The sequence below is a fragment of the Tamandua tetradactyla genome, chromosome 23, assembly GCF_023851605.1.
Source record: "Tamandua tetradactyla isolate mTamTet1 chromosome 23, mTamTet1.pri, whole genome shotgun sequence".
NCBI lineage: Eukaryota > Metazoa > Chordata > Mammalia > Pilosa > Myrmecophagidae > Tamandua > Tamandua tetradactyla.
Window position 1 is genome coordinate 984,597 of NC_135349.1, and position 135,303 is coordinate 1,119,899.

At 62.7% G+C, this 135,303-nt stretch overlaps 6 protein-coding genes across 12 annotated transcripts; 2 read left to right on the forward strand and 4 right to left on the reverse strand.

Moving 5' to 3' along the window:
* Window positions 1-19,545: 19,545 nt before the first annotated feature.
* On the reverse strand, window positions 19,546-36,419 carry MICALL2 (MICAL like 2). The gene is made up of 17 exons (XM_077140431.1): window positions 36,149-36,419; window positions 30,914-30,962; window positions 29,153-29,294; window positions 28,639-28,802; window positions 28,114-28,223; window positions 26,777-27,529; window positions 26,162-26,415; window positions 25,533-25,626; window positions 24,228-24,388; window positions 23,232-23,390; window positions 21,789-21,853; window positions 21,546-21,669; window positions 21,322-21,412; window positions 21,179-21,252; window positions 20,185-20,299; window positions 19,890-19,936; window positions 19,546-19,660 (listed from the first exon to the last, which is right to left on the reverse strand). The coding sequence occupies exons 1-17, from the start codon at window positions 36,289-36,291 to the stop codon at window positions 19,566-19,568; spliced, it is 2,640 nt and encodes an 879-aa protein (XP_076996546.1). The 5' UTR covers window positions 36,292-36,419; the 3' UTR covers window positions 19,546-19,565.
* A 9,775-nt stretch (window positions 36,420-46,194) lies between these two features.
* On the reverse strand, window positions 46,195-80,980 carry INTS1 (integrator complex subunit 1). 2 transcript variants are annotated; one of them, XM_077140402.1, is made up of 48 exons: window positions 80,867-80,980; window positions 80,462-80,552; window positions 79,596-79,886; window positions 76,614-76,810; window positions 76,298-76,435; window positions 75,756-75,915; window positions 75,542-75,647; window positions 75,248-75,434; window positions 74,980-75,125; window positions 74,701-74,842; window positions 73,514-73,690; window positions 72,740-72,848; window positions 72,428-72,548; window positions 71,852-71,929; window positions 71,293-71,450; window positions 70,373-70,469; window positions 66,345-66,436; window positions 66,082-66,142; window positions 65,526-65,723; window positions 65,023-65,152; window positions 64,494-64,673; window positions 64,268-64,417; window positions 63,813-63,992; window positions 63,630-63,734; window positions 61,800-61,967; window positions 61,545-61,656; window positions 59,786-59,947; window positions 59,185-59,331; window positions 58,635-58,733; window positions 58,280-58,404; window positions 56,882-57,136; window positions 56,144-56,303; window positions 55,644-55,784; window positions 55,124-55,304; window positions 54,918-55,038; window positions 54,015-54,145; window positions 53,403-53,490; window positions 53,075-53,298; window positions 52,830-52,953; window positions 51,189-51,322; window positions 50,616-50,808; window positions 49,534-49,661; window positions 49,125-49,237; window positions 48,094-48,207; window positions 47,205-47,275; window positions 46,858-46,949; window positions 46,593-46,702; window positions 46,195-46,458 (listed from the first exon to the last, which is right to left on the reverse strand). In XM_077140402.1, the coding sequence occupies exons 2-48, from the start codon at window positions 80,517-80,519 to the stop codon at window positions 46,343-46,345; spliced, it is 6,570 nt and encodes a 2,189-aa protein (XP_076996517.1). In that variant the 5' UTR covers window positions 80,520-80,552; window positions 80,867-80,980; the 3' UTR covers window positions 46,195-46,342. The 2 variants fall into 2 exon arrangements, with proteins under 2 accessions (XP_076996517.1, XP_076996516.1); XM_077140401.1 differs by having other exon boundaries at window positions 53,075-53,301.
* Window positions 80,981-81,777: 797 nt separating this feature from the next.
* Window positions 81,778-86,305, forward strand: LOC143667835 (uncharacterized). The gene is made up of 4 exons (XM_077142390.1): window positions 81,778-81,786; window positions 82,171-82,788; window positions 82,878-83,873; window positions 85,581-86,305. Exons 1-4 carry the CDS (start codon window positions 81,778-81,780, stop codon window positions 85,608-85,610), a joined length of 1,653 nt encoding a protein of 550 aa, XP_076998505.1. The 3' UTR covers window positions 85,611-86,305.
* Window positions 86,306-93,289: 6,984 nt separating this feature from the next.
* MAFK (MAF bZIP transcription factor K) lies at window positions 93,290-105,585 on the forward strand. Of its 4 annotated transcripts, none has more exons than XM_077140418.1 (3): window positions 93,290-93,469; window positions 101,987-102,066; window positions 102,652-105,585. In XM_077140418.1, the coding sequence occupies exons 2-3, from the start codon at window positions 102,031-102,033 to the stop codon at window positions 103,084-103,086; spliced, it is 471 nt and encodes a 156-aa protein (XP_076996533.1). In that variant the 5' UTR covers window positions 93,290-93,469; window positions 101,987-102,030; the 3' UTR covers window positions 103,087-105,585. The 4 variants fall into 4 exon arrangements, with proteins under 4 accessions (XP_076996533.1, XP_076996532.1, XP_076996534.1 ...); XM_077140417.1 differs by lacking the exon at window positions 93,290-93,469 and adding an exon at window positions 93,712-95,105; XM_077140419.1 differs by lacking the exon at window positions 93,290-93,469 and adding an exon at window positions 100,088-100,350.
* TMEM184A (transmembrane protein 184A) lies at window positions 104,741-113,010 on the reverse strand. The gene is given in 12 exon segments (XM_077140404.1): window positions 104,741-107,945; window positions 107,948-108,052; window positions 108,427-108,624; window positions 109,076-109,257; window positions 109,666-109,757; window positions 109,850-109,943; window positions 110,013-110,103; window positions 110,218-110,307; window positions 110,310-110,354; window positions 110,357-110,381; window positions 112,719-112,859; window positions 112,862-113,010. Coding segments are annotated over 12 exon segments (1,620 nt in total). The 5' UTR covers window positions 112,946-113,010; the 3' UTR covers window positions 104,741-107,472.
* A 10,203-nt stretch (window positions 113,011-123,213) lies between these two features.
* Window positions 123,214-125,293, reverse strand: PSMG3 (proteasome assembly chaperone 3). 3 transcript variants are annotated; one of them, XM_077140428.1, is made up of 3 exons: window positions 125,054-125,293; window positions 123,953-124,267; window positions 123,214-123,728 (listed from the first exon to the last, which is right to left on the reverse strand). In XM_077140428.1, exons 2-3 carry the CDS (start codon window positions 124,166-124,168, stop codon window positions 123,576-123,578), a joined length of 369 nt encoding a protein of 122 aa, XP_076996543.1. In that variant the 5' UTR covers window positions 124,169-124,267; window positions 125,054-125,293; the 3' UTR covers window positions 123,214-123,575. The 3 variants fall into 3 exon arrangements, with proteins under 3 accessions (XP_076996543.1, XP_076996544.1, XP_076996542.1); XM_077140429.1 differs by lacking the exon at window positions 125,054-125,293 and adding an exon at window positions 124,889-125,039; XM_077140427.1 differs by lacking the exon at window positions 125,054-125,293 and adding an exon at window positions 124,633-124,847.
* Window positions 125,294-135,303: the final 10,010 nt, after the last annotated feature.

Consider the following 135,303-nt stretch of genomic DNA (forward strand, 5'->3'; position numbering starts at 1 on the left):
CTCCCCGCACACCGCAGTGGTGGCGCCCACTGGGGGTGTTTTCTATTCGGATCCAGGTAATTGATTATGACAGAAGGGAGGAGCTGAGGGAGGAGGCCACCCCCACTCCGCAGCCTCTCAGGTGCCCCGTCTCCATGGAGAGAGCCTTTCCCCAGAGGGGCTGGTCCCCACAGCCCACCCCTTCCTGACACCTCCCTCCCCCGTCCCCCTTCCCCTTTCCCTCTTCCCTCCCTCCCCTTCCCCCTTCCTTCTTTCTCTGTGTTTATTTGTTCATGTAATATGTTCATCCATCCGCTGACTATTTTTTATTCATTTGAAAGTATTTCTGTTTCTGTCCTTGTTGTTAAGGGGTGCTATCCCCGGTTCACCCACTGGCCACATGCTGCCCCCCCCCGTGGTGGTCACCAGCCCTGGGAACCCCCCCGATGCTGCTGAGGTGACAGGAATAGGCGATGGGCCTATGACCTGCACTGACCCGGGGGCCCCGAGACCCTCAGGGACCCCAGGCCAGGCAGGAGGAGGCCAGAACCCCCAGGGACGGAGTGGAGGAGAGCTCCTGGGGAGGTGGGTTTGGGGGGGCCGGAGGGAGATTGGCAGGGCAGAGGGGCAGGAATCCGTTGGGGTGCACGGATACTCTGTGGCAGGAAGGGACGACTCAAGTCCAGCGTACACCAAACGTGGGCACCCTCGATGGTGGGATAGGTGGGACCTCAGAATCCCACAGGGGTGGGGGCTGCAATCGGACACCCCACCTGGGGCTCAGGGGACCCGCCCCACCCCACCTCCAATGCTGGAGCCAGCTCTGGAGCCCACTCAGTCTCGGCAGGGGTTTTATTTAATTTTTTTCTTGCAGTAACATATATAGATACCAGACAGTTGCCCACTTTAAGTTACAATTTTGTGGAATTCACGACTGTTGTGCTGCCAACATAAAACCATCCATTACCCAAATTTTCCATCCTCCCAAAGAGAAACTGTCCCCATGGAGCGAAGCCTCCCCGCCCGCGTCCCCAGCCGGGAGCTGCTCTGCCTCCGTCTCCTGGGCTGGTGGGCTGTGGAGAAGAGCTGGTCCTGGTGCCTGACCGCTCCAAGGCTGCTCCGAGGCCCCTCCAAGCCGTGGCAGGAGCAGCGCTGCGCCCCTCCTCACCACTGAGTAACGCCCCATCTTGTTTCTGCAGCGCCGATGCGTGGGCACCGGGCGTCTCCGCCCCCTGTGCCTGTGACCACTGTGGTACCGCCGGGCAGGGCTCCCTGAGCTCCACTGCCGGCCGCTGGGGTCCAGGCCCAGGGGCAGGATTGGGGTCCTAAGTCAGTCCTTATTCGGCACCGCCCACTCATCTCCTCTCAGGGCTCACACCTGCAAGATGGTGGCTCCCGGCTGTGCCCTGCGGGAGGAAACTGCTGGGGACACGGCTGGAGAGGCCAGCGGGCAGCCCCTGCGTGGGGCCAAGGGAGGGCGGGGCCGGGTTGCAGCCTCTGTGCCCCCTCCTCACGGCCACCAGCAGGCCCCAGCCACCACTCCCCGCCGACTGCCCAGACCGGGAGGGCGAGGTGGGGGGCCGGAGGGGCAGGGAGGGGGGAACGCTCAGGACCACGCGGGACCAGCCAGGGCCCCTTGGCCTCCTGTCCTTGCGTGCCGGCCGTCTGCCTTTGGATGTTGTTACAGGATTTTATCTCCCAGCAGGAAAAAAATTGTTTTGCTCTAGCAAATGCTCTGGTGAGCTTTCCACTCCCTGAGCGGGAGTGCGGGCGAGTCCTGAGTGCCGGCGGCAGAGGGGGTGGGGCTGCGCAGGGGGCTGGAGGAATGGGGGCGCGTGGGCCAGTCCCCCGTGTTCTCGGGCTGGTGGGTGCAAGCGACAGCCACTGTGGGGGCCCCTCCGTGCTCAGCACTGTCCCGGCTGAGATATGGGACACACCCCCCCACGTGCACACCACACACACACACACACACATGCATGCATACCTATGCACACTCACACACCCTTGCACGCGCACACACCTATGCACACGCCGGCTTAGGGGGCCGGGGGCGGGCGTGGCCCAGGGTGGGGCACACCTGGAGGCCATGCAGGCTTCCCCGCCCGCACCAATTAGGGACTTACTTCACATTATTTTAATTTGTCTCTGGGGCCCTAGTAGGAAAGTCATGCGATTATTGTTATTATTTTTTTGGCTGGAAACTCCAGCCGCCATTATATAAATTACATATAATTGAATACATTGGAGGCCGCTGCTTTTAAACCATCTCAGTTTCCCCTCCCCCAGGTCACTCAGGCCACCTGACAACTGGGCCAACCGAGGCCCAGGGAGGGGCGTGGGGGCGGAGGAGCAGGCTTTGGAACCGCCCGGCTGCAGCCTGGCTCGCTGCAGGACCTCAAGCTCCCTGTGGGACCCCTGACCTCGGTTTTCTCGGTCAGAGCCCTGGCCTCCAGGGCCGGCCGTTAAGCAGGGAGCGGGGCCGTCCTGGGCTGGGGCCCTCGCGAGGGCTCTGCTCTGAGCACTTCATCTAGGTGTACAGCGCAGGCTCCAGCACGCCAGACCGATGATGTAAGGTGGGTGCAAACAAGACAGCAGCGGGGGGCCGCTAGGGCCAAGTGAGGACAACACGGCCAGGCTCAGGGCACAGCTGCCCCCCAGGGGCCGCTGGACAAGCGCCTGCCCTCTCAAGATCTCAGTTTCCACATCAGTTCAGCGAGGGGCACGGTGGTCAGGAGAGTGAGTTCCAAAACTGCGCACACCCTTCGCTCTCACAGCCTTGCCTCCATCGACAGTGCGGGCACAGGGCCAGGACGCGGCGGGAGCTGCTGCTGCAGAACTGCACGCCCGAGGCACACCCGGGCTGGGGGACCACAGACGGGCAGCCCTGGACACGCAGGCATGGGAGGACAGCCCGGTGATGTGCAGGCTGTGCTGCCGCTGAGGAGAGAGGGTGACCTGCGGGCTTGAGTCCTTGCCTGACCGTGGAACATTCTGGATGCATAAGAAGTGACCCAGGACTGAGCCTGAGCTCCAGAGTAGAAGGGAAATTTACTTTCCAGCTCTGCCCTTTCGTACTGTTCAAAACGTTTTCGTGCCATGTACTTGTATTGCTTTCTTTTTCTAAGCACTTCTAGCGGCCCCTCCACGCTGCCACGTGGGCGAATTCAGGAACTCGACGCGGAGCGAAAGGAGCCAGAACTCAAAGCACAGGTGTTTGTGGCTCCACTGCTACCGCCCGTCCAGAACAGGCGACTCACAGGGACAGAAGAAGCCAGTGGCTGCCTGGGGCTGGGGCTCGGAGGAGTGGGGCGACTAACGGGGGTGCTGTTTCTTTTTGGGGTGATGAAAATGTTCTGGAATTAGATGGTGGTGACGGTTGCCCACCTCTGAATACACTAAACACTGGCGTGTACACTTTAAAGGCGTGAATGGCGCGGTGTGTGAATTTGTCATTAAAACTGCTGTTTTAAAAAGTTTGAAGCAATGAAATATCAGAAGAGAGAGAAACAGACCCCAGAGCGGGGAGCGCTGCGTCCGAATCTGCCGGACAATGCTGTGGGTTCTGGCCAGGAGGACCTCTGCCTTGGCTTATGGCAAGGTCCCCAAGAAAGCAGCAGCAGTGTAGAGACCTGGTCACACCTGCCTCCCCAGCCCCTCCCGGCCTGACCCCCAGCTCAGACCCTAGCACCCCCCCTGCATGCACCCCAAGCCCCCAATCCGCCCAGACGCCCTCAGCTTATAAAGTGTCACATGCACGGCCTTTTTGCCCCCAAATGTTCTCTGATCTGTGTATGCTGCAGCCTGGGCTGAGGCACTGGGTGTTGGATCTGTTTGTGAGTCAGGGCTCTGCAGAGCCTAACTAAGGAGAGCTCTCTGCGCATCCAGTTTGCACAGCTCCACTGGGCAGACAGCGTAAGCTCTTACCTTCACAGATGAACTGTGCCTACTCAGGGGGTGGGGGATGGGGGGCACGGGGGCTGCTCGCCTCTGCGGGGGTGCCGCTCACCCGTGTGTAGGCAGTGTGGGCCTCTGGCACGGTAGCAAGTTCCTGCGTGTACGTCTGTGCATGCACACGTGCACTAGCACACACACATGCATGCACACACCCTGGGCTTCCCTGGCTAGTGGGTCCATCTCAGCAGCCATTTCCTGGTGTCCCCGTGCCTCCCCTCGCACAGTCACCCCCTGCATAGCAGGGGAAGTTGGGGTGCCTGGACCCTGCGAGGAGGCGAAGATTGAAGTGAGAGCTCGAGGCTGTTTCTGATCAGCCAACAGGTGCCAAGAAAACCCCCATCTGGGGGAGCTGCCCAGGTAAGGACCCCCAGACCGTCAACCCCACCCGGCAGACAGGGAACCCGAGGCCCAGAGAGGTCACACATGGGGCTGGTGGCAGCACAGCCCTTCCCACCCCTCCAGATCACCTGCACCTGGCTGTGCAGGGCAGCTTTGGGGGCCCCAGGGCTGGGTCCTTCTTCACCTTGGGTGGCGCCCCGCGCCCACCTCAGGTCCTGGGCAGTTGTCCAGAGCCCTGGAGAGAAGGGGACCTGCCAGCCGCTGGTTCTCATGGTCAGGACTCCAAGGGCCGTGCCCAGCTCAGCCCGCGGGGTGGGGGAGCTGCGAGTGCTGTACTCACAGGGAACCGGACCCAGGAACCGGGGTCAGCGCCGCGGCCCCCTCCGCCTGGCAGTGGGGAAGGGCTGATTCCGCCCAACGTGCCCACCCCGCAGGGTGTCCTGTGTTTGCCAAGAGACGGAACCAGAGGCCTGCTGAGGGCGGCTCGGGACGCCCCAGGTCGCCGGGGCGGGGGCGGAAGGAGGCACTAGTGGGGGCCCCTGCGGGCGCCGGAAGCCCCCCGAACCCGCCGGTTCAGGCCCGAGACGAGGGGTGGGTGAAGGAAGCAGGCTGCGCGCGCGTGCACCTGCGTGTGGCTGCGCAGGCACGCGTCTAGGGTGCGCGTGCGGCGGTGCGCCCGCCTTCGCCGCGCCGGGGTGCCCGGGGGGCGCCCGGGAACCCCGCACCGGCCTCGGCCTCCGCGCGCCCGCCCCGCGCGGCTTGGCCAACGCAGCAGCGCCACCTGCCGGCCGCGCGCTCCGAGCCGGGACCCGACGTTCTGAGCCCGAGGACCCAGGGCCCGGCGCCCCGCTCCGAAGCCGCCAGCTGGGGGTCCCGGATCCGGCGTTGCCCTCCGTAGGGAGGGCGGGGACGCAGGCCCGGGACCACGACCCACACCTGTGAGGGTTCAGCGTGTCCGCGCGGGGTGACAGGAGCCCTTCCTGGGTCACATCGTGCCCCAACAGCCCAGCAAGGCAGGCAGGGCAAATCGGCTCTACTTTACAAACGGGGAAACCGAGGCAGAGAGAATCAGGTAGCCCGGAGGCGGGCCTGGGACCCGGCCCGGGCACCTGGGGAGCTCCCACTTGCCTGGCAGCCACTCATCAGCCACTGGTTATGAGCAGCTGCTCCTGTAGCCGCGGAGCCTGCGCAGCGGGCTCCCGCCGCCCCACCGGGCCCCGATGTCCTGCCTGCGCCTCGGAAGCCCCCGCAGCCCTTTTCCAGACCTTTCACTGCCAGGACGACCAGAGCAAACTGAAAGGCAGAGGAGGGAAGGCAGAAAGCCTGCTTCTCTGGGCCTCAGTTTCCCCTTCTGTACCTTGTGTGTAAATGAGCGGGGAGGAGCTAGAACACATACTTTCTCAGGTGCTGCTTCTCCCAGACAGGGCAGGAATTCAGGAGTCCAGGAAGGGCTGGGCTGGCGTGTGGGCTGGGGGCTCAGCAGGTAGTCCCGGTGCCCAGCCCAGCCGTGCCCTCCCCTCCCCCACCCCTGTAACTGTCATTGATGGGAAGTCCCCAGCGCCTGGGAGCCGGGCACAGCTCTGAGGGCCTCTGCCGACACTGCCCGCAACCCCCCACCCCAACCTCCCCCGAAATCTGCCAGGGACAGATGGCGTTGGCCCCGGTGCCAACCTAGCAGGAGCCGCCGCACGAGCTGGGCACGCGCTGCTGCTGTGAAGAGGCTCTGCCAAGTGCTGTGGCAGACACGGAGCTCGGGCTGCATCTGGGGGGTCATTCCCAGGCAGGGGGCCCCGGGACTGGGAGGAGGGGCCCTGCCTCCTGCTCTGGTGCCAATGAGCATGACCTTGGGTGAGCTCCCCGCCCCCACCCTCTCCTAGCCCCCCTCCCCTTCTCTCCTGATTTCCACCCACCAGCGGCTGTGAGCGCCCGGGCCTGGTGCGCCCCCGACTGGCTGTGTGACCTGGGACACATCGCCTCACCTCTCGGGCTCATCATCCTCACCTGGAAGACGCAGGGACACCGGCAGGGCTCGGAGACCCTCCTGCGGGCAGAGGCTCGGTGCTGAGTTCCTGCTGCTTCGTTCTGTCCCCCGACCAGCCAAGTGGGGCAGAGGCCTTCGCGGGTTCACTGCGCAGACTGGAGAACAGGCTCAGAGAGGCGCGGTGGGGTCAGGCTTCCCAGCCAGGACCTGGCCACAGGCAGGGCCAGAAGCAGGTTGACCGCACCCCGTCCTCAGGCCCAGGGATCCCCAAAGTCATGCGCCTGGCCTGGCCCAAGTGTGGATTCTGGGGCCCCTTGAGGGGCCCAGGTACTTCACGGACACATGGGATTTCACACCCTCACTCGAACACTGACACAACGTGTAGGTCTCCAGCCCTTCCCAGGGGGCCAAGGTCTGGGACACACATCTGACTGTGATGCCCCTCCAATGTCCTGACCACCCCCTGCGTGCAAACACACGCACACTCACGTGTACACTAGCTCACACCTGCCCCCCGTCCTGACTTGGGCAGGAGTATCTGCTGGGCTGAGCTAAGCTCTGTGCTTGTGTTTGTATGTTCAGTCCCTGGACATCCAGCATAACCTACAAACACCATTGCCGGACGGAGGGAGTGGTGGGTGGGTGGGCAGGTCTGGAAGGATGGAGGGTGGGGTGCTGGTCTGAAACTATTACACACCCCAGAAAAGCCCTGTTCTTCCCTTCCAATATGTGGGTGGGACGCTTCGATTAGGCTGTTTCCATGGAGATGTGACTCATCCAGTTCTAGGTGGGTCTTAATCCCTTTATTGGAGCCGTCTATGAAGAGAGTCAAAGGCAGGAAACAGAGAGAGCTCAGAGCCCACACAGAGCCGAGAGATGCAGCCAAGTGAAGGGCGCTAGGAGGTAAGAAACGCCCCGGCAGAGGCCAGAAGGACCCGCAGCTGAGGCAGCTGTTCCAGAACCCAGCCCAGGAGAGAAGGGCCAGCGGACGGCGCCATGTGCCTTCCCCTGTGACAGGGCAACCCGGCGCGGTCAGCCTTCCTTGAGTGAAGGCATCCTCTTGTTGATGACTTGATTTGGGCATTTTCACGGCCTTAGAGCTGTAAATTTGTAACGTAATAAATCCCTTTGTAAAAGCTAGTCCGATATATTGCATTCCGGCAGCATTAGTAAATTGGAACAGACGGGTGGATGGATGGAGAAAAGGGAAAATGGATGGATGGGGGGGAGTAGGGGGAGATGGGGATGGGCAGAAGGCTGGATGGGGAGGGATGGACGGATGGATGGGTGGCAGGGTGGGAAGAAAGGGGAGATGGTGAGTAGAGAAGCAGAAACCAGTAGAGACGGCCCCGCCAGCACCCTGCCATTGCCTCCTGCGGGGATGGGCTGTGCTAACACTGTGGGGGCTCACGGCACAGACCAGGACCCTGCGGCGGGAGGTGGGAGAGCTGCTCGGTGAGGCCGGCACGCGATGCTTGTGGAGGCCCCTCTGCCTCACAGACCACCCGCCCTGGCTCTCCGGAGCCCTCCACGACCTGGGCCACAGGGAGGGCCTGGAGGCCGTGGCAGGATGAAGCAACTGAAGCGCGTGGTTCCGCAGGGTTGATCTGAAACACCACACGTGTGACCGCAGGACCACAGGCCCCAGGTTCGCCCCATCCCCTCGGGAGCTCTCAGTCCCGACCCCCCCAGCACCTCCCACCGTGGTCCTGGGGCACCCCCACCCCGGCCCCTCCCCACCCTCCAGGTGCTCCCAGGAGCGGTGCTACCCTCTCCCGGCTGCCAACGTCATGGGGGGGGCCTGACCAATCCCCAGGACACCCCCCCCACCCTCTGACGTCATGCGGGGCCTGGCACTGCCCGCCGCCCGGGGTCCCACCCCCTGCAGGGCCTACATGTGTACAGGGTCCCTGCTTCTCCAGGCCCGCCACGCCCCTGGGGCGCTCTCCCAGCACCCCGGGGTAAACCAAGGCTTCTTGGGAAGGGCAGCGTCCTGGCCAGTGGGCAGGGTCGGGGTAGGGCTGGGGGTTGTGGCTCCTGGACTGCAGGCCCCCTCGGCCCCCTGAGACCCCTTCCCGTCTGGAAGGGCCACAGGCCCGGGCTCCTGCCTATGTGGCCAGCCTGGGGGCTTCGAATGCAGGGGCCCCTGTGTTCCCGCTGCCCTCTTGGTCCCCCTGCAGGCCCCCTGCTGACCACACTGCCTTCCCGCCGCTCCCTCAGCCTGCCTGCCCCAGGGCCTTTGCCCTCTCTGTGCCCTCGGAGTCCTCTGAACAGCTCCGGGCCAGCCCACGCCGGCCGGGTTCTCCTTGCTGCACCTGCCCAGGACATTCCCTAGCAACCTGGGCAGGTACTGAGCACCGCATCTTGGGAGCACCCATACCCGGGCTGGGTGCGTTCCCACCAAGGGTGACTGCCCTGGGCCCAGCGGGGTCAGGGCTGGAGGGGGCAGGAGAAGGCAGGAGAGCACGGGGGCTGAGGGGCCCGGAGGTGGGAGGGGCAGGGCCCGGACGCCTCTCGCCTCCAGCCGGGGCAGGACACGGTTCTGACAAGGCTGACCAGCCGATCTTCTGCCCACAGGCCCCCGGGCCTGGCCTGGCCTGGCCTCCTCTGGCCACAGATCCCAGCTGCAGAGGCAAGGGCTGGCCAAACCATGGAAACCCACCTGGCATCCCCGTGGCCCTCCCTGCCCCCCGACCTGGCACCCCACTGCTGCAGCCACGCCTGGCTCGGTACGACCTTCAAGGCCCCTACATCCCCTCTGATCGCAGTTCCCTCCCCCTGCAAGGGGGTCCCCCACCCTCAGGGCCTGGGTGCAGTCTGAGGAGGAGGCTGACCAGGAAGCCTCACCCTGCTTTACGGACCCGGACAAACCACGTCCAGGGCCCCTCCTGGGTGCAACCCACAGTCAGGGCTCGCTCAATCCAGATGGGGAAACCGAGGCACAGGGAGCAGAGAGGGCCTCACAGAGGGCCTCAGAGACAGAGAGCACCTGTCATTTCCTCTCCATTTCTCTCCTACAATACACGCGTACGTTCACATAGGAAACACACATGAGCATGTGCAGCGTGTACACGCACGTTTAATCACGCTGGGCGGCTGCGTGCACTGCACCTGTGCCTGCCAGGACAGTGGTGTGGCTGTGGCCCGCGGGAGTCCTGTGCGGAGTCGCTGGTGCAGGGCTTCCTGGCCAGGGGTCGGTCAGTAGGCAAAGCGTCACCCGCCCCTGTGTAGTGGAACACGGGGGGTGCACGCGGCCGGTGGGGGAGCTCAGGTCCACTGCAGGGAGGCTGCGTGCACACGTGGCCAGCTCAGCACTTGTGACAGGCTGTGAACACGGAGGTGGCCTGTGTGCATGCAGAGCTTTAGCTTGCGCTGTGAGGGGCACCCAGCACGAGGGTGGAGCGCGCGGGCCCCGGGCTCACCCCCTCAGCAGCACTTTAGTGAGAGCCTCGTAGGGGCCAAGCCTGGACGGCCGAGGTCCCTGCCCTTGGGGGCTTTTCAGCAGCAAAGGCTGTCGATCCACAAGCAAGCGTCTACATGATCACAGGTGAGGGGAAGTGGAGGGCAGGGGGCGGGAGGCCCGCAGGGACTCAGGGCAGCCACCGAGAACCGGACATGCACGAGGGCGAGGGAGCCAAGCGGCTAGTCCAGGAAGAGCGCTCCAGGCCGAGCCACTGGCACGTGTAAAGGCCCCAAGGCAGAGGCTGGTGGCGTGAACCAGCAGAGACAGGACCATGCGAGCTGAGTCTGGGGGCAAGAGGGGAAGGAGCAGGGGCTGTGGGCAGGCAGAGTGCGGGCCTTGAAGTGAGACGGGGGCTGCAGGAGGGAGGAGGCCAGCAGGCCTGTGGCATGTGTCCCTGAGGGGCGTCCATGGTCCCCGGCCATGCGAGGGCAGGCAGGCTGCTGGGGACTGCGGACTGGCCAAGGCTGGCAGGGACCTGGCTGCCCTGGGTGCCAAATGTGTGAGGCTGGTGCATGTGACTTTGCAGGTGCCTCTGGTTTGGTGACGTGGGTCTCCCCCACAACCCCATCCCAGAACGACACTGCCTGGTACCAGCAGGGAAGTGGATGGGTCAGGAGGAGGCAGCAAACTGCCCTCAGGGTCTGGTCATCAACTCCCATCATACCAGAGGAAAACTGAGGCACAGAAACCAGGGCAGGAGCTGGGACTAGCTCTTGGGTCTCCTGCCTCCCTGGCCAGGTGTGCACAGGTAGATCTGCAGGTGTGTGGCTCACCTGGTGGGCAGGTGTCTCAGGGCACAGCCACAGAGTCTTAGTGGGGAAGCATGGCTATAGCCAGGGTTCCCCAGCTGCTCAGAGCTGCAACCCCAGGTGGCCAGCTAGCCGCCTGCACCTTGCCTCAGACCCCCAGGGCATACAGGTCAGCCCGGGGTCTCACAACACCCCCTGGTCCTGTGTCCTGCCACCCCCAGCCATGGGGACAGCAAGAGACCTGGCCCAGCGGTGTCATACCCAGGACTCACCCTGCCCCAACCTCTGGAGAATAATTTACCTTTCGGAGCTGGTTCGTGATATTAATTAAGATAAATCTCCCTCAATTTTGAGATTCTCTTATCATGTAATTTATCAAAATTATGTTAATTATTTCTGTAGGGCAGCACAATTATTACCTCTTTTGTGTCTGATTTGTATTAATATTCATAATTTAATAATTCAGCACCCTGGCCATCTGGTCCGGCAGCAGCCGCCTCCGCTTCCTCCGTCCAAGCCAAACTGGCTCCCCCGGCCCCTGGTGCCTACGCCCCCAAGCCGGGCCCTGGGGGTGCTGCGCCCTCAGCCCCAGGGTGCCCGCCCACTGGCCCCCCACAGCCCCCGTGGCCCCCACACAGGTACAGCCCCTCGCACGCCCACAGCCCGCTTGGCAGGTGAGCCGAGCTGAATTGACATTTTCCACACTTTGTGAGTTTTACACTGTAATTTGACATAATTAATGCCTACATTACTGCTGATAATTTAGCTAGTTAATTAAACTCGGAGGAGATAATTAAGGAAAGGCTACTGCTTGGATTGCTAATTGTTTTTGTCATTATTTCAGAGGCCGACAGCTGCTGGCTGAGTCATCCTGTTTTGTCAGCTGACAGGTCATGTGACACGGGGGTCCCCCGAGGCCCCCACGTCCAGGAGAGGGGGGCACGCAGCCAGCTACCTGGCCGCTGCCTGGAGCCCCGCCAAGCGTTGCTGGTGGCCGCACACAGCCCCCCCAACTCCAGCTCGCAGAGGTGGCCACCCAGGGCCCTGGGGCAGGGGGGCAGGGGGGCTCCGGCCTCGGGTCACACAGAGGTTGGCCTAAGCAGGCTGACGGAGCAGGGGGCCCCTCGAGGACCCAGCAGCCTAGCCCCAAGGGGCCAAGTGGGGCCTGGCCACGTGCCTGCCTTCTCCAGTGGTCAGATAAGAGGTAGAACTTCCAGGCTTGCTGGAAGCCAAACGGCTCGTTGCACTTTGCCAAGACTTACAGGGAGCAGTAGATGGAGACACAGAGATAGAAGGCCAGGAACGAGAGAGAGACAGAGAGACAGAGACAGATGAAAAGACACAGACACGCAGAAAGAAGCTGGGGGGCAGAGAGTGCCCCTCACGTCTGAGTTGGGCGGGGTGGCGGCACTTGCAGAACTTCTTGGAGTCCAGTGTGGGTGGCCGCCCCAGGAAGGCCCAGGGCGCACCTCAACCCCCAGACTAGAGGGCGCGCCAGCACTGCCCATCCCACACCTGGCCCAAAGGGCTGCCCTCCTGTCCTGCCCCCTGGTGGGACCAGCCACTGCGGTCAGCACGGCAGTGCCCAGGGAAGCCGGGCCACCCTGACGGGGACTGTCATCGTCTCGTCACAGGGCCGTTGGACCGACTGGGGGTCCCCTCGCTGGGAGCGTGCAGACCCCGTGGCGGGGGGGTGGGCTCCTGGGGGAAGAGCCTCGAGCAGATGTGGCCTGGGCTGGGGGAAGGCTGGAGCCCAGGGCAGCTGTCCTGGAAAGGGGGGCACGGCCCAAGGGGCGCCAGGAGCTGGGTGTCCCCCTGGGGCCGGCCAGCTGACCTGCGGGGCCCCGGGAGACTGCACAGAGCTTGTGTGCAGTGGTGTGCCCGGACCGAGACCAAGGACCTGAGAGGCTGGTCGATGTCTGCAAAGGGCACAGGGCGGGCGGGGGAGGGCGGCCAGGGGCAGGGACCTTGGGGCCCAGGTGCATGGCCCTGACCAGACGCCACAGGCAGAGACCCTCAGGGAAGTCAGTGGGTTCCGAGGGTCTCCCTGGGCCTGTCCCCTGGTCAGCGTCTCCCCACTGTCTTGTCCCCTCCGGCCCGTGTCCCCCTCCTGCCCCGTGTCCCCCTCCTGCCCCGTACCTGCCCCGCCCTGTGCCCCCCACCCGCTCCATGACCCCTCCTGGTCTGGGACTCCCCGAGGTCCCGCCTGGCTACTTCTGGACCCCATTATTTTCCCAGTGGTCGTGTCACAGGGTCCCAGAGCCCCAAGCCCTGTCTGCCCAGCCCCACCTCCTCTTCTGCCCCCGCCTTGGCTTGGAGCCCCAGCTCCTGCCCACCAGCTCCCACTGCGGGATCTTTGATCAGTTGCATTGTCTGCCCCCCAGAACAGCTGTCTTCGCAGGTCCCTGATTTCCTCCCCCCGCGTTCAGGCCGGCACCTTCAGTCCATCTGTCTCTCCTGGCGACTTCGGGAAGGCTGCGAGTGGACGGCACATGTGGTCAGCCTGAACGCGTCTCTCTTTCCCGCCTTGATCAGTCCGTGGCTTGGGCCCCATGTTCTTGGGGCTCCCCCTTCCCGACCAGGAACAGGGTCCTCCCGGCTCATGCCCGGCTCCCTACATTTAGATGGCCCATGGTCTGGGGTTCAGGCACTTGTAGCCCGACTCCGGAAACGAAATTCTGCACCAGCGAACATGCTTTCATGGACAAACAGAAACCCTGAGTAAAAGCGTCTTAAACAATGACAGGATTATCCATCATGGAGTGAGTGAAATCGTGTCCCCAAAACTTCCTGTCCTCCCAGAGCCCCTGTGTGTGGCCTGCCTCGGAGAGAGGGTCTTCGCAGGTGTATCCCGAGTTAGGACGAGGTGCTGAAGGCAGGCATGTCTTTACAGGAAGAGACACAGAGGGGACTGCCGTGGGGAGCCAGGGGCAGAGAGCAAGGGACGAGCCAAGTAAGGAGCCCCCCTGGAGCCCTGAGGGGGGGCGTGGCCTCACCCACACCTTGATTTGGGATTTCTGACCTCCAGAGCTGTGAGAGAATAAATTTCTATTGTTTTAATCCCACCAGTTTGTGGCACTTTATTATGCAAATGATGACACCTTAAAACAAGCCATCCAGGGACAGGCAGCCAAGGGCTGGCTGTGTGTGACTCAGCGGCACCGTCCAAGGCCCAGGTGACTTCCACTCCCTGCTCTGGCTTCCCCAGTGCGTCACCCATGCCTCCCGCCTCATGGCCCCAAAGCGGCTGCTGCCGCCCCTGAGCCCCAGGCTGTCACCCAGCAGTGACATCCAGCGGGGACCCTGGGAGGGGGAGTTTTCAGGGTTGTAGCATAGACCTTAATCTTTCTTTTTTTGGTAAGAGCTTTGTTGAGATACAATTCACATACTGAGATATAACTCGCCATTTACAGTGTAAATTCAGTGGGTTTATTCTTTTTTAGCGCATTCCCAGAATTTTGCAACCATCACTGTAATGGTTGGGTTCTGGGGTCAACGTGGCCAGGCGATGTGCCACACAAGCACTGGCCCGACCGTAGCTGCAGGGATCCTTCGTGGCTGGTTGATAAACCGAAAGGCTGGTGTGTGAAATCATCAGTCAGCTGACTGCACCTGTGGCCGCCTCCATCTGCGATTCACTAAAGTGTTGCGTCCACAATGAGGTAAACCCTCGGCTGAAGCTTTTACGGGAGGAGACCCTTCCCCTGCTTCCTCGGCCAGCGAGCCTCCCCTGTGGGGTTCGTCCAGACCCCGCATCGGAGCCGCCAGCTCCACGGCCCGCCCTGCGGGTTTCGGACACGTCTGTTCCCACGATGCGTGGGACACTTTGTACATCTCCCGTGTGCAGGTCTCTCCCGGGGCTCTGGTTCTCCTGGGAGCCCTGATCGAGCCTGTCACCTGGTCCATCACCTGTGCCCCTTGGCCTGCCCCTCACCGCCCCGGCAGCACTCACCTGCACTCTGCCCCGGGCATCTGCCGCTGCCGGGGTCTAACCTGGGTGGAGTGTGGTGCCTCGAGGTTCCTCCCTGCTGTCGCCGAGCCGCGCGTCCTTCCTCCTCAGCCGGGCACATCCCCTGTGTGCGAGCACTGCGCTCCGGGTCACCCTCTGCAATGGGCACAGGGATGGGGCCGGCGGGCAACTGCGGTTCAGGCCAAGGACGCTGCGGAGGCCTTCGCGTGTACGACTTGGTACTGGACACGTCGGCGCTGTGTGGTCACAACGGCCGGACAAAAGCTCAGGGACTCGGTCACCCAAGTGTGGGGCAAGCTGGAAGCCCGCGAGGGGACAGGAGGCCTGCAGGGTCAGGGCTGGGGGGACCGTGGCAGCCGACACGCCCCAGGGGCAACAGGGGCTCTCCACCCCCAGAGCAGCAAGGACCCTCCCTGCCCCACGCGCGGGGGTCCCACCGCCCCCGGAGAGGAGGGGCGTCTCGGGGTCCTCCCTGTCCAGAAAGCCGCATCCTCTCTCACTGCCCCGTCCAGCGTGGGGCCACCAGCTCCAGGCCTGGCGGGGAAGGGATGCAAAGGTGCTCGTTGGTGTTTATACTGCTCACACGTTGGCACGATGGCATTTTAGATATACTGGGTTAAACGAAATATCCTATTACAATCTTTTCCTCCTCTTTTCACTTATATTTTTAATGTGGCTGCTGGGCAGTTTGAACCGGCGCAGGTGGCGTGTGTTTATGGCCCTATTTCCACTGGACGCACTGAAGTGGTCTCGGGGGGTTCCTATGACCCCTTGGGGCATCCACACAGGCCCTCCGTGGCCCCCCTTCCCGTCCTCTTGCTCTCAAATGCCTCCTGCCCTGAGCACCCCCTCCCCCACCCCAGGCCGCCCACGCGCCTGACTGGATGGCCCCTCAGCTCCCCACAATCTGCCTAAGTGAGTGTCTGAATCTACCCCCATCCCCAACAAACCCTCTGGGGTCTCCCCGTTACCCCGGCCTCACCCTGAGACCCCTGCTTGCCTTCTCTGGTGGAGGGACTGCCGATGCTTGCTCCGGGGGAATTATGTTCTACGGAGACGGGAAGGGTGGGGGTCAGTGGTCTCCCCGGAATTCTGGCCCTCCGGTGCTACAGGCGCAGCAGTGAGCAGGGACCCTCCCCGGCCTTGAGGAGCCCCAAGCTGATGGGTCAGCAAACAAGGACGCAGAACCTGCTGCAGGGGATGCAGGAACGGTGAGCCCTGGGGAGGAGCATGGAGGACGGGGGGCTGGGGGCAGCTAGTGCAAAGGCCCTGAGGCCCCGGGAGGCTGGCCCCTGCACTCTGGCTGGAGCAGACACCTGGGCAGGGCAAAGGGGCCATAGGGGGCTGGGAGCTCTCCCCCGAGTCAGCCGTGGCGAAGGGGCGAGAGGGAGGCGAGGTGTGGCCACATCAGCAGCCCTCGCCCCTGGCCCCTCCCAGGCCCCTTGCCTGGTCCCCAGGGCCCTCTGGGATTTACCCACGGCATCGGACCGGAGGCCTCCATCTTCAGCCTGGGCTGTGGCAAAGGCATCCCTGGTGAGTGACCGGCTCGGGGCTGCGCTGGGCGGCTGTGCCGGGAGGCCAGAGGCTGCACGGTCAGTGGCCAGGGCGGCCCCAGTGCAGGGGATGGGCGCGCACATGGCAGGCCGAAGCCCAGCTGCCCAGTGTCCGGGGACCAGGCGCCCCCTCGGTGCCTCCACTCTGCCCCTGGCACCCGCCGGCCGCCCTCCCGCCCGTCCAGCACTCACAGGGCCCGGCGTGCGCGGGGCAGGCGCTGCTGGCTGACCCCTCGGGAAGGCCACCCTCCCCCACCCTGAGGAGGGTCCCCACTCCCGAGGAGCCAGGCTCAGGGAAAGCAGGCCCCGGCGCCCACCCTCCTCTCTGCCGGGTGACATCCTGGGGTCGGCTCAGGGCCACTGTCGGCTCCACACTGGGGGCAGGGGGGAACCCGGGGAGCCCGCCATGCTGCGTGGACCGGCAGCAGGCATGGCCCCGCGCCCCGCACAGCCACGCACCTGCGGCAGGAAGTTCTCCTTGTGGGTAAACGAGAATCGAAATGACCCATATTGAAAAATAATGTCGTTAAAGCCGCCGATTAAGTTTTACACGACCATGTGAGAGCAAACTAAAAGGCTTCAGCTTTTTAATTTAAGAAAAGAGGAATATGATATAATTTCAATTTGTGATGAGATAAGATGTTCTCGATATTGTGGCTTCAATTGGATTATGTGCGAATGTGCTCTATAAAATGTCAGCGGCTGCCGTGAAGGTGCACACCACCCGCCCCCGTGCGGGATGCCGGCCTTGCTGCAGCCGTGTCTGTCCGCCGGAACTCCAGGCCAGGAGGGCGCCATGTCAGCGGCCCCGGCTCGAGGGCACCACCGCGCTGCAGCGGCAGAAGCGCCGGCTTAGGGGCCTGCCCCCCGCCGGGTCAAAGCCCTGAGCAGCGAGGCCTCGGGGTCCTGGGGATGCGCCCAGAGTCCGGGCAGGTGGTGCATGGGAGCCAAAGCAGGTGCAGGGAGAGGGAGGACCTGCCTGCGAAAGGCGCCGGCGGGCGAGGCCTGCAGCCCACGGCGGGAGGGGGCCAGGGACCCTGCCTTGGGGCCTGCTCTGGCCGCACCCCTCCCACAGAGGCGAGGAGACTCCAGGGGGCGTCTCCCAGAGCACACCCCCCCCCATCTCGGTGTGAGGCTCAGATAGAGACACGGGGCCACACAGAGTTCTGCTCGGGGTCCTGCCCTGGGGGACGCTCCCAGATGGGGCCCCCGGCTGGCACGTACAGGCAGGGCAAGAACACTCGAACCCAGGCCAGCTTGTTCCTCACAAGGCCCTGGACACTGCTTCAAGACTCAGTTTCCCCCTTGTCAAAGGGGCAGCAGCGTGCACAGGACTCCCCAGAGTTTCTGGAAGGGCTCCCGCGGCCAGGAGCAGCGTGCGGAGGGCACAGGGGCTTCCCAGGTTCCCCCCTCCCACCCCCTCCCCGGCAGACCCTCTGCTCTCTGCCCCAGCCAAGCGTGGGGCGGGAGAGGGGGCTGGGCAGAGCCCATGGGGGCTGCAGGACCGAGGGGCTCCCAAGGGAGGGGAGCCCAAATGAAGCCTGAGGTGCCACCCCCACTGCCAGCACCCCACAATCACTGCGCCCCAGGGTGGCGTCCAGCAGCCCAGGTTTGCACACCGACTCCAGGTTCCCCCAGGACACGAGGCAGCTTCTGACAGGGTCTCCTGGTGACCCCATCTTGGGGTTATGCCCTTGGGTCCCTGCAGACCCCGATATGGGGCACAGTGAGGGCAGGAGGGAGCTGGGGCTCAGGCCGGGTCCCCAGGCCTGGCCCAGCCATTCTTGCCATGGGGAACCCTCTCAGAGCCAGGAAAGTGGGGCACCCCCAGTCCACACACCCCAGAAAATCCCACAGAGCCTTGAACCCCCTTCACCCTGGCACCCCTGACAGGTGGCTGGCAGCCCCTGTGTACCCTCCAGGGGTGCCTACCCCAGGGGGCCGAGTTTACCCTCAGAGCTGAGGTGTGGGCTCCCCAGGATCCCACCGCAAGGGAGAGGCATGACTCAGGGTGCATGCTCCCCCACGGCCACGGCGCCCGGCATCCAGGTGAGCCGTGCACTGCGCCAGCCTCAGTTTCCTCATCGGGAGAGCGGAGCTGCCTTGGGCTGCAGGCGTGTCCTGCTGCATGGCCTCTGCTGCCCCCTGCTGGCGACGCCGCCACAGCGCCCACCACGGCGCTCACTCCGGGGCAGCTCAGGGGGGCCACGAGTCACCCCCAGAGCCTCAGGCCATCCCGGCTGCAAGCGCAGACCCATCCCCTGACACAAGGCAGACCCCTCCAGCTAGCCCCCCGCCCACACCATCCATTCCCCCCAGTCCGGCACTCTCTGTCCGCCCAGCCTAAGGCCCTTTCCGCCCAGCCTGGCGCCCTCTCCCAGCCCACCCTCCACCCAGGCTGAACATCTTGGGGGGGTCCCGGAGCCCCGCACCCAGCCCGCGTATGGGCCCCTCCAGGCGGCTGCTGTCCATCTCCCTCCCAGGCAGGGGCGGCGTCTTCAGCTCACAGGGGCAGTGAGGCTCAGGGAAGGAAGACAAGCCTGGACACAGGCGGGCGGGACCCCCAAGTTGGGGCTCCCACTACAGCGCCCCGAGGCTGTGGCCCCTTCTCTGAGCCTGCAGGGGATGAAGGGAGTTGGGGGCGCAGACTCTCAGGGGTCTGTACCGGTCACGGGAGGGCAGCCAGGTCTCTGCGCACCCAAGACCCCCCCTCCAACCTGGACGAGGTCCCATGACCCCGTCGAGGCCCCCCAGACCCTGGGACACCGCCAGGACCCACGGGGCTTAGGAGCTGGTCCCTCCCCAGTCAGTGCCACCGGCACGCAGCCTCCTGGCTGGGACCTTCCAAAGCACAAGAAGGCAGTGGGGTGCAGGATGGGGCCCCCCCATTCTGCCCCTGCCAGGTTCCCACAGCCAAGCGCAGACCAGGAAGAGCCTCGTGTCTTCACCCCACCCCTGCCCGGGAGCGGAGACTGAGGCACCCCCAGGCTCGGACTTGTCCGCCCGCCCCCGTGGGTGGGACCTTAGTTGGGAAAAGGGTCTCTGCAGCAGGGGCCACAGGGCGAGGGGCGGGCTGGAGCCGGTCGCCCTATGTCAGTGGCCATGTCCTCCCAGGGACAGACACGCAGATCCCACGTGCTGGGCCACGCGCAGGCGACTGCGGGTCCAGAGGACCTGGGAAGGGGCCCGGGTGTCCGACGGCCGCTCTGCGGGTCTACCCAGAGACCCCCCACCACCACCGAGGTCCTCTCAGCCCAAGCAGGCCAGCGTCTGGGGCTGGACTGGCCGCTGGCCCCGCCCACCTCCTGGGACCCCGCCGGGCTGGGCCTGTTTCCCCAAGTCTAGGGTAACCATGTCTGGCCAAGGCCACAGAGGCACACGCGCTGGCGACCCACCCCCGGGGCACAAGGGGCGGAAACGGAGGGATCTTCAAGCCGTGGCAGCTTCTTTATTGAAACGCTAGGACCCCCAAGAGGGCGGCGCAGGGTCCCCCGGCCCAGAGGCCCCCAGAGTCCCACCCTGCATCAGCCCCTCCCTGAGCCCAGAAGCGAGGGTCTCTGTAGCCCCTCCCGGCAGCTCACTCGGGGGTCCTCAGCGGCCAGATCCTGGCCAGGCTGAACTTGGACGTGCTCTTCTGGTCCCGGCCGCGGCTCTGGAGGCCTGTGGGGAGGGCTGCGGGGAGCAGGGGTCCCTGCTTAGCACACTGGGGAGCCGGGAGCAGGAGCCCCGCTGCGACACCTGAGTGCTTCTCGGCTCCCTGGAGAAACAGGAAGCTCAACCCCTCCACGTGCACCACTCCCCCTCCCCCACCCCACCCCCGCCGATGGAGGCCCCGCCCCCGACATTGGCCCCGCCCCGCGGAGGCCCCGCCCCTCGAGGTTGCCCCGCCCCGCGCGCTCACCCAGCTTCCGGAGCAGGCCCCGCAGTTCCCGGTCCTCCTCTTGCTCCCTGCGGCGGGAACGGGGAGACCGTGAGCACCGCGGGTGCACCGCGGGCTCGGGGCTCCCTTTACCCTGCGTGGCCGGACCGGCCCCTCCGCCGCATGGCGCCTCGGGAAAGCCCTGGGGGACTGTCACGCGGCCGCGCAGACCAGGCTGCGTGAGCTTAGACTAACCCGGGCGAAGTGACACGGGAGGTCCGGCCCCAAGGGCGGCCGTGCAGGGCAGGGGCGTCCCACCGGCAGCCACGGGCCCCACCTGAGCCGGTCCTCGTCCAGGCAGTCCACGATGTCGTTGCGCTCATTCACGGTGCCCACGTACCGCTGCAGCAGCTCCTGCTCCCGCCGCCGCTCTCCCGGCGACTTCAGGGCGTCTGCGGGCAACGCCTGGGGGTCAGCAGCACCCCACACCCCACCCGCCCCCGCTCCCGGGGACCAAGTGTCCCCCAGCTTGTTTACTGACTTCAGTGTCAGGCTTCTTTGTTCAAAGAGAAGAGTGGGGGTTCGGGGGCTCAGGGGACAGGGTTTGCCTGCTCACAGGGGGTTCTCAACAACACGGGGGGGGGGGGGGGGAGGAAAGGGGAGGGGGCAGGGGGGCAGGGAAGGGGGGAGGGAGCACGGGATGTGGGGTGGGAAGGAGGGCCGGCAGGTCAGAGCCTGCACGTCCACTTCACCAAATCCCTGCCTTGGCAGCGATGTGGAAACAGGCTGAGGTGCCGAGGCTGCTGTCCCCGCCATGGCAAGAAGCCGGACTGTGGCAGCTGGTGACCCAAGTCCCCACCCCAGCCGTTCAGCCACGCCAAACTCAAATCCCATCCCGGCTTGCCCAAGGCCCCCACCCCCCAAAGGGCACACAGCATCCTGAGCCTTGGCCGGGCCTCGTTGTAAACAGTCCAGCGGGAAGAGACGCAGACAAGGCAGAGACCAGGGCAGCCACGTGAGCGCAGCAGAGACCAGGGCACCCCACAGGGCTGGCACCCCAGAGGAGCTGGCCCCACGCCCTGTCTTGGACTTCAGCCTCCTAAGCCGCAGGGGGACAAAGGTCCAGGAGTTCAGCTGTGGCGCTGCTCCAGCTGCCCCGGGGCTAAGACCAGTGCCAACACCCCCACCCCCGCACCCAGTACGGCAGGTGCTGCTCGGAGCCCCAGGGAGCCAACCCCAACCCCTGGAGCTTAGCGGAGGGGGGGGGACCGCACAGCTGGGGCGGTAGCCTGACCAGTCACCCAGCAGGGGCCCCGAGGCGGGGGGCTCACCAGGCTTGGCCAGGAGCTGCCGCAGCTCGCCCTCGATGTCCAGCTGCTGTTCCTCCAGCCGCTGCGCCTTGGACCTGCCCGGGCGGGTGCGTCTGAGCCCGGCTGCCCCCCGCTGCAGCCCGCCCGGGGCGAGGGCCACTCACTTGTACATCAGCTCCGACTCCAGCCGCAGCAGCAGCTGCTTCTCGTGAATGAGCCGGAACCAGTCGCCCATGAGGGTGTCCTCTGTGGCGTCTGCGGGGGGCCAGGCCGGCTGAGGGGGGGCCCTGGGGCTCCCAGCCCCACGCCTGCCCAGGTCAGGAAGGGAGCACCGGCGGCGGGCAGGGGGCAGGGCAGGGGGCCAACCCGGGCTCGGGGGCCAGCTAACCTCCCTCGGCTGCCCGCAGCCGCTTCTCCAGCTCCACGCCCCTGAGCTCCAGAGCATCCAGCTGCCTTCCGATGTCCTGAATCTGCCTCTCGATGTCCTCCTGGGGCATGTAGTCGGGGTGCAGCTGGGGGCAGGGGCAGCAAGGGCACTGGGTGGCACTGAGGGGCGCCTGGCCCAGCCCTGGAGGAGCTGACCTGTTCCCACTAGCCACCCAACCACTTCCCAAGACCCCCCACTACTCACCCTGATGGGGGAGGTCACAGCCTTCCCAGATGGAGCAGGGGCACCAGCTAGGACCGAGGGCCTCCCTGGAGGAGATGCGAGGTGAGGCCCCTGTCCGTCGGACTCCAGGCCTGGCCCTACCCCCCACCGCACCCCACCCTGTACCTACCTGTCTTTCCTGCACCCCTGGCAGACGCCAAAGGGCAAGAGCGCACAAGACAGGCAGTGCCTGTCCACGCCAAGCCCGCCTGCCCCAGCACCCCTGGCCTGGGTCCCTTAGGCTGCTGGGGGCGTCCTTGACTTGGGGGTCAAACAGGCTCCTCCCTCCAGCCCCCACACCCCCGGAGGAAAGCCAGGCCACAGGCTGGATCTTCAAGGACCCCACCTGGATCCACAATTCCATCCCGACCAAAAGGGGGACAGGAAGTGTAACTACTAAGGCACCGGTGGCTGGGAGAGTTCAAATAGAGGCGAGAGGCTACTCTGGAGGTTGCTACCTGTCATAACCTGCCAACCCCCAACCAGGACCACTCCAGCCAATCCTAAAGAACACCTAGGGCAAGATATAAGATTCCACAAGGGTTCCAGGCACTGGAGGAACTTTCCAGAAACCTACAACCTCCAGGTGGGTACCTGGTCCAGATAAGTCCTGAAACCTAGCCCAGCCTCTCCAGAACATCAAAAAGTTCCATCTCCCTACCCCGTATTAGTGACAGCCCCTTCCAACATGAAAAAGTTAGAATTGCCATAGCTCAAACAACCCTAAAGAGAGGGATAGAAAGATCAAAGGTGATGGTGGAATTACACAGAGAAGATAGGACTTAACAAATGAGTATCATTGCTGAATCATTAAATTGATACTTCTTTTAGCCTCCAGTATCTTAGAGCAGCTAGAAGTAAAAACCTAAAATTGTGGAATTGTGACCCATAGCAAACTCTGAAATCTGTTCCACAACTAATTGTTGTGCTGTGCTTTGAAATTTACTGTTTTGTATATATGTTACTTTTCACAAAAAAGAAAAAAAAAAGTCTATTGTGATGATAAAAAATGTACATTTACTCTTTCTAACCTCCTATGTTCTGGAGCAGCTAGAAGGAAAAATCTGAGAGGACAAACTCTGGGATCTGTCCTATAACCACTTGTTGAAGAGTGCTTTGAAAACTACTGGTTCTTTCTTTCTTTGGTTTGTATATATGTTATACAGTAAAAAAAAGTGAAAAAGTAAAAAAAAAAAAAAAAAAAAAAACAACCCATCTCCAAACTAGCCAAATTCTGCCCACTCTCCAGGGGCCTGGCAGGGGCTGCTGCTGCCCATGAATGCCCCCCCGCCCCTGAATGCCTCCCTTTCCATTCTAGGCCTGGTGAGCTCCTATTCACCCTTCAAATCCCAGTCCAGGCCTCGGCTACTGAGCAGGCCTCCCTTCACCGTAGCCCCACCCCAAGAGAAGCCCCACTGGGCTGACCTGGCTTGCCTGACACGAGAGCCGGGTCTGCCTTCTCCTTCCAGCTGGGGCTCGGGGCTCTCTGCCCAGAGGACTCGGGCCGCAGCCAGTCCCCAGAGATGTCCAGGCTGGCAGGGATGGCCAACTTCCTGCGGCAGGACGGGAAGGGGGCCGCGGCCGCTGAGGGCGGGGAGGCCGAGACTGTCAGCACAGTGGGCTCAGGGCCCGGGGCCCCCCACCAAACCCGCCACCCTGAGCCTGCATCCACCAGCCCAAGGCAAGAGGCCAAGTGGGGCCCTGTCCCTGCCTCCAGCCTGCTGGGTGGACAGTCACGGCACCCCCACCCCAAGTGTACTGCAACAGGGATGCGTGGGCTTCCCAGGTGATGCGGGGCCAGCCCCCACGAGTCCTCTGCCCATGATTTCCTCACTGGTCATGCCCACCCGGGGGGGCAGAGTCAAGACCCTGGGTGACAGAAGAGAAACTGAGGCCCCTCAGCAAGTGATAGGAGCTGGGTATGGACTCGGGAGCAGCTGGGAACACAGACGCACACACACGTATACATACGCAGACACAAGCACACAGATGTGCACACACTGCAGACACACATGCATGCCAAGATGCATGCATGCACACATGCAGACACGTGCACATGCCCAGACGTGTATGCACATACACGCACATGCATGCACATCCACTCACCCATCCAGGACCACCCACTCCTCTGGCTGAGCAAGGCCACAGACCCTCCACTCTAGGCAGGAGGGTCACCACAGGTCCAAGCACTCAGGACCCAAAAAGGCCACCCCTTCAGTTTGGGGAATTCAGGGGAGGTGCTAAGGGTGGCCTGTGGGTGACAGTGTGGGCTTCAGGCACAGCTGGACCCAGGAACCCTCCAACCATCACCCCCCAGGCTGAGCCCCTCAGCCTCCCCAGGCAACTGGCTCTCAAAGGCCCACCCTCCTGAGGCATGGCAGGCAGACCTGGTGAGCCCCTGGGACCCCTGTCCAGTGTTACCTGAGGGGCTGGGCCCAGGGCCGGCCAGGCCTGGCACCCGATCAGCCTGCACAGGGGTCAGCGTGACGTGGACGCCCCCCTTGGGGCTCCCTGAGACCTTCCTGGGTGCATCAACCATGCTCAGCTCTCCCGGCACCCGTGGCTCCTTCAGCTCCAGAGCCCTGGAGGAAAGGTGTGAGGCGCCGTGAGAAGGGACAAGCCGAGGACGGCCACCCCTGCGGGCCACTGGCTGGGCTCCTACACAGCCTTGCACCCGGCGCCTGGGGCCCTCGACATGCCAGGTGCTCAGGTATGGGGCCCGTGTGTCCAGGGGAGTGTGCACACACAAGGGGCTCACAGGCAGCACACACACTAGTGTTCACAGGCAGCACGCACGCAGGTGCTCACAGCACACACACAGATGCTCACAGACAGCACACACCCCACAGTGGGTGTGAGAGCTGGGTAGGCAGTGCTTCCCAGGGCACAGTACCCACGCTGAAGGGGCAGCGAGCAGGGGTGGTCACCCTTCCCCACCTGCAGTGGGGAGAACTGGGCCCCCAGAAAAGACATGTCCAGTCCTGAGCCTGCAAACACAACCTGATCTGGGAATACGCTGCTGCAGACGGGATTACTAAATTAAGAAGAGGCACGCTAGACAGGGTGAGCCCTACAGCCGATGATGGTGTCTTTACAAGAAGGGCAGAGGGACATACGGATATGAACACACAGACAAGCAGAGAGACGGACACTGAAGAGAAGGCCGCACGAAGACAGCGGAGACAGGAGCGGTGCAACCAGGGGTCCAGGGGCGCCGGGGGCCGCCAGGAGCGGAAAAGGAGGGTGGTGCCTCCCCAGAGCCTTCGGAGGGCCCGGCCCTGCCCGCAGCCCGGCTTCAGGCCTGGCTCGAGAACTGTGAGAGAATGCACTTCTGTGGCTTTAAGCCCCCCAGCTTGTGGTACTTCTGGTGACCCCAGAACCCTCAGACCCTGTCTTAGCCGATTTTAGGGAACCATCCCATGCCCACTGCCAGGCCATTGTGGGTGGCAGGGGTCCTGCCCGATGGGCAGGAGCATGAGCTCTTGTTGAGAGAAGAGCAGGAGGTCTCAGAGGACCCCCGCCAGCCTCTGGGGGCCACACTGGCCCCAAAACCCCTGGGACAGGAGCTCTAACGTCCCCGCCTTATGGAGTGTGTGCGTCACACACGTGCACCCACTGAGTGCTGCCCCTCGCACACAAACATCAGCTAGGCGCCCACCGTGGGCAGCCCTGGGCATCTGGGCACCAGTGCAGCAGCCGAGGTCATGTGACCTGCCTGCCCCTCACCTCGCCGTGGGGCCCTTCATGTCCACGGGCCTCAGGCGCGCCCTCCATCCCGCCGGACCATCCTCCCAGCCTTCCTGAGAGCCAGTGCTTGGATCTGCAGAGGGCATCACACAGAAGGGTTGGGGCTGCGGGCTCTGCCGGGACAGTCCCCACGTCCCCAGCCATCATCGGTTAAACCATGGGCGGCTGCGATGGTGGCATCGGGACCAGAGGGCAGGCCGGAGGGAACACGTTGTGCCAGGCGCTCTCAGCGCCCGGCCTGATGCCACCGCAGGGCCCCCACCACCCAAAGGGCAGGTCACGGCTCTGCGGGAAAGGGTGGGGCTCCAAGGAGTGAGGGTCACAAAGCAGGAACTGGCCCCCCAGGGAGACCCCGATAAGGACCCACCCCTGGGGAGGGACTGCCAACTCCCAGGACACTCAGAGACAAAGGTGGGGGGCCCAGCGGCATTAGAGGTGGGCAAGAACAGCTGCAGATCAGCCACGGAGCAGTGGTCTACGCCCTGCGGGACGGGGGCCCCCCAGACCCGACAGAGCAGCCCCAGGTCCCCGCCCGCCAGCCTGCAGCACGTCCTGTGCCAGGACTCAGCATGGAGTGCAGCCGCCCCCGGCCCCCCAGGGGCTCTTACCCTTCATAGTCGGGGCCTCCAGCTTCGCCCTGGAACCAGCACCACCCCCACTGGTGTCCGAGGACACACCTGGGACCTCCCTGGCCAGCTGGAGTGACACGGGTGACCTGGGGGTGCCCACGCCCAGGGGTGACGGCAGCGCAGTCCTGGAGGGGGTGGTGAGGGCCTGGGGTGGGGCCGGAGGAGACGGCTGGGGCGGGGGGCTGGCCCGAGGCCCTTCGGCTCTAGGATGGGGATTCGGGGTCAGGGGAGGCCTGCGGGAGGGGGCAACTCAGGCGCGGGCACCCCGGCCAGGACCCTGCGCCCTACCCCCCCTTGGGGCAACAGGGCGGGAAGGGCCCCAAGCTCAGTACAGGCCCCCCATGCCTCTGCCCTGACCCCAGCCAGTGGGTGCTCGGGGAAGCAGGGTCCCACTCGGAGCTCTGCCCTCACCTGGGATGCGGGTGTGGGACCCCCAGAGGCGACTGGGACCCCCAGATGCAGCACCCACCAGGGCTGCTGCCCCCACCGTCTCCTTCCCCACCTCCCACACGAGGGAGCGAAGTTCGGGGACATGCACCCAGGGCGCCAGGGCCCTCCCCGGGCTGCGCCACCCCTGCAGCCCCCTCCACCCACCTGCCAGGTGCCGGGGCACCCGCATCCCCTAGCCCCGGGAGCGCCTTCTTGAGGCAGCTCAGCGCTCGCTGCCGGCTGCTGCCCCCCAGGAGTGCGTCTGTGGGAGCCAGGCCCCCCAGCGCGGACCCCTCAGGCCCCGGGCGGGCTGGGCGGCTGCTGGGGGCGTCTGCGAACATGAACTTCTCTCGGGCCTGCTGGGTCCGGGAGGCCGACAGGGTCCAGGCCGGGGGGTCTGCTGTACCCAGAGGCGCCAAGCTTGGGCTCATCCGGGGCTGAGCCCCACAGGGGGGTGCCCGGTCTCGCGGCAGGGCCGGGTGAGGGTCCGGGACGCCGGGGGGCACAGTGCGGTGGGCGCCCATGGCTGCAGTGCCCCGGGCTGGCGAGCTGTTGGTCATGTGTGTGCCGCCCTTGCTGCCCATGGGGGTGGGGGCCACCGGGCCTGTGGGGAGCCTGGGCTGCGCCGGGACCTCCGCACGGGCAACGGGGGCACTGGCGGTGGTGGGGCTGCCCACCACAGGCTCCCAGGCTGGCCGCCCCGTCCGTGGCCCTGCCTCTCGAGGCCCGGCCGCCTCCCGGGCCCTCCATGGGGCGCCAGAGTCCGTGGGGGCTGCCCTTGGCTGCCTGGGGGTCAGGCCTGGCGACTGGGGGCCGGCAGTGGGGGCGCTGGGGGGGCCGCTGGTACAGACGAAGGTGCCTGGCTCTGCTGTGGTCCCGTAGGCCCCTGGGCTCAGCGTGCTGGAACCCTGCTCACACCTGGGGGCGAGAGGAAGCTGCAGGCACTGCCCCGTCCCTGCACTTGCCCCACGCTGTCCCCTCGCCCCCACCTGTCCCCGCTCCGTGTTCCCTAAACACACACCACATGTGGTCGTTTGTCCATCCAATAAACACGCCCTAGGACTAGTTGCAACTATTATGTGCTACCTCATTAGGTCAAGGACACCCCAGAAAGTCCATCTCAGGAGCTGACCCACCCCAAGCCTTGCCGAGTGTTGGGGAGACCTTTTATTTTTGTCCCCTGGGGCTCCCTGACAGTAAGGAACAGGTAGCAGCAACCCAGAAATAAAACCCTAACCAGGAAGGCCCCGAGAACCGATCAGACTGCCCGAAGGACAGCAGGGAGGGGCCAGACGTCAGATGTGAGGACACCTGGGGTGGAAGGGAAGGGGGACAAAGGCACCCGGGGTCAGGGAATGGCCGGCGCCTTGGGAACCAGGCCGAGGAGGGGCCAAGACCAGAACCGGAAGTCCTGGCGGCCGGAGGAGAGGACCCACTCGCACGTGCTGAGAGCACAGCACCCACGGGGAGGGGGGTGGCGGGCGCCAGGGGGCGGGGCCTACCTGAAGCAGTGGCGGTGGTAGAGCCTGCCGCCGGCCAGGTGTCGCTGCACCAGGTGCACGTGCCCGCCGCAGGCCGCGCAGGTGCTGCTCACGGAGCGGCTGGCCCGGACCTGGCCGTGGGGGGAGGGGGATCTGGCTAGGAGGGCCTGGGGACCCCGCCCCAGGCGACCCCCAGCATCCGGGCCCCTGCACAGGGGGAGGTGCCGCGCCCCGCCCCGCCCCACCTGAGCAGCCCCGGGGGCGCCCTGCGGGCCCAGGGTAAAGGTCACGGCCCCACCTGTCCTGGCCCCCGCGAGGGGGAGGGGGCGGCGGGGCAGAGGCGGGGCGCGGGGCCTCGCTGGGCCTCACTCTCCCTGTCCGCGCCCTCCCGGCTCTGGATGAACTGTAGCTCAGGCTCCGAGGGCCCCGGGTCACACCCCAGCCCCGGCCGTTTGTCCTGGGGGGCAGCCTGCAGGCCCGCGAGCCCCCAGGAGGTGGTGGGCAGCCCGAGAACCCAGGGGGGCGGAGGGGGCAGGGGGCGCTCACGGCCTGCGGGGGCGGGCTCTCTGCGCCTGCGCTCGGCCCCGGCCGGGGGGCGGCGGGGCCCGGGGGACTGGGCCTGGCAGGAGGCGGCTGGACGGGGGCCTTCTTGCCCGTGGGCTCCTCCTCCGGGTTCCCCAGGGTTCTCTTCAGGCCGGCCACGCCCCCAACTGGCGGGGCGGCAAGAGGGGTGGGGTTGGAGGGGCTCTGAGGCCATGGGCCCCTCCTGCTGGGGTGCCGCCCCCACGGCCCTCCCCACCTCTCGGCCCCGTGGGGTCGGGGAACAGGGACTTTTCTGTTTCCCCACAAAGCGGGGACGCGGAGGCGGGGCTGGCCCCCTGCCCGGGGATTCCGGGGATTTCTAAGGCCGGGAGGAGAAATGGGGGGGGGGGTGGCAGCCCGGTGCCCGCGGGGGTGAAAGGCAGGGTCAAGCGGGGCGGGGGCCTGAGCTCGTTCCCCACGGGGTCCACCGGGCACAGAGCGCAGGGTGGGGCGGGGCCGCGGCTGGGCGGGGACGCACTGGGGGCGCGGCCGTGGAAGTAGTTGTAGTACTGCGACACGTAGGTCAGGATGCTGAGCCTGTCCGGCACCTTCAGAGCCACCATGTCCTCGGCGTCCAGCAGGGCGGGGATGCCCAGCTGCTCCTCGGCCACGCGGAAGGCCTGCAGGGACCGGGTGGCCGTCAACAGAGCCCTTGTGGCCAGCCCGGACATCTGAATGAACAGTAGCTGAGGCTGGGCCCTGAGGTCCAGGGGGACAGCTAGGGCCATTTGTTTGGGGACATCGTGGTCCCACGTCACCCTGGGGATCCCCTATGCTCCCCTGAGGCCTGCATAGTCCAGCCAACCCCAAACCCACCCCATGGGAGGGGCTGACCCCACCCAGGACATGCTCAGCCCACCTTGGGGCGTGGCCTCAAGGCCGTGGACGGAGAGGCAGGGCTGAGATGCCCTGGGCTGCATTTGTGGAGCACCTCCTGCATACCAGATGTGGACAGTAGCCTCCAGCGGCCCCTCTCCCAGCCCACCCCTCCCTGCACGCCTGCCCCAAGCACCCACGGCTTGGTGTGCAGCAGGGGCTGGGGTGATGGTGCCTCCTGGGATGCACGCCTGGGTCCCTGATCTTGAGCTCTGGCCTTCCCTTATCTGTCCCTCACCTCCTCTCCACCCTCCTTCCCGGGAAGGAACTCCAGGTCCACAGCAGCAGCAGCCCCGTGTGTGCCCTGGCCCCTCTCACCCACCCTGGCGCGCTGCTTACGCACTTCCTGCTCTTTGTGCCCAGTACCAGGTTACCCAGCACAGTCCTGGCCCCCCAGAGTGGGCTCACCCCTCCTCCCCTCTGCCCCTCCCCTGGCCTTGACCTGGCCTCCTGTGGGAGCCCCAGGGGAGATGCCCTCACTAGTCCCCGCATCAATGCTGCTGGGATCCATCCACGCCCAGCTCCCGCCATGCTGTTCCAGCCTCCCCTACTCTCTGTTCCAGGCTCCCCTCCCCTGCTCTTGCAGCCACCCTGGCTTCCCTCCTTTTCTCCACAAGCTCAGGTATCCTCCTGCCAGGCCCTTTGCCCATGCCGTTCCTCTGATGGGAACCCCCCCACCAGATCTCCTTGGGGCCCCCACTCCCTCTGCCCCTGCCTCGGAACCACCTCAGTGAGGCCCCTCCTTGGCCCTGCACCCCCTCCCCCTCTCACTGTCCTCCCCCGCTGAGATTTCTGCTGCGCTGCTCTCCCTGTGCTGTCCAGCACTGGAAAGTGCTGGCGGTGGGGGGTCATTTTATTTCACGGTAATTAAGCTGAAAGTAAGGTCACGCGGCCCCAGGTAGCAAGTGGCCCCTGAGAGGACAGTGCAGGCCCAGGTATGTCCCTTTCCCTGCCGAGCCGCTGGGCCACTGCCCTGGGGAAGGTCCCACGGGCCTCAGCAAGAAGTGGACAGTCTGGGACCTGGGTTGAGCGGGGCGGGGGGCGGCAGCTGGGCCCATCCCCGGTGACCCACCCCATGCGCCTTCCCGAAGCCGCCGCCTCGGGCCTGGCCCTGCCTGGGTGGTCTGGCTCGGCCACCCATGAGATGCGAGGTCATCCGGCCACTTCCTGCCCCTCCTCCCCGGGGCAGCCTCGGCCAGAGATCAGAGGCTTTTCTGGAAATCTGGGGTCGAGGGCCCGGGGTGGGGTTCACAGAGCAGAGGGCGGCCCGGGAGGCAGGGCTCAGACCCTCATGCATGGGTGGGGCTCAGGGAGACCCCCGCCTCAAGGCCTGGTGGCTAAGCCAGGTGTGCAGACGACTCACCAATTTGTTGTTCTCATAAATGTTTTCCTTCCTGAGAGCACTGAAGTCTCTGGAAGATAAAAGCAGATCAAAGTCCGGGAAGGTGGGGGTGAGAGTGTCCGTTCGCCCAGATGGGGAGACTGAGGCCAGGCATGGGGCCAAGAGGGGTGAGGGCACACGGTGAACACGAGGTCCCCCGGGCACTGAGACCAGTGATCTCAGCCCAGCCCTCACCCACTGCCCTGTCCCGACCAGAGAGGCCCAGCCACCAGCTCGGGGCGGCACAGCTCTCAACTCGCAGCCCAGCGGGGAGGGGAGCACCGGGGTACCTGGCATCCCAGGGTGAACAGTACCTACTGGACACGATGGACCCTCAGACAGGGCGAGGGGCTAAGCTGGATGAAGGCCACGGTCAGGGCGGGCCCCTTGCTTGCCTCCCTGACCCAGCCACTCACTCCCCCCACCCTGCCTGCGCGGCGGACATCAACTCATCCAGTGCCCTTGCTCTGGGAGGTGGACACTGTCCGTGCCCACATGTCACAGATGAGGAAACTGAGGCACGCAGAGGCTGGGCCCTCTGTCCTCACAGCTGAGAGGACAGAGGGCCCTGTGCCCCAGAGCCCACAGGACTAGCATGCAGGCACTTCAGGTGAGAACTGGCTGTCAGCACCCCCGGGGGGCCTGGGCTGCCCCTCGAGAGACAGCCCCCAGGCTCGGGAAACCGGGGACCCTGCCCAGCCACCACGCGCCTGGCCACAGGGAGGGTCAGCTCCAAAGGGAGCTGAAGCCTGGGGCGAGCCCCGCGTGGGGCCAGGTCTTGGCACCCCAACGCGGACACCGCACCCTGACAACCCAGTGGGGGCCACAGGAGGAAGGCGCCGCCCACAACCCACGCCCGGACATGGCCCCCTGAGACCAGCCCCAGTGTGCCCGGACTTTCGGGGTCCGGGGTTAGCATGCCACTCAGCTCCATCCGTCCCCTTCACTGTCCCTGAGGCCTGATGGCCACCCTGACCCCTTCCCTGTGGCCTCCTGATCTGGGTTGGGGACACGGGGCTGAGGGCAGAGACCCGACACCCCCAGTTCAGGGGCCGACCCCGGCAAGCCCCACCTGCTTGGTCTCCATGAGCAGAGGATGCCATTGCACTGTGGATGTGGGCTGGAGGGCCCGAGACCCCTGTGTCTGGTAGGTGTGGGAAGGCAGGTCCGAGCCCCGGGGCGCCCGGCAGGCCCTCGGAGGCACAGGCCAGGAGCCCAAGGCCCAGAAGAGGAAACTGAGGCAGAGGGTCACAGGGCAGGGGTGGGGCGCCAGATGTGAGGCTGAGGTTTGCTCTGCCTTCTGCCCGCTCAGGCCTCTCCAGCCGCCCCTGGCCCAGCCGTCTGTCCATCCATCTGCCGGGCTGTTCTGGAAAGCTCCGCCATCTTTGGCTCGGACTGGCCCTCAGACAACGCGTTCCAGATGCTGAGACCACCCCTCGCTGCGACCCCCTCCCAAGTGCACACATGGCAGTGGCCCCAGCCTGGGACCGGGGCAGCGGGTCCCGAGAAGGGCCAGGCAGGCCCTGGGGCCTCCCGTCCAGCAGGGCCCCCTTCCTCCCCTCGGCCCCCACCCCTGGGAAAGCTCAAGCTCTCCTCCAGACCTCCCAGGGTCACTGACCCAAACGGCTGTGGCCCCACAAGGGTGTCCAGCCAGCCGGGAGGCAGGATAACAAGCTCTGTTTTGTCTGCAAACAGAGCAGGAGGCCCTGTTCCCTCCCGCGCCTCGTCACCAGGGGATGCACCGGCCTGCTGGGTGGATGCAGGGGCTGTCCAGTCCCCAACAGGTCCAGCCTCTTGCCCCAGACCCAGAGTGAGCTTCTCAAAACTCTAGCAGATAAGAGCGGCCCCCGAGACCTTTCTGGGGCTCCCCGCAATGGTGGAGGCCCTTGGAGCAGAGCCTCTGGAAGGCAGGTGGAGGCTGCAGAACCGGCCCTGGACTCACGGTGCCCCAGGGCCAAGCGCAGCCACCTCATGGCCCTCCAGGGCGCCTGATGGACTCGCCATCCCATGCCTGCGGGCTGGGGATATCGGTTCCTGTGATGGGGGCACACGCTGGCCACATGACTGGTGGGGATGGGGCGTCCCATGGGCTGATGGTCTGGGCCATGTCCCCGAGCCTCGGGGTCCTGTGTGTGCCACTCTCTGCGCCCCCCGTGTGCCCTTCCCATGTGCACCCTGTGTGCACAGCCCCAAGCTGCCGCGTGCTGACTTCCAGGAACCAGACGCAGCCCTGTGGGGGTGGGGGGCAGGAGGGGAGGTGCGGCAGGGTCTCTCCAGGCCCCCAGGACATCTGGAGTTAATCCCTCTGCAGGGGGTGGGGTGGGGGCAGAACAGGAAAGGAGACAGACAGACAGATGTGGAGAGACAAAGAGCCGATCCGAAAGAGATGGCGAGAGTGAGAAAGGAGAGACCTGAAAGGAGCAGGTGCCCAAAAGGTACCAGGCAGGAGCGGCCTGGGCAGGAGGGGCTGAGGGTACGAGAGAGCGTGCCCGTCACCGAGCCACGCCGGCCCTGAGGGGACCTCAGAGGACCAGCGCCGGGGCGGGAAGGGGGGCCTGGCAGGCCCCCTCTTGCCACCCTGGACCAGCTACAGCCCTCCATCCGCCACCCCCAAGCAGGACCCAGCCAGGAGGGGTCCCAGGGGTCTGTGAGGGTAGCTGGAGCTGCGGAGCTCTGGCCAGGGTGGGACGCAGGGGACCGGGCAGCAGGCCTGGGGCTGGAACAGAAGGCCACTGTCCCCAGGCTGCTTCCCGCTGACCGCGGGGCCTGTGTGGGCGGTGAGGGCAGCCCCGGCCCCGACCCCTCTGCGTGTCGCAGACACTTCTGGGAGGGATTTCCAGAGCCTCTCCACTGGCCCAGTCAGGGGTCCATCGGTCCAAGGGCTCCGGGCAAGGCCAGCTTGCCCTCCCCAGCCCTGGCCAGCCCTGACCTCGGCTCATGATCTCAGGCGTCACTCAGGTCACGCGGGCCTGTGGCTGGGTCTGCAGCAGGGTCCCCACTTCCTGGCACCCCACAGGCAGCCTTTCCAAAATGCCTGCATTCGGAAATGGCCAAAGCCTCTCGCCCCGCCCCTTACACAGCTCAGGGAAGGCTGACCAGGGCCTGGCTGCTGGCCTCCCTCCCAGGCCCCGCTGGAGCCCCGGGGCTGCCCTGGGAACCTCAGCCCCCTGGGGGCTCCCAGAAGGGGAAGGGGCGCGGCCACGCTGCAGGGGACCAGCCCAAGCCAGCCCTGACCTGCCAGGGCGAGGCTGTTCTGGGAGGTTCCGGGGCTCACCTGGCTCCCGGCAGCGGCTGGGGGGAACACAGGGCAGCCCGGGAGGCTGGGGCCGCCGGGGCAGGGGTGTCCCCTGGGGCTGTGTGCTGACCCACACACGTTGATTTGGGGTTCTGGGGTGGTCTCAGGGGCCACACACCCCAGGCCTCTGCCTCAGCCGCCCTCCAGGCTGGGGCCCCTGTACCTGGGGGAGTTGCAGTGACCTGGGGAGATCTCAGGGGGCCTGAGGCCCCAGCTGGCAGGCTCAGCACTGGACGCATACCCCCACATGGCTGCTCCCCAGCCCCAGACGCCCAGAGGAAACGGAAGGGTTAGGGTTAGACCAGCGGAAGAACTTCCTAGCGGCAAAGCGAGGCAACCCCATGGCAGGATGTCCACTTTCCTGCTGCCAGAGGGTCTCCAGGAGGGAGAGAGGAGGAAGGAGGGCTTGGGGCCTGCTGGGTCTGCTCTCCCCAGGACTGTGCTCCTGTCCTAGCGGCCAGTGGAGGCGGAGGGGCAGTGAGAGCCACTCCCCGGCCGCCACCTCACCCGGGCACGTGGGAGCAGAGGTGGGGCGGGCGCTCCAGGCACAGAGAGACACGCACGTGGCCTGCTAGCACGCGTGGAGTCCCTTCAGCCACCCCCCACCCCAGCCCCCACCGCGGCCTGGAGCTCTGCAGAGCTCTCACCCCACCACCTGCCTACCCACATTTATCCACCCATTAAGTCACTCCCTGCTGGCAGGGACCAAGGCAGGTACACAGCAGGCGCTCAATACTGTTGCTTAAAGGCTGGATGGACAGACACCTGTGCATCCAGGGCCCCTGACCCCACACTGCTGGGAGCAGACGGGCGTCCCCGGGGCTTGGAGAGGACCCCAGATCCACTCGTGCCCCGTCTGCCCCACACTGCCCGCCCTTGGCCCCTGCGTCCTGAGAGACACGGGGCTGTTGACATGGAAGCAGAAGTGGCACCAATGCCTTCTCTCCAGGGGCCACAGAGGCCACGTCCCTGGGTGGGAACAGAGACCCCACAGGCGCACCCCATCCTCCAGGCAGAGTCAGGGTCACCCCTGCGGAGGGCAGAGCTTGGGGCACAGCTCCCAGGGCTGCAGCAGAGACCCTGAGTCTGGCCTGCCTTGGCCTGACTTGCCATGTGACCTAAGCAAGTGCCCCTCCTCTATGGGCCTCAGTTTCCCCATCTACACAGCAAGATGCCTGATGAGGCTTCTGGCCCCTGCCAGGTGTCGCATGCCCCGGGCACCCAAGATGCTGCCTGTAAGGGCACATGCTCTCCCGAGGGCCTGGGCCAACTGTGTTGGCCTCCAGGGGGCCCGTCCTGAGCCCGCAGCCTCCCCTGGGCACACATTTGAGCTGCCCGCGAGATGGCCAGCCTTACCCGCAGATCCCCGTCCCAGCAGGCCCGGCCTGAGTCACACAGCCAAAAGGGCGGCAAAGTGAGGGGCAGCAGGGGGGCCCGGCAGCCCAGGGGTTGTAGGGCAGGGCGGCCGCCAGGCTCTGAGGTCCTCCTGGGGAGACATCCAGCCGCCTGTCCCTGCCCCTCCTCCACCCTGGGAGTCACCTGGCCTGCAGCACTCGGACTCCTGGGGCTTCCTGCCATGCATTAGGGGGCCCCACCCCCACAAGGGTCCCGCACTGCTTTCCCCAGGGCCAGGCCCGGTCCCAGGACACTCGGGGCTCTCTGAGAGTCTGGGGGGCGGGCAGCTAGGGAGTGGGGGCATGGCCAGTGGCCAGGGCCCAGGAGGCAGCCTGAGTCACCGCTGACTCACCCCAGTGGGGGAGGCCCCGCGTCCTGGCCCGGGCCCAGCTGCCCTGTGTGGAGGGGGTTGCGTCCCCGACACCGGCCCGGACCCCCGCAGCACCCCCGGCCCACGCCCCTGCCTAGTGGACAGCGCCTGTAGCCTAGACTGCCCCCATTCCCTCGGGGCGCGCAGAGGGGCTCACATGAGGTCTGGCCGGTGGCGGTGCAGGATGGCGCAGAAGGCCAGGCCGTCGCGGAACGAGGTGGTCATATTGGTGACGCTCACGCCCGGGTAGCCCTCGCACTGCTGCCGGCACCACTGCTGCAGCGCCCGGAGGGCGGCCATCCCCGCGGGCCCGGCGCAGGGCTCCCACGCCGCCGCCTCCGGGGACCCGGCCCGCTCCCGGAGCGCGGTCCCGCAGGACCGACGGACGCACAGACTCACAGACCCACAGCGCGGCCGGCGGCGGCCAGGCGGACCCGCGCTGGCGGGAGGAGCAGGAGGAGGAGGCGGCGCGGCGGCCGCCTGCAGGCCCCGCCCCCGCCCGGTCCGCGGGCCCGCCCCCAGCCCCGCCCCCACCTCCCCGCCCCCTCTGCAGCGCGGAGCTTCTTTACCCTCCCCCGCCCCGCCCCGCCCCGCCTCCCTGCTCCCTCCGCGGCTCTGGGCTTCCTTTCCCTTCGCTGCCCCGCCCACCCGGCCTGGAGAAGCGGAAGGGAAGGCCGGTTTCCCAAGGAGGAAACTGAGGCTCGGGCACCACGTGGTGCGGCCCCGCCCCTGGCAGCTTCGAGGGGTCAGAGGGCTTCCCTGGGACATTGGCAGCAGCCCTGGGTGCTGGGCAGGCCCAGGAACACGTCCCAGGTGCAGACGAGGAAACTGAGGCAGGAAAGGGGCACTGCAGTGCCGAGGCCACCCAGCTGCCAGGGGTGGCCCTGAGGCCCCTCTGGATCTCCCTGCTGGGAGCCGGTACTGGTGCTGGCGGCCCCTGGAGCAGGAGGTTCCTCGCGGACCTTGGTAATTTCTTGTTTGGGTTGTTTGCCCGTTTCCCACCTGGGGCATCTGGGGCGCCTACCCTCAGGGTAAGTGCCCTCAATTCCCGGGGCCGGGCCTTCCTGCAAACTCCGTGCTTACGCGGCTGGTGGGTGGTAGACGGGGGCCTACCTGGGCTGAATGTACCCCGCCCGCCTGGCCTCAGCCTCAGGCTTGTCCAGACCAGGCCCTCACGGGGCCCCAGCTGGGAAGAAGGGGTTTTCCCACAGCGGCCCTTGGGAGGGGGCAGGCCGGCTGCGCTGCCCTCTTGAAGGAGCAGGAAACCGAGGCCTTCTGGGCCCAGAGCCAGGTGTGGGATCCCAGCTCCTTCTGCACAGTTCTGAAGCCGTGCCTGGGGCTGTGCTGTGTCGGACTGTGCTGTGGACGCCTTGCTGCCCAGCGGTGTGAGGTCTGCCGTGTAGATGGTGAGCTCCCCGTCACAGGGGGCATGCAAGCAGATGCTAGATAGAGGCCACATGATCTAGGATTGTCACTGGCCATGAGCACCGTGCAGCCACAGAGCAGGACCTGTCAGGCAGGTTCCAGCAAGGGGACAAAGGGCGATTTTGTGTCAGTTTAGCCATGGCTGTGCCAGGAAGTAGGTTTTCTTGGTGTCCAGGGTAGATGTTAAGAGAACCAGAAAATCCAGGGTAAGGAAAGGAAAGCCTGAGGCTGCGGGCACAGGTGCTGGGGCACAGGGAGGCCAGAGCTCGCGTTTCAAGTTAGAGCTGCAGCTCACACCCACTCGACGCCACGCAGCCTCCTTGGTGATGTGGCCTGGGAGACCCCACCCCTGGGCCACTGAGGACATGTCCACCAGCATGGCCCTCCCCGCCACCCCGCTCACCTCTGGGCCACCTCCAGTCTGCCCACCACCACCCCTCCTCCAGACCACTGCCCGTCCTCCCGACCCCCTCCTGCTCCTCCAGCCACCAGGGCCCATGGGACCTTTCCTTGCAAAGAAAGCAAGTTGGACCAAGCCCTCCCCTCCTCGGAAGCCCCCCTGGCTGCCCTCAGAGCCAAGTCCCTGAGGCTTCTTGGGGAACCCTTACTCTGCTCTGTCATCATCCCGGGGTCCTCTTTCTGAGGGCGGTTTGGGGCCTTTGTATCGGGGTGCCTCCCCCATCAGACCTGGAGCCTCCTCATCCGTACATCCACCGTGAGCAGAGCTTCTGGGGTGAGTAAAGGCTGCCGCCTCCTGCCGCCTGCCCTCCCCGGGAAGCCCACCTCCCCGCCCTCCCCCCGGCCCCTGGGCGGTCAGCCTGCTGCTTCTGAGTCGAGGCCAGCGACCCTGCAGCCTGGGGTGCTCAGCGTGCAGGTCGCCTCCCCTTGCACGGCCTCCACCTCCTCCCAGTCCCGCCCAGCCCAGGCACACAGTAGGCACTCGATAAATGCAGGTTCGTGTGCTCATATTGGGGTCCAGGGCTGGGGGCAGATGGGAGCTAGGCAGGCTCAGACCCCAGACTCTAGAAAGTTTGCGGGCCCAGCCGGAGACCCCAGGGAGGGTGATTTCTGGGAAAACGGCCCCATGAACAAAGCAGAACCTACTCACTGTAGGGGAAGGAAACACAATGCACTCAAGGAAGATGAGAATCCCCTTGGCCTTTTGTTTGTTAAACCTCAAGAAGTTTACTGCACAAAACAAAGTACCGTGTTCAGGGAGCATGAGGTGTATGGCCTGTTCTCTGAAGGTTAGAAAATAGATGGCTGGGGATGGACAGTTAGCGGACGGACGGACAGATAAATGACAGGTGGGTAGATGGATAGATGGACAGATGAATGGACAGGCAGAGAGGCAGATGGACAGGGTGATGGACAAACAGAAGCATGGACAATTCATTCTATCCTAGCGGACAGCTAGGATTATACGGCAAAGGTGGCAGAATGCTGACATGGTGGGGCTGGGTGTCTGGGGCTAGATGTGTGCTGGGGTTCTCTGTATGGGGTTTGTATTGTTTTTTTTAACTTTTTAATTGTATAATGCAACATATATACAAATCAAAGAAAGAAAAAAGCTATAATTTTCAAAGCACTCTTCAACACGTAGCTACAGGACAGATCCCAGAGTTTATCATGGGCTACCATTTGGTTTGTATTATTTGTGCAACTATCCTGTAAGTTTGAGAGTCTCGCAAAATAAAAAGTTTAAGATAATAAATCAACATGCCAAAAATAAAATGACACGGCCCCTCCCTTGGCCGCTGCCCCTGCACCTGCTGCACCCAGCCCTGCAGGGGTCTGCTCGGCAGCGGCACCTTGTCGTGTGGTTAAACACCCCCTCCGTTCAGTGCTGCCTGTCGCCCCAAGTGGCTTTTGGGGGCAGCAAGAGGGACAGCTGTGCGGCCTCTGCATGACCAGGGCATCCCCGTGCTGGCCGGGGTGGGAGGCAGGGGGTGGGGAAGAGGGGGTGCTGGCACAGGGGCGCTCACTGGGCGGGACTACGGGTCTTAGCGGGACGTGCACGGGGGCAGCGGGGCACGGTACCCTCAGGGTGGCACAGTGTGAAGCCTCATGACGCTGCCCTCAGCCAGCAGGGGGTGCCAGCCCCCCTGGCCGCCTGCGCTGCAGCCCCCCGGCCCTGTGCGGCCACTCCCCTGCTCGGGGCTCCCCAACTCAACACTCTCTGTGCCCCCAACCAGACAGCGGCCCCTGCGCCCTGCTCCTCTCCCCCTGGCGCGCTCATCCAGTCCTTGGCACTGGCTCCATCATACGCCCAGGCTCCTTCATCCGCGTCTCCCAGCGCTTCATCTCAACTTCTCCAAAATGACCTTCTGACTGCCCTGCCAAGGCCAGCCCCGTCTGCGACCGCCCTAAGTGGGTGGGGGTGACAGCACCCTTCCAGGTGCTCCCCCAGGTAAGCCCGGGGAGCCCCCTGCCTCTGCTCCCCCTCCTCCATCTCACCTTTGGGAAACGTCTTGAACCCGGCCACGGCTTCCCCATCTCCACAGCGACCACCTGGTCCAAGCTGCCATCTTTTCTCACAACCTCTGAACGGTCTCTCCGTGGCTGCTTTGCCCCCCACAGTCTATTCTCAATGCGAAAGCTCTGAAGTGGGAGTGAGAGCCTGCCACCCCTGCACAGAGCCTGCCCGGGTCCTTCTCTCCAGCCCCACCTCTCCTCCCCTGGCTGCCCTGGCACTCCTGCCCGGGACTTTGTCCACTTTGCTCTCTGCTCTATCCTTGGCACTATAAAGTGCCAGGTATACAGCAGGTGCCCAATCAGTGTGTGTTGAGTGACTCAGCCCACACCGCCCAGGGCACACAATCTGAGAGGCAGGCGGGTGTCCGCGTGGTATCAGCTCACCTCCTGCCCTCCTGAGCGCCGGCCAAGCAACCCCTCCCAGCTGCCCTTGCACGTGGGGGCCTGGGGCCGAGTTCCAGGGGACCTAGAGGATGAGCGAGCCCCAGGCTGAGGCCCGGGTCAGGAGTATGTTTGTTACAGCAGTTAGTATTCCACACTAACTGACACACACACACACGCAGAACTGCCCTGGCACAAGCACTGCCAGCAGACCAGACAGCGTTATACGATTGCCCAGCAGGGTCCTTGTGCTCATCAGGAAGGCAGAGATGGCTTCCCTGGGAAGGAACAAAGGGACCTATAAGGGGCTAAGTGTCATTAGCTGGTCCAAGGAGGAAGGGAAGAATGCTCCAGGAGGAAACAGCACATGCAAAGGCCCTGTGGCAAGAGCAAAGGAGCAAGCAAGCGTGCGAGGAATGGCGCCGGAGCTGGGGAGGCAGCGGGGTCCGGCAGCCCGTGCTCCTGCTTCGCCTCCTGATTCTCGCACCCACTTTCTCATTTGATACTCACAGCCCCTTCCAGGTGGGCACAACTCCACCTCTTGTGGAGCCAAAGAATCGGATGTTCAGGAGACGCGACTCCAGGGGGCAGGGATTCAAGAGGCCTGGGGAGAGCAGGCAGGGCTGCGGTCGGGACCCTCCAGGTCCAGCCTATCTCAGTTCCCCCTCCGTCTCCTGCTACTACACACGCCACGGCCCTTCCACCACCCAGGAGAAGGGAGGGACTGTGCAGAGGACACAAAGGGGCGGCTGTGAGGTTCCACTAACTTTCACCAAAAGCCAGCTCCGCCTGGCAGGTCCGCTCCGCCTGGCAGGTCCGCTCTGGGGTGGGAGGGAGGTGGGGGCTGGGTGGGTCCATCTCTGGGATTCAATCTCCAGAAAAATGCAGTGACCCAGGCTGACCGGCCTGAGCTGGACACAGTGGGTGGCCACCTGTCCAGACTCACACACCAGGAGAGAGGGACCACTGAGGGGAGGAGAGGGGAGGGGGCAGGGAGAGCCCCGGGCGAGGGTCCCCAGACGCGGCCCTCTGCCCCCGCCTGTAGCTCGCTCCACCGTGGCGCCTTGCTGCGAGGGCCACGGGCTTGGGGTCAGGCAGGTCTGAGTTGAGTCCTTGCTCACATCTCGGTTGCCGGGACCTCGTCACAGCGTGGGGTCCTTCGTCCCGGGTGGGGAGAAGGCAGCTGGGGTCGGGGCGCTGCGGGCGGACACACAGTTTCCGTGGGGAGCACGGAGGGGCGCTGGGCACAGGGACGCCCCATCCGAGGGGCCCCCGTTCATTACCGGGCCAAGGCCTGCCGCGAGCTGTGCCCGTCCCGCCCCAGCGCCTGAGATGGTCCCCGGGCCTGGCCCTCATGGCTGCAGGAGGAAGTGACCTGGGCCCCGGCCGGGGCAGGCGGGCTGTCTCCACAGCAGATTTTACATTTCATTACAAATGGCTTCGCCCGGCGTGTCGGCAACTTTTGCATTTCCATCCACTCTATTATTAATGGCTTCTCGGAACTGCAGCGGCCCGACGTGGCGCACAACGTGTCATAAATATTTGATCCTGCATCTATGGGCTGCCATTTATCATTTATAACGGGTTACAAAAACATTATAAAACATTTACCACACATTTATAGATCATTTTCAGCTGCCCCGATGCTGTGTTATAAATACATTATTAATCCTCCCCGCGCCACTTAAAGGAACCCCTGGTAGCGGCCCGGCCGTGCTCCCTGCAGCCTGCGTGGGCCCGGGGCGGGGGGCGCGGCCAGCCTGGCCACATGACCTTGGTCGCCAGCGCATCTCTTTGACCAGCCCCTCTCACGCACAACAGCAAGGACAGGTTCTCATGTCCGCGCGCTCACGCCCAGCTACAGGGGTGGAGCAGGCGCCACCTGTGCCCTTTGACAGGTGAGGACGTGCGGCCTGCCCAAGGTCACAGCGGGGCGGGGCTGCGCCTGCGCCTCCAGGGATGAGCGCCTGGGGCTGGCGAGTGGACGGGAGCAGGACGGGAGGACTGGGCGGGAGGGAGGGAGGGAGGACCTGCTGGGTCGCTCCCCTTGGGCCTGTACCCGGGCTGGCCCTGGGCCCTGGCACCGCCTCTGCCATCCCAGGGTTTCTCCCGCTGGCACTGTGCCACCTGTGGGCTCCCGGTGTCCCAGTGTCAGCTGACGGGATGGTGAGGGTCTGACATGGGCTTTGGGGCCAGCAGCCCCTCTGCAGCACCCCCTCCCATCCCAGCCCCAGCACGGCCTCTAGGCAGGGCGGGGAACCACTGTGTCCAGGAGGTGGACGGTAGCAGTGCCAGGGCTTTCCGTGGAGCGGTCAGGGAGCCCTGGGCCCTGCAACCCATGCCCTCGCCAGGGCCTCCACTGTGGTCCTCCGGGAGAGGGGGAGAGACGTTCCCACTGGACCTCCTGGTGGCTGGGGGTGGGGGAGTCCTCCCCGACCCCTCCCCTCCCAGCCCCTGATCTCTCACACGAACTGCCTCCCTCCCAGCAGCCTCTGCCATGTGCCAGGCCCCTTGCTCCCCAAGGCCTACAGTGCCCCCCAAGCCCAGCTACCCCAGGAAGGACCAGCTGGGAGAAGCCAGGTGTGGGCTCCCCACACCATCTGCAGGGTGGCAGAGAAGGGTGGTGGGATACCCAGTCTTGCAACCCCACAAGCGAGTTAGTAAGCTCACCCAGAAGACTCCTATTCATCCTTCAAGACCCACTCAATCTGCCACTCTCCACTATAGCCCTCTGGCTCCCCTGGTCAGAGCTGGGGCTTCCGGTGTACCAAGGAAGCGCCTATGGGATCCAACTTTGGGCTCCCTGTGGGGTCCCACCTGGGCCTGGCCCTGAGGGTCTCTGCACCTGGACAGCTGGGCCTTCTCGTTGGGCCTGCCTGTGTTCCCCAGAGCTTTCCTGACAGGCCACCTGCCGAGGGCGGGAAGGGGCGGGCAGTCTTGGGTGGGTACAGGGAGGCCTCCGAGCACACCATCCTGCCAGGACACTGAAACCACCCACTCTTGACTTGGCTGGCCGCAATCGGGTCAGAGTTTAGTTGCCAGGTGGGGTGGGGGAGGGGGCTCTGGGCTCCCAGGACCACCCGGGCAGCTTCCACGCTGCAACCCTCTCTCTGCCTCCCAGCCGAGCACCTGGCGGGGAGGGTCCGGGGCCGTGGGTCCCCGCGCCTCTCGGCCATGGTTGTCTAGGCCGTTGGCAGGCCAGGACCGCTCCCTTCCCAGAACTAAAAATGAAACAGGCAGGGGAGCCATCCCCACGGCAAGGCCTCACCGGGCCCGCCCCTCCCCACCTGCAGAGCCCACACGGCAGCTGCAGGACGAGCACTGTCCTTTGACCTCTCAGGGACTCACTGTGGTCCTTCCCAGATGAAGGCAGGGCAGCCCCGAACCTGGTGACGGGGCACTTACTACCTGCCCTGCATGGCAACGCACTGGCCCCAGACCCCTGGTGCCCCAGAACAACGTTTCCGACGCCCTTGCTCTCGTGTGTCCTACCCCCGCCCTGGGCACTAACTAGATCTGCCCAGGCACTTGGGCCGGCTCAGGTCAGCACAGCCTGAGGCCTCTTCCCAGCAGCTGCAGAGCTGCCCTCCCGGCGGGCCCCTGCGTGGCTCTGTAACCTCCGCTGCCCCTTACTGAGAGGAAGCTGCCGGGTCACTTCCAGTTTGGGCTGGCTCAGCCCGGCCCTGCCCCCATCAACCCCCACTCCCCCCACCCACCCAGGCTGCCACCTGGCTTGGGCTCTGCAGAGTCCAGTTGGAGACTGTACAGGCGACTCCCACCCCTACCCCCACCCCACCCTGGGTAGGGGCTACAGGCTCCCTGGCGCTGCCCACCGCCTCCCTGCCTGCAGCAGCCAGCTGCACCCGCTCTGTGGGGCCCCAGTTCAGGCCCGGGGTGCTGGGTGTGGGACGAAGGCTCTGTGGCCCAATGTGTCTGGCTCAGGAATGTCCCAATGGCCATTGCCCAAGGCCCAGCCTTGCTTAAGAGGCTGGGGTGCAAAGGAGGCTTTCCAGATTGGCGGTTACTGGCAGGCAAACCACACCCCCCTCCTTCAGCACCAGACAGGTTGAGGGGAGGTGGTGGGCCGGCGGGTCTCTCCCAGCCCCTCGCCTGAGGTGCCAGGCAGCCTGTGGGTGCCCTGCTCTTCTCTGGGCCTCACCTGCCCCCTGGGGGTGAGGTGGGAGCTCTAACCCAGGGCCAAGTGTCCCCCAGTACTGGACACTGCAGAGCAGAGGATTCGGGGTAACAAGACAGAAAAGCAGGACCCGAGGCTGTGCTGGAGCAGCGTCCTGGGCTTCATGGAGAGGGCACCAAGGAACGTGCAGGGTACACGGGGCACATGCCACAAGAGTGCCGTCGAGCAGGGCTGGCCCAGACGAAAGCCAGGACAGGCACTCTCTCCTCCGTGCCACAGCCCTGTGGCTGCACTGCAGGCCCCACAGGGAGGGCTCCCTGAGGCGGCCGGGGCCGGGACTCCAGGGAGGGCAGGGTGGAGTAGGGCCCACGTCCTCTCTCCATGGCAACGCACTGGCCCCAGACCCTTGGTGCCCCAGGACAACCTTTCCGACGCCCTTGCTCTCGTGTTCCCTGCCCCGAATCTCCCAGAGCAGCCTCTGCTCCGAGCCCTGGGAGGACTCGGTGTGCGGGCAGCTGACCTGGAAGGTCCCGGGGGAGAGGGAGGGCAGCCACTCACTGCAGGCGGCCACCAGGTCCACACCTGCTCTGGGCCAAACGTGGGTCTGCTCGAGGCTCGGGCTCCCCGGGCTGTCTCCTAAGCGCAGGATGCCCTCTAGGAACACTTGGGCTCTAATGCTCAGCCCCACCAACCAAGGGGTCTTTTGGACGGCCCAGGTTTTCCTAGTCCCAGCACCAGGCAGCCCCTCCCCACACAAGAGCATCGGGTGACTGGGCTGGACTCTCTGGGGAGGGGTGCTGGCAGCAGGGATGCCCCCGTGCCTGTGGGCAGAGCTGCTCGGACTCATGGCCTGGGCTGCCAGCACCCTTGGAGAAACTGAGACATGTGCTGACCGCTTGTGTTCATTTTGGACTGGGCAGGCGGTCTTGGAGGAGAGGAACAGGTCATGATGGTGTGGGGCAGAACACAGGCTCAAGAGAAGTGAGGTCAGGCTGATGTCCTGCTGCCCAACTGCAGCCTGGGCCAGCCCCATGACCCTCACCGAGGCCGCTCATCTCCTGCGGCCGAGTGCTGTGCACACCCCGAGTCTAGCCCGCCGCCCATCTGCAAAGGGACAGGCTGCGGTCTCACCACCCACAGGGAACAGCTCCGGGTAATGTGCAGAGGAGTGGCTTGGAGGGGACCCAGGCAGGGCCCCCCAGGTCAAGACCCAGGGTAACATGCCCTGGCACCCGTGGGGAACTGACACCCTGATGGGGGAGCCCAGTGCACCCTGACATCACTTGCCACCCCCGCGCTCAGGCCTGCTCCCCCCAGGAGATGGGAAGATGTGGTGGCACCACACGGCCTCTCCCACTTGGCCAGCCCGTGGGGGCTCTCGGGTCCTACCATCCTTTTGAAAACACAGGGTCACCTGCTGGACCCTGAAGGCTGCCCGCTCAGGGAACGCACCCCAGGGCCTGGCCCTCACTGGACGCCCGCCCCCCTCCCCCAGTCTTCTGATACCACCTGAGGGGAGGCGGGTGTGGGCAGGTCTGGGCTGCCCTCTGCAGATGGCCACACCCCCATTACACCGGTAGGAGGGACTTGACACTGGCACGGGTCCTGCAGACCAAGAGCCAAGGTACAGCACCCACCCAGAGGCACCCACCCAAGGGTCCAGAACACTCTCCAGTCCCCGAGGCTGCCGAGTAGAAGGAGAGTGGCCACTCTGGCCTGGGGGGGAGGTAACTGAGGCCAGGCCTCGGGCCTCAGGCGACGGCACACAGGACACCAAGATGGTGGGCTCTTGGGAATGCAGCAGGCTTCATTGACGAGGTGGGCAGCAGCCCACACCGCACGCGTGGCCCTGCAGTGGGGCTTTGGGTGGGCAGCCGGGACCCCCACCCGCAGCTGGCAGGGCCCCGGAGTGGGATCTGCTCGCAGAGGCCAGGTTCACAGCGCGGCCTCCATGTGGAGGGTCTTCAGAGCCTCCGAGATCTGGGCACTGGTGTCCACCTGGCCATACACGCCCACCAGGAAGGCGCGGTGCAGCAGCGTGGCTGCGTGCTCTGTGGGCGAGAAGGGCACGTTCGGCAGGCCACGCCAGGGCCGTCCAGCCCACAGGTCACCTTCCCAGGAAGTGGGGTCACCCCAGCCAGGCCCACCCTGGAGGCCGCATGGGCGGCCAAGCCGGAGGGCTCACCCTGGCACAGGAGAGTGTACTCAGGAAGGTTCTTCAGAGCCGTCTGCATCACCTCGAAGTCCCGGCTGCCCAGGCAGGACATGAAGGTGGGCAGGAAGTCGGCCGCGATGCTGAAAAAGCCATGCACCTGGGTGAGCGTGCCCACTCCCAGCGGGGCCGAGCGGGGCCGAGCAGGGCCGGGCCCTGGGGGCTGGGCAGAAGGGGACCTCGGCAGCACCCTCGTGCCCGCCCCGGGAGCAGGTGTGGGGGGCTGTCCGCCGCTCACCTGGGGTTGTGCTGGACGGAGCGCAGAGCCAGGCTAAAGGCCAGGCTGCGGCAGGACTCCTCGGCCGAGCTCATCAGCCTCTGCAGGTCGGTCTGGCAGGAGGAGCAGGTGGTGACCAGGGGCCCAGAGCCCACTCCCTGTTAGCACCACCTCGGGCCCCGCACTGGGAGCTCCGCAGCTGGGGGCGCTCACCCATCCGTGAGTTGACTCCAGCCCAGCCTGGGAGAAGGCACAGAGCTCCCCGGGGAAGCTTGCCCTTGACACCTGGGCACAGGCTCCATGCACCGGGAGAAAGCAGGGGGCAGCAGGGCCCCCTTTGTCCCGGGCTCACTCTCCTTCCTGCTCACCGAGAAGAAGCCGAGGGTCTCAGGTCTCCGACGGGACATCTCGTCAATGTCGCTGAGGACCTCCAGCAGGTCTAGAGACAGCAGGGCAGGCTGAGACGGCCCAGCTGCCAGGGTCAGGACCCCACCTCTGCCTCCCATCCCCAGAGAACCAAGCGGCAGCAGGGGGAGCCCCTGGGCCAGCACCTGCTGTGACCACAACCACAGCTGGCAGTCACAGCCACGAGGTGGGTAGCATGCCTGGCCCATCACGGGGAGTCCCGGGTCCAGCTCCCCAGGCCCCCTCGTGGCCCCAGAACGCTGACCCCTTCTGCGCCCTCCTCAGCACCTGGGAGGTTCCAAGCAGCTCAGGACAGAAAGCACCAGCCAGTCTCATGGCTGCCACCTTCTACCACACCAGACGCCCAGCTGTGAGGGCCTGCACACCCAGGATAGGCGAGCAAGCATACACCCCGTCCTTGGACACATGTGCAAGTGCACACTCACGCCCCTTCCCCAAGACCCAGCTTTAGCAGATCTGAGGGGGAACTCAGGGCCCCACAACCACGGAGCCCAACTCTGCACTACCCCTGCCCGGCCCAGGGTCTCCAGTGGGGAGGACCTGCAGCCCGCTGCCCACTGGGGATGTGGATGCTGCCGCCTCAGCCGGGCCTGCCTAGCCAGGCAGCCTTGGGGTCTCCTTCAGAGGAGACCTGCCCCTGGCCTCCTCCTTCAAGCCCCCCCAGGTCCCAAACAGCTGGCATGTTGAGCACCCTCCTCGAGGCCGTGCCCCTCCCATAGCCCACGTGTCCCTGAAGTCCAGGCCTGGACGGCCACTGTTGGGGATCCCCACAGGAATCCAGGCACTGTAGGGGCTGAAACAGGCAGCCACCCACCCACCAGGGTAACTCACCCTCGACAGTCTGGCCCCGGGAAAGCCTCTTCATGTACGGGGCCATCTCGGCTGTCGTCAGTGGGGTGAAGAGAGAGACACTGACCAGGGGCAGGGAACCAGCCGAATTCTCATCTGGAAGGAAAGCAGGCGTGACTGAGGGCTGGAGACCTCCGCCCTGCCCAGGCCTCCCTCCTGCTCATGGAGGGCCTGGCATAAACACACAGATAAAGGTAGCACGAGCAAGAGGGAAATGTCCAGACATAAGATGCAGGCCCGTCCTGGGATGGAGGGCCATCCTCCCAAGTGTCCCCTGGAGTGCGCACTCCTCTGGAAAAGGCCCAGAGCCCAGTACCCAGCAGGTGCCGGGGGGTGCCTTAGCGTGGGGTGCCTTCTGCCCAGCACCTCTCACCCAGCCTTGCTCTCTGCATGATGCTTATACCACCCAGCAGCCATTTGTGAGTTTCTTTTCCCCCATCCACCCCAGAATGTCCCCTCAAGGCAGGACATTGGACACAGCCTGCCACAGTCCAGGAGCTCAGTAAGGGCCAGGCAGCGGGCTGAGGGCTTCCACAGACAGCCAGAGAATCGTGCTCAAAGCTATCTGGCAAACTTAGGGCAGCAGAACAGCCATCCACCGTCCTGCAACTCAGCTGGACCCCACAGGTCCTTCCCGCAGTTACCCAGCAGCTCCCTGCTGACTGACTGCGAGTCCAAGACGGGCTCACGGCCAAGCAATGTCACCCAGAGGGACAGAAAGCATGGACTGGGACCAGAGCACCGAGAGCACACGCCCACCTAGCCAGGTCAGGTAAGGCCCCACGGAGGTGCCAGCTGAGAAGTCCTGCAGCGGTCTGAGAGCCCCTGACTCCCTAGGGTGGGCAGGAACAAAGGGGCCCCAGGAGGGCTCTAGAGACCCCTGGCAGGATGGTGGGGGCAGCCCTGCAGGGGTGCTGACATGGGGAGACTCGGTCCCCACAAGAAGGCGGCTCCCAAGTCTTCCTCAGCTGGGCTCCAGGCCCCACTGCAAAACCCTGTGGCCCCCAGCTCACCCTCGCCCTCCTCGTCCAGGCCCCGGCCAGCCACGCCATTCCTGCTGGGGAGGCTCAGCCCTGCCAGGAGGGACTTCAGCATCACCAGGTCGCTGTTGTCGAAGCACAGGTCGCTGTGGGATGGGGGGGACACCAGCTGGGGAGAGTGTCCTACCAAGTGGACTTGGGGACGGGGCCAAGTGCCATGAGGGTTCGGCTCAGAACATCAGGCGTGGCCCAAAATGTCTAGGCCCATCAGTCTGGCTCTCAGCCACTCCACCGCACACCACGGGAGACCCCAGACTGGTCTGTGGACGTGGCCATCCGGCACTCAAGCCCCGCAGTGGGACCACCTTGCTGGAGAGGGCAAGGCTGCTAGGAGCCTCCGGAGGCCAGGGGCAGCAGCCCGAGCGGGTCTGGGCACACTCACTGGAGCGGGTCCGCGTGTCTCTGCAGGAAAGCGGCGGCCGCAGCGGCATTGCAGGTGACATACTTGTGGATGAACTGCACAAACCTACTGATGAAGGGTGCGAGGTGGCGGAAGGACTTCCGGTAATTCTGAAAAGGGGAAGCCAGGCAATGCCCTGCTGTGGAGATGCCTCGCACCAAGACAGGGGCCTTGGTTTCCCAGCCTGCCGTGGGCTCGATTCCACCACAGGAGTAGCCAGGGGGCCCTCCATGCAGTCCAGCACTGTAGCAGCGCACTGAGCGCTGGCTGCTGGCCACACGCGCAGGGACGCCCTGCGTGCTCAAGACGCAGACTCCTGCCTGACACTAAGCATGTAACCAGACATCCACTGGCTAAACCCAATCCGGATTCTGCCCGGGCTACCTAGGACCCTTCCAGATGCTGACGTCCGAGCTGAGCTTTGAAAGACTGTGGGGTTTCACCCAGGCACAGGGAAAACGAGTGTTTCCCACGGCAGGGGAAAGGGAGGGAAACTTCCGGACAGGCGGCCTGGCCCTGCGCCCCCTGCCCCCCAGGAGCACAAGGCAGGCCTCCCCCCCAGGGTCCTGGCAGTGGCGTCCCCCCACCCAGGAGTACAAGGCAGGTCCCCCGGCCCCAGGAACACGTGGCAGGTGTTCCAGGGCTGCCCCCAGGAGCACAAGGCAGGCAGACCCTGCCCAGGAGCACCAGGCAGGCCCCCCCAGACCCCGCCCAGGAGCACGAGGCAGGCCCCCCAGGCCCACCCACCAGGAGCACGAGGCAGGCCCCCCAGGCCCACCCACCAGGAGCACGAGGCAGGCCCCCCAGGCCCACCCACCAGGAGCACGAGGCAGGCCCCCCATGCCCACCCACCAGGAGCACGAGGCAGGCCCCCCAGGCCCACCCACCAGGAGCACGAGGCAGGCCCCCCCAGGCCCACCCACCAGGAGCACGAGGCAGGCCCCCCAGGCCCACCCATCAGGAGCACGAGGCAGGCCCCCCAGGCCCACCCACCAGGAGCACGAGGCAGGCCCCCCCAGGCCCACCCACCAGGAGCACGAGGCAGGCCCCCCAGGCCCACCCACCAGGAGCACGCGCACAAAGGACAGCAGGCAGTCCCACAGCGCCCCCTGGTGCTCGCTCCGGAAGACGTGCGGCTGCAGCAGTGCCAGGACGCCCAGCGCGTGCATGAAGAAGGCCAGGTGGTTCTGCTGCCGGAACTCCTGGAAGTTGAGGTGCGTCCGTCCATGAAGAAGGGCTGCGATGACCGGCAGGTGCCTGCGGGCAGCACGGGTGCCACGTCACGCGTCTCCCACATGGCTCCCCCACCTCCGAAGGCCCAGGGGAAGGGACACTGTGTGTGACCTCCTCAGAAAGCCCCACGTGCCGGCCGCCCGGGGGGTGCAGCCCCTGCAGGCCCCCCACCCCAGGGGTCCCACTGTGCCCCTATCGGCCGCTGAGCTCAGCCAAGGGACACCTAAGGTCCCTAATGCTCCCACGGGCCAAAACTTGGGGTTCCCACCCAGTAGCCCAGAAGTCGTTCCTCGAGGAGGGCGGCACTGGAGGCACCCCCACAGACCAGCTCTGCCCAGAGCCCTGGTGGCTGAGCTCTGCCCATGCGGGTGGCTTTCCAGCAGGTAGGACGGGGGCGGCGGTACCTGAGCAGCAGGATGGGGTGTGCCACGGCCAGCTTCCGGCAGGCCATGTTGGCATCTGCCACCCGGCTCTCGGCTGCTCGGGAGTCACTGGTGTCGGCGAGGAGGGTGATGAAGCGGTGGATGAGGCCGTCCAGCTGACAGGGGGCACAGATTAGGGTACAGAGGCAGCCAGCAGGCCTCGTGCCTAACTCGTCCTTGCCCCGCGACTGGCCACCAGCTGGCCTTCAGGGGCCCACGGGCTTCAGCCAGGAATGTGGCAGGATCTGGGGCCGCAGTCCTGTCCCCCAGGACCTGGTGTGGCCACACAGCACAGTCCAGAGAAACCAGACCCTTTAATGTTTCTCTGGGGGCTTCCGGAGGCCAGACAGGCCATAGCCAAGTTTCCAGGCGCCCCCAACAAGCAGTACCTGGAACCACCTCTCTCAGAGGATGAAAAGCTCTCCGGGCTGTGTGCCACCAATACGCTGGGCAGAAAAGGTGCCAAAACTGTATGTCAAGTGTGCTCTCAGTTGTGTAAACACAGAAGGAATATGGAAAAAAACCCACTTCCTTCCACCGCCCTGAAAGGCAGGTGTGGGGGTTTGAAGCTGGTGCTGAGAGGGAGAACCCAGAAGGGAGAGGAGCGGCCCAGAGAGGCCACGTGGGCCTTGTCACTGACATGCTGGGGACCAAGGGAGGTGGCGGCAGACACAGCCTTTGGGGGAAGCAGCGCCTGGATGCTGCGTCGATCTGGACCTTCTTTTAACTTCAAAACCTTAAGCTAATAAACTCGTACTGGTTACGCCACCCCATTCCTTGGTCCTTTGCTTAAGCAGCCCAGGAAACCAAGACTGCAGGCGAGCAGAGAGGGCGGGATGAGACAGGGCGGGATGAGACAGGGCGGCCTGGCCCAGCCCCTCCACCCGAGGAAGGGCCCCAAGAGAGACACAAGCACGTGCCCCTCCTTGACGGCACACTGAGGTTCACAGCAGCTGTGGACATCACAGGCCGTAAGTGGAAACCCCCACACCACCAGCCGCTGACTCAGGGACACTACTCGGCAACAGAAGGGAAGGAGACACTCATGTCTGCGGGACACGGGCAGATGCCAAAACTGATGCCGAGTGGGTTAGAGAGGACCACACCATTCGTATGAAACTACAGTAAGGGAAAGCTGATCGAGGGGCGCTGGGTGGGGAGGGGCTGAAAGGGGCATGAGGAACCCCTGGAGCTGCTGCAGAGGTCACCACTGTGACTGTGGCGATGTGTCCAGACTCATCAACCTGGGGCTGTAAACACCTGTGGGTGACTCAATTACGTTGCAATGCAGCTGTTACAAAAACTGGTGGTCGAGGGGCACCTCCTCTCCTCTCCTCCCCTCACAGCCAAGAGTTCTTTCAGGAGAAAAGATGACTTCTAAGACCTGCAAGAGGTCAAGAGGTCAGAGCAGGAGGGGCAGAGGGTCAGCCCTGTCCTCCCAGGTGGATGAGGAGGAGGCAGGTACACACAGCTTCTCACAGGTTTCCTTTTCTTCCCTTAAATCTGAGAAAACGATGTCTCCACTGCACGGTGTGGGTTTCTACTTCCAGAGCGAGTAACAGAGCCCCTGACAGATGCCCTGGGCAGGGCAGGCGCGCCTGTCTGAATCTCCTGCCCTCTCACCTTGCAGACGCTGCTGCTGGGGGCCCCCTCGCTGTGCAGCAGGACCTCAGGCACGGGCACCCGGAGCTCTGGCCGCTGCAGGTAGAGCTGCAGGAGCAGGTCTCGGCAGCGCCTGCCCACCACGCTGGAAGAGCCAGGCCTGGGGTCAGCGGGGCTGCACCCCACTACTCCCCACCCTGGGCACCTCTCACACTGACCAGAGCTCCAAGTCACTCCACGTGCCCTCAGCTGAGGGCTGGCCTCACCTGTCCCCCCGTTGCTGGACGCAGCCTGTCAGGTACTCTGTCACCTCCCGGATGCTCTCGTCGTTTTCGTGGCAGCAGCTGAGCAGCAGGGGCAGGCGGGCCTGGATGGGACTGCAGGAGGCCCCGTCTGCATCCGGGCTCCTGGCCTCCGCCTCTGCCAGGATCAGCTCCACCAAGCTGATGAGCTCTGAGGTCTGCACCCGCAGCCCGAGCTCTTCCCGCCGCTTCTGGAAGAGGGTCCCAGCCAGTGAGACCCGGGCTGGGTGTGCCAACCCCTGACCACAGATGCCACTCACCACTCGCAAAGGGCTACATGCCAAAGACCTGCCTGAGGGGTCCGCTGGTCCCTTCCCTGCCAGATCCGAGGGACGTGGATACAGGCCCAGAGAAAATCCAAAGACGCAGAAGGGTCGAACCTGGAAAGAAACAAAATTTCTGACTGGGCGGTTTCCAGGAATAAGAAAGCAGAAATGTGGGGAAGAAAAACCCCAAGAGAACAGGCTGTGAAGCTGCCCTGGGGTAGAGAGTCCTGGAGCCGCATCGGACCAGGAGGGCTGGACTCCAGGTGCGGAGGCCTTGGGTGCTCCCACCCGCGTTCGCCAGCTCTGCGCGCCTCTCGGAACCCTGAAGCTCAACTGTGACAAGGGGGAGCCAGCCTCGGCCCTGTCCCTCAAGCTCACGAGCATCCGATATGTCCGGGAGCGGAGGAGCTTCAGGGAGGCACTGCGCCCCCCACCCCTGCCCCTCTGGGCCCCCCAGGGCTAAGGAAGCCTGGGCTCGGCTGCTCCATCTCCCCGCAGGGTACGACCAAGCGGGGTGGGGGCCAGAACAGAGCCAGCGCCCCAGCCAGGGGCACCGGCCATGGGACCACCTGCACCAAGGCCAGAGGGGAGAGCGTGCAGCAGGGTGGCTACCGCGGGGGTGGGGCGGCGGCGCTCACCTCTGCTCCCGGCTCCTGCAGAGCAGAATGCGGACGCACTGGTGCAGCGTGGTCCAGTTGGACTGGTGGGTGAGGAGGGCCAACAGGTAGGGTCGGAAAGACGGCACCTGGGGGCCAGCATGGCCTTTGCCCTGGGGAGGAAGGGACGCTGGGATACACCGGCCCGCCCTGTAGAGGGAGGCCGGCTAACAACACTCCCCCCACGCTCACACGGCCCACTGCACACAAGGAGCCAAGCTCCTGCCCGGGAAGGGTGACCCGGGGACTGAGTCTCCTCTGTGTCCTCAGCCTGGGCCAGGCACGGGCTGAAGCTCGGTGGGTCAAGCACATGTTGGACTGGAGCGACTCTTCCTAAGAGCACACCCCAGGGCGGCCGGACAGAACCGACACGGAGGACACCCCTCTTGCTGGTGGGCCCAGGCATGTCCTGCACACTGCCTGCTCAGAGCCAAGCCTGGGGAGTCCCCGCTGGGACCCCAGACCAGGTACAGCGGCAGGTCCTGACCTGGTGTCTCCAGAGCTTTGTCTGCACACATTGCAGAGAGGAGGCCTGCCCTGCAGAAAGGAAGCTGGGCACAGCCCTGCCCGACGACACCTGCAGGCCCTGCCTCTCCTCCCTCTGCCGACAACAGCACTTCCTGTCCCCTAGGGAAGACCGGGCCCCCACACAGCCCCTCCCTACTCGCCTGGCCCGTGCTGTCACCGTCTCTGGTGTGGATGGGCCCTGGGTCCATCTCGGCTGGTGAGAGCCAGGCCTGGGACTCTGCTGGAACCAGGGGCAAGAAGCCCCTCCCGGCTCTAGGGCACTGTTGCCACAACTAGGCTCCTTTCCCAGGGGCCGCTCTGAGCCGGGTTCTGCCCGCAGGGGAGGTCAGACCATCCCCAGAGCACACCAGCTCCCACCTTGTTCCAGAACAGAAGCCTCTGCTGCAGGTCCGGGCAGCTGCCGATCACCTCAGGGTCCAGCATCTCCAGCCAGTCGACGAGAAGTCCTGAGGACGGGCCCAGCCGCACGGCTTCCAGGCTGGAGGGCAGGTGGGGCTGGGTCAGAGAGAAGCTCACCAACCACGGGGCCCATGCTGGCTGCTGCCCGTTCCCCTGCAGCTCACCTGCCGCTGTCCCCTTCCTGCTTCCCCAGAGGCTCCTCCTTGTCCTGCAGCAGCAGGGAGCTCACCACCATGATGGGCCCTGCGGCAGAGGGCTTGGAGGCGGCGCCCGTGGTGGCCGAGAAGAGCACGGTCAGCAGCTCCTCCAGGTAGGGAGACCTCACCTCGATCAGGCCTTGGAGGACTGTGTCGGGGAGAGATGTGCGTGGCAGCTCTGCATCCGCCCAGCCCACGGGACAGAAGCAGGCGGCTCAGGGACTGCGGGACTCCAGGGCAGGTGGCCCCCCAAAAACCAGCCCGAGGCCACATGGCTCCTGTGGCTCCCCGAGGGCTCCAGCCCAGCCCCTGAGGCCCGATCTGCACATGGGGGTGGCTGCGGCTGTGTGCAGCAGCTTAGGGGGGAGGTGGGGACGGCTGCCAGCACAGGCCCAGCTGCAGAGGCTGGATGGGCAGAGGGACCAGGGTGGGGGAGAGCTTCCAGAGGTGACGCTTCCACCCCCCGGGCACCCACGGGCCGACGAACCTCTGCCCATGAGCTCGGGCTCCACGTTGCACTTCTCCCCGGACCGCAGCGTGGCGATGAGGGCCCGGATCGTGGAGCTGACCACCTCCGAGTCCGGGTGGAAAGTCAGGGCCTCCGCCAGGTGCAGGAAGCCTGTGCGCACTGCAAGAGGGGCAGGCGCGTGAGGGGTGCCTGGAGCCCCCGGCCAGCTGGGCCCGCCCCAGTCCTGCCGCTCTGCTGTGGGCAGGGAAGTCCCTGGGTGGAGGCTGTCCCTGGACTGAGGAAATGGGCCACTCTCCTCGACCACATGGCTGTCCCCAGACCCTCTGGCTGCTCAGCCACATCTGTGTGGACACCAGTTTCGACGCCTGGCGCCATCAACGTGCTGACAGGTTTGCCTCTGTGTCAACGAGGCAGCCGTCCTGCCTGACGGAGCCGGAGGGCAGAGCCCGTGGGGTCCACCGTGCCCGTCCTCTGCCGGAACCCCACTCCCCACGCTCCCCCGGCCCGCAGCCCCTCACCATCGCTGATCCTGCGTCTGGCTGAGAACTGGGTGGCGAACAGCTTGAGCTGAGCAAGGAGGGGCCCGTCCCCCACGGTAGGGCTGTCCAGCCACTGCAGCAGCTGCATGAGCACTTTGAGGAAGAGCGACGAGAAGCTGGTGTCCTGGGGCACGCAGCGCTGTGGGGACAGCCGGCAGCAGGTGCTGGGCAACCTCCAACGGAGGCAGCACCAGCTCCAAGCCCAGGGTGCAGGGAAGCGAGCCGGCACCAAGGCCACAGGGTCTGCCTCGCTGAGCCTCCCGGGCGGGCATGGGGACTGCAGCACCCTCACAGCCCTCAGCTGGGCACCTGCCTACTGCCGGCAGCTCGTGTGCACACCGATCAGGGGAGACAAACACAAACCCAGGCACAGACACACGGGCAAAACCATCTACATGCGTATGCAGACAGAAGAGACAAATACGGCAAACTGCTAATTACTGACTCTAGCTGGTAGCTACAGAGGTGAACCTCACACCGCTGTTTTAACCTTTCTTGGGAATGTCCATAATGAGAACTGGGAACTCCCCCCAGACCCCCTCAAGCGCAGTCTCCCTTTCTTCCCCGGGAACTAAGAAGTTGAGGCCCCCAGAGATGGGGCAATGTCAGTCCCAGTCTGGGGGGGCCAAGGAAGGCCCCCGCTTCCACTCCCGTGGGTTCCGTGGGCAGGGAGCCCTGTCTGCAGCAGCCCCCCAGCACCCTGGCCTGGAGGCCCACCTGGTACTGGCAGAGCTGGCGCACAAGCGGGCAGGCAAGGACGTGGCTCCGGTGCATAGCCATGGCCAGGGCCCCGCCATGGGAGGAGGTCAGCAGGGTGGCCATGGCCTGCAGGAGCCGAACCGTGATGTCTGTCACCTCGGGGTCCCCCTGGCGCACACGGGCCAGCTCCTGGCCCAGGGCCTGCTGCAGTGCCAGGGCAATGGGGCGCGGGTTTGTGTTCTGCCACCGTGGGTCGGGGCTCAGCGGGAAGATCTGGAACAGAGCCAAGAGCAGTTGGGGGGTCAGAGTGACTGAGAGGGCCAAACCCCTGGCCAGTTCTCTAGTGCAAGTCCTTGCCTGTTTGAGCCCCTGATAAACTCTTTGAGGGCCCGTGCTGAGGAGCAGCGAGGGACCCCAAACCCGCTGACATGCAGGCAGATGTCCAGGAGGACAAAGGTGCCCAGAGCCCACTGGCCTGCTTCCCCATTCGGGGAGGAGGCAGACGGGTCTAGGCTGACAGGTGGCTGTGGGCCCTGCAAACCCGTCTCTCTAGCCGTAAGGTGTGTGGGGAGCAGAGTCACCCTCCGCAAACATGGTCTTCAAGAGGCGGGAGGAGTGGAGCGTGTGCCCGCGAGCACCCGCACACAGGCGCTGGGCCAGAGGGGTGTGGGGCAGGAAGGATGCGTGTGCGGGTAGCCACTCGGTGTGCAAGGAGGCTAGGGACACACGTGAGCACAAAGGCCACCTGTTGGAGGCCGGCTTCCAGGAGACATCCAGAAGGCCCGTCCACCAAAGGAGCAGGCCCGTGGTGGGCCAGGGCAGTGACCGCTGACGGGGCGGGTTCTTCAGGAGGTGACAGAATACTCTAAAATTGACTGTGCTGACGGTCAGACACTTTGTGGACACACACACTGTGCAGCTGTACACCTCACATGGACAGACGGCAGGGGATGCGATTAAACCTCTATAGAGGTGTCATCCCACCAGAACCTGAGGCAGGGAGGGCTGGGCATGGGGGTGACAAGGCTGGCACACTCGTTCCTTCTGACGTGAGCAGAGAGTACGTGCCAGAGCATGCTTTGGCCAAAGCAGTGTCCTAAGGAGCCGAGCGACTCGTGCGCCAGACCCTGCTCTCAGCCCCTGGCGTGTCTCAGCTCGTGCTGTCCTCACAGCAAACCTGAGGGCACACCACCACTATCCCACTTCTGCAGTGAGGATGCTGAGGCATAGAGGGGTGGCACACTGGTCCTGGGAAGCCTACTTTGGAAGAGAAGCCGGGACCCGGGCCCAGGCAGCTTGGCTCCAGAGGGGACAGCCTCAGCCACCTCCTCTTGGGCAGCTGGTTCCTGGGGCAGAGGCGGTGGTGTGGGCCCAGCTTTCCCCGCTCCTGTGCAGCCCCGGCACCCACGCCACTACCTGCAGGACCACGCTGGCCAGGTCGTCCTCAGGGCCAAGTGCCCGGATCTGTGTCCCAACCCGGATCTTCCCCTGGCCCACAGGATGCTCGGGGCTGCGCTTTGGCTTCGGGGCCTCTGTGCTGTCTGCTCAGAAGGGGGACAGCCATTGAGTGGCCACCCCAGGGAGAAGGGCAGACCCAGTACCCCGAGGACCCACGGCCTTGCTCAGGCCAGGGGAGGCCCACCAGGACTGCCCTCCACCAGGGCGCAGACACCGGCCAGGTGAAAGGTAACAAAGGAAGTAGCCGCTGGGCTCCCGCTCAGTCACACAGGGACCCACACTCTGCTCTGGGGTTTGGGGGACAGGGTGGTACCTCGCCGGGGGGGCAGCGAGGCCGTGAGCAGGGAGTGGAAGGTCTGGCCTCCGGAAGCACCTCTCTCGTGCTGCACCTCCACCAGGTGGGCCATGTAGTCTGGAACACAACAGCCTGGGCTCAGCCTCAGGGCCTGAGCAGGGAGGACACGCGTCCCGTTCCCACGGAAATCGGAGCCGGGGACACTCACACAAGGGCTCCAGCAGAGTGCGCCAAGCTTCCGTAAGACTGCAGAAGCTGAGCTACAAGACCTCTCGGCAAAGGCTCCGGGAGCGACGCGACATTTCCCTACGCTCCCTCCAGACTCCCGGAGAGGCCCTGCATGGGCCCTGGATGCCTGGGGGCCGGCAACCACGGGAGGCAGCAGCGGGCCGGCCTTGGCTCCAGCCCTCGCCGATCGCACTTGCTCTCTCTGCCCGCCAGCCTGCGCCCCCCACCCAGCCTCAACTCCGACCTCGCCGCCAAGGGGCCCCAGGTTCGTGGGCCCCGGGCACACCAGGCACCCGGGACACTCAGCTGGGCTGCTGGTCAGCAGCTCCATGGCCCTTACTCTTGTCCATGATGTTCTGCTCCAGGGTCTGGGGGTCGTGGGCCACAGCCTGGTCCAGGTACTGGAGGAGTTTACTCATGCTGGACACGGGGATGCCAAAGGACTGCACGAAGAGCAGTAGCTGCTGGGGCTCGAGGTCCTGCAGGGCTGGAGGTGACACCTGCTTCGGCACGGGCCTGCTCCGTGCGTGCCACGGGCCAGCCAAGCTCAACTGGCTGTGCCCAGTCCAGGCTTCGGCCCCTGGGTCCCTTCAGCCCTCAAGGGAAAACCCTCCTATTTGTGGCTTCTGGCCCAAGGCCCACTTGACCCTTCAACAACTGGCTCGAAGGCCCGCAGCACCCTCACTGCTCTCCTTGGGCCCCTGTTACACCTCCTCTCCTCCAGAAACCCAGCCGGGTGTGCTCGCATCTGCAGCCCTGCAGTCCGGCTGCAGGTGAAGTGCTCAGCGGGCCAGCACGGGACTGCAGGGCGCTTCCCTCAGGCCCAGTGCAGTGTCTGCGGAGTACCCAGAGGACCAACCCTGCCCGGGCCAGAGGCCACATGGCCACCTCCCCTCGTGGTCCCCGGGAGGGAGCAAGGCTAGAGGCCCAAGCACACGCACCGGCGTCCACCAGGCGAGGCACCTCCGAGCGGATCATGCGCAGCTTCAGCCAGTCGGGCAGCAGCAAAGCCTCCTCGGACGTGTCCACAAGGAAGGCGGTGGGCAGCGGCTTCTTCTCTGGAAACCAGATGTCCAGCAGGGCGTGGAATTCACTGTCACCAGCTTCCGGAGAGACCGCAGCAGGGTGAGCACCCAGGCAGGAGCCAGCAAGGTGCCCCAACGCCCCCCTCCCAAGGCCCCAGCGACCCCATCATGGCTCCAGGTCCGAGCTGGGAGGAAGCAGACCAGAGCCACGTGCCCTCCTTCCAGGCAGGCCTGGGGCTTCAGAGGAAAGGACGCGCCACCCGCAGGGGGACAGCTGGCGAGAGCCAGGTGCTTTCAGTAATGCAAAGACAGAGGACCAAAGCAGCACAGGGGCTTTGCAGGCCGCCACGCTGCCCCAGCGCCTCAGACCCTGACACCTGCTTACGTAGGAGGAGCAGATTCTCTCCTCCTCCCCACTCCTAGCTGGGCTCGTGCCCTGTGAAACTCACATGCAGACCCTGAGTCCCCACTTCGGCGTGACCGACCACCACGGCCCCACCCTGGGACACTGTGAAGGACAGTCCCAGGTCCACGGTGAGCTGCGGCCCCGCTACTGGGTCGAGCTGGCTCCTGGCCTGCCCTGTGTTCTCGGAACCGCGAGTCCTAATCAACTTCTCTTGCACATACATTTCGGGGTCACCTGTCCTCACCACGCCTGGCTACCTACCCAACGAACTTTGCAGCACACCTCCCTGCACAGCCAAGGAAACAGGGACCCTGAGAAAGCAGGCAGCCCCCGAGGCAAGCATGGAGAAGGCGGCCTGCCCAGTGGGCTTCCTATGGACGGCGCCAAGGCCCTGCCCTTGGGCCCAGCTGGCCCAGGCCTACCCCTTGTAGCTCTAAGGCACTCCCAAGTCAACAGGCGCCAAACGGGCCCCCGGCAGCTGACCCTCCCTCCCCTGTGCTGCCCACGTGCCCCTCCTGAGGAGGTCTCCTAGAGATGCCCTCTTTCCCAGCAGTGGTCTTCTCCCTGCACCCCTGACAGGGTCACATTCCCAGCAGAGCCCACTGCACCCGACTCCCAGCCAGGGTGCGTGTCCCCCTCCTCCACTCACAGACACAACTAAGTAAACAGCAAAGAGCACAGGGCAGTCAGCGGAAAGGCACGGAAGGAGAGGCTGCCAGGGCCAGGGCGGAGCGGCCAGCCTGAAGGACCCTTTCCTGGACATAGCCCCATTCCAGGACGCTGCGCAGGAGCCCAAGCGTGGGCACCTTCTCCATGGGTGGCCCCAGTGCTGGACCCCCAGAACGAGGAGCAGATGGGCAGGGGAGTGTGGCCACCGCTCCAGCACACGTCAGGAGGGAGCACAGCAGTGTCCTGGGCTGGGGACGACGGTCACTGCCAATCAGGCACCTCAGCAGCCCCTTCCGGTGCCAGGGGCTTACAGTTAGTGGGGTCCTGCCACGGGCGGTCTCGCTTGGTTCTCACAAGAAGTCAGACAGGTGGGGAAAGGGACGTTCGCGCACTGCATGGAAGAGCCCCGGTTATGGTGGCGGGAGCCCTGTCAGGAGTGTGGCCAGGAGTGCGGCTCTCCCACTAGGGCCAGGGACGGACCCAGCCAAGCTGCTGGGACTGGGCAGTGAGAGGAGGCCCTTGGAGGTGCCTGCAGAAGACCAGCTGCGACAGCAGCCCCCACTGCAGCCCCTACTGCCAGCTACCACCCGCGGCCCTCACCTCGGGGAGGCCCCAGCGTCAGCAGGATGACCATGGCATGCACCACCAGGATGTGCATGGTGGCTGCCTCCCCGCTGGCCCAGCGCAGGAAGACCTGGTCCTGGGATTCGGACTGCAAGGAGAGGGACGGGTCAGAGGGGGCGGGCCAGCAGCTCAGGGCCATGACCAGGCTGGAGCGCGTGGAGAGGGTGAGGGGGTGAGGGCTGCAGACTTGGATCACCGTGGCGGGGCAGGGCGGGGCAGAGCGGGCCTCACCCAGCTGTAGACCTCCTCCCCTTCCTTGCTCTTGCGCATGCGCCGCACATAGCGGGAGAAGATGGCGAGCAGGGCGGCCAGCACGGCGTCGGACGTGGCGCTGTGGGAGAGCTTGGAGAAGAGGTGCGCCATGATGGTGGAGCGCTCCACGACCAGCCGAGCTACGTCCTGGTGGGTGGAGGGCATCAGTGGCTCCCAGTCCCTCCACCATCTGCCCCACCCTGGTCCCACCTCCCCGGCCAACGCCCCGCCATGCTAGGGAATCACGGGCCCCACGGGCACTCGGCGGAGGCGGTGGGCAGCACAGTTCACTCCACAGCCAGGCAGGCTGGGAGCGGCCAGCTGCACGACCGGGGGTCTCGGCTTCAGGTGAGCAAGTAGGACACCCCCGGCCATCATCAGAACCTCTGGACAGGATGTGGGGTTGGGAAGCAAACGCTGTAAGGGGCCCACACTGCCCACCAGCACTGCCCACTACTCTGCCCTTGCAGCCTGAGCTCGGCAGCCCAGAAAACACCTTCCCAACCTTAGTCCATCCCTGTGGCATGGGCCCGCTGTGAAAGGGGCCTCTGGACGGGGTGACTTCGGTAAAGCTGTGGCCAGCCGGATCAGGGTGGGACCTAACCCTGTAACTAGAGACGACAGGAAAGACCAGGGAGAAGCCTGGGCAGCGGTCAGAAGCTGGGAGCTAACAGAAGGTAGAGGAGAAAGAAGATGCCACCACGTGCAGCCACGCGACAGAAAAGCCAAGGAGCCCCAGAAACTGCTGCTCAAAGACCCTGGCCCTGGGAGGAAGCCACCGTGTGGCCTCTAAAACCGTGAGCCAGTAAATCCCTGTAGTTAAGCTGACCCTTGTGGGGTATTTATTTCAGCAGCCGAGAAACCAGGACCTAACCCCAAAGGAAGAGGCAGCGCTTACACCGACCCAGCCTGTGAGCCACTGGGCACCCGTGTCCCAGACCAAGATGGCTGCTCCAAAGGCTCTGCCCCAGGCGGTCTGAGTCCAAACACTACTTGCCTTGAGCCTGCAGCAGTAATGCCGAGAACACTGCAAACATGCCCCGGCCGTACACCCGACCAAAGATGCGGGAGAGAAAAGCCTCAGGCCGTGCAGGGCTGTCTTTTTTACCAGGTGTGCTTTCATGTCAGACCCAGCAAGCTGGGTTTTGAGAGAATTCCACTCCCATGACATATTCATTCATCCACCCACCCATCTGTCCATATACCCATCCACCCACCCATCTGTCTGTCCACTCATCGCTCTGCTCACCCATCCACCCTCTGTCTGTCCATATACCCACCCACCCACCCATCTGTCTGCCCACTCATCGCTCTGCTCACCCATCCACCCTCTGTCTGTCCATCTGTTCATCCTCTGCCCACCCACCCGTCCTACAAAGATCTGGGGCCCAGAGCAACAGGCAGCACGAACCAGAAACAAACCGCCAGGAAGGCGAGGCCAGAGAAGGCCCACCAGGAAACGGGTCCCGGGCAGAGGGGAACCGACGTTCCTGGGGTATACACGCCCTCGGCGCTAGGAACACGATGCTGGGAACCCACTGAGGACACCCGGGCCGCCCGGGCCTCTGCAGGTGGGGCACGCAGACGCCTCCTGGAGGTGTCCAAGCTACACGCCCCTCAACAAGGTGCCACCACTGCCCTGGGGCGCTGCCCTCACTGTTTAAGAACAACGGCCAGAAGGCGTCAATGGAGACAAAGGTGACCGGTGGGTGCCACTTATCCCAGCCCAGCAGCATCTGGTCTTTGTACCGCCCGCCCAACCGGCCAAGCACAGGCTGGGCACCAGGACACAGCCCTGGGCCTGCTCACCAGTGCCAGGTCGCTGTGCTGGCCCTGCTCCTCCACTGGCGTGTGCTGGGACAGGTAGACCAGGTAGGCGCTGATAGACTGTGGGTCCGTCTCCATGTGGATGGCCTGTGGAGAGAGGCTGCTGAGGGCGCTCCTCGGGCCTCCATGCCTGCGCCCTCGGCTCTGGCCCCACCCCATGCTCACCTGCTGCAGCGCCAGTGCGGTCGTGGTCCTGACGCTGTCAAACAGAGGCAGCCTGGGCAGGTCCCTCAGCAGCCACTGGTAGCCCTGCAGCATCTCGGTGTCCCCCGAGTCTTCCTCCTGGGGGTGGCTCTGCTCCTCCCCGTCCCGCAGGCTGCCCTCTGAGAGCACCAGCGACAGGCCCTGCGGCAACACCCGTGGAGCGCCTGTTCTAGAGGATGGGCAGGAGGGCCCGTCCCCAACTGGGGCAGGGGGCACACGACGTCCTGCTGCAGCTGATGCAGAGCGTGGGGTGGCAGGGGACCAGTCACTCTCCACACACGTCACCCATCGCCCAGCCAGGTGGAGAAAGGCTTCCAGTTCTTCCAAGTCTGGGTGACAGTGTCCTTCCCGTGCACGCGCATCAGCTCTAAAGGAAAAGCCCGGGCAGGGGGAGCCGCGTCCCAAGAGGCTCTCACCTTCATGGCCAGCGCCCTGGAGGCCATCTGGGAGGAGCTGAGGCGCCGCAGGAAGTAGTCCAGCACCTCACAGGTGGTCTGCTCGTCAGCCTTGGGGCCCAGCAGCAGGTCCTGCAGGCGGCCCAGCAGCTGCCGCTGCTTCTGCTGCCTCTGCGGGGACAAGGGGCCGGTGAGGGCCCACCTGGAGCCCGCGGGCCCGCCCACCTGGGGAGCACGGAGCACCGACCTGCCGCTTCTTGGCCTTCTGCTCTTTGCTCTCGCCCTCCTCATCCTCCTCCCCGGAGGCGGCATCGTCAGCAGCATCGTGCAGCAGGAACTCGCACAGACACTGCACGGGCAGCACATCCACGGAGCCCTCGCTGGACTGCACCAGGTCGGCCAGCCAGGGCATGGACTGTGAGGAGGCCTGGGGGCACAGGGGGAGAGGCGTGCTGGGATCTTGGCCCTGACCCAGCCTCGTACCACCTGCTGCCTTCCCTCCAGCCCACCTTCCGGAGAGCTGCCCGCCCTGCCTGCCCACCCACAATCCCCGAGGGCAGGTAGCAGCCGCCTCACGTGCTCACTGTGCCCACACCCGACGGGGACTGGCACATGGTCACGCTGGTGACTGAACATGGAGGTACTCACCAACTGGGGAGTCAGTACAAAGGCGGATCTGGTCCCCACGGGCTCTGCGCCCCCAGGCCCCCAGCACCCCACCTGTCTCCCTGAGGGCCACGGCTGGCTGCCCCCATGCTGGGCTCCCGCAGGCTCACCTGCCTCTGGATGATGTCGAGGAGGAAATCTGGGCTGCGGCTCCGGCACAGGAGGTGCCCGAGGCGCAGGGACTGGTTGAGGCCCTTCACCTGGTCCAGGATGTGGGGGGGCGGCCTGCGGGGGGGCCCTCTGGAAGGCACAGAGCACATGATGCGTCAGAAAGCCACACAGCCTCCCCCACAACCCAGGATGGGCCAGGGAGCGGTGCTGCAGGACAGAGGGGCTGTGTGAGAGCCACAGTCTCCCAGTGGTCCAGGCGCATCCCTCTCGCTTCTGAGGCGGCAGTGGGTGCATCCTCACGCCTGGGGCCTGGCCTCAGCCGAGACCTAACTGCATGGGCAGCCAGGAGAGGGAAGTGGGGACCAAGAGGTGGGGGTGTGGGGGATGTGCCATGCTGCGGTCCGGCCCTGCCACTTTCTGGCCACACCAAATCCCTCAGAGCCTGTGCCTCCAGGTCCCCAAGGTGTCTGGAATGCTCTGCGGGGCCCCACGCGGCTCCTACCGGGGGTCCAGGCCAGTAAGCTGGGACACGAGGAGGCTGCTGCTTTCGGTGATGGTCTGCTTGGTGGAGGCGGCGGCCAGGTGGCCCTCGAACGCCAGGATCTCCTGCTTCTCCCGCTGCGCGACCTGCAGCTCTCGGCTGGTCATCTCTGCGCGCGTCTCCTCGTCCGTCAAGGTGCAGGGCGGGTAGGAGTAATTGCTGGGGCCAAACACAGAGGACCTGTGGCTGCATCACTGGTCAGAGGCTGGTTCCCGTCAGATCACGCTCAAGGTCAAGGAAGGTCAAAGCTCATGGCGAGCCTCTCGCCTGGGGCCCAGCAGTCTGACAGCACGGAATGCTGTGAAGGCCACCAGCCTCCAAAGGGCCCAGCCCCTAAGACTGTCATCCACAGGACAACGGGGAGCCCCAAAACCAAGCCTGGTGAATGCTGGCCCCAAGGCCTTGGAGGGACGGCCCCCACTCAGTGCTGCCTGGCTGTCCAGAGCCACCACAGCCCTGTTCTGCCCCTCCCGGGTATATGCCCCGTCCCGGCTCTCCTGGAGGGAGGCAGACATACTTGGTCATCACCATTTCCATGAGCATCTTCAGCGTAGGGTACTCTTCCCAGGCGGCCAGACCTAGGGGCAGCAAGAGCACAGGGTGGGCCTGGCAGGAGTGCGGGTGCCCCCCACAAAGCATGTGACCCTGCCGTCTTCGAGCTCTTCATCAGACCCTGAGCTGGGCTCTACTCCGCACGTCCTGACAAAGACGCCCACAGCGGAAGAGACTGTGATGCTGGCATGTCCATGCGCCCACGAGCCGGCCAGAGAGAACGCTCACCAATGTTTTCTGGGTTAAACGCAGCCACCACGAGCAGGAGAGGCCATGCCTTCCAGTAGAGGGTGGAGATGGCGAGGTTCGGAGGCTGATACCTGAAACACAACCAGGGTGGAGCCCGCAGGCCTCCTGCATGCACCCAGCCCCCAGCAGGCGCTCACCAGGGACTGCCCAACTGGGCCACCACATCAGAACTCTGATGTCCAAGTTTCTGACACCATAACGCCCCCTCAGGAATGGGTCCTACAGCAAAACTTGTCCCAGCCCACAGAGGTGTGGACAGCTGCCCTCTCACAGCGCAAAGCACAGCCCCAGCACCCAGCAGTCTGGGATCCAGCTCTGCCACTCAGTGCCCCTGGGCAAGTGGACACCTGGCCAAGCTCAGGTACCCATCAGGAAAATGGGACCAGCTGTCGCTACAGTAATAGATACTGTAGATCCTTGATAATGCCAGTTAGTGCTCCTACTACTGGCATCAGGAAACTAGAAACAACCCCACAGCCCACCTTTACTAACTAATTAAGTTTGAAAATCACCTAGCACAATTATAATTAAACAAAGAATAGTCCTTTCAGATGATGAAACAGGTGCAACCATGAGAAAGAATGAAGGAAACCTGGAGAAAAGGGCCTTGGAGAGATATCCAAATACGCCGCCAGGTGAGAAAGCCGACCTGGAAAACTGAGCAGGAACAGTAAAGGTCAAGACAAAAAAGAAGAGAAGAAAAAAAGTTCTACGCACATTAGCACCAAAAAGAATAAATGCTTAGATTTAACTTAAAAGCAAAAAGTAAACACTGAAAACTACAAAATGACACTGAAAGAAATGAAAGCCCTAAACGAATGGGAAGGCGCCCGCTGTGCAGGTCGTAGGACTTCACGTGGGTAAGAAGGCGATACTCCTCAGATCGGCCTCCAGATCAGCGCGACCCCTTTCAAAACCCAAGTTGATTTTTTTTGCAGAAACTGACAAGCTGATTCTAAAATTCACATGGAAATGCAAGGCCCCCAAACAGCCAAGACCATTCTGAAAAGGAACAGAGCCGGAGGGACCCTTCCTCAGGCCTGAGCTCAGTACTAAAGGCACGAGCTGGCACAAGGCAGATGCACATCAGTGGCTGGAAGTTGAGTCCAGGAACAAACTCTCATGTTTATGTCCAACCGATGTCAAAAAGGCATCAAAGTAATTCAATGGGAAAAGAATAGTCTTTTCAACAAATACTCCGTGTGCAAAAGAATGAAGAGGGCGCTCACCTCACACCACACACAGAGACTCAGAATGGCTCCAAGGCCTAACATAAGAGCTAAAACTATGAAACTCTCAGAAGATAACACAGGGACAGATGTTCACGACAGGTTTGGCAATCATTTCCCAGATGTCACCGAAAAGCACAAAAAACCAAAAGAAAAAAATTGATAATTGGACTTCGTTAAAATTGAAAACTTGAACAACGAAGGCCATTATCAAGAGAGTGAAATGACAACCTACCAAATGCAGGAAGACATCTGTAAGCTGTGATTCTAATAAGGGTATAGTATCCAAGTCTCACCACTCGGTAGTAAAAAGACAAGCAACCCAGTTTAAAAACGGGCATGGGGCTTAAATAGACTTGCTCCAAAGAAGACAGGCAGATGGCCAACAAACACATGAAAAGATGCTCCACGTTACTAGGCACTAGAGAAATGCAAACTGAAGCCCCAGTGAGATACCCTTCCATGCCGGCCAGGGCACCAGAGGCAGAGAAACCAAGATTAACAAGTGTTGGTGGGAATGCGGAGGAGTCAGAGCTTTTATACACTGCTGTGCTGGTGGGAATGTTTGGGAAACCTTGTGACCATTCCTCACAAGGTTAAACACAGAGGTCCCACAGGCCCGGGAGAAATGGAAACACACACCCACACAGAAACCTGCCAGGGATGGTTCAGGGCAGCGCCAGCCATGACACCCACCACTGGAAAAGCAGAGGTCTGCCAACTGATGAGGAGACAGACAAAACCCAGTCTGTCTCAAAGTGGAGTGGTATCCAGCCAGAAAAAGAAACAAAGCTCTGATCTACATTACAACATGGGTAAGCCTTAAAAACATCATGCTGATCTCCTAATATAACTTATGCAGAAAGTTGACTGAACACCTTAAGTACATGGAACTTTGTATAGAACATGAGATTTTGTTGGTCTGTCCAGGTGATGCCCCGATGAATCCCAGAGTGATTTGATCAGCGAGTGGAAAAGTATTTGCAAAGTCCACTTTGGGGAATGGTGAGAACGGGGGAAAACTCAACTTCCCCAAGTTGAATTCTTGATATTCTCACAAGCAGTGTGGACAACCAAAGCTATAGGCTGAGCCCCCAGTCTTGGGGTTTGTTCATATGAAACTTAACCCCACAGGGGATAGGTCAAGTCTACTTAAAATTTAGGCCTAAGAGTCATCCCCAAGAGAACCTCTTTTGTTGCTCAGATGTGGCCCTTCTCTCCAGCCAACACAGCAAGCAGACTCACCACCCTCCCCCTGTCTACGTGGGACATGACTACCAGGGGTGTGGATCTTCCTGGCAGCGTGGGACAGAAATCCCAGAATGAGCTGAGATTCAGCATCAAGGGATTGAGAAAAACTCCAGAATGAGCTGAGACCCAGCATCAAGGGATTGAGAAAACCTTCTCGACCAAAAGGGGGAAGAGTGAAATGAGACAAAGTGTTAATGGCTGAGAGATTCCAAACAGAGTCGAGAGGTTATCCTGGAGGTTATTCTTATGCATTAAGTAGATATCACCTTGTTATCCAAGATGTAACGGAGAGGCTGGAGGGAACTGCCTGAAAATGTAGAGCTGTGTTCCTGTAGCCATGTTTCTTGAAGATGATTGTATAATGATAAAGCTTTCACAATGTGACAGTGTGATTGTGCAAACCTTGTGTCTGATGCTCCTTTTATCTACCTTGTCAACAGATGAGAGGAACATATGGAATAAAAATAAATAATAGGGGGAACAAATGTTAAAATAGATTTAGTTTGAAATGCTAGTGATCAATGAAAGGGATCAGTAAGGGGTATGACCTGTAAAATTTTTTTTTTCTGTTTGTTATATTTTTCTGTTGTTTTTTTATTTCTTTTTCTGAATTGATGCTAATGTTCTGGGAAATGATCATGATGATGAATATGCAACTATGTGAAGATATTGTGAATTGCTGAGTGTATGTGTTGGGAACGTTTGTTTCTTGTAATTGTTTTTAATTAATAAAAAAATTTTTAAAATTTTAAAAATCAGTATGCTCTGCTTTTGAAAGATTATAAATAAAATTTATTTTCTCTAAGGGGGAAAAAAAACAAAAAACAAAAAACATCATGCTGAGCTGAAGCCAGATCCCAAATGGCACAACACTGCACAATTTCATCCACGAGAAAGGTCGAGAACAGACAACTCATGCAACGGGGTGTGGGCTTGTTTCAGGCTGAGCTGCTCTCAAGTTACATCACAGTGGTGACTATGCAGCCCGTGACTACGATAAAATTCACTGAATTCTTCTTCATATGAGTGAGCTGTACAGTATGTGAATTATATCCTGACAAAGTTGTTTAAAACACTGAGCATAAACGCATCATCTAAGTGCGGGGGCGTGACGGGGGCTCCGTGTCAGAGCGCTCGCCTGCCGTGCTGGAGACCCGGGTTCAGTTCCCGGTGCCTGCCCATGCAAAAACAAAAAAGCAACAAAGTGTGCACACTAGCAAACAGTGGAGAAGAGAATCAAAATACAGAGACCCCCAAAAGAAGAGATACGGGAATGAACCGCCAAACCCTGTTCCTGGGGGAAAACAGGCCGCATGTCATCTGACAGACTTCAGCCTCGGGGGCCTCTGAGCTTACCTGGGGAGTCCAGGGCAGGGGGGGTGAAGGGTCCTGGGGAACAGTGTGGTTGTGGTAGGCACGGCCTGTCAGCCTCCAAGACCGAGCACAGGACCCGAGCAGGCAAGCCCCTGAGCACGGGGACATCCTGCCTGGTTGTGGGAGGGGGAGGCTGCAGAGCTTCAGTCTTACCCTGGGGGGAGCTGAATGTTCTCGGGGTGATGGTAGGTACACAGGTTCAGGACGGCGTCAATCAGCTGGATTCTCTCCACCTTCAGCACCTCCACATCTAGAACCCAAAGCCACACAGCTCCAGAGCCCCTCCAAGGCTGCCTGGTGGCTGTCCCAGCCAGGACGCAGGGTCCCGGGACCCCAAGGACAGGCACTGGCTCTCCCAGAGCAGGGGCAACCTGTGGCTCAGACAGAGCCCGGGCAGCAGACGTGAAGGGAGAGGAGGGAGACAGCACTGATACTGATGGGGGAAACTGAGGAATGGCTGCAGCCTCGGGCATCTGAGCCGGGTCTTAGAGAGGAAACAGGGCTGTACAGGGAGAGCAGCACAGCCCAGCAGGGGGAGAGAGCTTTGCGCTGTGGAGAGGCACGGCGTTTCCCGAGGACAGTGGTCCCGCAGGGCCCAGCAGTGCGTGCAGGGCGGGAAGGCAGGGGCAGCGTATCAGGGACTCCCGCGCCAGGCTAAGAGGTTCAGCTTCGGGGCCGCAGGCAGTGGGAGACGTCTAAGTTTCACACGTGAGAACCCGTTTCTCTGTCCCTCCAGGCCTCTGAAGAAGAGCGAGGCGAGCTGGAGTAGTAGTTCCTGCACAGCGCATAATCACACCGAGCACAGAGGGCCAGGAGGAAACTCCACAAACAGTGCACTAGACTAAATCACTGCTAAGACACACGGGCACTCTGAACCAGGTCACCAGGCCTCCCAAAAAACTCACAGCCCACAGGCAAGCGGGGGGCGGAAGGCCTAGCCGGAACACAGGGAAGACCGGAGGCCGCTGGCCACTGGAGGCACAACGGCTGTGGCAGGCGCCAGCAGGACGTGCGTCAGGTCTGGAAGGAGGGCGGGGGCCAAGGGGAAAGCCCAGGCCTCACCCACAGCTCACCGTCTGCCTGCACAGCTGCGGCTCTTTTCACCAGGTGGTCGGCCAGCTCCATGGCGTCAGCAGGGCCGAGCGGCAGCTCCCGCGACAGCCCGATGACCAAGATGCGCATGAGCGTGTCCTCCAGGATGGGCACCTCAGAGCAGAGGCGGAGGAAGAAGCTGTGGGCAGAGGGAGCAGCGTGGCAGGCGCCCGCCCAGCGGCACAAGAGCTCAGGGCTGTCCCTGCTCCCACGTTCTTTCCCCTGAATCTGAACCTCCCCTTCCAGGAAGCAGCCCTGACTGTGCCGCCTCTGCTGAGGGAGGGGCTGGGAGGCCGCCCACCCTCTTGTAGCACCCTGCTCCCGAGGCCTCGCGGGGAGGCAGGAGGAAGGCGAGGCAGCTCCCCAACCTGCAATGAGCTGAACCAGTGGGCAAAGAGGATCAGCACATCCAGCCTGAGCGAAGCTCAAGGCTGGCTGCAGGCAGAGCCCTGACCGGCCAGCTCTTCCTGGAGCAGAGCCCCTGGCTGAAGCTGCTCATCAGCCCCAGCCCCGAACCCAGTGCCAGGCAGGCCTGCTCACTTGCGGTCGCTCTCTGGAGGCCAGTTGTCCCATTTGTAGTACGTCTCTGGCTGCTCCGTAAAAAGCACCTTATGGAGGCTGGGGCAAGAGTGCAGAGTTGAGAGATCAGAACGTAAGCACCGAAGGGTCCTGTCCCACCACTGCCCCGTGTCTCTGGGTGGGATCTGGCATCCCCTGGGCAGAAGCTGTGATGGGGATTTGCTCCACAGCAGGAAGCTGCTGGGGAAGCCCCAGGTCTGTGGTTGCTGGAAGGTAACTGAGTGAAGTTTTCAGGGTCCTGCACAAGTACAGCACTCAGCCAGCCAGCCACCACGTCCATCCCCGGCCCTGCGGGAGGCTGCACACACAGGGGACCTCAGCGCTGGTCAGAAAACCAATGTGCTGTGTATAGCACACCTGGCCCTGGGGCTGCAGGTCAGTGGGGCGGCCACCTCTGCGGCGGCAGGCTCTGTTCTGTGAACCCCATCACTCGTCTCAAGTCAGGGGCGGTTGGGAAGAGGGGTCGTGCCAGGGGAGTGCAGCAACACGGCTGCTCGCCGCCCTGGAGCCGTCCAACCTGAGGGCCTAGGGTCGTACCAGTGCACATAGTCCTTGGGGGCGAGTTTGCTGATGGAGGGGACCACAGTGTGGAGCCACCAGACCGCATCCCGCTGGATGGCAGCGATCTGGTTCTGGAAGGCACGCAGCACCTCGAGGTCTGGGACAGACAGGCAGGAGGTGAGGGCCATGGGCACCTCACGTCTCTGCCAGTTGTACCATCTGGGCCCACCCCGTCCTCTCCCCAGCCGGGTCACTCAGGAGACATTCTGCAGCCAGGGAACTGCTGCCAGGCCCGGGTCCTGCTCCTTACTCTCCCAACCAGGTGGCAAAGCAGTGCCTGCCCCTTACTCTTCTTCTCTCCTTTGTCCCAGGCGACCCCTGCCTCCTTCACCTGGGCAGTGATGCCCAGCATCATGGACACAGCCAGCAGGTCCGTCACGTGGATCACAAACCGCTCCTGCAGGCACAGCACAGGTGGCAGTGGGGTGGAGGAGTGACCAGGGAGCCAGGCAGGGGGGCGCCTAGCCCGGGCAGGGCCACGGGGCTGGAGGGTGAGGGCAGCAAGGCCTTCGCCAGGCCAGAGCAGGCTCAACCTGCCACACGTGAGCCACCAGCAACATCCTTGGGGTGGTATCTGAGACCCCCACAATCCGCCCCAACCCCTCCATTTAGCACCACCTCCCCCACATCCAGTCACGCTCTGAAATCTAGCCAGGCAGACACGGGCCCCTCTAGTGCAGTCTGCCCTCTGCGTCTCCCTGTGCACGCCATCTGTGCCTCCAGTCTGCCCTGCCCCGGCCCACAGCTGCTGCTGTGCTCCCATCCACCTACCTCGCCCAGGTTGCCACCCCCAGGACTGACCCAATGGGACACTCCTCTGTCCTTGCAAAGGATGGTGCTTACGCTTCCCCGAGGGGCTCACCACGGGGGGCCCTACGTGAGAGCTGCTGGTGGAACCTAAGACCCTCCCCCATCTCTGCACCCTGGCCAGTGGCCCGGTGCCTGGCAGCGTGCACACGCCGAGCTGGGCAGGCCAGTGACCGGGCCCCACGGGCTGGCGGTGGGCCCCAGCGCTAAGAGACGCGTTCCAGGCCCCCCACGAGCCCCGGCCCGGGGGCCCACCTTGAGCTCCATGTCCAGGTGCTGTGGCTCCCGGCGCTCCTGCATGAGGCCAAGGCAGAAGGCCTGGAAGTTGACCTCGTGCTTGGTCTGCTTGACAATCTCCCGCAGCAGCGCCCGTGAGGCCCGCAGGTAGTCGTCCTTGCTGGCCAGCAGGTCCTGGAACACCACGGCCAGGAACTGGGCAGAGAGAGGTCGCTCAGGGACTGCAGTTCCCCACAGCATGCACCCCCGCGGCCCTGCAGGGAGCGCCCCCGGAGCCAGCTGGGGTGCGGTCCCCACTGGTGCCCGAAGCAGACAGGAGGGTCAGCACACATGGCATGTGCCTCAGCCGGCTCAATCCAGGCAAAACCGGGGGCCCCTCTGCCACAGACTGTCGGCTCGGAGACCAGAGCCCACATCTTCCTACTGCCCTGGCAACTGGCCCCCTGGGGGTCAAAAGAGGGCACAGCCTGACTGACGGGCACGGGCTCAGAGGGGCGGGGCTACACGCCAGCACCTGGCTGCAGGAAGGAAACGCAGGCTCAGCCCTGCCCCACCCTCAAACCACCCTAAACCTGACAATTCCCACCTGGACAGCGAACCAACCCCCACGTTTTCCTAAAAGGCTGGGCTCTGAAGGTGATGAGAGGCTGGTCATCAAAGCTGATACTGCATCTACCTGGCTGCTGCCCACACACGAGCCCAGACCAGAAAGCTGAGCTGTCACTAACCCCAACAGCAACCACAATGACGACAGGGTCGCTTTCTCAGGCTCGCTCTTCAGAAGGGCCACTTGGATCCAAGGGACTCAGACCCAGGGCCCCAAGGCCGGCCCCAGGAGGGCTGCCAAGCTACCACTGCACCTGGCCAGGTGAGACAGGACCTCAGCCTGGAAGCCCGGGCGGCTCTTTAAGGCTCGGCGCTATGCCCTCCCAACCAAACTCAGTTCCAGTTTCCAAGAAAAATGTCACAGCTACAACTGTCCCGAGTCTGCACTGGCTAAAATCAACGGCTCGGGTGCCGCCACGCCCGCCACCTGCAGAGCCCCCAGGCGCTCTCCGGAACAGCGCCGTCTTAAGCTTCGTCTAACCCTCTAAGGGACGACGGACGACGCGTGGGCTTCTCTCCAGCCCAGAATGCCCAGCACGGGTGGGGGGTGTCCCGGCGGGAGGCCTGCCCCAAGGGAGACGCGGCGAGCCAGGCCCTACCTTGGGTGCTAGCTCGGAGCTGTGCTGCAGGGCGGTGTGCAGCACCTGCATGTTGCTGGGGTTCCGGGCGCTGGACAGCTCGTTGAAGATGACGAACTTGATGGTGGTACCCAGGTTGTCCCTGTGTGCATTCAGCAGCTCCCTGGCAGTGAGGCCCGGACACACAACAGCTGGCGAGGGCCCGTGGACGCCACCTACCCGCTCGAGCCACACAGCCCCCTTCCAGCCCCCCACCCGGCCTGCAGGCCTGTGCCCAGCCGCCCCCGACCCCCCACGCACCTGATGCAGAGCATGTAGTGGTTGAGGAGCACCTTGGGCTTGAGGCGGATCTTGACCAGGTGGGAGATGACATCCACGTCCTCGGGGCTCTGCGTGCTGCAGTTTACACAGGCCGACATGAGCAGGTCCTGGGCCGGCCTGGTCAGCTGTGGGGAGGGGCGGCCCACTCACCCTCAGGCCCTGGCACCTGCACCCATGTGCCCCCAGGGCCACAGCTGCCCCTGGCCGGGTCTCTGCACCCCGCCCTGGGCCCCCGCCAGCCCTCCACCTTCGGGTTCTGCAGCCACATCTCCAGCTTCTGCACGGCCATCAGCCGGACCTCCTTGTAGCCGCAGGTGGAGGTGAGCAGCCGCAGCAGGTTGCGGGAGACGTTGTCAATGGGCTGCCGCCGGTTCAGCTGATCCCTCAGCACATCAAGGACGTACTCCTCTACACTCTCAGCCAGGTCGTCGTACCTAGGCCCGGGGGGGCAGGGAGAGGAGTCTCTGCTCGCTGGGGCCTCGCAGGAGGGGCCAAACCAGCCAGGAGGGGCCCGGACGAGGCTGCGGAGAGGCACACCTACCTGGGCATGAGCTGGCCCTCCTGCTCGGGACTCAGTTTCTCCTCGGCAATGAGGAGCTCCGTCTGGCTGTCCTCCTCCTCGGTGAGGGAGGGGTGAGGGCTGCTCCCTGCACAGGAGACCCCGTGGAACCCATGCAGAGGGGAGCACGGGGACCACCGCCCCCCACAGGCTAGGAAGCACCCCCTTCCCGCCCAAGGCCCACCTGACATCTTACCAGCACTGAGGTCGCCCCCGCCGCGCCCCACCTCCCCCTGCAGGAGCATGCTCCTCGGGGGCATCTTGGTATTGAACGCCGTCTGGACGCTGTCCACAAACGCCTTGCAGTGTGGGCTGTCCACCCAGACCCGCTCCCCCAGAGAGTCTTCGATGTACACCTGCTCGGGCGGGAGCGCTCGGTCAGGCCCAGGCTGAACCCCACCTTCTGCCCAGTCAGACAGGGCTCTCTGGTGCCCTCTATTCCCGGGGGGGACTTGTCCTGGCTCCCCTGACCCAGCCACTGTAAGGGCAAGCAAGGGCTCTCTATGGCCCGGTCAACCGGTGGGAAGGGCACTGGTGGGGCCTGCTAACCACCTAGCAGGGCAGACACAGCGGTATGCAGGCTCGCGTGCCTGGAAGAGTGGCCCACGGACACCCTCAGCGAGTGTCCCTCTTCTCCCAGGTGCCCAGCAGGCTGGCCCCTCTCCCTGGGCGCACCACTCTGCTCTCCTTATCACGAAAGCAGGTCTGTACGGGGCCCCCCAGGAGAGGTGTGCTCACCTTAACAAAGATCTCGGGCCAGTTCTCGTCCTCCTCGTAGGCGGCCATGAGGAGATTGCAGGCCAGCACCGACACCAGGCTGTTCCCCTTGGCCTTGAAGTTGATGGAAGCATCCCGCCGCAAGAGGCTGCACAGGGCCTGGGGCCAGGGGAGCAGAGGCCTCGCCCCTCAGTTCCACCCACAAAGACGGGTGCCAGCGCGGTTCCAGGGCGAGGCACGGGGCGAGGGGGCACGGAGAGGGGAAAGCAGGACCCAGGACCCCACCAGCCTGTCGCCCCACCCTGCCCAGGACCAAGGAGAGGAGCCCAGTTCTCACCTCAATGACGCCCTCCGTGGCGAAGATGTTGGGCTTGATCTTGGCCAGGTACATGAGGCTCAGGTACAGGGTGCTGTCTGGCTTGGCCCGGGTGACCTTCAGCTGCCTGACCGCTCCGCACAGCACCCCCTCAATCCTGTCATCATTGCCCTCCAACTCAGCGGCCTCGATCTCATCCAGCAGCACCGTGGGCAGAACTGGCAGGTGCAAGCAGAAGGTTTCCAGTTGGAGGACCGCCCCCCAGGGGACCAACAGGGCGAGTCATCAGAAACCCCGAGCCCTGCACCGCCCAGCACGCCAGCCCTTTCGGAGCATCCTCACACACACGGGGGACAACAGTCTCGTCCCAGCGATCAGAGGCTCACACAGCCACGGCCCGCCGTCCCGCTGCGTGCGCCATCCACTGCCTGCATCTGTAGCGTCTGCAAAGAGCACCGGGCCTGGAACCCAGTTACTTGGTCACTGTACAAATTTATTTTTTTAGAAATTCCGTCCATTTTGCCTAAGTTTTCAAGTTAACTGGCACGATGCTGTCCACAGTCCCCACTCTTTATTTCTGCTGCATCTGTGCTTGTTTCTTTTTTCACCCTAACATAGTTTATTGTGTCTCTCTCTCTTTTTTTTTTTAATTTTTTTTTACTGGACCTACCTTGTCAGAATTCCTTCCGTTTTAACAGTCTACAAAGAGCCAACTGTGGGTTCAGTGGATGCCCTCTTTTCCAGGTTATTAAGTTCAGCTCTCACCGTCACCACCTCTTCCCTTCTACCTCCTTTGGGACAATCCCATTCCTTTTTAGCTGTTCTTCTGCCGGATGCTCAGCTCCTCAGTCTCCCCTCATGACAAGCACACACAGATGCAAATGCTCCCAAGAAGGGTTTCAGCTAGAACACACATTCGCTAGAGGCATTAGAAGGTTCTTGGCAGGCGTTTTCCAATTTTCATAACGATTTCTTCTTTCACCCAAGAGTTATTTAAGATTGTCTTCTTAAACATAGATACAAAAGGAGGTGTTGTCATTTATTTCTAAGTTAACTTCGCCAAGGAGAGAGGAGTCAGCAGCATTTGCTGAGGCTTTCCAGAACCAGCTATAAAGGACAGGGCTGCAGGATTGATTGGCGCTTTCAAAGGTTCTGGCCTTGCACAAATTCTGAACATCACATGCCATCAACAGCCAGATTCAGTTTCCTATTTTGCTAAAAATGCCTTGTATTTGTAAAGTTCTTTATCATTCAGAACATACTTTTCATAACTGCGTCTCATTTAATCTTCAAAGCCACCTTTTGGTGAGGGGGAGATGCCTTCTTCATTTGAAGGGGAGAAGGAAAATGGCATAGCCCAGTTGGCAGGTGAGAAGACAGGGCAGGTCAGGCCCTCAGCACAGAGGAGTCCCAGCCTTTGCCAGCTTGGCTCTTGCTCAGTCAGTTCTGCTCCCCACTGCCTCTGAACTCCAAGTGACCCAGATGCAGACACTGTCCACACCTCTGGGCCACACTGCTCGCCACCATGTGCCAGCCAGGCCACACCCAGACCGAGCCCTGGCACAGCTTCATTCCCCAGGAAGACGGCTCTGCTTCGCCTGTCTTCCTGCCAGCATTCTTTACCGCCTGTAACAATATCATCCATCCTGCAGACCTGATCTCACGCTGCAATTCTGACGTGCCTTCTCCCTACCTGAGCAGTCAGGACACCTGACTGCTCAGCCCCTTAGTGGGACTTACTCCGCGGAGCTTTGAGTTACAGTCACCTGGCGCCTCTGAGGGTCTGCACTCTGGGGGCAGGAGCCACAGGCTATTTATCCTCACACCCCTGTGACTCCACATTCATGGTCTCAATAACATGTGGTGGGTTCAGTTAAACTGATAGACCATTACCAAAGCTGTCAAGACGTTCTGTCTCGTAACTCCTACAAAGAATTTAACCTAAAGAAATGCTCCCACACAATCAAAAATACACAGACAAGGTCTGCTCTCAAACCTACGAGGACCCACGGGCTCAGTGTCTGGGCCTCAATCTCTCTAATAGATCTACCCCACAGGATGCTGTGGGGCCATTAAAGACAACCCCTGGGAAGCTCACACAGAAGCGTAGGGAAAACAAGAGATTCGCACCACGGTAAAAACACCTGTGTGCGTAGTGAAATCATGATCGAGCTTCTATTCTTCTTTTAGGTCTTTAATGTTGTAATGCGTTTTCAACTGGAAAAGGCGGGGGTAAAACGCTTTACTGTTTGCACCTGGGTGGGGAGATACACGCGAATGCAGACCCAGCCTCTCCAGGTGAGGGGACACACGAGGTATCCCAGCCACGAGAGAAGAGCCTCACCTGCCACACTTGCCACTGGTCCCTGTGCTCAGGGTAGCTCCTGCAGAGCAGATGCTCACCAAACGACTACCAGGTTAACTAAAGCTCCCACAGGAGAGCAGCTGGCAGCAGGCTAGGGGTGCACTGACCCTCATGCAGCAGCTTCTTCTGTACCCCTTCCCTGAAGGTGGGGAGAACACAACGGCGGAGGTCCTCCTCTCACCCCACACGTCACAGCTGATGAAGCATCTGCACACAGCAGTCTTGTTAACTCCTAAACCCTATTACTTTTCACCCCAACTTTACAGAGAAGGCCAACAAGGCTCACTGACCTGTCCAATGTCAGAAACTTGCTCTTACAATGTGACTGTGTCATTCTAGATCTCCCTGTGTGCTGCCCCCACCCCACCTCTCTCCTAGGCCATCTCGCCCTGGGCCACCTTAGTATTTCCCTGATTCTTGTCAAGGAATTTAGAAGTGAAGGTGGAATAAAGGCACCTGTACGAGAGGTGCTTTGGAGAATGAATTCTCAGATGAACAAACTGCCCTGTTAAGACATCTAGTCTCATCCGTCCTCTCTCAGGACCCTGACGGTGCTAAGCCTGGGAGGTGTCCACTAAACGCTGCTGGACTCACGAGGAACAGGGTACGTGCTCTGAGGAGCCCAGGGCCTACTTTACCTTCAATCGGTACCACAGATGGTTCTTTAATGGAAGGAGAAATAGCTCGTTTTTCTGCCACTGCAGCCTCAGCCAGGCGCCCCAGGGCACTCAGAGGTGGTGTGGAGGAGAGTTTGGGGCGTTTGGTGAGGCCAGTCAGGCCTGAGGAACCCGATAAAGCAGCTGCAGCATCCCGCTTGCGCTCTGAAGGCAGGCCGGAAGGGGCTGGCTTCAGGAGGGTAGATGCTGTTTTCGATTCATTGGCCTGACCCTTTGAGCCCAGAGCAATGAAATCTCCTGGAGGAGGGTGTCCTGCACAGAAGGGAAAGAGAATACATCCAATCTCCTGTTATTTCAGAGAGAGTTAAACAATGATGAGAGAAGGCACAAAACAAGCCCGAGGCTACTTAGCAAGTCAACAGCTAAACTGAGACTGGTATAATGTAGTATCAAGGATGACCAGCAGTTATGCAAAGCTTACCACTTACAAGTATTAGTTTATTTAATCCTTATGAGTTTCCAAACAGGGTAAAGGACAAGGAGCCCCAGAGAGGCTGAACATGCCCAGGGGTGCAGAGGGTGGAAAGACAAAACCGGAATGCAACTCCAGAGCCTGAGTTTTTAACCACCTTCCTGACGCTGCCCTCAACTACATTATTCTCCGATTCCTGCCTAGAGCCTTGGATGCACCACCTGAAACAAGGTGACAGTCTCCCAGGGGAGGCCACAGCGTCCAAAATCCACCAAGGACTCCAGAAGCTCTTAGGACCGAGGTTTCTTTCTAGACCTCATTGCTAGAAACATACTTTACTGCTAAATAAGCTCCAACTTAGGCCAAAGGGCAAAGCTGAGAAGTCCCCAAAGAGCCCGTTGCTGCTCTCACTCGCCTGAAGGTTTGGCCGCCGCGCTGGGCCTCCGGACGGCGGCAGGCTTGGCACGGTTCATTCTGTCCCCTTCCCCTCGCTGCTGCTGTGTCACCTGAAAGACAGCGCGACATCATTCATTCATTCCTTCCCCTGCCGTGCAGGGACTGAGGACCTAGGGGACGAACGGGGCCCGAAGTCTGCCCGGCGGGGCGTTTCTCAAAGGGGCTGCCTGAGACACCGGCACCCACGCCGCCTGCAAGGGGGCTCGATCGCGCCGGGAGCCGCGAGGCACGGGCCGGGGCGGCTGCCGAGGGCGCGTGGGCCGGCCGAGGCGCCCCGAAGCCTAAGGGAAGACGGGCCGGGCAAGGAGCAAAGAGCCAGCTCCGCCCGGCGGCAAGGGCGAGGCCAGGGCCCCTGCCCACTCACCTCCAGCCCATCGCCTAGGCCACCCGAGCGCCTTCCCGGCCGCTCCGGCCGCCCCGGAACCGGAAACGCTTGCTCCCGCTCTCCGCGCTCCCACTTCCGGAATTGTGGGAAGCAAAACAGCGCGGCGGGAGGCAGAGGAGAGGCGGGCGGGCGGCGCCCTCGCCGTGCCTGCAGCGCCCTCTGGCGGCGGGGCAGCCGCTCAGGACACTGCAGCTTCCGCGAGCGGCCAGAGCCGGCGAGTGCCCGCCCCGCCGAGTGCCCGCCCTTGCGCGTGCCCGCCCTTGCGGGTGCCCGCTCCGCCGAGTGCCCGCTCCGCCGCGCAGCCCGCGGGGAGTACGACTGGTCGGCTGTACAGACGGGCCCCGCCGGGCCTCGGGGCTCGGACGCCTCAGGGACGGGCGGCGGGCCTGGAGTGCCCCGCGGTGGCGGCGAGGGGGAGGGAGCGCAGGAGCCCGGCGAACCCCGGGCTCAGCCTGGGACCACCACCCCCGAGCCCCAGACCTGGGCCCTGCAGGAGCCGCGGCGAGAAGGGGCGCCGGGAAGGGGCGCGGGGTCCGGCGGGGAAGGGGCGCGGGGTCCGGCCGGGACGGCGGGGAAGGGGCGCGGGGACGACGGGGAAGGGGCGCGGGGTCCGGTGGGGACGGCCGGGAAGGGGCGCGGGGACGGCGGGGAAGGGGCGCGGGGACGGCGGGGAAGGGGCGCGGGGACGGCCGGGAAGGGGCGCGGGGTCTGGTAACGTTGAAAGTTCCCATAGCTTGTAACTCAGCAGGTTCACTTTGAGAGCAGTGTGGAGCAGTGCTACCCGATGTGCGCGGGAGGACCTCTCCTGCAGCCCTGAGCTGGGGCCTGCTTGAACCGCTGGTTGGAGCGGATGGAGCCCAGCATTTCCTGGCTCTGCATCCAGTGACATCATGCTGCTGGCTTGAAATCAGTCAATGCAGGAATATCTGCACCACAGAAATTAGTAAACACCACAAACCGGGACGGCGGGGAAGGGGCGCGGGGTCCGGTGGGGACGGCAGGGAAGGGGCGCGGGGTCCGGCGGGGAAGGGGCGCGGGGGCGACGGGGAAGGGGCGCGGGGTCCGGTGGGGACGGCCGGGAAGGGGCGCGGGGTCCGGTGGGGACGGCCGGGAAGGGGCGCGGGGTCCGGCGGGGAAGGGGCGCGGGGGCGACGGGGAAGGGGCGCGGGGTCCGGTGGGGACGGCAGGGAAGGGGTGCGGGGACCGGTGGAAGGGGTGCGGGGAAGGGGCGCGGGGTCCGGCGGAAGGGGGCGGGGAAGGGGCGCGGGGTCCGGTGTGGACAGGCCGGGGAAGGGGCGCGGGGTCCGGCGGGGACGGCAGGGAAGGGGCCCGGGGACCGGCGGGGAAGGGGCGCGGGGTCCGGCGGAAGGGGGCGGGGAAGGGGCGCGGGGTCCGGTGTGGACAGGCCGGGGAAGGGGGCGGGGACCGGCGGGGAAGGGGCGCGGGGTCCGGCGGGGACGGCAGGGAAGGGGCCCGGGGACCGGCGGGGAAGGGGCGCGGGGTCCGGCGGAAGGGGGCGGGGAAGGGGCGCGGGGTCCGGCCGGGACGGCGGGGAAGGGGCGCGGGGTCCGGCCGGGACGGCGGGGAAGGGGCGCGGGGTCCGGCGGAAGGGGGCGGGGAAGGGGCGCGGGGTCCGGTGTGGACAGGCCGGGGAAGGGGGCGGGGACCAGCGGAAGGGGCGCGGGGTCCGGCGGGGACGGCAGGGAAGGGGCCCGGGGACCAGCGGAAGGGGCGCGGGGTCCGGCCGGGACGGCGGGGAAGGGGCCCGGGGACCAGCGGAAGGGGCGCGGGGTCCGGCCGGGACGGCGGGGAAGGGGCGCGGGGTCCGGTGGGGACGGCGGGGAAGGGGCGCGGGGTCCAGCGGGGACGGCGGGGAAGGGGGCGGAGACAGCGGGGAAGGGGTACCCTCAGCCCCAGGCACCCACCTGCAGACGGGGTCCGGGAATGAGGCCTTCGAGAGGGTCTTGCCACTGGGCTCCTTTGAGGGAAGAAGACTCAGAAACTCCGAGTCTTTTGGGAGGCAGCAGGCAGAGACGTGTTGGTGGCAGGCCCCTCCCGCGTCCAGAGAGGAACAGAGGCAGGGTACCTCCATCCCGGGGTGGGGGTTGTGCCCACGAGGGGCCCCCTCCCCTCCCATCTGCCCCCCCCCCAGGGTCCGGGGCCCTCTGGCTGTAGCCCCCCAACTCCCCAGGATCAAGCCAGCAGGAGCCCATCCCAGCTCAGAGGCCTGTGGGAGCCCGAGAGAGGGTCCCTGGGCAGTGGGGGTGGCCTCTTCTTGAGGGAAGCTGGGGCGGGACGAGGCGGACTTGACCGCCCTGCGCCCTCCGGTACGGGGAAGCCACACGCCCAGCCCCAGGCCTTCCACGGAGCCTTCCTTGAACCCCCACGGCCACCCGCCTGCCCCGGCCCTCCCAGGGCTCCAGGCCACCCCCTGCCCACCCCTGGGAGACTATGGGGGTCCCTTTGTCCCAGCTGCCCGGAGGCTGGGGCAGGGAAGGGATTCACCTGGTGGCCAAGCCCAGCAGTGGCTGTGTGGTCGCGGACCCCAGAGCCCCGGCTCTGCCCCCTGGAGCTCGGCCGCTTAGGCCTTCCCACCCTGGCTGCAGGGCCGAGGCCAGGCAGCCCGAGCCCCACCCCCCACATCTGGGGCCAGGAGACTGTGGTAGGGGCTGCGGGCGGTGCGGGGGCTAGGACACTGCTGTACCCCTGCCCGGCTGCCACGTGGGCCTCAGCTCCAGGGGTGGCACAGGCGCCCTGGGGCTTCCTGGGGCCGGGGCAACATGGACAGGGCAAGGCGATGGAGGGAGGACAGGTGACTCCTCAGTCTGCCAGATGTTGGCATCGCGTCGGAGGGTCCAGCAGGCGAAGCCCCCGACACAGGCGTCCCTCCGTGTCCCCTACCTCCTGGTGTGCGCCCTGGAGGCAGGGCTGCGCTCAAGGTGGGGGCTCAGAGGGGATTGCTGATTGGACACCCAGGCGAGGGCAGGTGAGCCCCCCAGGCCTGCGGGTGGGAGGGGTGGCGGGTGGCTCGGGGATGCGTTAGGAGGACACAAGAACCATCCCCTCTGCACTGAGCCCTGAACCCCCCACATGGGGGTTGCCTGAGACCCCCCACAAAACCCGCAGCCGACAGGCACTGGGGGGGCTGCTTCTGTGATGATGCCTCAGACCCCGGGGTGCACGGGGGCTCCCCAGCTGGACGGGCAACATCACAGGCGGACAGTCGGCCCTGGCTGCTGGTGCACGAGTTCCAGCCCAGCCTCCCTCCAGGGGTGGGGAAGGGGTGCAGCCTGACCCCTTGCCCCTGTGACCCCTGACCCCAGCACCTCGGGCCTCTAGCCATTCCCAGACCAGGAGGATTCTGGGTCCCCTTCACTGCCGGGTGCCCCGAGGCATCACTGCACTGGGGACAGGGCAGGAGGGCGCCCTGGCCGCCCCAGGGCCTCGGTGCATGTGGGCGCTGGGTTTGGAAGCCAGAAGAGGCGACCATGATGAGTCCACCCCACTCTCTCCTGCTCCTGTTTGCTGAAGCTCCGGATGCCATCCGCCAGCCACAGTCAGCTTCAGCAGTGGGGATTTATTAGCTTACAATTGACAGGTCTAAGGCCGTGAAATTGTCCAGTGCAAGGGGTCAGCAGGATGATACCTGGCCTCTGCAGGCTGCCGGCATCGGGGCAGCAGTTGGTCCTTCTCTCCCGGGCCTCCGTCTAAGCTTCCACAGGCCCTCTCAGCTCCTTGGGGCTTTTCTCTGGGCTCTCTGGGCTCTTCTGTCTTTTTTCCTCATATAGAACTCTAGTAAAGGGCTAAGGTCCACCTTGAATGGATGGGGTCCCAGCTCCAGGGACACCACCTAAGCAGAGGGACCACCCGCAGCAGGCCTGTGCCGCAGGAGTGGGTTAAAAGGGCCTAGTGAAAGCGTTGCCCTCCCCCTGTGTGGGACATGACGTCCAGAGGTGAAAGTCCCTGGCGATGTGGGAGAGGACTCCCAGGGATGAATCCAGACCTGGCACTATGGGATCAACAATTCCATCCTCACCAAAAGGGGGGAAAGAAGTTTAATGAAGTATCAGTGGCTGAGGGAGTTCAGAGTCCAGAGACTACTCAAGGTCATTCTTAGGCAAGCTTCAGGCAGACCTTGCTACCTGTCATAACCTGCCAACCCCAACCAGGACCATTCCTGCCAATCCTAAAGAACACCTAGGGCGATATATAAGATGCCACATGGGTCCAGGCACTAGAGTAACTTTCCAGAAACCTACAACCTCTAGATGGGTCCCTGGTCCAGATAAGTCCTGACACCTAGAGGGCCCAGCCTCTCCAGAACATCAGGTAGTTCCATCTCCCTACCCCATATTAGTGACAGCCCCTTCCAACGTGAAAAAGTTAGAAAGGCCGTAGCCCAAATACCCATAAAGAGAGGGATAAAGATCAAAGGTGATGGTGGAGTTAGAGAAGATAGGGTGTTCCAAACTGCCAAAGCTGCCAGAAAGCAGCACACCAGAGATGGACTTGCTTTTAATAAACGGGGATGTATTTAGTAAAGAACGTATAGTTCTTCAGAGGAAAGGCCGCTAACTTTCATTTGAGGTTCTTTCTTAATGGGAAGGCACAGGATGGTCTCTGCTGGCCTTCTCTCCAGGTCTCTGGGTTCCAACAACTTTCCCCGGGGTGATTCCTTTCTGCATCTCCACAGGCCTGGGCTGAGCTGCCAGTGCTGAGATGAGGTGTGCTGAGCTGCTTGGGCTGTGCTACGCTGAGTCTCTCGTTTAAGCCTCCCATGAATTAAATTGAACCTCACTCACTGAGGACAGCCCTCCCATTGGAGACTGCAGATGGGATCCTCCATAGATGAGTTTCACAGGCCAATGATTCAAATCCACAGCAGCAGAACCAGACACATCACCTGGCCAAGTTGACACGAACTTAACTACCACATAGGATTTAACAAATGGATATGACTGCTGGGTCATTGAATTGACATCTCTTTCAGTCTCCAGTATCCAAGAGCAGCCAGAAATAAAATCCTGAAATTGTGAAATCATAATCTACATCAAACTCTTCAATATGTTCTACAACTAATTGTGGCACAGTGCTTGTAAATTTATTGCTTTTTTGTATATATGTTATTTTTCACAAAAAAGAAAGAAAAGAAGCCGATCGTGATGCTAAAAATACATATATATTCCTTCTCGCCTCCTATATTCTGGAGCAGCTAGAGGGAAGAATCTGAGAGGATGGTATGGGAGCCCATGACAAGCTCCGGGTCTGTCCTGTAACTACTTGTTGAGGAGTACTTTGAAAACTATTGTATTTTATTTCTTTGCTTTGTGTATATGTTATTGTTCTAGTTTGCTAGCTGCCGGCATGCAACACACCAGAGACGGATTGGCTTTTAATAAAAGGGGATTTATTTTGTTAGTTCTTCAGAGGAAAGGCAGCTAACTTTCCACTGAGTTTCTTTCTTACGTGGAAGGCACAGGATGGTCTATGCCCGCCTTCTCTCCAGGCCCCTGGGTTTCAACAACTTTCCCCGGGTTGACTTCTTTCTGCATCTCCAAAGGCCTGGGCTGAGCTGCGAGTGCTGAGATGAGGAATGCCGAGCTGCTTGGCTGTGCTACATTGCACTCTCTCAATTAAGCACCAGCCACATTGCAGCAGACATGCCTCCTAGCCGACTGCAGATGTAATTAGCAACAGATGAGGGTCACGTACCATTGGCTTATGTCCGCAGCAACAAAACTAGGTATGCTCACCTGGCCAAGTTGACAACTGAATCTAACTAACACAGTTATATTATACAATTAAAAAGTTTAAAAAAAGAAAGAAGCCTGGCCTTTTCTGAGTAGCAGCCAAAGCCAGTGCACCCAGCAGTCACCCTGAGGTCGCTGAACTCCGCATGTCCTGTGCCCCCAGGGTGCGGCATGTCGGGACTTCCCGCTGGACCGGGGACTGGCGGTGCCTGGAAGGCCCAGGGCAGAGCCCAGCCCAGCCCGCCGACCCTGCCGGCCCCGGGGGCTCTTTGTGTGGTGAGGGCTGGACAGGGGCAGAGTTGTCTCATCGGAACCTTGTGACTGGAGGGCAGAAGGGGGCAGACCCGGCCCCCGAGGGCAGACGCTGCCTGTGGTTTAACTGCCTCCGCAGGGAGCAACTGCCCTGTTCGCCCGGGCTGGGCCTGGGCTGGGGCCAGGGTCCGGGCCAGGGTCTCCCTGCCTGGCCACACGTCCCCAGCCCAGCACCCACAGAGGCCCCGCCCGGGAGCCCTTCCTGTCCCCAGCCCTTCTGCCCCTCAAGGAACCCAGGCTCCCCCTGGGCTGGGACCCCCGACCTTTCCTTTTCGGAACCATGGTAAAATGTGCATTTCTTAAAGTTTGCTGGTTTAACCGTCTTAGTGTGTGATGTTGTCACTCTAATTACATTCCCCCCATTTCAGAAACACTTCATGCCCCCACGCAGAAACCCATTTGGCAATAACTGCCCCAGCCCTGGGTGCCCCGACTCTCCTGCCTCTGGAGTGACTGGTTCCAGACTGTTCACACGGGTGGGACCACCCCATACTTGTCCTTCTGTGCCCAGCTCCCTCCACCGGGCAGTCCCCCAGGTTTGCCGTGTGGCAGCGAGGCGCAGGGCCCCTTCCCTTCCATGGCACTGTTGTGCCCCACGGGGTAGCGGCCAAGCCCTTCACGTTTCTGAATTTGTCCTCCACCCCGTCCCGCTGCCTGCCCTGGCCCAGGCCCAGCCCCTCTCCACTTTCGGGGGGCCACAGCCCCTGCCTGACCCAGTGTGATCCCTGTGCTGCAGGTGACCTTCCAGAGCCTCGGCCCATCGCCCCCTCCATGCCCAGGGCAGACACCCTGCCCTTCCCGTGGCTCTGACCCCGCTTCTCTGCAGCCACCCTCTGCACCCAGCTCCCCCATAGAGGCTGTTCCCTCTGTGGGGATGCTGTTCCTGGTGCTCTGGCCAAAGAGCTCTTGCCTGTGCACAATCGGGTCCCGGACCCCTCCCCCAGAAGAGAGGAGAGACTTAGGGTTCAGAACGAAGAGCACCAGAGGCCAGGGAGGCCCTGAGCCCCACGTCAGTGGGGGTCCACCTTTCGTGGTCTATGCATCCCACACGGTGAGCATTCTGCAGGGCCGGCCCCATGGGCTCTGCAGCGGCTTCAGCGCTGGTGGCCACCACTCACCGACAGGCCGGGCCTCCCGCTTCCCAGCCGGGCAGCACCAGCAGACCAGGGCTCTCCCCGGGTCGGGGAGGCCAGGAGCCTCCACTGGCCGACGCCGGGGCCTAGGGGCACCTGGGAAAGGGACTCAGCTGCACGTCCATGGCCCGTGCTGTGGGCATGCTTGTCCACATTTTGCAGGCAGGGAAACTGAGGCAAAGAGGCTCAAACCCCGGCCAACACCAAGTCCCTCCCCAGGAGAGGGTCTTGCGGGGCCTGTGAATTGGTGGGGAAGGCCCAGGGGCAGCAGTGGGCCCTGGCCCCCTTTTGCTGGCTCTGGGCCTGAGCTCCCCTCCAAACCTGAGTCACTGGCCTAGAAAATGGTTGTTTAAGATGCCCGTGTCCTGCTGAGAGCTGGAGCCCACTCGGTACCCAGTGGAAGCTTTGAGAAATTCCCCTATGACAAGATCCATGCAGACAGCCTTAGGGTTGGCGATGCTCAGGGGTGCCCAGGAAAACAGAGCCTGAGAGGCCTCTGGGCGCTGCTCGCCACTCCCCCAGCAGGGCACACCCGGGAGTCAGCCTCCAGCTTCAGGTAGGCACATGCTGTCCAACAGCAAACTGAAAATAGGATGGCAGGCTCACAAGGAAATGAGCCCCCCGTCATGGCAAGGGAGCAAGCAGAAGTGGGAAAGCTGCTAAGCAAAGCGGGGGAACCCAAGGCTTTTTCTGGCCCTCAGAAGCCCCTGCCCACTGTTTTCCAGCCTCTGGCATCCTCGATGTCTGGGGAGCTACAGGGGAGCTGGAACCAGAGAGCAGGGCCGGGGGCCGGGCTCCTGGAAAGTTGGCGCCAGATTCAGGACTTGCATGCGGGGCCTGGGCGTCTCAGGCAACTGGCAGGGACAGGGGACACTCCCGCCCCACTTGGGCAACTGCGCCCCTTGGCTGGACCACCTCCCCTGGGGCCGCAGATCATTTGGTGAGGATCGGGCTGGCTGCTGCCCTGCCGTCCCAGCACTCAAAGGCCCCACGGATCCAGGCTGGGGTGCACCTGGCCAGTGGCGGAGGGCAAGTTCAGTCCAAGCCCCTGTGGGTTCCACTAGTGGGAAAACGGCAGGAGAAAAACACCTTTCAGCCGGTCCTACCAAGGAGGTGGCTTCCACCCGTTTGAAGAACTTGTCAGGCTGGATCGGACAACTGTCATGGCTCAGCCGGCCATTCACTCTCCCGACTGCGGCTGCGGGGTTGCTGGGCTTGCGGGGTGCCCCTTGGGGGTGTCGGGGCTGCAGATGGGGGGGCTGGACTGGTGGCCCCTCCCGGGCTCCCTCACCCACACGCTGGCTCTGGTGGGCGTGTCGCCGTGGAGACGCGTCATGGCTGGTAAGCGGCTTGGCCTGGACTGGAAGTCAGGGAGGTGCCCTGGGAAGGGCCGAGGGTGGAGAACCGCGGCTCCGGGGAAGCAGCTGGGCCTGGGGCCCGCAGCACCGCTCCCCTGCACTCCCGCCCGGAGCTCAGCCTGGAATCGCCACGGGGACCTGCACGACCCCTGGCCTCGGTGCCACACACCGGCCGCCCTGGAACCTGCTCCCACCCTGCGTCACCATGCTCACGGCCAGGGCTGTCACCTGGGCCTGCCCCTTCCCCCAGAGATGGTCGGGGGCTCCTGGTTCCGGCAGCCGCAGCGGCCACCTTCTTCCTGTTTTCTCGATAGCAGCACCACTGACCCCTGGGGTCATTCTGGCCTGGGCGCTGTGACCTGCTGACACCACTAGCTCCCCACCCTGCTCTCAAGTCAGACCTACCTGGTACCTCTCCCGGGGTCCTGGACCACCCCTGGAGGAGAAGCCCTGCCCCAGTGTCCCCAAGTCCCCAGGCTCCTGTCAGAACAGGCAGCATCACACCCAGAGCCCTGGTCTCCCTGGGGGGAGGGGTTCACAGCTGACCCCATGACCTGGGGGCCCTTGAGCAGGTGGTACCTGGGCTCAGGTGTCTCAGTCGAAGAATGGGGCCAAGCACCTGGTCCCAGAAACCATAGCAGTCGCACAACCAGTGGACACAGCCCAGGCGCTATGTGGGGAGGCCGGGTGGTGGGTGTAGCCAAGTGGCCGAGTGGCTGGGGTGACCAGGTGGCCGGGTGGCTGGTGTGGCAGGGTGGCCAGGTGACCAGGTAGCTGGGTGGCCTGGTGTGGAAAGGTGGTCAGGTGACCAGGTGGTTGGAGTGCCAGGTGGCAGGGTAACCAGGTGCCAGGTGGCTGGTGTGGTACGGTGGCCGGGTGACCAGGTGACCGGGTGGCCGGGTGACTGGGTGGCTGGGTGGCCAAGTTGTCGGCGCTCCCCTCCCCAGCCTGCTGGCAGCCAATCTTGCTTGGGTGCTGCTCTTGGCCCAGGCCACAGCTGCTCACTGGGAAGGCACTGCCCGGCGCCCTGCTCCGGGGCCCGAGGGACGGCTCTCGGACTGTGAATGGAGACCGGGCTGTCACTGAGCAGGATGTGTCCCTTTATTCTCACGTGCGATGGCGGCGCCTCCCTCTGAGAGCACTGTGGTTTTCAAAGCACTTCTTGGAGCCGGTCCTCCTTGGGGCAGTTTCAAGCCCAAGTCAGACCTGAGGCACAGCAGACCCAGCCGCCAGCTGCCCCCTGCACAGGGCGCACCCTGCAGGGGCCTGCCCGCAGGCACACAGTCCTGCGCACTCCCCGGGGCTGCTCTGCCCCCAGCACAGGCTGGCACTGTGGAGGGGTCGCGGCCCCCAGCACAACCCCTCAGGCCAGCCACACCCCGCCATGCTGAGAGCTGCATGAAGGCCTGTGGCAGGACCCGCCTCTCCGGGGGGTGTGCAGGCTGGGCACCCCACTTCCAAGTCACGCTCTGCTGCCCGTAGGGGGTGGGGCAGCCGGATGTCCTCTCCTGGGGAGGCCAATGCGAGTCCGGTTTGGGAGTCACCGCCGGGCCACGGTACAAGCTGCCCGGTTCCCCTGTGCCGGCCACCCGCCCCCACCATGGAGCCTGGCCCTCCCTCATCCTTCCCTGGCCCGGCCTCACCTCTTCCTGCAGTCAGGGGCCCCGGTGACCTCAGCGTCCTTCCCTTTGCAGGGGGGCCGCCTGAGTCCACCCCTTCACCCGCCCTGGTATGGACCCTGAAGATGGCCTCGCCCCTGCCAAGCCCTGGGGGAGGGGACAGCACTGCAGTGACACTCCTGATGGCACGGGCTCCCCCAGGGCAAAGGGCGGCCCCCCCCCGGGCGCCAGGCAGCCCCTACGGCCCCCAGATATCCAGGGGCCCAACTGGGCTGGCCAAACAGTGCACCTCCACCGCCCACGGGGCACGGCTTTCCTCGATTTCATTTCCTTTTTCATTTAATTTTATTATGGTTTTGAATAGGCAACATGTTTGCAAGTTCAACAGTCAAAACTACATGGAAAGTTTTACATGGAGAAATCTTGTTTCTGTCCTGCCCTATTCAACCCCACTAAGGCCGCCCTTTCTAACTAGTTTATTTATCCCTCACTGCTTCTTTTTGCAAATACAAACAAAAACAAATACACATTTTTATCTCCTTCCCTTTCTCACGCTGAAGCAGCCCCTCACTTTTCTCACTGTGTCCCTGCACACGGCACTGCGTGTGGTGTCACAGCCATGCAGTGTCATTGCCCGTTCTTTGCTGTTACAATAAAATATCACAGTGAGGAATCTTGTACACACCTATTTTCACACGGGTCCAGGGGCATCTGTAGCACAGATTACCAGCAGTGGAGTTGCTGGGTCCTACAGTAAGCGCTTCTGTATGACTCATGGTGTTGCCAGATTTCACCTGGTCTGCTCTCCCCCTAGCACTGAACACCCCGGCCCATTCACCCCAGCACACGTAGCCTAGATTTTGGTTTCTGATAGACGCGGAGTGGGATTGGAATGCCATTTAGATTTCATCTTCTGAGAACTATCTAGCCATATCCTTTTGCCTTTTGTCGTTCTTTTTCTTTATTTCTAGGCACTCTTTATATATTGGGGAGTTAGCTCTGGGATGTGAGTTGCAAATGTTTTTTCCTAGTACAGATCCTGTCTTTATGGAGGTTTTGCCTTAACTACTTTCTGTCATGGGTTCTGAATTTTTAATCATGGTTAGAAAAGTCTTTTCACACTCCAAGAAACAAGAAAACAAGGAAGTCAGTCATGTTTTCTTAAGAACTTTGTTTCTCCTAAAAATTTTAAATCATGGATCCATTTGAATTTCTACTGGCGGAGGGGCTGGTGACATCTGGATTCCAGGTCACCTTTCCCAAATGGCTCCCAGGTTGTCCCAATATCACTTATTAAAAAGTCTACCTTCCCATACTGCACAAAACATAGTTAAAAAAACTTACAGTGGTAAATACCACACAGCATTTCAAATATACAGTCCCAAACGTGCCACACTCACCACCATCCAGTACGAAAACTCATCTGTACTCTGGTACCCTGGAATCGACTTTCCATCTCTGCATACTCGCACATTCCAGGCATTTCATGGAAGTGTGACCCTACATCTGCCCTCTTGTACATCTGTCCTTTCGGGTCTGCTTCACGCAGCGTGATGGCCTCAAGATTAAACCCATCTTAGAGGTGAAGAAGCTGAGGCTCCGAGAGGCCAAATGAAGAACCAGACCCCACGCCACGCCACGCGCCCCCTGCTGCGGCCCAATCCCAACCCCTGCCGGTCCTGCTTTCGAGGTGGTCACAGCCCGCAGTGACCACAGCACAACCGGGAAGCTGGCCGTCCAGCTTGGGCGCGAGGTCAATGCCGCCAAGGCCACCCCACAGGGCAGGGGGACTCGGGTGCCCCTCCCAGCCCTCACGGGAGCCGGGTCTTCTCTGGGATCCCCGCCCCCCAGGAACAGCGACGGAGCCGGCTCAGGAAGAGCAGCGCCGGGCCCCGAAACGCCCAGAGACGCCCCTCCAGCTCCGCGAGGCCGGCGAGGGGCGGGGCGGGGCGCGGCGGCGGAGGGCGGGGCGGGGCGGGGAGGGGCTGCGTGGGGGCGGGGCGAGCCAGAGGAGGGGCCCTGGCGGGGCGTGGGCGGTGCCTGGGCGGAGGGGCGGTGCCTGCGCGGGGCGGGGAAGGGGCGGGGATGCGTGAGGCGGGGCGGGGCGGGACGGAGGGGCGGGACCTTGCGTGGGGCGGGTCAGGGGCGGGGCATCGCGGGGCGGGGGGCGGGGCCTGCGCAGGGCGGCGCCGGCGTGACGTGCGCCGGCGCGCCATCCCGGAAGCGGGTGTCAGATGCTGGGCAGCCGGGAGGGCGGGCTGGCGGCGGGGGGAACTTGTTGTTCTTCGCGAAGTCGGAGCCCGGGCGCGAGGCGGAGGCCGTGGCCGCGGCGGCGGAGGAGGAGGCCGGGAGTGAGTGCGAGAGCGAGGAGGGCGCGTGCCCGCGAGGAGCCGCCCCCGCGCGACGCCAGGTGAGGCCCGGGACCCGACCCGGGGCCGCGAGTTCGGGGCGGGGGCGTGGCGCCGTGGCCGGCCCGGGCAGCTGGGGCCCGCTGAGTCATCGCCGCGCGGCTCGGACGCGGACGGAGTCCGGCCGGACCGGGCCCCGACCCCCTGGCCCGCGCACCTGCCGTCGGGCGGCCGGGGGTGGTTCCCACTGGGAGCGGGCGGGCCCTGCGCCCCAGGTGGCGCGCTCCGTCCGCGGGGACCCTTGCTCCCGCAGCCCCTCGTGGGCGGGGGTCTTGACCTGGGGCTTAGACGCGGGTCGTCTCACGTCCCCCGCCCCCAGTTTCACCCTGGACCCCCAGGCCTTCCTCGGTCCGGTCCCAAGACCAGCCTCGAATAGGATCCGGAGGGGTCCAACCGGGGCTGTCTCCGGGATTAAGGTGGCTGCGTGGCGGTCTCCGAAGAGACCCTCCCGGCAATGGCGGGGGCCGCGCTGCCCCTCGCCTCCCTTAATCGTTCCTCCTTGCAGCCCCTGCTCTGGGGCAGGAGGGCGGGGGCGAAAAGAAGCTGCCACGTGCTGGAGAGCGCGCGCCCTGGCGGAGGTCGGGGCTTCCCGGCCCCGCGGGACGCCGGGCCGACTTGGGGTGCGTTTATTTACCTTGCTGCTTCCGCTCCGTGGGAGCCGGTTCAACTTGTGTTGCTTTCCCCGGTGAAGCCCAGAAGCCTCCCCCTGCAGTCACTTCCCACCGGTGACAGGCAGCGCTCCGGCCCAATGGCAGGGTGTACCCCGCTCCAGGGGCGGGCGGAGGGGCTTAACCCGGTCCTTCCCGAGAGGCACGCGAGTCCGTGGAGGAGCTCCAAGTGATGTCACGTGCTGGACTGAGTTGCCAGGCGGAGGGGCTTAACCCGGTCCTTCCCGAGAGGCACGCGAGTCCGTGGAGGAGCTCCAAGTGATGTCACGTGCTGGACTGAGTTGCCAGGGGGCCTAGGGAAGGTCTTGGTGTGGGCACATGGGGCTGGTGGCAGGGACTAGTCTTGGCCAGCTACCTCCCTTGCCCAAACCCTTTGACCAGGTCGTTCTTGCGTGATAATGCTGAGCTCAGGAAACAGCTCATCTGTCCGTCTTGTCCAGCACGCCTGCATGCAGCAACCATGTCCCTCCCGAGAGTTTTGTCCTTGAGCTCGTCTCCTTTAGAGAGCCTGTTGCTTGGTCCTCCACCGGGTATTTGTTCTCACCTCCCGTGCACTGTGGAGTCCTTTCGCCAAGGCGAAACCTCCCGGCGCCTGCATTGCTGGATGTTCCTGTCCCTTTCTGGGTTTTGTGTTAATGATTACACTGTTGTTTACTTGTCACGCAGCTCTTGTGGCCCAGGCGGATAACCGTTCCTTCAACAGTGACCACCTGTCAGTGGCCCCTCACTGCCAGGTGCCTGGCCTGGATGCTCCCCCTGACCCATGACGCCGCAGCATGATGTAGTGTAGTGGAAATCAGTGGGTTTTTATGGGTGTGTAGTTTGGTGTAGGCACAGCCCTTCCCTTTACCTTGGATTGACTGGTGTCACAGCACAAAGGTCATCTTGTTGAAGTGCTGATGTGGCCTGATGTTTCTGGAGCCTTCTCCAAGCCTGACGATTTCAGGGAGATGGCTACAGCAAGGAAGCGGTGAGAGCTTTTTAAAAAGCTTTAGTTTAAGCAGGTGGGTGGGACCTGGCAAGCAGGTGTCCTGTATAGGTGGGTGGGCCCTGGGAGGTTGTAGGTGGGCTGTGCAGGTGGATGGGCAATGCAGGTGGGCGGGGCCTGAAGTTGTAGGTATGCTATACAAGTGGTGGGGCCTGGGAAGTAGATGGGCTGTACAGGTGGTGGGGCCTGGGAAGTAGGTGGGCTGTACAGGTGGTGGGGCCTGGGAAGTAGGTGGGCTGTGCAGGTGGTGGGGCCTGGGTTGGGCCTGGGAAATAGGTGGGCTGTTCAGGGGGCGGGACCTGGGAAGTAGGTAGGCTGTGCAGGGGGGCGGGACTTGGGAGGTAGGTGGGCTGTGCAGGGGGGCGGGACCTGGGAAATAGGTGGGCTGTTCAGGGGGCGGGACCTGGGAAGTAGGTAGGCTGTGCAGGGGGGCGGGACCTGGGAGGTAGGTGGGCTGTGCAGGGGGGCGGGACCTGGGAGGTAGGTGGGCTGTGCAGGGGGGCGGGACCTGGGAAGTAGGTGGGCTCTGCAGGTGGTGGGGCCTGGGTTGGGCCTGGGAAGTAGGTGGGCTGTACAGGTGGTGGGGCCTGGGAAGTAGGTCTGCTGTGTATGTGGGCGGGACCTGGGAAATAGGTGGGCTGTTCAGGGGGCGGGACCTGGGAGGTAGGTAGGCTGTGCAGGGGGGCGGGACCTGGGAAATAGGTGGGCTGTTCAGGGGGCGGGACCTGGGAAGTAGGTAGGCTGTGCAGGGGGGCGGGACCTGGGATGTAGGTGGGCTGTGCAGGGGGGCGGGACCTGGGAGGTAGGTGGGCTGTGCAGGGGGGCGGGACCTGGGAAGTAGGTGGGCTCTGCAGGTGGTGGGGCCTGGGTTGGGCCTGGGAAGTAGGTGGGCTGTACAGGTGGTGGGGCCTGGGAAGTAGGTCTGCTGTGTATGTGGGCGGGACCTGGGAAATAGGTGGGCTGTTCAGGGGGCGGGACCTGGGAGGTAGGTAGGCTGTGCAGGGGGGCGGGACCTGGGAGGTAGGTGGGCTGTGCAGGGGGGCGGGACCTGGGAAGTAGGTGGGCTGTGCAGGGGGGTGGGGCCTAGGAAGTGGATGGGCTGTGCAGGTGGCAGGGCCTGGAATGGAGATGGGCTGCGCAAGTGGGTGGGACCTGGAAAGGAGGTGGGCTGTGCAGGAGGGCGGGGCCTGAAATTGTAGGTTGGCTTGCAGGTGGGCAGGGCGCTGGTCAGCATGATTTATTAGAACTTCTTCCCTTCTTAGGTAAGCCAAAAAGAATGTTTTCACTTGACCTTGGTAGAGGGAGTTTGCTTTTATAACTTAAAACTAGGCCTCTTTGTTATTCCAAAATAGAGCATTTATTCAAACAAGGAAACAGAACTAGACTTCTTGGAGCGCGTTTGCCTCTTGGACTTGGACGCGGCCTGAGGTCTCAGGGTCCGGTGCTCAGCACCGCTGACTGTCAAGCTGGGTGCCGAATAGCGGGTCTTTGGAGGACAAACTTTTTTGGAGCCTCAGCCTGGCCACGTTCCCACCCCTTCTCCTTGCTGAGGAGTAGGATCACTTTCCAGAGCCTTCTCTGCCCCCACGGTTCCCGCTTTCACTCTCAGAGCTCTCCGAGAGCCGAAGGGCTTGTTTACAGTTTTGAGCAGAGCTGTCTGCCATCCAGACCCAGAAGCCGCGTCCTGGGTCCTGGCCATTTGCGAGTCTAAAGGTTTCTGAAGTGGACTTTGTGGAATGAGGGTCCAGTCTTTGCGGAAGTGGCCGTCTGGTGGCCGGGGGAATTCTCTGCATATCCGCTTCTGGGAGCAGTAAACAGTGACTCACCCTGCACTCCTCCCTGCCCTCCGCTCAGGGAAGAGGGATGACTCTGGTATTTACTCTTGCTTTTCATAAGCCACAGGCACATCACATTTCCTTTTTCTTACAGTTTCAGGAAATTGAAAGTGTCCTCAAAATTGTAGAGTCCTAGAGCAGGTGGACGCAAACCCAAGTGGACACACGCTCTGCCCTCCACCACCGACCTCAGACGAGGAGTCTGAAGCAAGAGGGTTTCTCCACCTGGCCGCAGCCGTGGAGTCTGTGGCCAGAGGCCCTGCATCCCCTGGGAGCTCAGGAAGCAAGGCACAGGTGTGGAGGCCATGCCTATTTTCCCAGGCTCCCCTCGCCTGAGCGTCCCCTGCCCTGCAGGGCAGTGCTGAGCTGTCCACCCGGCCTCAGCAGTGCCCAGGCACCTCACTAGGAGTGTGTGGGATGGGTGAGATGGTCCCTGCCCTCCAGGCGCCCACAGGCTGGCTGGCCACCCTGCTGCGGGTAGCTGCATATCAGTCGGGGTGGGGGGTGGCACTACCTATGCGTGCAGGGCAGGGGTCTCTGTGTTGGGTGGGGGAGGGCTTCTGGGAAGAAACCAGGGGTAGGTTGGGTGGTGGGGCAGGAGAAGGGCATTCTGGGCAGGCTAGGAGCGGGAACAGCAGTTCAGAAGCGGGAGAGGGCCCAGTGTAAGTCCATGGCAGTGAGCCTGACATGGGGAGTGGAGTGCTGGGGGGCTCCAAGCCAGGGACTCCTGTGGCACTGTGGTCCAGGTGGGAGAGGCAGGGCCTGTAGGGTAGATGAGGGGGGGAGTGCGGTGGTGGCAATGGGGGCAGTGGGCTGCAGGGCTCCTGGTGTCCTGAGCTTGGGGCCATGGGGCAGGGGCTGGCGGGGGGCAGAGGACGAGGTCTGTGGGCTGGTTGCATCTGCAGAACCTGGCAGTCATGGGGCAGAGGTGGGCAGGTTTCCTGCAGGATTTGTGGGGGCTGGATGTGGAGAGCAGGAGAAGGTTGAAACCATGGAACTGGGGTCTCCCAGGAGCCAGGACAGCAGGAGAAGGGGCTGGGCCAGAGAGGTGCAGTGTCCAGCCTGCCGTCAGCTAGGGCCGCTGCCTGAATCACCCCTGAGAGCGGACAGAGTGATGCGGCCTCCCTGGGATGGCCCGGCAAGGTGACCAGACGTCCTCCAGGCGAGCAGACAGGCTGCCTTGCAGGAGGGCAGCTGGCCAGGCCAGCTCTCAGGCATGGGTCGATGGCGGGCATCCAGGGTGGCGTGGGTGCTGGGCAGGGTGGTCCAGGCTCACCTGTGGGGCGGGACGGGCTGTAGTTTGTCCCTGTGTCTTGGTTCACTGGTTGTCCACTGGGCACCCTGCGTGTGTCCCCTGCTCTGGCCAGGACAGGTGTATAGCTGGGTGGCTTGTGGGAGGCGTCCAATCCCTGGAGCGCCAGGCAGGCGCCCACGGAAGTTTCCGGTTGTGTGTAGCTGCACCTGTTGGAGGGAATCGGGCTGTACAGATGCTGCTGCCTGGGGTTTGAGCCTGAGCCTGTTGGTCAGCAAACCCTCCCTCCTGCCCCTCCTGTCCCTGGCCTGGCATCATCTGCGGCCCATGGAGGACAGGAAAGGAGTGGCGAGCCCCCTGTTTTTATGAGGTGGGCTGGAAGGGCTGGATGGGGAGACGGCGAGCAGAAGCAGCCCGTTTGTCGCCACCCACATGTGATTTGGCAGCGGCGGCAGTCTGGCCTCTGGCCTCTGGCCTCTGGCCTCAGGGTCTAGGTCTCCGTTTCATCTGGTGAGGATGAGAGCCTCGGCAGCTGGGCAGATGCCCCCTTTTCCTAGATAGTGGGTGGGGTCCCTGCTAGGGTCAGCCACCTGCTCGTGTCTTAAAGAAACAACTAATCTCAGCGGTGAGAAGCAGGGCATGGTGGCAAGTCCAGAACCGGACCCCTCCCCGGACAAGCCGGTCAGAGCACTGGGAGCCAGCTGGGGGCTGGAGGTGGGAAACAACCCCGGAGGGTCCCAGGGGGCTTCCTGGAAGGGGCATGGCGTGGAGCAGGCAGCCCTGGGCCCTGGTGTGAGTCTGGGGTCTGTTCGGGGGGCCCCAGGTCCTGGCATGAGTTGAGGATCTGCTTGGGGGGCTCAGGGCCCCAGTGTGAGTTTGGGGTCTGTTCAGGCCCTGCGCCCTGATCCACTTGAAGCTGTGCCGCCCTGCGTCCCCTTTTCTCTAGAGGAAACGGCTTTTCCTGTCGAGCCTGGAGTGGACACTCCCCGGGATGCAGCGTCTGGCTCTGGGTTCAGAACGCAGCCTCTTCCCCTACATCGGTCAGTCACCTGAAGGGCAGGACAGCGTCCGAGTGCTGACGCGCCGGCTTTCTCAGTGGCAGCTTCCTCTGCACTGCCCCTCTGGCGATTCTTCTGAGACTCGGGAGTCCGGGGGGGCCTGGGGCCTGTGGGGTCATCGTCCAGTCTGCTTGTCACCTGGGTGCTGAGTACAGGTGACGGTGGAGCCTGGTCCTGGGTCCCCCCACCCTGGCACTGTCCCTGGCCGCAGCTCCAGCGCCACGTGGCCTGAGGATCTTGAGAATGTTCCCTCCTCGTGTGCCCTCTGACCGTGCAGTCCTCTGGGACTTTTTTGTCTGCAGAGGTCCATTTCAGGGCATCCGTCGTTGCTGTTTTTAAATCGGTTGTTTTAGAGACACAGAACCCTTCTCTGCACCTCTTCCAGGCAGGCTGTCGTTTTCTTGCATGCCTGTTTCAGCCGACTCCGGGCTGGCACCTCCCTGGGGGCCTCGGCACAAGGCAGGGCCCGGCCCGGGTCTGCACCTCCTGTGCAGTGCAGGGCTCTCCGAGCCCCCACCCCGCGGTCCGTCTGCTAACCCGAGGCCCGGTGCGTCCGAGCTCTTCTGCTGACTGCCAGAGCGGCCCAGAGCAACACCGGGATCTCCAGGAAGTGGGGTCACGTTTCCCGAGCAGAGTTGTGGGCTGGACGTCCCTGGCCACATGGAGCCTGTGGTTCTCTGGGCCCCTGAGCCCGGGGCAGGAACCCGAGGTTCGTGCAGGGTGCCCTGGAGAGGATCCTGGGGCCTTTATGTCCATCCACCATTTCCAGAAGAGGAGACTTGGGCCCTTTATGAGGCGCCGCTGAGCGCGGACCCCCCACCACCTGGCCCAGCCTCGGCTCCTGCCTCACCCCACGGCACTGGGCGTAGCACACCCTCCATCTGCCCCCCTACCCTTCCTGTCCCCCACCCCTGCCCTTCCTGTCTCCCTGTTGTCTGCTCCTTTCACAGCCCAGGGCGCTGCTCAGTCCCCAGGGCCCAGCGGGCACTCACGGGGGCTCCCCTCCCTGGCCCGCAGGGACCGGGCACACAGCTCCTCCCTTCCGGCACCTCCTGGAGGATCCCAGGTGGCACGTGGACGAGGTGGGGACTGTGGGGTGCAGCCGAGGCGAAGACCTGGCAGGGGTGTTCCAACTGATGCACCGACCTCCTTGGGCAGAGACTTGGCCGGCCGGTGTGGGGGGCAGGGTGTATGGTGCCGCAGGAAGTCACATCCTGTGTGCGTCTGCATGACCTCATAGGTCACTGTGTCTCTGGCAGGAAGCTCCCACAGTGGGATGTGGCACGGGCCTCCCTGCTCTGTCCCTGACGTAGCGTGCTCCTGGGGGCTGGGTGGCAGGTTGGCCCTCGGCGTGCGCCCCCAGCCCCAGGGCCGGCCCTCCAGGGAGAGCAGAGAAGCCCTCCTGCGCTGGACCCCCGCTCCGAGGCGCTGTGCCAGGCCAGGCAGTGGCCCCCGGGCCAGGCAGGCGGCTCTGCGGGAACACGGCCCGCTCCGTAAACAGCCGCTGACTCACTGCGCAGCTATGCCGGGCACGCAGGCTGGGATCTGGGGATGGCCGCCCCCTCAACGTGGGAAAGCCCCCCTGGCGCCGGCGTGCAGGCGCCTCACCGCGGGAGCGGGCCGGCTGCCTGCGGTCGCCCGACGGGCATCCCCAGGGGGCGCCGCCAGCGGCTCTTGCGCCATCTCCTCCCCATGCGCTGAGCCCCCCACACGTGCGGGTTCTGGGAGCAAAGGGGGTGGGGCTCCCGGCAGGAGGCCCCGCTGGCTCACTCCGCAATGGGGGCCCCCGCCGGGCCCTGCTCCTGCCCCCCCCCGCAGCTCCTGGTGTGCACTCTCGTGCAGCCCCGCCTCGGACTGGTGGTGGGGGGGGCGGGCGGGGACAGCGGCATCCCTGAACCTCAGCCCTCAGCCTCTTCCTAGGGCGGGTCTGGCCCCCACCGGCCTCTGCACAGACGTGACCTGGAGCTGTCGCTGCTTCTGGGCTTCTCGGTTTCCATGACGACCACGGGGGGCTGGCCGCTCTCCCAGGGTCACCATAGCAACTATCAGAGGGGACTCATGCCTGGGCTGCCTGGGTGGGCTCTGAGCGGTGAGGATGTGTGACACGGAGCAGACAGCTGGCGGGGATGGTCCCGCCAGACAGCCGGTCAGCCTGCGCCCGGCCAATGCCACCGCCCTGCTCGGGAGGCTGCGGCGGTCAGTGGGAGCCCGGCTGCCCTCGCTCCTCAGGCCAGGCCGCGGGGCTGCCGAGGAGGCGCTGATGTCACAGCTGCAGAGCTCTCTGTTGCCGCCATAGGGGACCTGCCCGGAGGGCCACGCCGGGCTGGGGGCAGGTACTCTACCCCCCTCCCTGGGCCGAGGCTTGAGGCTGCCGCCGTCTCCCCAGGGGGCCTCTCGGGCAGCAGGTGACCAGGGACTCTCCCCAGGAAGGGGTGCTGTGGGGGCCGGGCAGGGCCTCAGGTGGGTGTGGCTGTCCCTGGAGGCGGCCGCTGGCCATTCTGCCTCTGGACCGGCGCCCTGTGCCCCCCAAGGTGGTGGCGCTGCCGTGGCCAGGAGGTGGCATTGGAGCAGGAGGCAGCAGTGGCCGCAGCGGGGGCTGGACGCGATGGTGCCGAGGGGTTTCCTCCTGGACCCTGGAGGAGCCAGCGCCTCGGCCTTGGGAGTCCTTGGGGGGCCTGGCCGGGCCCATCCTTATGTGCCTCTGTCTGTGTGTTTCAGCTGTGCTTTCCGAGCCCTCCTGTCCCGGTGACTGTGCCCAGGTTATGACGACTAATCCCAAAGCCAACAAGGCATTGAAGGTGAGGTGGGTGGCCACCAGGGACCCTGCTCACCCGGCGGGGCTCAGCCCTGGCACCTGCCAGCAGGATGCCAGCAAGCACAGCCCCCAGACACGGGCTTGGGGTGTTCTGGGCCGGGGGGTGTGGGAAGAGGCCAGTGGAGCCAGGGGGACTAGTGACACCCCAGCCCTGATACGTGGAGGGTGCCCGGGCAGTCAACTGCCCTGTGGCCGGCTCTGGACATGCTCCTGTGGTCAGAGGTGGGACCGGTGGGTGCCTTGAGCCCCAGAGGCTGTGCAGACCCCTCTCCTGGCCTGCATGGTGGTGGGGGAGACGACCAAGTGGCCGCAGGGCCTTCCTGATTCCCCTGAGGCCCTCCCTTCCCCGGGCCCCCTGGCTGTCCACTGGCCAGGGGCTGGGCGGGACAGACCCACAGGCCTCGGGCCACTTGCCCCAGAGGGGACGGCGCAGACTGGCCACACACAGGGCTCACGCGCGCACCAGCACGGGGCCAGCACCCCCAGTGGGGAAGCCCGGGCCCTGTGCTGGGGGAGGGGGTCACGCCGTCCTGCTGCCCACCCCCACCCCACGCTGCCCCGCCCGCAGGTCAAGAAGGAGGCGGGCGAGAACGCCCCGGCGCTCAGCGACGATGAGCTGGTGTCCATGTCGGTGCGCGAGCTCAACCAGCACCTGCGCGGCCTGTCCAAGGAGGAGGTGGCGCGCCTGAAGCAGCGCCGGCGCACGCTCAAGAACCGCGGCTACGCGGCCAGCTGCCGCATCAAGCGGGTGACGCAGAGGGAGGAGCTGGAGCGGCAGCGCGTGGAGCTGCAGCAGGAGGTGGAGAAGCTGGCCCGCGAGAACAGCAGCATGCGGCTGGAGCTGGACGCGCTGCGCGCTAAGTACGAGGCCCTGCAGACCTTCGCCAGGACCGTGGCCCGCAGCCCGGGCGCACCCTCCAAGGTCGCCGCCACCAGCGTCATCACCATCGTCAAGTCCGCCGAGCTCTCCGCGCCCTCGGTGCCCTTCTCGGCCGCGTCCTAGTGCGGGCGCGGGGTGGCGGGGGGCCCCGGGAGCAGCCCCCACGGGCTGGGCGTGGCGGGGGGCACAGAATGGAAGAGCCAGCTCTGGCGAATTCGGCCGCGGCGCCCCGTCCCTCGTGCACACGCACACGCACACACGCACGCCTCGCTTTCCTCAGCTCTCTGTCCACTTCCCCAGGGGCGGGGTCCTGCCCCCGTGGTGCTCAGGAGCGATGGGGGGTCTGAGGTCCCTGTGTGAGGACACGGTCGCATCCCCGCCCCCTGCAGAGCCTGCCGGGGTCCCAGGGCAGGATCCGGCCTCCCCGCTCCTATGGAACCCATTGACACCCCCGGCCCCTCTGTACCCCCTGCCATGACTCTGCCCCTTTGCTGCCTCTTGAGCTCAGGGCCCAAGCCTCGGGGGGCTGTGAGCAGAGAGACCCACAGCTTTGCCCTGGGGTGTTCCTGCTGGACACTAACCTGCGCAGCCACTGGTTCAGCCGGGGTCTCCCGGCACCCACACAGCCGGTGTGGGTTCCTCGGGGCACAGGGAGGAGTGTGCCCGTGTGTGTGGACGGGAGTGTGCATGTGTAGACACGTGCATGCAAGAGTATTGTGTGCATGAGCGTGTGCACATGAGTGTAGCGGTGCATAAGTGTGTGTACAAGTGTGAGCGCAGGAACGTAACGAATGCGTGTGTGTGGGACTGCATGCATATGGGAGTGCAAACATGCAAGGGTACATATGCATGAGTGTGTGCACGTGAGTGCAGGGGCGCATGTGTGTGAATGTGTGTGCACACTCGGGCGTGCTCTATGGACGTGAGTTTCCCCATGGCAGCACTGCCAGTGCGCAGTGGGCCTGGGGCACAGCCTGTCGCACCAGGTCTCTTGGGAGCATTGTGGGGTGTGTGTGTCCAGGAAGGTGTGCAGGTGTGCCTGGCCCTCAGACCCCAGCCATGGAGGGGCCGGAGCCTCCTCTCCCATTGACCCAAAGGCAGGGTGTACCTGGGACCCACTGCCCTCAGTGGGGCCTGGAGGGGAGGGTGGCTGCAGTGGGGGCCAGGCAAGGCCTCAGCACCTGGAGGGGCTTTCAGGGAGGGGGCAGGATGTTCAGTGGCGGGTGTGTGGGAGGCCGGTGCTCCACCTCGGGTGTTGTGGCTTGTGGGTTGGCCAGGGGGTGGGCCTTTGGCAGGGATCAGGAAGACCCCCCAGTCGTGCCACCTGGAGGAACAAGGAGCCCCCCCACCCCGTGCCGTCTCATGGTCTGAGCTGGCTCGAGCTGCTGCTTTCCAGAGCTCCTGAGCTGCTGAGGGGCCTGGGGGCCCTTTCCCTGGGGCCCTCACAGGTGCTCCCCGAGGCTCCTCCAGGGGTCCCAGGCCACCTTCCCTGCACCCCCTGCTGACCGGAGCTGCCCAGGAGTGGAGAAGGGGCGGTGCTGGGCTTGGGGCGGTGGTCCCACCGTGGACAAGCAGAGTCCGCCTGGCTCGGCTCCCAGGTGCCCTTCACTGTTGGCAGCGTTCTCCCGGGTCCTGCTGCCCGCGCTGGGGTCTGCCGCATCCTGGGGCCAAGCCAAGGGGGCAGCCCTGCTGCAGCTCGGCCAGCGCAGGTGCTGTGGACTCGGCGCAGAGGCCACATGTTAAAACAAAAAGCTGTTGCTACCTGGTGGGTAGGTAATCCATATTGGATGTCAGTAAGGACCACAGGAGATATTTAAATAAAGAGAGACAAATATATATATATAAAACTATAGACATTTTATCGTACAGACTTTTCGTAACAATTTTTTTCGAGTTTGATACTGTAAGCTTTTCTTAGGGCAGAGCGGGCAGCTGGACCTGTGGGTGGGGACTGGAAAAGGTCTCCCGCCCCGAGCACGGGGGCCGCTCGTGCTGCTTCCCGCCTGCCTGAGTCCTGCTGACAGCAATCCCCTCCCCCCCGCCAGGGGTCCGGGCCGGCCCCAGCAGCCCCCCAGGTGGGCTGCACATCCTGGGGTTCCTCAGTGTCCTCCCCCCCTCACCGGGTATGTGGCTGGTGGGCCTGCTCGGCCCCGACTCCAGGGTGCAGGGAGCTGGGGTGCCGCCGGGGGTCCGTGGGGCCCGGCCATCCCCCAGCGGGAGACAGGAGCGGCCTCACATGCTTGTCCTTTCAAAGCATCGACGTTTCATTATCACAATTTTAATGTCTGGGTTTATTTCTTATTGAACAAAGACGGTGAGTGCCCTCTGTAGAGCGGGTCGCTCTCAGTCTGTGCTCGAGCCTCCGAGTCCTTTCCAAAGAAGGCAAATCCTTGGCTTTTTAAAAGACATTAGGGCTCCCCATTTGTGGGGTTTTAGCACCAGTTTATGCCAGGCTCTGCGGTTATTTGGTAATTTCATTTCAATATTTATTTTTGTGCTGCTTCTGTTTTGATGTAAATTATTGAGGACGGACCCTCCCGGCACTACCACCTAACTTATTGCCGGGCCTCCCGCTGCTGTGCCTGCTTTTGTACTTGGCAATAAAAAGCCTCTGGTTTCACACGCGTCTCGTGGCATCGTCCATGCTTTGGGCCGTTCTGAGCCGCATGCCCCCACCCAGAGCCGCTGCAGGGTCTGCGTACCTCTCCCCTATCCCAGCGGCCACCCCTGGCTGGGGAGGTCGTGTCTGCCTTGCCTGCCGTGCATACCCTGAAAGTCCAGTCTGTCCTGAGCAGATGCCCACGGTCGGCCCGATGTGGCCTCTGCCTCCCAGCCTGGTCCTAGGAAAGGTACCCCCAGCACCAGGCCTGCAGGGCACCCCAGATGTAAAGCCCCTCACCCCACCTGATGGGGTCTCTAGGGTGAGCCTGCGGGATGCTGAGGGCGGGGTGCCCAGTGCAGTGCGTGGGCTGCTGGCGTACCCCACCCCGGGCTGCGCCCTTATTGGCGAGCCCCCTCCCCAGCCCGGGCTGCCACACCTGCCCATAAAACGGCGTGAAGCTGGATCTCCACGAGAGGGGCCTGGGGCACTGTAGGCATTCAGCGTGCCCACCGGCCACGGCGACCCGCGTGGCCCCCAGGCCCCCTGACCTGCCTCCAGTCCACGCCTTCGGGGAGCCCTGCACCCCAGAATGCAGCCTGGGGCCGAAGCTGGGACAGGCTTGCGGGTGAGCTGGGCAGCTCAGGAGGCCTCAGAGGAGGATGTGGCCGGCCTGGCTCAGATACCTCAGTGCTGCCAGTGCTGCCTGGGAAACGGGGACCGTCCACTGTCGGGACAACACTGGGCAGGGGGCAAGGCGACGGCGGGCACCTGGGGGAGCCACGGGACCAGGACACGGACTCTGCCTGCCTGTGGCCACCTCTCGGACCCCTCCCCACCCCCAGCCCGGGCAGTGCTTACACGTGGGGCCCACGGTTTCCAGCAGAGGGGAAGCCCCTGGGGACTGCCCCCCACATCTTTTCCTGCACCTGTTTTGTCCCATGTTGGGGGCAGGGGGGCAGGAGGTCTTGTGCTGGGTGGGGGTGTCTGCCGTCAGGCCGGCTCTGAGGCCTCAGCTCCCCAGGGCACCCATGGGGGTCAGGTGACGTTGGGCACGAGGTTCCTGGCACAGCCTGGGCACACAGTGGGCGCCGGCCCTGCCAGGGCCTTCCCCCTGCTGAAGTGCCAGGCCCGAGCTGGTGCTGCAGTCAGGAGACAACTGTCCCACGTGGGCCTGGGTCCCCGGCTCTCCCCCGCCCCCCTGCCCTCTCCACACAGGCACTGGGGCGATAAGCCCTGCAGGCTTAGCCTTCTGCAGGGCGGGGGGACAGCAAGCCCAGGGTCTGGCCGGGTATGCCCAGCCTCCACCCCAGCCCGAGCCTCTCAGTAGCCTCCGAAGACCTCCCTGCATGGAGAGAACGGTAAGTCGCAGACACTCCAGGCAGGCTGTGGCGCCTCTGGCCTGGACACGTTCCCCGCCCTGCTGAGCCCCTCCTGGTCCCCGCCCACTTCCCTTTCTCCCGGGACTGTGGTGGTGCTGGCACCCCCCGAGCCCTACAGACCCTGCTCCCTGCAGCCCACCCTATGGTTCAAGTCAGACCCCCACGCCTGGCCGCCCACTCTGCCCCTCTGGAATGCTCCCACGCGGACCCCACTCCCCAGGAGGAGGGGACGCCGCTGCCTGGGCCAGCCCAGCCCGGGCGCATCCTGGGGCAGCAGGTGCACGCTGCCAGGTGGTCGGCGGCTATCCCAGGCCCAGCATGGAACAGGACCTGCCCCAAGCCCCGGGCTTAGGAAAGAAAACCTCAGGCCACCATCCTGGGCCCTCCGGGAACCGCTGGTGGTCGGAAAACCAGGATGTTTATCTACAATTGCAAGCGTTTCCGGGCGCAGCCAGCGTGGCCCTCCCCGGCAGCCCAGCTGCAAACGGCTGTGCGCTGGCAGCTGATGAGGAGTGGGACTTTGCGGGGTCACCCCGGGCCCCTCCGCACCCCCCGCAGCTGCCCCCTGTGTCCTCCAGGCCTTCCTTTTGGGCACCTTCCCGGCCTGAGAGCTCTGTCTGCACAAGCCGAGCCGGCTGGAGGAACTAGTGCCAGCTGGGTGGGGAGGGCACGGCAAGGCTCGAGGGCAGCCAAGTGAGCCCCTTGGTCCTTGGGCAGGCGGCAGCGCCGCCCAGCGTTCCCCCCCAGGCTGACGGCCGCAGGTGGGGGGTGCAGTGGGCCCCAGGGACGCGTCCTGAAAGGCTGGACCTTTTGGCAAGAGGGGCGAAGTCCCTTCCTCTCTACGAGGTGTGGGGAGCCGGACGGCCAGCCAGTCCACAGCTCCTCCAAGGGGACCAGCAGGCTCTTCTCCACGCGGCAGCTCTTCCTGCCCCGGCCGGAGCCGCCGGCTGCCCCAGGGTGGGCGCCGGGCGCGGGGGCCTCGTGCGTGGTCTGCTGCGTGAGTGCTGGTAGGCGGGCAAGAGGCTGTGGACGGCGTCCTGCGCCACGTCCTGCCGGCTCAGGCTCTCCTTGAGGCGGCTGGAGATGCTCTGCAGGGGGGCCGCGGGGGCTGTGCGGGCAGCGGGAGGGCCGGGGCTGCGGGCTGGGGGCGCACACCCACCCCCGCCTGCCGTGTTTGCTTTGTCCCTTCCGGGCGTTGGCCCGAGGCCTCGGGGCTGCTGGGGGTGCCCTGGCTCCCCTGAACCCCAGCCGCGCCTGGCCCGTGAGAGCCTCTGGGTGGGGGTGCTGGGGAGCCCAACAGGAGCTGGGTCCCACCACCCCAGGAACATCCGTCTGTCCATCTAGCCGACGTTCCACGGGCTCAGGACTGGCCCCAGCATCGCTGGGCATCATGTGCGGTGGTGACGGGCGAAGCCATGAGCGCCGACAGAGGGAGGGGTTCCCACTGCCCGTGCCCCCCCAGCCCAGTCCGCCGCCGCCTACCTGGCGAGTTCTCTCTCCTCTCCGCGTACACTCGGCAGGAGAAGGGGTGGCGCAGCGCCACAGACGTGAGGGACACCTCGATGCAGATGATGAAGTTCAGCCAGCCGGCAGCCAGCGTGCCAGCGGCCACCCTGCTCCCGTCGATGGCCGGGGCCTCAGGGATGGCCCCGCACCGTTCCAGCATGGCCAGCAGCTGCCCTGGGGGACGAGGGTCAGGCCCTGCTGCCCCCAGGGATGGCAGCCTTGTGGCCCCTTCCACCTCCCTGCCCGGCCCAGGAAAGGGGCCTGGGCTCCACCCACCTGGCAGGGCCCCACCTGCGCAGGGCTCACCGCCAGGGCGAGCTGACGGGCTGCGTCACTGACCCCCGCTACCGCTGGGAACAGGCTCGGCCTGAGGGTGCTTAGGGAACTGGGGGAGCTGGGATTCAGGCCAGGTTCGCTGGACTCCAGCCCAGGCCCCACCTACTAGCCCAGGCCCCACCCCATCAGCCAAGGCCCCGCCTGCTTGTCAAGGCTCCGCCCACTAGCCCAGCCCTCGCCCACCAGCCCAGGCCCCACCCCACCAGCCAAGGCCCGGCCTGCTTGCTCCAGGCTCCGCCCACTAGCCCAGCGTTCGCCCACCAGCCCAGGCCCCGCCCCCTCGGCCCACCGTGCCAGGAGGAGAGGAAGATGATGGCCTTGGTGGTGAGGAGCTTGAGCAGGGGCTCCGCGGGCTGCAGGAGCTCCCTGGTGGCGAGGCAGAGGAGGAACAGGGCGTAGAGGGCCAGGCTGGCAGGGTTGTTGTAGACCAGGCTGACCTACAGGCAGCCGCTGCGGACGGGGTCAGTGGGGCTGGCCTGGGGTCCATGTGCCATCCCCCGGCCTTCCCGGCCCAACGCAGACACCCCCGAGGGGTTCCTGCCAGTCCCCCACCCCCGCCTCCCCGGGTGCCGCCGACCCCCACCCTTCTGAGGGTCTAGCGCTCCCCCAGGGGCCCATTTGTGGGCTGGACCCCCACCCCGAACCCCGGGCGGGGCGGCCTCCTGGCAGGGCCCCTTTGCCCTCAGTCCCCTGGTGCCCACCGCCCAGGCAGTTGCTGTGAACAGGTGCGTGGGGGCAAGACTGAGGTCAGCGTGGGGGGAGCGATGGGCAGCCTTCCCTGTGCCCGCTCTTCCCTGAGCCCCTGCAGTGAGCCCCTGGTGGGGCCTCCGGGTGTGGCCCCTCCCCTGCCCGCTCGCGCCCCCGCCCTCTGGGCCTTACTTGAAGTTGCTGTCGTGGTACTTGCCGAGCGCCTGCAGGATGACGGTGGTCAGGGCCATGGCCGGCTTCAGCAGGCAGAGCTGAAGGGTGACCTGGGGGGAGGGTGGGCGTGGGCAGGTGTGAGCACGGTGGGGAGGGGGGCGCTGGGGGAGGGAGCGTGGGGGAGGGCGGGGGCGGCCCCCACCTGCTTGCAGAAGCTTAGGAAGCCGAGGGAGTAGGAGCAGCCCCGAAGCAGCTGGACCTGGGGGCAGGGACTCCCGTAAGGCGGGGCTGACGCCCTCTGCCACCCCAACCCCCTCCCCCTTCCCCTGACCTACCCCCCCCCCCCCCACCGCGGCAGCACCTACCGGATGGGCTGGCCCCGGATCTCCGCCATGATGGCGCCCTCGCCCCCCAGGTACTAGAAGCAGAGGCTCAGGAAGCTGTAAATGATGAAGGAAGGCTGGGCCGGCGGATGGAGCGCCATGAGCTGCGCTGGGGGTGAGGGGGGGCCAGGCCCTGCCCGAGGACACCGCGTCCCACCCCAGCTCCTGGGGGCCCGCGGCCGCCCACCTTCGTAGCAGTCCCGCACCGAGTCGAAGCAAATGTAGTACAGGTGGCCCCCCGGGAGAAGGAGGCTGAGCCAGGGGCCGAGGGCGAAACCGGGACCACGGGGAGCAGCCGCAGGGCGCAGCGCTGCTCGCGGGGGCCGTGCAGGCGCGCAGGTGCAGGCGGATCTGCGCGGCGGGCGAAGGGCACCAGTGCCCCCACCCCACCCCACCCCAGGCCGCGGGCCGTCGGCCTCCCTTTATCTTTTCCATGTTTCCGAGTTTCCCCCAACGAACAGGCTGATTTTAATTGGAGAAAATACATTTTTTTCTGTTGCAATCAGAAAAGTAGGTTTTTTTCTTGCCTTGAGCGGGACCCTGTTCTCAGCGAACACCTGAGACGAGACTCCTTCATCGGCAGGAGCTTCCCGGGGCCTGCGAAGGGCCAGCTGCAGGTAGCCACGCGTTTCGTCCCGAGGGCTCTGAAGGGCCGCCCCGCCACCCTTGGAGGGACCGTCCCAGGGGACACGCTTGCTCAGAAATGACCAAGGGTTGTGTCCAGGACACTGACCGCGGCCCTGCACAGCGAGGAGCCCCACGGGCGCCGGGAGGGCCAGGCAGGGGCCACACGGGGGACATGCGCGAGGCGCGGCAGGGGGCCAGGCTGGGGCGGGCGCAACGTGACAGCGTTCGGCGATGAGCCGAGGGCCCCACACAGGCTGCGGCCGCTGGGAGTGGACGCCCAGGGCACACGCGCCGCTGCAGTTGCATCCTGAGCCCCCTCCCCACTCGCTGTCCGTGTTCTGCAGGAGCAGGCGGTGTCCGCCCTCGGGCTGGTGGGGATTCAACTGCACCCCAAAAAGAGACACTCAATGTGGCCAAGGGATTAGATATGTCACGTCACGGGGTGGGCTGGCCCTGGCTTCCGTACAGGAGGGAGGGAACGGGGAGGGGAGGCCCAGGGCGGGTGAAGGCAGGGGTGGAGGTGCATCTCTGAGCCCCTGGAAGTTGGGGCTCCGTGAGAGGCGGTGCCAGCTGTGCCAGCTTCCCGCTTAGCCCCGGGACACTGAAAGGAGGAGGAGCTGGGCAGCTGGCTCCAGCGCACAGCGACAGAGGGACTGTGGGGAGGCCCCTGGCGGGGTGCCGGGGAGGGGGAGAGCTCGCGCCTAGGGCCGGGAGTGCGGCTCGCTGGCAGCAGGCCTGCGCGAATCACTTGCTCCCTCCCCAGCTTGGCACAGTGGGGTGGGCACAGCAGGACACAGGGCCGGAGACCGAGTTCTGTCCCAGGGCTGGCCCTGCCAGGCGGCCTTGGGCAGCTGCCTCTCTCTCCAGCCTCCTGCCCCTGTTCTGTCCCGTTTGGCTCTGATGGGCAGGGAGTCGGCAGCTCCTTATGGACGGAGGGCCTGGCAGAGGGTGCCAGTGGGACACGAGGGGTCTGTCGGCCCTGTGTGAGTGGCTGGTCCCCAGGGAGGGGAAACCAAGGCCCCGACTGTGGCTGGAGCCCCCTCTGGTTGCACCCCTGCCTTCCTGCCCCTTGTCCTGTAAATCCCAAGTCAATCTGATCCGAAACTACGCCACCGCTAAGCAGGAAGGCTTTGCCTCTGCAAATGCACACACGCCCCCCACCTGTCAAATCTACCCGTCCAAGGGCCACAGGGCCGCTTGTAAGGCTTAGGCCCAATGCTGCCGCCTCCAGGAAGCCCTCAGTGATGGCCCAGGGGAAGGGCTTGCCTCCTGCTCTCAGCTGCACCGCACCCTCTCTCGCTCACCCCTACCCACTCACATCTACCTGCAATTCTGGTCATTTGGGGTCACACCTGGGCAGTCACCATGTGATAGGTGTATTGCTGAGAGGGGTTTCTGCGCGTACCCTCCCTTGGAGACCTCGAGCCCGGGCTCAGAGAGTCCTTGCTGCCCACTGGTGCCAGTCCCCTACCTCCAGGGTCACCCGCCAGTCTGTTACCTACGTCAGTGCCAGATTCACCCACCTAAAAGGCAGCTCGCCCCTCAACAGCCTTCCTTGGCTCCCCAGCATCCCCTCGGGCTGAAGGCCAAGCCTTTATGTTCAGGGTCTTCTCTCCAGTCCAGGGCATCTCCTGGCTTGGTGGCCCATGACGGATGCCCCCAGCCCGGGCAACCCATCGCCTCCAGGTTGGATCTGCCCTGGCCTGGACGCTTCCCTGTGCCTCCACTGACCTGGGGATTCTCAGGACCATCCTGTCCCCCGCGCACAGCCCTGGGTGGACATACTTCCCGTGTGCCCACTGCTGGGCGGCTGCCCCGGGCAGGGGCTGTGGGAGGGGCCTGGAAGGGCGCTGGGAGGGGGGCAGCTCCTCCTGGAGCCCTGACCCCTCCAGCTGAGCTCTGGCTGACCCCGGATACTGGGGGACCTTGGCCAGTCTGAGCCTCAGGCTGTTTGTCAGGGAAGGGACTCCTCAGGCCTGGCTTCCCTGCGTCCCTGACCTCCAGGCACCTGCCCCGAGGGCGCCCCTGGCCTGAGGAACTGAGGGGGGTGGTGGGGCTCACCTGGTGGCCAGTGAGCAGCAGCGTGGCCCACGTGAAGGGTTCCAAGAGGCCGCGGGCCAGCGCCGTCCTGAGGAAGAGCCTGGGGGCGGCCTGGGAGCCGTTCCACATGCCGTCCTCCTGCAGTCCAGCCGGGGCGGCGGGCATGGCGGGCGTGGCGGGGGGGGGGCGCTGGGCGCCAGCACTAGGGGGTGCCCGGCTGTGGCGGGGAGTCCCGAGGCATTACCCATCTGCAAAGGTGAGGGGTGCACCCGAGGCAAGGCGTGGAGGGCAAAGGTGCAGTAGCTGCCCAGAGCAGGAGGGGAGGGAAAGAGGGAGGGAGGGGAAAGGGGGAGGGGAAAGGGGGAGGGGGAGGGTGGGAGTAGAGAGGAGGAAGGAGAGAGGGAAAGAGGGAAGGAAGGAGCAGGGGAGTAAAGGACAGAGGAGGGACGGAGGAGAAGGGCGGAGGGGGTAGAAGGGAGGGCTGGGGGAGGAGGCAGGGAGAGGTGAAGGCCAGGGCATGGGGGGCCAGGGACAGCGCAGGGGTGAGGCTGGGCTGGGGAATGCCCACCAGCAGCCCCTCCAGTCAGGCCCACCCAGACTCCAGGGGCAAAGCCCTGACACCCCTCCCTGCCCCCTCCCCCGATGACTCCCTGCCCCTCCCCCAATGACCCTCCCCAACACCCGTCCCTGCCCCCTCCCCCAACAACCCTCCCCCAACTCCCTCCCCCCAGATGTGCAGCAACTGCCCTGGGCACTGGGGATTCCAGGGGGCGGTTCCCCCTGTGCCAGCCCCTCGCCCCAGGGATCTGGCCTGGGTGGAGTCCCGGCAGCCTGGGTGCCCTCAGTCCACGAGAACCCAGCCCCAAGGCCTGGCCCTGGGGCTCCCTCCATCCTGGGCTCAGTTGTCTGCTCATGAGGTTGGGGGTGGAGCCCACCTCGGCTGCCCCTGGAGGCCCAAGACTGGCAAGGAGCCCGCTATTTTGGGGCCCCCACCACCCTCCCTCCTGGGGGGGTTCCCTGTGAGCAGGCCCAGACCTCAACGCCTGCATCAGCCCAGGGGGCAGTGCCCACACTCTGCCCAGCACCCCTGGCCCCTGAGCCTACTCCCCCGTCCTGGGGACCTGGCAGACCCCATGCTGCTCTCCAGCCCAGGGTGGGGGCTCTCCAGCCCAAGGTCGGGGCTCTCCAGCCCAGGGTGGGGGCTCTCCAGCCCAAGGTCGGGGCTCTCCAGCCTCTTGCCAGGCTGCTAGGGCCCTGGACACAGTCTCAGCCCAGCGCCTACCTTCACAGGCAGGAAGCGGCCCGGCCCCCCGGGGCAGCCTAGCCTGGCCTCCCTGATACCCCGCAGCCCCTCCCGCGGAGACCTCCCATCCCTCCTGGGCCACCGACGCCGCCCAGCAGGCTCCAGGCACCGGGTGGCTGTCAGCGGCCCTCCCCTGCCAGGCAGGTGCCGGGCCCAGCTGGGCAAGGGGGGCTGGGGCGAGGGGAAGGGGCGTGACTACCTCACGGGAATGGTTTCCCTCTCGGGGTGCCGAGACTGTTCTGAAACTAGAGAGCGGTGTGGCACACAGAGCGGACATGCAGCTGTCGCTTTACAGGGTCACTGCGTGCCATGTCAGCTTCGCCTCAATTTTAAGACATGGTCCGAGTCCAGGAGGAGCTCTGGGAACGTTTCCAGTTTCCTTTACTTTGGGGCTGCCAGGGGTGCCAGTCCCTGGGTCTGCCCATGGCCTGGGGAGTGCGGCCCACCCCATAAGCGCCAATTCCAGAGGTCCCTGCAGGCAGCGCTCGGCCCAGCTAGGGTCTCCAGAGAGGGGGTGCAGGGTGGGACCCTCAGCCGTCTCTTTCCTTTCTGGGCACAGCAGGGTGCCACGACGACGTGCTGCCCTGTGCTGCAATGGGACCACTCAGCTCACGCCCCATGCCTCACCCTCCAGGCAGCCCCGGGGGGCGGAGGCCACAGCGAGAATCACTGTCTCCTTTTTATAGCGGGCACCCGGGGTCCCAGGAGGCCCAGAGTGGCCCATCAGTCTGTCCACTGCCTCCCAGCTGCGGGTGGGGGCCCCGAGCAGAGGCCGCTGCACCCGGGCCCAGTCCTCCTCCCCTCCCCCACGCTGTGCTCCTGGCAATGCCCCTCCCCGGCCACGGCGGCCCCTCCACCCAAGCCTTCCTCCAGAGCCCCCAGGCTGAAGGCAGGTGGAAGGTGGACGCTGACCCTCAGAAAAACCCCAGGGACTGTGGCACCCCCCCCCTCCCTCTGTCTGCCCCTGGAGCTCCCTGGACCCTCGGAAGTCCTGGTCTCAGGCACCCTCCCAGTGGCGCCCCTCCTCTGCTCTGCCCCTTGCACACTTCATCAGAGGCTCCTCACCCACCCGTGTGCCTGGTCACCATGTGCCCGCCTCGCCGTGGCGGCTGTGTGGCCGTCCCTCCCCCTGGGGTCCCTTGGCTGGGGCTGTGGGGTGGTCTCTACTGCTCCCCGAGTGGCTGGAGAGGGGTGACACGACCAGGGACTGTGAAGGCCACGACGGTGACTGCCCCCAGTGTGGGTGCTCCGTGCACTTTGGGAAATGACTTCGCCTCATGAGGACACCTTTGGCTGCAGCCCCCACCCTCCTCCCAGCACTGGGCCTGGCACACATTTCCTAAACAGGGGGCTCTGAAAATGGGTAAGGTTGCAGGTTCCTGGCGGGCCCCCAGAGGCACGCTCACACCTCAGCCCTCCTTACAGCCAGGGTCTGGGCCCCTTAGCAGGTGCCTCTGCCCTGAAGGGCATCTGTCTTCTCTCGGGAAGTGGGTCTGGAGCAAGGCCTCCCAGGGCAGACGTGCCCTGGAGCCTCAGTTTCCTCACCAGCAAGATGGGAGCAGGAAGGGCTGCCCAGCAGGCTGCAGGGAGGATACGGGGAGGTGCACGGCCCTGCTTCCTGGCCCTGCTGCCCAGAGGCGACCCTCTCCCAGGCCCGGAAGCCCCTGGGATTCAAGAAGGCCCCGGGCTGGATCCCTGCACTGGCTGATCTCTGCAGGGTGGGGGTGAGGGGGTGATTCAGCCTCCTGGGAGATGCCCCGAGAGAGTGGGAAAGGGGCCTGGGGGGTGTCCAGGCTGGGAGGACTCTGAATCCAGGCTGCACAGCCCTCGTCCCGAACCCCGTGGGGAGCTCGCAGTGCCTAGCTGAAGCCTGCACCCCGACCCTGCCTGGCCCCTCCTTGCCCCTCGCTGTCCCTAGGGCCTGACAGGTGCTGGGTGCCCCGTTGGCGCTGGGACCCCCAGAGACCCTGGGGGTGGGAGCCTCCACAGTCACGCGAGCCCGAGCGCATGGCTCTGCTGTCTCCATTGCTCAGAGGGGACATGACTTAGGTCAGTGACCCATAGCAGGGGGGGACCCCAGAAACCCTGCTCCCCCTGCTCAGGCACAGCACACATTGTGTGTCCAAGGCCCAGGCAGCTCACGGACCCCCAGCCCCAGGACCATTTTTTTCCTTCCTCTGGGCCTCGAGGTGGGGCAGGGGCCTAGGGTAAGTGCTGGGACCCCTTGGCATCCTCAGCCCTCCTCCCTGGCCGCTGCTGCGAGCTGAGGGCTGGGTGGGGGAGCTCCGCCTCCGGGGCAGGGTCCTCAGGGGGACAGGTCGGTCAGGGGGAGGGGCTGTGGCACCCATGGGCCCATGGCCAAGGACAGCCTCTGCCCCTCTGAGCGTCCAGCTCCAACAGCCATGTCCCAGCACAGGCAGGGACAGGACAGCGCCCAGGGCAACTGGCTCCCCCAAAGTGTGGCACCACCCGTGCCAGCCTGGCCAAGGCCCTGGACGCTGGCTGGGTCAGCTCACCTGGTGCCCCGCTGCCGGGCCCTGGGGCCTGCACCTGCTGGGCCAGGTGGGGACCCAGTTTTCCCCTCCCACAGGCCCTGCCTGCTGTCCCCAGAGAACTGCAGCTGGGGGTGGCGGGGGCAAGGGCAGGGCCACTGACCTTGGCCTGGAGGTGCCACGCTGGCCCCAGGCCCTGTTTTCGTATCAGGTGGCCACAGCCGTCCTAGGGCTTCTGGGGAGAAATGGTGGGGGTGGGGGGGCAGAGGAGTTTCAGAGTGGGATTTTATCCCCGGTGCCCACTGCACTGGGTGTACAGGCCAGCATGGAAGCTGCCCCCGGGGCACATGCACGCACACACTCACCTCCCAGCTGGCCAGGCCCTGCGGGTGGGTCTGTCGTGGCCTCCAGGCCTGAGAGCAGCAGCCCCGCCCCCCAGCATGACTTCCAGACCCCCGGGGCCCCATCTCCCAGCAGCTGTGGCCACCTGGGTGGTCCCAGATCCATGGGCTCCTGCCCCAGTACTGCCCGCTCCAGGCATGGGGACCCCCGGCCCACCCTGCCCAGCAGGACCTGCCTGGGTGCACTGCCCTCCTGGCCCCGCCCCTGCCCCGCCCTCCCAGCCCGCCCTCCTGCCCCACTCCCCTGCCCCCTGCCACGCCCTCCCAGCCCCACCCTTATGTCCCCGCCCCTGCCCCGCCCTCCTGGCCCCACCCCCTGCTGGGCTCCGGGAGCAGCCACGCCTTCCTCTGCACCCACAGCTCCCCCAGCATCTCCCACATCTGATGCGTGTCCTGGCCTGGTGTCTGGCTGCGGGGCTTAGGGCGGGGCCACCTCCCTCTGGCCCGTGGGGGGTGCGAGGCAGTGGGGAGGACAGGGCAGCAGGTGCCGGGAGTTCCCGTCCCTGTCAGACGCGCCCGCTCGCTTCCCCATTTTCTTTCTCTGGTCCCTTCGCCCCTAAACACCCGTGTCGGCAGCGGAGGGGGCGTGGCATGGTCAGCACCTCACAGCCACCAAGGGCCCGGCCAGGTGGCCGCAGCCATCAGGTGGTCACCACGGGGCCGGCACCCCACGTGGGTCGCCCCAAAGAGCAAGAGCAGGGCCGCGGGCAGGAGAGCACCAGTGTCCACCGCAGCCGCGTCCACGCAGCCGGATGGCGAGAGCAGCCCCGCGTCCAGGGACGACAGCAGGGAAGTGAAGCACCGTCCACACCAGGGGACGGGAGCGAAGTCCTGAGCCGTGGCAGCGTGGAGGGACCGGAGGCGGGACTGCAGGGAAGAAGGCAGCGCCAGGGCCGGGCTGGGCAGGCGCTCTCAGAGCTGTCCCTTGGCGAGGCCGCCCGCTCAGCACAGCTCTAACCTCGAGGCTGACCGGGAGAGAAGCCGCGGGGCAGCCAGAAGTGGGGGATGGGCGCCGGGGACAGAAACGCACAGGTCGCAGCCCTGGGGAGCGTGCCCCGACCGGGCCCCCTGGCCCCTAAAGCCCGCGTTCCCATGGTGGAAGCCAACTGCTGCTGTTACCGTAGCAGCCAGCGAACTAGAGACGGAAACACCTGGAATAAGCAGACCCATGCACAGAACGGACACTAGTGGTTGCGGGCGCTGGGGTACAGGGGTTTTACCTTGGGCGATGCATATTTTCTGAGCTTAGATGGTGGCCGCGTCATGAATGCACCAAATGCCACTGAAGCGTGCACTCTGAGACGGGTCATCTTATGTTGCATAACACTACCTCGATCAAAAGACGAAACAAGCACAAACACACAGCAACCCCACTGAGGGCCAACAGTGTGCCAAGCGCCATCGCCCTCTGTGGGGGAGGGGCTGGCTCCGTTTTACAAATGGGGAAACTGAGGCTGGGAGGTGCTGGCCCCAAGCTGGTGCAGGTAGAGGCTGTAGTCGGAGCCCAGGTGGGCACGGTGCCCCAGCCTCGCTCTCCCACCTGTGGACCCACAGCCCTTCCACCTCCTTCCCCCACTGCCCCCTCTCCTCCCCAGAAAACCCTGAAAGGTGCCGTCCACGCCAGCCGCCACTGCACCTGGGGACTCGCTGGACTGCAGCGCCCCGTGCCCTGGCACCCATCTGGGCTCCCTTCTGAAGCCCCGCCTCCTCTGCCCAGCGCCTTCCCCCTTGGCAGCCTCTCAGGAATTGGTGTTTGTTCCTCACCTCCTGCCCAGCTTCCTTCGCCCCCACCAAGTCAGTGACCCCTGTTTTCCTTGCCCCTCCATAGTCACCCTGCGTCTCGCTGGGCAGCTGGGCATTTCCAGGTTCACCGGGCGCTAAGGCCCAGCAGCCCAGCCAGTGGGGCGTGAGCGGGAGGGCGGTGAGCGTGCCCACCTCGCCACCCAGGGCAGGGGGCTGATGTCCGCCGCGGGCCAGCCGAGCACGGATGTGTCCCCAGCTGAAGGAGTAACCAGTCCCCACGAGCACACAGCCCTGCTGGGAACCAGCCGCGTGCCCTCCCTGGCCCCTGGGAGAGCGCGCGGAAGGCACAGGGACCGGCCTCTGGCCGCACACGTGACCGTTGCCAAAGTGGAGCAGGGCCATGAGGCCCCAGGCCTCAGGCTGTACATTTTAATAGCTACGAGGCAGCCTGGACGTGTGGCGTGGCGAGGGCAGGGGCCCGGCTTCAGTTACACAGTGGCCACCGCCTCCTCTGCAGCTGCAGATGCCCCGGGATGGGCGGGCCGGTCCTCACCGGGTCCGAGATGCCCGCCCTGTCCTTCCCGGCCTCAGTGTTCTCACCACCTCTTCCGGGCGGGGTGAGCTCAGGCAGCGCAGCCCTGGCCAGGGCCTGACTCTTGGGAGCAGAGACCCTCTAGAGCCTCCAACCCAGCACCAGGCAGGCAGGGGCTCTGAGGCCAAACTGGCCTTGGCGTCCACGACGAGGCTGGCCATTTCCTTAATGCATCTTTACAGCTTAAAAAAATAAATAAAAAGCAGCCCACGAACGAGCATCAACGAGAGCAGCAGCGGCTGGTGGTGGGGACTCCAGGGCCACTGCCTGGGTTCAAATCCCAGCCCCGCCCTCCGTGTCAGAGGGGAAGGGTCTTTCTGTGCCTTGGTTTCCCCATCTGTACAATGGTGGGGGGCAGTCCCTCCCCCAGTCTGTGGGGTGAGCCGGCCGGGTTCGTGTGTCTGCAGGGTCCAGACGCAGCAGGCAGGCTGCTGCAGGGGCTCCTCCCGCCAGGGCTGGCACAAGCAGGGACACCGACAGCTGTTGAGAGTGGGCTCAGAGGCAGAATGGCATCCACACGTGCCTCGGTTTCCCTGCTCGTTAAATGAGCAGGACATTAAATGAGCTCCGCAGACAAAAACATGTCACTTTCAGATGCCAGCGTGACTCATCCACCTGCTACTGGCTGGGGGGCTGCTGCCTGGCTCCCAGCTCCACACCTGTGTCTCTGTGCGCCCTCTGGCCCCCCCACCTCTGCCCCCCAGTACCCTCCTGACCCCTCCATCTCTGCCTCCCCAGCACCCCCATCACTACACCCCCTCTCCAGCATCTTCTCAGCATCCCCATCTGTGACTCCCCTCATCTCTGCTCCCCATTTTACTCTGGCAGAGACTGAGCTCCACCTGCCACGACGCCTGTGTGTCCCCTGGGGGATGCCGCCCCCCTCCCTCCTCCTTCGGTCCCTGCGTGCCCGACACTCCTTTTGGTCCTGGCGCTCCAAGCAGACACCCAATGGGAGGAGCGTGCGGGACTGCACTGGGGTGCCTATGTGAGCGGGGCGGGGAAGGGCGGGCCAGGCCCCGGGAGCGATGCGAGTGAGGGGAGGAGGGGGAGGCCATGGGGACCCGCAGAGGCTTGCACCCCAGGTCTGCTTTGCTGTGGCCCCCCAGCTCCCAACACCCAGGGTGGAGCCATGGGCGTGGCCAGCCTGCTCCCTGAGGCAGGAGGCCAGCCGGGCGCCCCCTCCTCCCTGGGACTCTCGCAGGGCAAGGCTCCCCCAGCCCAGGGTGCCAGGGGGCAGTGGGCACGGGGCGTCACTCCGTTGCCGAAGGGGGTCCTTGCAGGCCGTCCGCCTCCCTCTGGTCCGTCTTGGGGACGCCTTTCGTGGACTGGTCCAGCAGCCTGAACGGCGCTGTCCCATCTCCTGTTCTAGAGACGGGATCTCATGAGTCTCTCAGTCCAGAAGGAAAACCGAGTACCTCCACCCCGCTCCCTTCCAGGGGCCATGGTGTGGCCTCAGGTGCTGCTCCGTGTGACTCTTCACGGAGATGAGCCCTGCGCCCTGGGACACAGGCTGCAGGAAGGGGCCCCGGTTCCGGTATCGCCCTGACTTGCCTGCGCAGCAGCCACGGCTGCCTCATCACAGCCTGGAAAAGAAGCCACTGCACCAGGGGTGCTCCACGGCCAGGGGCCCCAGTGACCCTAGGCTGCCCTCCATCAGGGCCGTGAGGCGCCAACACCCGCCCCAGGTCTCCACCAGCCTGTGCACACGGCGCTTCCAAAGGGGCAGCAACCTTGCAGCCGCTCGCCAAGGGGCCGCACCTGGCCCAGTGGCCCCTGCACATGGCCCCCGTGGCTGCCCGCTGCTGCCACCTTCGCAATGCTTCCACACCTCCTGGCTTTACACACGCCATTCCATGGGCTGGAACATTCTCCCCACTGCCAAGGGTTGAATTGTATCCTCCAAAAAGGATAGGTCTAGGACTTAAAATTAAGATGTCAATCCTGCTCACAGCCGTCTACAATTTCAGTGCAATACCTATCAAAATTCTAGCAGCCTTTTCTGCAGAAATGGAAAAGCTGATCCTCAAATAACCAAAAACAATCTTGAAAAAGAACAAACTCAAGGACTCACACTTACTATTAAACATACTACAAATCTGTAGGAATTGGGACAGTGAGGTACTGGTGTAAGGGTGGACAACCCACGGGACGGGAACTGTCCAGAGTCACAGCCATACATCTGTGGCCAAAACGTTGTTTTAAATCCATCCAAAGTCTCCAGCTGACTTCTGACCAGGGAGCCTTTCAGTGCGGAAGGAGAATCTCTTCAACACAGTGTGGGGCCGACGGGAAGCCCACCTACAGGGCGGTAAGCGCCCACCTCCCAGCACAGACAAAAAGTAATGCAGAGCAGGCCAGAGACCAAAAACAAGATCTAAATACTAATCAGTTGTTAGAGGGGCATCAGGAAATACCTCCAGGACCTTGAGTAGGCAATGGCCTTCTAGATTTGACAGCTAAAGCACAAGCAACAAAAGAAAAATAGGTAAACAGGATGTCATCAAAATTAAAAACTTAAAGGACATTAACATAATGTGAGAAGGCAACCTACAGGATAGGTGAAAATATTTGGAAACTATATACAAGGGTTTAAAATCCAGACTATATAAAGAACACCAGCCATGCAAAGACAAACCCAATTAAACAAACCAGATGGGAACAGACCTTTCTTCAAAGATGATGTTCAAACTGCCAGGGAGTGTATGAAAACATGCCAGTGTCACTGGGCACTAGAAAAACGCAGACTGGAACTAGGATACACCACTGGGACAGCGATTTAAAAAGGATCCAGAGAAACAGGGACCTCTGCACACTGTTGGGAACGTAAAATGGTGCAGCCACTGTGAAGGTGTGGTGGTTCCTCAGAAAATTAAACACAGAACCACCGTGTGATTCTCTCCTAGGAACAGACTCAAAATAGCTCCAAGCAGGGACTTGGGTAGATACTTGGGCGCCCATGTCCATCACAGCATTGTTCACAAGTGCTGAACGGTGGAGGCCACGCAGGGGCCCACCAGCAGGATGGACGAAAAGTGTGGCCGCTACACAGTGGAATATCACTGAGCTGTGAAAGGAAGTGAACTGCTGGTCCACAAAATGCGTGGGCCTTAGAGACACCACCCTGAGAGAGAAGCCAGACACAAAAGGACAGATGCTTTATGAGTCCTCTCATATGAAATACTTAGGAAAAAATCACAGAGATGGAGAACAGTGGCTACTAGGGGTGGTAGAGAGAATGGGGTGTCACCACAAAATGAGTTTTGGTTCAGGATGATGAAAACCGTCTGGAAACGGTGACGGTTACGCAGGGTTGTCAATGTATTTAATGTTGAAGAACTGTCCTCTGAAAACGGCTAAAAAGATCTTCGTGCTATGCATTTTTTACACTATAACATTTCCCTTTGTTAAAGGACAGGTCCCCCAAAACGTAGCGCTGCTGGAAGAGTGCCAGTGCGTGCGGGCGGTGAAGTAAAGGCGAGGCACACTCGCTGGACGGGCTCTGCGCCAACAGGGTCCTTACAAGCAAGGTGGACAGACGACGGCGGGGGCAGACACAGTAGTGCCAGGGACAGCCTGGGATGGTCAGTCACCACCACCGGCAAGAAGGGCGAGGAGCCTCCCCGAGGGCCCTGGGAGGGGGCCGGCCTGCCGACGCCTGGCTTTGGCCCCTTCCATGGCGCTTTGTTCCTGCAGCCCCGGGAGGCACACCCCCACCATCTGGGATTCATCCTGGCGTTGCCTCCCCATGGAGCATCCCCTAGCAGTCAGACCCTTCCTGCCGGCCGTGCAGCTTGCCCTGTGTCCTAAACCACGTTGTGGGAAGAGGGGTGTGATGGGGAACACAAATCCAGCTCCTGGATCTGTCCCCCGAGGAACCGCAGTCTCCAAATGAGGTTTGCCCCCACGTGACACACACAAAATTGAGCTTACAGGTGTGAATGGAATTTCCCAGTCCTGTTAAGAAAGATGGTGAACATTGGGAGATGAATATTTCTTTTTAATAATAATAAAAAAAAAAACCCTCCTACATTGACCCTGCACCCTGAGGGCCAGGAACCCTTTTCAGGTCTCAAAGACCTGCAGCCACTGGCGCCCCGGGGAGAACTGCCCGCACCTCCCCCAGGCCGCGTCGCGACTCCTGCTCCTGTCTGACGGAACTGGTAAGGAACTGGTAACCAAACAATGTCCAAGTTTGCCTGGACACGTGTCCTCTGGCCTTAGAGGCGACGGCCAGAGAAGGTCTCTCCTCCAGGTGTGATCGCAGGGCTTGTCTTCAAGGCGTGGGGAGACGCCTGCGTTCCCACCTGCTCCGCCGAGCACGGCCAGGGAGCCCACTCGGGGCCCTCACCACACCCGGCACGCCTGGATCACCTCCTGCAAGGCCTTCACCCCTTCCCTGCTTCTGTCCCTCGTGGACAGGGCCAGGAGGACCGCTCTGTTCCCAGCCTCCTGAGACACGAACGTTACCAGGTTCTTTGCAAAGACGTGGATGAGAGGCTGGGGAAGGGAAGGGGAGGGGAGAAAAGCCATTTGAGCCTCATTTGCTTTTTGTTCAGTGCTTTCTTTACCCCTCAGGAGCCCGGGCAAACCTCCCACCCCACAATGAAGGGGGCACACGACGAATGTGATGCAACATGACTCAGGTTCAACAAAACACTCGGAACAAACCGCCCAAGCTCAGCCTTCCCTCCGTGCAGGGGACCCCCTCCCGCTCCCCTTACCTCGTCCTGCCCCAGAAGGACTCTGGTGGTGAGCATGGGCTTGCTGATGTCGCCCGCCACGACGCTGGGTTCCAGGGCGACCAGGGTCCCCATCTTCCCAAACTGGGTCACCAGGACCAGGATGTGGCTGCTGAAGGCCGTGCAGACCACCTGCGTGGGGACGCCACACACCACTTCCCGCCTCTGCTTCGACACCACCAGCGGCCTGTCTTCCATGGCAGCCTCTTCAGCGGCAGCGTGGATTCAGGTCGAAGAGAGAGAAGGAACGCCAGCCACGCGGTACCAGGTGCACCTCGGGGCTCCAAGAAGTCTCACCTGGCGTTAAAGGAGGGACACAGGTGACCCTTCGGAAGCAAGCGCCTGCCTGCTCGTGCAGTCCGCTGGAACTTTCCAGGCTAGCGGACCGGATACACCCAGACAGACGGGCAGCCCGGGCAGCGCGGCATCTCCAGGCAGGGGCGGCCTCCTCTCAGCCGGGGACGGCCTTGCCCGCCCACCCGCAGCCCTGCACCGCGTGGAGGAGTTCACGGCGTTCGTTTAAGCCCCGCGACTCCGTCCTCAGCAGCCCGGGCCCCGCTTCTGGGGAAGTCGCGGGCCCCGAAGCACTCGAGACACCACCGCGGGGCTGAGGGGCCGGGTGCCGGGAGGGGGGCGGCGCAGGAGGGGCCGCGGGGACCCACCTCCTCCGGAGCTTCGGCCGCGAACCCCGGGCCCCGACTCGACCCGCTGGACCCTCCCGGCGCGAGGCCCGCCCTCCCTCACACCGCGCCCGGAAGTGGGTCACACGAGCGACGCGGCCCCGCCCACCGCATGCGGGCGCCCCTTCCGCCAGCCGCTCTGCCACGCCGGAAGTGCAGGGTGCGGCTTCCGGTGCCCAGGGCCTGGCCGGCCTTCTGGGGCCTGGGGGCGCTCTACGGTCTTGGCCTCCGCGCCTACCGCGCTGGCCCTCGGCAGCGGGGCCTCCACCCCTCCAGAACGGGGCTTCAGGCGTCTTGGGAGGGCTCCTCCGACGCCGGTCAGCGCTGGGGCCCGGCCGCGCCTCAGGGAGGGGAGGGTCTGGAGCTAGGCGCGCCGCCCGCGGTCGGCCGGAGGAGCGGTTACCACGGCAACGCCCAGGCCCAGCCGAACGGTTCCCCGAGATCGAGGCGCCGAGCTGGGCCGGAACCCGGTGACGTCAGCAGAGCCGGACGGGGCTGGATGTGAGCTGACCCAAGCCGCCGCCTTCACGTTGGCGGCTGCGTCTGTGGTGTCTGGACGCTGCAGTTGAAGACAGAGGGCCGAGAGCCTGAGGGGCGCGGCTGCCCCCGCCGCAGGGTCGCGGGAAGGTCGCGTCACGCGGTCACGCGGTCACGCGCCGAGGCGAGGGGAGCGGAGCCGCGCCACGGCGGGCCTGCCCTTCGTGTCGGGCGCGAGGAAGGGAGGAGCGTGCGCGGACCCAGGCGGCCCCGGCCCAACCCCGCCCCCCTCTGCGCCCTCGGTGGGCCCGGCCTGCCCGGCCCGCCCGGCCCGGCTGCTGCTGACCGGCCCCGATCCGCGTTGCGCAGAGCCGGGCCCGGCCTCACCCCGCACCCGCTGCCCGGTGGCGTCCGGCCTCCCCGCGCCCCGGAGCCCGCGGGCCTGGCGGGGCGAGGCGGCCTCGGGGAAGCTTTCTGTCTGTCCGCTGACAGCGCCCCAAGGCCGGGCCGCGCTTCCCCCGTGCGGGGGGCCTGGCCCCGCGGTGTTCTCTCGATGCCATGGCCGCCGATCCCCCGTCCATGAAGCATGCTCCTTCCACAGTGATGTTGGGGGCCCAAAGAAGAGGCGTGCATACCAAATATTAAGATATTAAAATACACATACAGATCAAGGCGGAGGGTGCCAGGGTAGCTCCGTGGTAGAATTCTCGCCCACCATGCAGACCGGGGTTTAATTCCTGGCCTGAGCGCTCCCCACTCCCCCAAACCACAAGCAAACACAAAAACAGAAATTCAACCAATGGTGCTGCAATAAGGGAATACGCACATGGAAAAAGAATGAAATGTGACCCCACCATACAGTATACCCAGAGAAAAACTAAAAAGATCAAGAGGGAATACACAAAGGAAAAGATGAATTTCACGGTTCCAAAAACCAAAGAGGAAGTATGTTATTTTTTCTGGAATGTGTGAGTTTTTGTTGGTTGTAAATTTAAGCACATACCCACGCACTCCCACAAACAAATTGCCAGTGTGTTGCTTTGCCATATGAAACCTTTAAAATGCTAGCTCACTTTTATTCACTTGTTTGTGCATGCTTTCTCTGTAGGCAGATAGACATGCGGTATATGCCCTAAAAAACCCACAAAACTATAAAACTTTTCACCATAGGAGGAGTGTGAAGAACAAGTCGGATAATGTTTTCATGATGCTGTTAAGCAAACACCTTAAGGCTTGTCGTGGGGCAGGTTTGGTCTAGATCTTTGAGAAAGGTGGAATATAGGGAAAGGAGAAAGCTGAGGTGGTGGCTTCCTGGGGGCCAAAACTCAGGGTGCTTAGAAGAACACAGAAGGAGCTTACTTTCTGCCGTGAAACTCTTCTCCAGCACAAGAGCGTGACTGAGTTGGAAAGAGGGCCCTTAAGGGATTTCACGTGGAGACAGTGTAAATAGAGGGAGGGATTGAGAATTTATTTTGAAAGAAGAAAAAAAATTAGGATATGTGTCTTATATTCAAGAAAACCTAGGTTATGAATGCAATTGTATGTTAATTTGTAGAACTAACAAAATGATCAAGTGTTGATTGAGGGGGGCATATTTTTTCCAAGTAATTGTGTGATAGCTCAATACGCCATCCTGCACGTTGTGTGATTGTCCCAGCTCCAGTCTAAAGAGCATTGGTTTTGCTGAAAAGGATAAGGGTGTCCTCAGTTTTCCCAAGAGCCCCTCTTTTTTTTTTTAATTTTTTATTAATTAGAAAAAAATTACAAGAAAGAAACACAAACATTATCAACACATACACTCAGCAGTTCACAATATCATCACATAGTTGCATATTCATCATCATGATCATTTCCCAGAACATTAGCATCAATTCAGAAAAAGAAATAAAAAGACAACAGAAAAATAAAAAACAGAAAAAAATGTTTACATACCATACCCCTTACCCCTCCCTTTCATTGATCACTAGCATTTCAAACTAAATTTATTTTAACATTTGTTTCCCCTATTATTTATTTATTTATTTATTTATTTATTTATTTATTTTTACTAGGTAATAATATTTATTACAAACTTATTGCAGTTAAGACGGTGTGGTGTTGGTGCAGAGAATGGCCAGTAGAAAAGTGGACTTGGATAAAGGAGGCATCTGCCTAGCCAGGGTCTAAGAAAGGACAAAAACATATAGACTAGCCATTCCAGGATATTTGTTTTATGCCCCAGCCCTCCTCCCTCTATCATTCTCATATGCAGCTTCATTCAGTGTTTTAACAAAATTGTATTACAGTTCGGTAATATTGTGCTGTCCATTTCTGAGTTTTTATATTTAGTCCTGTTGCACAATCTGTATCCCTTCAGCTCCAATTACCCAATATCTTACCCTTTTTCTATCTCCTGATGGTCTCTGTTACCAATGACATATTCCAAGTTTATTCACTAATGTCAGTTCATATCAGTGAGACCATACAGTATTTGTCCTGTTGTTTCTGGCTAATCACACTCGGCATAATGTCCTTAAGGTGCATTCATGTTGTTACATACTTCATAACTTCATTCTGTCTTACAGCTGCATAATATTCCATCTTATGTAAATGTCACAGTTTGTTTAGCCAACCGTCTGTTGATGGACATTTTGGCTGTTTCCATCTCTTGGTAATTGTTAATAATGCTGCTATAAACATTGGTGTGTAAATGTCCATTTGTGTCCTTGGCCTTGTGTCCTTAGAGTAGAGACAGCATATAGATGGGTCCTGTTTTTTAATCCGTTCTGGCAGACTATGTCTTTTGATTGGAGAGTTTAATCCATTAACATTCAGTGTTATTATTGCATGGGTAGTACTTTCTTCTACTATTTTGCCTTCTGGATTTTGTATGTCATATCTAATTTTCCTTTACTCATAGTCTTCCTTTCTATACTCTTCTCCACACCTCTCTCTTCTGTCTTCGTATCTGTCCCTAGCGCTCCCTTTAGTATTTCTTGCAGAGCTGGTCTTTTGGTCACAAATTCCCTCAGTGATTTTTTGTCTGAAAATGTTTTAATTTCCCCCTCATTTAAAAAAAATTTTTATTAATTAAAAAAATTACAAGAAACACAAATATTCCCAACACATACACTCAGCAATTCACAATGTCATCACATAGTTGCATATTCATCATCATGATCATTACCCAGAACATAAGCATCAATTTAGAAAAAAAAATTTTAAAACAACAGAAAAATATAACAAACAGAAAAAAAAATTTTACAGGCCATACCCCTTACTGATCCCTTTCATTGATCACTAGCATTTCAAACTAAATCTATTTTACATTTGTTCCCCCTATTATTTATTTTTATTCTATATGTTCCTCTCATCTGTTGACAAGGTAGTTAAAAGGAGCATCAGACACAAGGTTTTCACAATCACACAGTCACATTGTGAAAGTTATATCATTATACAATCATCATCAAGAAACATGGCTACTGGAACACAGCTCTACATTTTCAGGCAGTCCCCTCCAGCCTCTCCATTACATCTTGGATAACAAGGTGATATCTACTTAATGCATAAGAATAACCTCCAGGATAACCTCTCGACTCTGTTTGGAATCTCTCAGCTATTGACACTTTGTCTCATTTCACTCTTCCCCCTTTTGGTCGAGAAGGTTTTCTCAATCCCTTGATGTTGGGTCTCAGCTCATTCTAGAATTTTTCTCAATCCCTTGATGCTGAATCTCAGCTCATTCTAGGATTTCTGTCCCACGTTGCCAGGGAGAGCCACACCCCTGGTAGTCATGTCCCACGTAGACAGGGGGAGGGTGGTGAGTCTACTTGCTGTGTTGGTCTCCCTCATTTTTGAAGGACAATTTTGCTGGATATAGAATTCTTGGTTGGCAGTTTTTCTCTTTTACTAATTTAAATACATCATCCCACTGTCTTCTTGCCTCCATGGTTTCTGCTGAGAGATCTGCACATAGTCTTATTGGGCTTCCCTTGTATGTGATGGATTGCTTTTCTCTTGCTGCTTTCAAGATTCTCTCTTTCTCTTTGACCTCGGACATTCTGACTAGTAAATGTCTTGGAGTATGTCTATTTGGATCTATTCTCTTTGGGGTACTCTGCACTTCTTGGATCTGTAATTTAAAGTCTTTCATAAGAGGTGGGAAATTTTCAGTGATAATTTCCTCCAGTAGTTTTTCTCCTCCTTTTCCCTTCTCTTCTCCTTCTGGGATACCCACAACACATATATTCGTACGCTTCGTATTGTCTTTCAATTCCCTGAGTCCCTGCTCAGGGTTTTGCATTTTTTCCCTATATTTTCTTTTTCTTGCCAGATTTCAGATGTTTCATCCTCCAGTTCACTAATCCTATGTTCTGTCTCTCAAAATCTACCATTGTAGGTTTCCATTGTTTTTTTCATCTCTTCTACTATGCCTTTCATTCCCATAAGTTCTGTGATTTGTTTTTTCAGACTTTCAATTTCTTCTTTTTGTTCATTCCTTGCCTTCTTTATATCCTCCCTCAATTCACTGATTTGGTTTTTGATGAGGTTTTCCATGTCTGTCTGTATGTTCTGAATTAATTGTTTCAGCTCCTGTATGTCATTTGAATTGTTGGTTTGTTCCTTTGACTGGGCCATATCTTCAATTTTCCTGGTGTGATTTGTTATTTTTTGCTGGTGTCTAGGCATTTAATAACCTTAATTAGTTTATTCTGGAGATTGCTTTCACTTCTTTTATCTAGGGTTTTCTTGCTGGATGAATTTGTTGTCTATCTGTTCTTTGACATTCAGTTCAGCTTTATCTAGACCTCTAGCTTAAGATTTGTTTAACAGAGGAGAATTTTTCAGTTCTTGTTTTCTTGTTTCTTGCCCTGCTTGTGTGGTGCCTTTCCCCCACACACACTTAGGAGGGTCTACTTAGGTATTATAACCCCAGCTGGATTTTCCTGGACTAAACTGGCCTCCTCTCAGGAGGAAAGAGTCACTGGTGTCAGTTTTCCCTGAGGGTGAGACCCAGCAGGTTGAAAGACTTCCCTGTGAAGTCTCTGGACTCTGTTTTTCTTATCCTGCCCTGTGTGTGGTGCTTGTCTGCCTGCAGGTCCCACCAGCATAAGATGTTGTGGCTCCTTTAACTTTGGCAGACTCTCCCTGCTGGGAACATGGTGGAGACAGAGGAGAGTTTGTAGGCTGGTTTTAATGGCTTCAAATTACCAAGCCCTGGTGTCTGAATTCCTTGATGGAGGGATTCCACCTGAGTTGGGCTCCACCCCTCCCCTGGGGAAGGCACAGGCTCCAGACAAGCCCCCAAAAGAGCTTGTTTCTGCTTATGCCTGGGGCAGTTGCAGCCTGAGGATCCCTGCCATTGTATCCAAAGGCAGTCAAGCCTTTGTAGAAACACAGACACAAAAACCTCCGTTCCCTTCTTTTTTTCCCCCCTTTTTCTGTCAGTCCTGCCCCCTTGGCTCTGGGGCAAAAATGAGCAACCTCCACTTTGATCAGGTTCACCTAAGCTGGGGGCCTATTTTTAGTAGTCAGAATTTGTTAATTAATTCCACAGTTGGTGTTTGATTGTGCTCAGTCCCTGCTGCTGGTAAAGTCCTTTCCTTTCCCCTCTGGGAAGCTGCCTGTTGGGGAGGGGCGCCGGCCACCACTGCTTGGGGAACTCACGGTTCTGGGGGGGCTCATAGCCGGTCCAGCTGGTCCAGACTGGGGTACGCTGTGTGTCCGGTCACTGACGTGGCCCCAGGAGCTGTTCTGTACTGTTTCTGGTTATTTAGTAGTTGTTCTGGAGGACGAACTAAAACGTGCACATTGTTAAGCCGCCATCTTGACCTGGAAGCCCCAAGAGCCCCTCTTGATCTTTGGCTGCTCCGATCCTTTCTTGATGACCCCACCCTGTCGTGGCCTTGTCCGCTTCCGGCTCTCACTTCCCACCCGTCTAGCAGGGCCAGACCCCCTGTGCATTCCCCTACATTACATTCAGTGGCGCCCTGAAAGTTTGCACCTTTTGCCAGGTCTGCAGTTTGATCTTGCAGTTGATTTGCTTTGAATTTCCACGACTTTGCAGCATAGGTCCTGTCCTTGCAACGCGGGTGGAGACTGGTGTCAACGGTGAGCTCACTCGTGAACTTTCTGTGTCCTGATGAATTCTCCTTTCCTCTGGGACTCAGATGCCGGACGCTTGCCCTCCTGCACATGGCAGTCTTGGGTGAACCAGCCCTTTGTGACTTTGTGACTCTTCCCTCATTTACTTTGTGACTTTGGGCGACTTGGCCCCTCAGCCTCGGTTTCTCCACTTAAAAATGGAAATAACAGTCGCTCCTTTCTCCTAGACCAGGTGAGAGACTCACGCTGGGACATCCTGAATTTAGTTATCAAGTTTGCCATTGAATACCAGCTGTCCTCTCTGTCCCTAATTAGGTGAAGTCCCGCTGCTCCATGCCAGGTGAGGCGCTCCGGGTGCGAGCTGAGCCCTGTCGCTGCAGGGACTCGCTCCAGGTTGCTGTTTTCTGGCCTGAACTCCTCAGACCTCCCGGGTGCCTCCACCACGCTGCTGGGGTGGGGTGGGGGGCCCTGCAGGCTTTCTAGGGGCCCCCCAGGTCTGCCCCAGCCACTGTGTTTTCTTGTAGGCAGCAGGCCTTTGTTTCCGTCAGACTTCCCCAACATCCTCCCTAAGTTCTGTGTGAGGCATTTACACAAATGCTAAGCACTGGGCACTTTGCTCAGCTGGTCCTTGGCCGTGGGCAGCTGGAGATCACGTTTGCCACCTGACCTGAGCCGTGAGGAGTAAATGAGGGAAGAGATGGATTCCCTGAGGATTCTCTGGGAGTCGGTGATGGGAGCCCCTGGCAAATCGTGTCGTGCCTGTGGCGGGGTGCATGTGCCCACCCAGCGGCTGGCTGTGCCCCCAGCTGTTTGCCCAGAGGGCATATCACAGCTGCTTTTCTTTCCCAGAGTTTGTGGTACAGGTCCCAGGACTCACTCTCTAGATGACCAGGGAGACCTGCCTGTCCCAGAACCCCAGTCTGTAAAACGTGAGCTAGCAGGAAAAGGAACTTCCATCCTCCGCAAGGTGAAAGGCTCTTCTGAACAATATGTGGGTCAAAGGGGAAATCAATGGGAATTGCAAAATACGTAAAACTATTTGTGAGCAAAAAGGCAAGAAACATTTGTGGGACGCAGCTGAATAGGGGGTTAGAAGGTTTAGAAGGAAATTTAAAGACAAAATTTATCTTTGAATGCATATCTTGGAAGAAAAGAAGGATGAAAAATGAATGAACTGGATTGTCAGGTCAAGATATCAGAAAATGAAACTTCAAAATAAACCCAAGAAATAAGATTGTTTAAATGAAAGAGAAGGCATAAATTGACTGTAGGAATAAAAAAGAGGGCACAATAATTGTAGATGCAGGATAAAAAATTAAAATCCTAACAGGATCCTATGAATAACTTTGTTACTAACATTTTAAAACATAATCAAACTAGATAATTTCTATGAAAAATATAAATTACTAAAATCAACTGTCAATAAATACCAAATTGGATGGGCCTTTAATCATTAAAGGAACTGAATTAACAGTCAGAATTGGCCCTGGAATAATCCGTAGGCTCGCATGCAGGCTCTGCCCGTCCTCAGGGGCCCAAGACGCGCTCTGCCGACAAGCTGTTCCAGAAAACAGAAGAAAGCACGCTCGCCAGCTGCCTGGGCTGTGCTGAAACCAGAGGGCAACGGGAAAAAGAGCATTAGTAAGCGAAATTAGTAAAATAGTAATTAAAAGATACATCACGCCCAAAATATCATATGGCCTCACTGATATGAAATAATTACAATAAGAAAGCTCCTGGAGTCAGAGTCACATGGAGGTCACAAGGGGGCGGGCGGGGTGAGGAGGGAGGAGCAAAGGCTGAAATTCTCACCGAGTTTCTACTCTAAGTTTTGGTAATGGATGGGGCCATGGTAGCCCAACACTGGGGGTGTGAGTAATAGCACCGCATTAAATATTTGAATGTGGTTAAAAGGGGAAATTTTAGGTTGTACGGATGTTACTAGAATAAAACGTGAAAAAACGAAACAGGACTGTTCAGCGCGGCGGCCCCTCTTGTAGGCGGTGGGCGTGGTCGACGGTGCGGTTACAGACGTGTCCTGTGATGGATTGTAACAGCTATGCACAGGTTGACCCTAAGAATTTATTTGAAAGAGTCAAAAGCCAAGTATAGCCAAGGCAGCTTGGAAGGCGAGGAAACTGCAGTTACAACATGGTGGTGACAGCGAGGAATTGACAAATGGACAAGCACCGAACAGACCCACAAACCTGAGGGAGCTGGCAGATGCCACGCTGGCATCAGGAACCAGTGGGCACAGATTAGACTCGTAAACAAATGGGGTGGGGATAATAGCTGTCTATAAGATTAGAGTTCTGTCTCATTCAGTACGCAAAAATGGATTCAGTTTAAAAGTAAAGTTACAAAACGTGCAAAAGAAAATGCAGGTGAGTATCTTTTGATATTTCAGGATTTTTAAGACCTAAAAAACATAAATCACAAGGAGAAAGATGGACAAATTTGCTTATAGAAAATTTTAAAATGTCTATATGACCAAAAACATTGTGAACAAAGTTAAAATATAAAATATGCGTGGGGAAACTACAATTTCAAAGGGTAAAATGACAAAGAGTCACAGCTGTAATTTACAGAGGGCTCCTGCGGATGCGTAAGAGTGGCATAGCCCCAGCGACGATTCGCCCCCGTCTTGGCCGATCAGCCTCGGGCCCATGACCTGGCCGAGGCTATCTCCTCTTTCAGGAAGAGGGGAAACCAATTTTTAGGAACAGCTGTTCTGAGATACGATTGCCCATGAAAGTGTTGGAGTCTGTGGATTTGAGTATATTCACAGAGTTGTGCAAACCTCCCCACGGTAGGACATTTCCTCGCCCGCAGAGAACCCGGGCATCACTCAGTACCTCTGCCTGCCAGCGCCAGCCCCCGCGCCCATGAGTCTGCCCTCCGGCCCTGCATTCACCTGCTCAGACGCGCTGCCAACTGGACTCAGCGCCGAGGCCCTCTGGCTCTGGGCTTCTGTCCCCTGCCTGGCCGTGCGCCCCGTCCTTGCTGAGTCCTAGAGGGGCTCCAAAGGCATCACACTGGCGAAGGTGCCCGTTTAGGGCCTGGCCCCTGAGGGTGCTTAATCACCTTTCCCTCCCCTCCTGGGCCGCTGGGGCCCCCCAGTGACGAGAAACGAGCGGGCACTAATCCGGGTACTGGATTAAGTCCTCTGAGCGGAAGGAAATTCAGGAGGAGAGAGGGAGACACCAGGGGATGAAGCCGGAGATAGAAGTCACGGAAGGCAGAGGAGAAAAGAGACGAGGCCACCGAGCACATCGCAGGAGACGGGGAGCTCAGGGGCCCTGGGGGGGCCGCCTTTGTGACCCCGAAACCGCCAGCAGCGTGCCCCCGGGAAATCAGACAAGTGGCCACACGACCAGTGCACCTGTCCCCCTAAGCCCCTCGGCGGGGGGCTGTCAAGTCCCAAAACGGCCCCCACCTGACCCCAAGGCTCTGCTCCTCGGTCAGGCCGGGTCTCGCCACGTCGGGGCCTAAGCTGGAAGGCAGAGCCGGGACCGGTGCGGTGTCGGGCGCCTTCCCCTCCCAGGGTGCCCCACGGCTGGGACCCAGAGCCTGCGTGGTGGGTGGGCCCCCTCAAGTGGGCGCATGTCTGCAGCGGGGGCCTCGGCGGAGGCACCCACGGCGCCCAGGGCCGGAGCTGCTTCCCCTGAAAAGCAGCGTGATTTTCTGAAAATCCGAGCCGGAGGAGCAGGACACAGGAAACAGGTTTGCTGCTGAGCTTCGGGAGGAAAGAAAAGATGGAAAGGAACCAATTTTACATTTCCTGCATTTGATCACAAAACAAAACCCAGGATTGTCAACATGAAACTCAGTTTTTCCCCAGGGGAATCCGCAAACCCACTGAGAGGCGTGCGCAGCTTGGAAGGGTGTGGGAGAGTGTCGCAGGAGCAGAGCCCCGTCCCGGGAGCACGCTGACACCCACGAGAAGGGTGCGGGCTCGGGCAGCGAGGGCAGCGCCTCCCCTGGGCACGCTGGGTCCCTGCCGTCGTGGCCTCAGCAGCGCCCCGTGATGTGGGGTTTTCACTGAGCTGCGGTTATGGGGTGAGCTGGGCCCCCGAGGCGATACGTCTAAGT

Excerpts from the sequence above, each read along its gene's own strand:
- PSMG3 (XM_077140428.1), bottom strand. The coding sequence starts at position 124,168 with ATGGAAGACAGGCCGCTGGTGGTGTCGAAGCAGAGGCGGGAAGTGGTG. Across the intron at positions 123,729-123,952 it reads TCCTTCTGGGGCAGGACGAG|CCTCTCATCCACGTCTTTGC; the intron begins GTAAGGGGAGCG and ends TCCCTTCCCCAG.
- INTS1 (XM_077140401.1), bottom strand. The coding sequence starts at position 80,519 with ATGAACCGTGCCAAGCCTGCCGCCGTCCGGAGGCCCAGCGCGGCGGCC. Across the intron at positions 75,916-76,297 it reads GGCCCGAGATCTTTGTTAAG|GTGTACATCGAAGACTCTCT; the intron begins GTGAGCACACCT and ends CCGCCCGAGCAG. Across the intron at positions 66,143-66,344 it reads GTTTAACCCAGAAAACATTG|GTCTGGCCGCCTGGGAAGAG; the intron begins GTGAGCGTTCTC and ends TGCTGCCCCTAG.
- LOC143667835 (XM_077142390.1), top strand. Across the intron at positions 82,789-82,877 it reads GCGGAGACAGCGGGGAAGGG|AAGACTCAGAAACTCCGAGT; the intron begins GTACCCTCAGCC and ends CTTTGAGGGAAG. Across the intron at positions 83,874-85,580 it reads GGACACCCAGGCGAGGGCAG|GCCTGGGCTGAGCTGCCAGT; the intron begins GTGAGCCCCCCA and ends GCATCTCCACAG.
- MAFK (XM_077140416.1), top strand. The coding sequence starts at position 101,264 with ATGACGACCACGGGGGGCTGGCCGCTCTCCCAGGGTCACCATAGCAAC. Across the intron at positions 101,358-101,986 it reads GCCTGGGTGGGCTCTGAGCG|CTGTGCTTTCCGAGCCCTCC; the intron begins GTGAGGATGTGT and ends TGTGTGTTTCAG. Across the intron at positions 102,067-102,651 it reads AAGCCAACAAGGCATTGAAG|GTCAAGAAGGAGGCGGGCGA; the intron begins GTGAGGTGGGTG and ends CCCCGCCCGCAG.
- MICALL2 (XM_077140431.1), bottom strand. The coding sequence starts at position 36,291 with ATGGCCGCCCTCCGGGCGCTGCAGCAGTGGTGCCGGCAGCAGTGCGAG. Across the intron at positions 21,413-21,545 it reads GCTGCGGGCAGCCGAGGGAG|ACGCCACAGAGGACACCCTC; the intron begins GTTAGCTGGCCC and ends GGCCCCCCGCAG. Across the intron at positions 20,300-21,178 it reads GCAGCTCCTGGCCAAGCCTG|ACGCCCTGAAGTCGCCGGGA; the intron begins GTGAGCCCCCCG and ends CGTTGCCCGCAG.